This window comes from Nilaparvata lugens, chromosome X (assembly GCF_014356525.2).
Source record: "Nilaparvata lugens isolate BPH chromosome X, ASM1435652v1, whole genome shotgun sequence".
Taxonomy (NCBI): domain Eukaryota; kingdom Metazoa; phylum Arthropoda; class Insecta; order Hemiptera; family Delphacidae; genus Nilaparvata; species Nilaparvata lugens.
Genome location: NC_052518.1, coordinates 29758898 through 29903076, shown reverse-complemented (window position 1 = coordinate 29903076; position 144179 = coordinate 29758898). Strand labels below are relative to the sequence as shown.

General features: G+C 34.8%; 2 protein-coding genes across 2 annotated transcripts; one reads left to right on the top strand and one right to left on the bottom strand.

The window, feature by feature from the left end:
- Window positions 1-33143: 33143 nt before the first annotated feature.
- On the bottom strand, window positions 33144-143957 carry LOC111045931. The gene is made up of 9 exons (XM_039441876.1): window positions 143694-143957; window positions 142224-142384; window positions 67801-68045; window positions 54641-54906; window positions 52974-53091; window positions 47773-47907; window positions 40606-40857; window positions 39262-39347; window positions 33144-35219 (listed from the first exon to the last, which is right to left on the bottom strand). Exons 2-9 carry the CDS (start codon window positions 142360-142362, stop codon window positions 35090-35092), a joined length of 1371 nt encoding a protein of 456 aa, XP_039297810.1. The 5' UTR covers window positions 142363-142384; window positions 143694-143957; the 3' UTR covers window positions 33144-35089.
- On the top strand, window positions 75646-83278 carry LOC120354948. Its single transcript, XM_039443139.1, has 2 exons — window positions 75646-75944; window positions 82147-83278. Exons 1-2 carry the CDS (start codon window positions 75774-75776, stop codon window positions 82915-82917), a joined length of 942 nt encoding a protein of 313 aa, XP_039299073.1. The 5' UTR covers window positions 75646-75773; the 3' UTR covers window positions 82918-83278.
- Window positions 143958-144179: the final 222 nt, after the last annotated feature.

Genomic DNA, 144179 nt, shown 5'->3' with positions numbered 1-144179 from the left:
AGAACAATTTTTAGTGAGAATTTGGTAGCTATTCATCTAAAGAAGAAAAAAATAATGTTAGACAAACCAATATACATAGGTCAAGCCATATTGGATATTTCAAAAACAGTGATGTATAACTTCCATTACAATGTAATGATACCAAAATATGGCAATGAGAACATTAAACTAGCATATACTGATACAGATAGTTTACTATATAAAATAGTTACTGATGATTTATATGATGATATATATAACATGATTGAGCACTTTGACACATCTGATTATCCCATTGACCATCCTTGCTATTCACCAGTGAATAAAAAAGTATTGGGAAAGTTCAAGGATGAGGTAAATAGTAAGATAATCTTGGAATTTGTGGGTCTTCATGCGAAAATGTATTCCATAAGAATGTATGACCATGAAATAAAAAAAGCAAAAGGTGTTCAGTCAGCTGCATTAAATAAATATATTACATTTGATGATTATTTGAAGTGTCTCAGCTTGAATAATGACCATAGACTGATAAATACCTGCATCAGATCTAAAGAGCATCATGTCTATACAGTGGATATAAATAAAAAAGTTCTTTCTTCCAAAGATGATAAGAGAATAGTATTAGAGGATGGAATATCCACATTACCAATCGGATACAAGAATTGAAGTTGAAAAAAAATATTATAAGAATCTCAATAAAACTTAAAGTACCCTCATTAAGAATATCAAATACCAGAATTTAGTATGGGGGGAATAAAAAATGTTCAATAGGGGAATTTTAAAATGGGAAATTTTTTTATGGTTTTTGGTAAGAGCAGCTGCACCTGTTCTTAGCACACCTGTCATCACCTGTATGGGGAGAAAATCATGGTGGGGGCTTCCTGCTCTCCTATTGGTTGGGGAGGAGTCATGGTGGGAGACAAAATGGCGGATGTGGGGGTGGAGGGGGTAAATGCTCACTTCCTATTGGCTGCTCATCGCTGGTGGCGCCAGAATCCCCTTATTATCTCTACTCATTTCAATTCCTACCTAAATAGAACAATGAGATTGTACAATAGACTAAACCCATTCCTTGATCCCTTCTATGACCGCTACAATACATTCAAGAGATCTTGTGAAAGATTATGCTGTTCAATTGATGAATAAATTATTATTTTTGAGCTCTACTAACTCTCTTTCTTCAAATGTTTCTTCTTTCTATATGTATCTTTCATCCTATACCTCTTTACCAACTTTCTGGAATCTAACCCAAAAATCGTTCTCTTCTAATCTTATTAGTTATATACTGAATCATGATTTTATGAAGTGTGATATTATTTTTTCCTACAGTTACCCGAAAAAGTGCTCATTCCTGCATCAATTATAGTACGCAAAATACCTTATTCCCACACCCAGTGCGGGAATGTAGATTTGAGTGCGGCAAAGTACTTTGCCACACTCCAAATTTCCAACATAACAACACAATAGGTAGTTATTTGTGCAACTATTGCGCAAAGTGACAGTTTGCTGCACCAAAAGAAACGTTTACGCCCGAGCCGTAGGCGAGGGTAGAATGGTTTCTTGAGTGCAGCAGAGGAACTTTGCACACATATTTCACATTAAGTTTTGACGTGACAACATCTTATAAATTGGTTTGCCGGGAGACACTTCAAGAAACTGTGTTACGTTCCCACGTTATGCACTCACAATGAGAGCGAGTGAGAGCGTTTGTTTCGGTTCACGGTCATCTGGAAAGAGCACGAATAGGAGCAGTGGCGAGCAATGCTGCAGCAGCAGCCGAAGGCATTCACCTGGAGAGAGAGTGAAACGGAGCAGTCAACCTGCGCAGGCGCTGCAAGCAATCTCCTGCGACTGCGCCACTACTTCAAAATGTCAATTCAATGGTTGTCTCTCTCGCTCTTAGGCGGGCGCGGGCTAACCATGCCCGAGTGGAAGGGACGCATGCCTCTCACTCACTCTCATTGTGAGTTATTATTTCATCCTTCTTCCTACCATACAAATGAATATTCACATTAAAACTATTTTACCACTCAAAGTTGTTGTCATGTAAAACTTTTGCCCATATACCGACTTTACAGGCAACCATGCATTTTAAGTTTTTCCTACAGTTACCATTGAATATGAAAAGTGGGTAATTATGGGTAAAATTTCCTGAAATCCATCAAATGTATATCTGTGTAATTCTATTATTAATAAATAAAATAGAATGTAGTATATGTGTTTGAATGGCTGTGTGGTGTGTGGGTGGCACTGTGCTGTCAACTGCTGTCATCCACTGTTGTCCCCCCCTTCAAGATTCTTATAACGAGCACCACCACACTATACCACAGTTACCAACCTCATTTTGATTTTGCTGCACTGGTGCTCCATATAACCTACTAACTATTTTGGGTTGCCATGTTGCAAATCTGGAGTGCAGGAAAAATTTTTCCCGCACTAGAGCTGAAAAGTGATTCTTTGCATTCTGTAATCAGTGCAGCAATGGCCACTTTTCAACGTAACTGTAGGAAAAATAGTTAACACATTTTATGATGGTAGAGTGCGGCAAAGTATAAGAAATTTTGGTAAACCTGAATATGTTGCTGGCTGAGAATTTTTGTAAAACAGCTGATTATTACTGCCAGATATTGAATAACAAACAGTAAATAAACAAGAAGTTTTGATAGTATTCAATATTAGTATTTTATCTCTATTCAAGTTATCATGAACGATTTTTTATGTGTGAGATGCCTATATTTTTAACTAGAATACATTGGAAACATTCATTGACCATTTTTATGATCAAGGAATCAAGTATTTTCATATATTTATTTACTTTTGTGGTTAGGTTACTCTTGGTTCTGATACTAAAGCTGTGATTGTTATATTTACAAAACAATAATGTATCCATTAGGTTTGAAACATAAATATTTACACTTCAAAAAAAGTTATTCAGTTCTTCAACTCCCTGAAACATCTCTACTCACATTTTCGTAGAACAACTTCAATGAAATAATGAATGCCGTTGATGAATTAGAAACTGAATACAGAATAGATGTTATTGAATACCGTAATCAAAAACACTGGATTTACATCCTGTTTACTCAACAGTGACACAGTGACTTGAATGATTGAACTTCAGCATTTCAGGTAAATGTAATGTCTATATAATATAATTTAATCACGTTTTAAATAATGCAGTATAATCTTAATTATATGTTTCACGCTGCTACTGGTCGCTTGGCCAGAAAAGCAGAAAGGCCAAATTGACACATTTACTAATGTATTTACAAGAAAAACAAGCTGAAACTATATTTTTACACTAATTGTGTATAATATATCATTCAGACTCAAACTTGGGATATTTGGAACTGGAATAAAATAGTACACATGAAAATTTCACAGAATGGTCAGGTTAGACTTAAGTCTGTCCTGAGGGCTGATCACTAGCCTAATCATTGATCACTCCTGGGCATATTAACTTATTTATTTATTTACATTAATAGAAAAATTAAAACATAAGCTTACAGCTTTGATCGCATAGACAAATTAATCAATAAAACATATTAATGGGCACCATATAAGCAAAGTTTTGCTGCAAAACTTTTGTGTTTTCGGATAGGAGAATATTAAACTGTTAGTAACGGGTGAAGTATAACGTTTGTGAGGCTCATTGATGGCTCAAAATACATATATTATCCAGACAAGTGATATGGCCATTTTTACACTTGCTGATGACTTCTTGTAGATGAAGTATTATTATAATTGAATCTCATATAACTTTATAATATTCATTCTATTGTCATTTAGACTGAATTTGGAATAATTCTGTTGTGGAACGGTTGCAATATTTATTATCAGCATTAAAAATACTAAAGATTTGCACAAACAAACATTTTATTTGGTATAGGACATGTTCACTGTCTATTACTGACTTTTCACATTCTATGGTAACTGTAGGAAAAATTTAATGTGCAATATGTGTGCAAAGTTTCTTTGCTGCACTCAAGAAACCATCATTCCTTTCAAAACATTTCTTTCGGTGCAGCAAAGTGGCACTTTGCGCACTAGTTGCACAAATAACTAATTTAGAATTTCATATAATAACATTAATGCTCTAATGGATCTCCTGGTTTTCAATTTTTGGACTTTAAATATTGACCTTAAGGTTTCAGTGGAAAAAGCTATTGGACAAAATATATTGTACTTTTTTAAATAGAGATATAATGCCAACTACTCCCATGTGATATGACTAAATATTTGAATACAGAGGAAATACAACTCTAAAGCTTCGTTTCCACCAAATTTATTAACGAGATGTTAATAACTTAATCTTTATAGATTCTATTTGATTGAACATAATTTATCATACACATGATGAACATATGTGTTTGTCAAGTTCCGTTCAATCTAATAAAGATTAAGTTATCAACATTATGTTAATAAATTTGGTGTAAACGCAGCTTTATCAACTGATTTCTGTAACTTATATCTACGAATAGATACGTTTCATCTGGCTGAGTTTGACTGATTGTCTTGGGGTGGTACTTGAATGGAAGTGGAATGGGAGTTATCTTTGTTGAATCTGAAATATTTGGAGAGAATACTGTTGGAAATCTATTGAGGGGAGATCAGTCTAATTAAGGTGTGAGAGCAAGCAATCAATTGAAACAACTACAAAGAAGGACTCATGAACGGTTCAAATATGAGAGATTGTCAAAGTATATTTGAAAGAAGTCAGGAGCTATTTGTGGAGTTTTTTTAGAATCACGATGCAAAATCAATGACTACTTGAAATTTATGACTGATTATTGTAACATAGTTTAAATTATCTTGAATTGTATTCGTGCTCATAAGGAAGGACTCTGGTATTGCACATAGAAACTGTACGAGAAAAGACCCATACTTTTTCATTCAATCACACAAACCATGTTATGGAGTCTGTGTTAAATCTAGAAAAAAAATACCCACAGAAGTAGAAAATCATTTCCAATAAGGAAACATGAACTTTAGACAGTTAATACATTGACTCTCTGTCAAAAGGAAATCTTGAAAATTTAATAATGTGACAACCGATCATGCTTTGGAGCAACCCTCATTCGATCATCTAAAACTCATAGGTGAGTGATTGGAATAGCTAGTTCTTCAAAGGCTTTCCTAAAATGGCTGCTACTATATAAATAAATCTTAGTATGTTGACATCATTATGGATATCACTGGAGATTGTGAAGAAAGACATCGAAGGAAGTAAAACATGAATAATGAGAGATGAGAATGATTTCCAGGAGCATAACCTTCTCACGAGAACATTACATTTTTCTTCAAGACTCTGATGGACAACAGAATCTGCATAATGTTATCAATGGTCTGGAAGCAAGTGAAGAAGTGTGTGATTCTCTTTTGAATGTATAATGAAATAGTTATTCGGTCTTCAACGATTTTTATCTGAACATAGTTATGGCAAATTGTAAAAGTGTATTCTCACCTATAAAAAGAAACAGAGTTCTGTCATTCTCCACGATGCAATCAAACAAAAAATCCTAGTCTTAGTTCATTCTAGAACAAAAAGATCTGATCTCTGTATTTTTACTAGGTAGCTGTTTAAATATTATCCAGCATTGAAGTTTAAGTGTAGCATGCATTTCTACAATAACCGCAATCTCTGTCAACATCTGATGGATATTTGAAAAAAAACGCTTAATTTCACTTGGCACATGAAATAATTAGTGAAACTAGTTGTGGATTTGACTAGATCCTTGAATATCGTTGACGAATTCGCATAATGATGACATGGCTCTCCTGAATTCAACTCCTACTTCACTTTTCAAAACTTTCAATACGCTGCAAGATTATGGAAACTTTGTGATGAGAAGAGTTATGAAAATTCTCAATGAAGATGGAGTGATACAGGTGGACATAGTTTTTCATGTCTATAGTCTAAATTCAAACAAAGGTAGTGAACATACTAGAAGCAGCAGAGTAAAAGAATCACTCCAATAATATGCTCTCCAAACCATCGAGACTTGATTTTTAAATCTGTGGCAGAGATTTATTAATGTAACATGCAAGAATCTATAAAGGAATAATCCATACGTTAGCTACGTGCAGGTATACATCCATTCATTCATTTGTGGATTAAATTATAAATATGTTTGGGAAAAGATTAACAGGCATGGCCCAAAACTATTCTATTCCCAAATTTTGATACTGAATAACTTGTTGCAAGCTAATACATGATTTGATTTTCATTTTCCTTTCTCAAAGAGTTCAATCTTCTCAGTATTTTTATATCTAGCGCCGTAGCCTTCTATTGTTTATACACACAATATTTTTCTTACTACTTCAGGTTTGCACAATTTTATTCACTAGAGCTTATTTATTGTGAAAATATAATTTTATTTGATTTGAAATGAAAATGAGTCACTAATTTTCAATTCTAATCAAAGCATTGGCCATTTGAACTTTGTACTCTTTAAGTTTAGGTATACAAACATGCAGTCAGACGTTCAGAGTACAGTGGTCTACGTTCTTTACAAAAAGAATTTTTTTCAAGTGGATATTCTCAATTTAAGAAAAACAAGGTACTATTAGACAGTGAGCTAGTATCTTTATATAGCTTCAGTATTAATTTAATAATATGATTAGCGTCTCTCTCTCGCAGCCCACTATCTTAGTTCAATAATTAACTTCAGTTTCCATGTAGGTTCAGTTCCAAAGAACGCGGAACTCTCTGTGTGCACGCATTCGAAATGAAATGAAATTGGACAGGACAAGGATGACAGCTTTGTTTCCCCACACTAAACTTAAATTCACAACACTGCAATAATAATTAAGATATTTATGAAAAAAAAACACATTACTAAGTAATGTGTTGTACTTACAGTTAGTTACTCACTTTTTTCGGTTTATAAACCTTTTAAGCTAAGCACACAACTGTGGTGACCTGTTTGGTTTTGCATTTCATGTACTGTATTAGTATTATCAGTATTCCATACCCCTGGACATTCGGAAGGGGTGGCGCAAAGCTTTTTGCAGCCCTGGTCGCTGTATTCACTCCAAACCTTTCCAAAGGTAGACCTACTTTACACTATGCAGCAACAGGTTTCTCAAGTCATTCTGATTCTGATCACAAGCTGAGTTTCACAAATGGATGTGGTTAAGTGCTAAACACTCCACAAACTGCTACCATGGCTTTTTTCAAATTCAAATTTATTTCCACAAAGTACAAACATTTCATCTATAATGAATCATCTAACGCAATCAATTCAAATAAACAATATTCAACACTAAAAATGAAAAATTAAACAATTATAGTATCAGTAGTTCTAATCCTAAATAGTAAAATTGAAATATTTTAAGATGTTAAGCACATATATACAGTTGGCGGACTGCAGTCATGACTTTCAGATTAATGAATGCACTCATTGAAAAGTATAATATTGGTTTATTTGAAACTGTCTTGACACTCATTTTCTGTACAATAAATGGTGTAGAGAGATGAGAGTTGAAGATACCTCCCTAAACTATTAAGCCATATTGCAGTATCGACTGAACTATAGCAAATTATAACATTCTCATCACAGCACTGATCGTAATTTAAATAATTTATATGATACAAATTTCAATCTATTGCATGAGTAATCTATTATGTATTTTTCATCTGAGACCTTCCTCGAGTATTACCCCTAGGTATTTTAAGTGACTTGTTGATCGGAGTTGACAGTTTATTGTGTTTTCATGTCCAGTAATATTTCTCGGAAATGCTATGTTCTTTGTTTTTTTATATTGAGACTGAGGGAATTAGAAATCAAAGGAGAGGAAAATTTAAATAGCTTCAAAAGAAAAATTAGACATTGGTTATTCAGTATTGGGATACAAAGTAGTGAGAAACTAATAGTAAGTAGGATTTAGATTTGAGTAGTATTCTTTTTAAATAAGGTGAATTATAGGTAGAAAATAGTACCTCGGTTTAGTATCTTTGTACTAGGTGATGCTTAAGGTAATAGATATAGTTTTAGATTTTTGTATTATCTGTTGTAGCATAAATTAGTATTAATTTGATGATAACCTCGACACATATATTATATAGTGAGGTATCATTTTGTAATCCCTGAATATTGTTATATAATTGAAAATGTATGAAAAAAAATAATATGTAATGTATGAATTTATGAATCTCCTCTGGATGTGTCGTCCAACATCCAGAGAAATTATTATTATTATTATTAATTGATGTGCAGCCATCTCTAATGTGGAAAAGCCTTTTGTGGCAGCTCCATGAACGGGGCTTTAAAAATGGGGTGGAAGCAAAGCGGCGCATGGCGTGTTGTTTCCATTACGAGGATGACGCTATAGTGAAATTCATGTTATAAAGTCAGCACCTGATTAACATTGGTTTGCTATCCTTGTCTGTCATTAGACAGCAGATAGCTCTATCCTTTCCTACCTCTGCACTGTTGCCAAATCGTTCTTTTACCATTAAGAAACATAATGAACTACGGTGTCAAAATATTTGATCTCAATTATGAAAATTCATTATTATATGCAACAATTGAAACGCCCCGCTCAAATTGATTAATTATGAGGATAGCGGAGTCATCAGTCAGGCCACCGAATTGGACTTTCGGACTGGTGAGCGGTACCGCGTATAGAGACTGAACTAAAAGGACAGAACGTTTGCAGGTTCAAGCAGAAAAATTTTAAATCTTTTGAATAAGGGAATGAATATATACGATAGCATATTTGAAACGTTTTATTTTCAAAACAAGTTTGCTTTATGAAGTGATATTTTGTTTGAAGGGGGGAGGACAGTATGTTCAGTTCCAGCATCATGAATCCAGATTTGATACTACGGAGAGATCGATACATACTAGTCACCAAAGATCCATGTTTAATGGCTAATTATCGAAGAACATTAATAAAATAAATCTCAAGGGTTGTAAACTACCTAACATCAAATGGTATGATGGTGTACCCGGTTCTGGTAAATGTTTCTTTATAGTATTCAAGCACAATCCTGGAAGAGACATTGTTCTCAGTCAAACCAGAGCTGGCATTAGATCTATTCGTGAGGATGTGCTGGTTACGATGCATGGTGATTGAGAGATTAAGAATTGAGATTAAAAAAATGAGAGGTTGTCTGCGACCAGAAGACTGAGAGAGGAAGCGCCTCCAGGAATGCCGGAGAGCTAGCTATTTCTCTGGCAATAAGCTTTCTGGTTTAGAGCTCCCCCGGCGGATCTGGGTGACGCTCAACAGAATTTGAACCCAACATGGGAGATGCAATGCATCATTCTTCAAATGGCGACTTGCAGACTCCCACTAGTAGTTTTTATTCAATATAGAGAAAAAATTTTCAAGAGATAATGAAGCTATAGATGTAGAGCTATAGGTTGTGATGAGAGAAAGATCGGTCCCTAATGTTCATAAGGTAACTGCTATTTCAAGCTCTATCTCGTGACTGCACCTAAAATAAAATCTATAACAGAATTTTCTACAATTTTGACCACTAGTTTTGTTATAAGTTCAATAGATTTTAATATTATATTGTTAGATAATTATTTATAATCAATATAATATTACTCACCAAACTTCTAGCTATTAATTTCCTTGTATACTTACCGGTACATAGACAGATTCATCATTCCTTATAGATTCATCATTCCTTATAAATATAATATCAATACTTCCCATTCAACCAATGCTGACAGTTTCAAGTGAATCTCACTATAAAGCATCGTTTAGCTCTCACGATAAATTTACAGCAAAAGTTGAAAAACACCTAACCAGTTTTCCTCCACCTAATGTCTAAAGTGCTTAATTTACTCCCTGAAACATAATACTAAAGTGCCACTTTTTCGCGCTCGGGACGAAAAAACAGAAAAACTCCCTAGGGCGTAAAAGTAAGTCCATTTATTTAAATAACATGGGAAGCATCTCTATTTTAAAAACTTACATTTGAAATAGGTTAGAAGGTCTAAGCTCAGATGAGGAAACATAATAGAGGTGTCTATCATTGAGTCTATCACTGAATTTAATACCTCAACCAGAAATTTGATCAACTCATGTTTGTATGATGTTACATACTACTTAATATTAGTAGACGATAAATGAAAATGTATACATATTTTTAAATATTTTATTCTATTCAAAATACCAGCCAACAAATATTTTTCATATGAGATTCAAATCTGAAATGCGGGAACTGGATTCAGCCATTGTTGATAGCTGGCCAGCTGATAATTGTTACAACTTTTGCCGATAGATAGATAGCGCAATCGGCAATGCTAACCAGACGACCGGTTTTCCGGTTTTAGGTTAGGTTGTAGAATAACATTGTCACCACGATAAAGTGAGTTATTAAAATTATTTGATTTTTAGTTTCTATAAAAGAATGTAGGTGGAGGAAAAATGTTGTGTACATCACGCGTGAAAAATGTTCTTCTCCCTCAGGGAGAAAAAATGGCACTTTTCACTCTAGATAAATACAAATAACTATTTCATAGTTTTTTACTGTACCATATCTTGAAAATATTTATTACGGCCTGTGCTAATACTTTTTGATAATTAAGGGTTTTATTAGCTTAACAATCTTAATACAGTAATGAATGATGATCCTGTAATGAAAAGGACTGAAATATTCGTAATTTGAATGTTTTTATTCAAGTACTTGGTGCTATGAGCTTTATAGTTTCTAATTTTTAGATGAAAATTATCTGAGCTTTTTGCATAATATATTTATGTTAATTTGAATCCAAAATCTCGAAAGTTCAAGTATTTGTTTGAATAAGGTTGAATGAAAATACAGAAATTGGTTTTGTACACATAGTACATAAATAATTATTTAATCGATGAAATACACAATAGCAGATAGGATTCGCCACAAAAATATAATACATTGCGTTCTAATCACTTATCAAGAATAAAATTGTAGAATTGTTCTGTTGCCTGAAATCAATACCACTTCCACAGTATCCATTGTACATGTATTGACAGTCATGAAACTTATTATTATTACTTATTTTGAAATATTCAATCATTGTATGTACATAATATTCTTTGGTATATTGTAGTGATATTTAAAACAGTACATTTTCGAGGCAGAGAAAATGGATTCAGGAATAGTAGCATCAAGAGTTTTATAACAGCTTGTAACAATATTTTATATCTCTAGTACTATAAAAAATTGACACTATATTTCAATAAAATTAGGTTGTATTGAAACAAAATCTGTTTTTTGTTATTTAAATGAAGCTGCTTGAGATTGACATAGTTTTATAAAAAAATCAACAAAATTGAATTGAATTCCAACTTAGTGAATACATACAATCATACTTGAATGCACATTTAAATGGGATTGAGACTATGAATAGTTCACAAAAGTACAAATTGAATATAACACCAATCTCACTTATAAAGACATAAAACACCTATTCGAAATCAAATTGTTGATATTTCACCTATAATATTGAAGTGGCAGGGTAATTTGCCTTTAATATATGAAGTAATGTGTTTTACATTAGTTTAATTCACACTTCGAATCATGTAAAAGTTTATGCATGCACCGGTACATGGCAGATATCATAAGCAAAATTAGACTATTAAACTGGAAAAAAGTTTCGGAATTGAAATGTTGATTAGAAAAGTTTCAAGTGAAAAGAAGGAAAGGGAGCAGCTGGGTGGCTATACAACAAATCAACAATATTATTATTATGAAACCTCCTTCTTCGGAAAAGAGAGAAATAATAATACAGTAAGTTTATTACAAAAATGCCTCTATAATGGCAAATGAGCAATCCTACAAATAACTCATAACAATTCCACAAATTAAAACACACGTATATAATGCATAAATTTTCAACAATTTTCCGTTAATGTGGTGTTACAGATTATATTAAAATAGATTATCATTTCCTACAATGTAACTCATCATATTTGTAATGTTTTTCTGTTTTTTTACGAAAGAATGATTCCTGTAGTGCTTTGTTGAAAATAACATTATTTTTCGCACACAATAATCCACAGTTAGCAATCACCACAAAAATAAGACACACAAATAACACAGAGTGTGTGTCATTATAAACTAATTTGCATAAAATGATTTATGAAAAATGTGGGGAATTATGTTTTGATTGAAGAAAACTAGTACAATTCTCATAATCAAAACAAAAATCAAAACAGAAATGCAAATTCAGTTCACTCAATAAGAGCCATTAGTAGAATGGTAACTACAACTCAATTTTCGTTAAGATCATATCTCTAACATCATCATTAGTAACATTTGCAATATGTTGCACAGCAAAGTGAAAATATCAAAATATATCAAGCTACGATTTTCCAGTTTTAGTTCTGGTACTAGTTTTTACATGTTTTACTTTACAATGTGTTCAATAGAAGCATTGAACAGATTGCGAGTTTCATACTCAATAACAATCACAATAGTGCACCAAGCTAATTTTTGGTCAAAGCATCTTACACCCTTAGATCGTATTCATACTTATGTCTATTATGACATACATATAATTGTCTATTGTTGTATCATTATGTATGTGACCTTCTTCAGTACTTATGTTTTTATTACTCTAGTTTTGTATGTTTGCACATCCTTAATTCGCATGCTATTAATAAAGAATATTGACTTTCATTACTAATCCACTTTATTACAAGGGATTCATTCAATATTGTTGCATTGGAAGTCGACTTCAATTATTGTAGTATTTTTCATAAAACTAGAGATGAACCAGTTTTTTTTCACCGAAGGGCTTCAGCTCATTCCAAATTTATTTAGATCAACCATGTTTTTCCCATAGTAATCATGGGAAATTAAATTATCAATGAAATTATTAGATGTTTCCCAGTTACCTGGATCAACTGTTATAAAAGATAGTGTTATACTATTATATATAGATGCAGTTGATAAAATAAAAATGATGAAGAATGAAACAATTTATACTAACAATCACCAGTTATTGTTTCAAGTATTCTATATTGTTATTGCTCAATATTATTTCCAATGAGAAAAAATTATATAATATGTACTGTACTCATTTATAACAAGAGCAAAGTCTGACCCATGAGTCCCGTTAAAAATACAAGGAAATTGGCAAGGAGGACACATATCAGCAATTATACAAATGGTGATCATAATAATTTTAAAATGAAAACACACAACATTATAGAATACAGGTTTGATACATATAGACAACAAATCAATACATAAATCTTGTCTACTGCCATGCAATCAGATCCATTACATACATATTGTAAGGAAAATCAGTAATGGCCTGTTTCTTGTAAAATGTCACTAATATGACCATCTAAAACAATATTCTGAAAACACTTGCTTCTTAAATGCATAAGAAAGTGTGAGAAACGAAATAAGAATAAAGAGAAATATTACATAATTTTTACAAAAAATATATTGCTTCAACAAAATATTGTGATAATGATTTTTGTGCAAATGAGATCTGAATTCATTATCACATGAGAAAAAATGAGTTAGATAGAATAATAATATTAATTAAGAAGAGGATCATCAACTGTGTTTGGTTAATCACCCAAACGAATGAGACTATTTTTTTATTATTCTTCGTCATTCTCCTCCTTTTTCTTAATTGATTGATGTGTCTCCCTTCTAACGTGGTTACTGAGAGTTGATGGACAGTATAAAGAGGACCAGCAACCAGCTATTATACTAATAACAATTTGGCAATAATTATACAGCTATTATACTAATAGCAATTTGGCAATAATTGTTATAATTATTATATAGCCCAGAACAACAAATTATTATTATTATTACTATACAAGCGAACGAGCGCATCAATTATTAAAAAAAACACTTCACAGGCTACTGGGACCAAAAAGAGCAATCTCCACCATTTTAGCAATTTCATGTTTTTGTTCCATTCTATGTATAGGAAGGAGCTCTATCCAATGCTCAAACCAGATGCTACAAAAAGATACAAGATCCATGGTTAAATTGCATTCAAAGATTGTTGTTTTTTCAAAAAGAGACAATCTCCACCGAGTGTTGGAATCATAAGAGACAAACTACATTTCAGCGAACCAGCTGGAAGGAAGCTGCATGTGACCACTGATCCAGCTGTTAAAGATCGAGGTTATGTTTTGCTTTAGGTGCATTCATTGTCTGTTTGATGCCAGCTATCATACCACAATATTTTCATTGAAAATAAAATTAATATAGTCTTCCAGTCTTCTAATTGTGTTAAAATATTATTATTATTGGATATTAAAATTACAACTTCTCCAAGGGTAAAGCTAAGTAGAGCTATGGATTCTGAACCTCTAGTGATCCCTGTGACTCCATCTAAAGCACGAAAGAGAAGTGGCCAGCCAAAAAAGTGAAAAAACTTTTGTTAATATGCAAAAAATTCTTAATTACAATCTTTAAACTTGAAAATTTCAAAGATGTTTGATATTGGAGGTTTTCAGCTAGGCTATATGTTTATGATGGTGGAGATTTGAGCAAAAAGGACAATATCCAAGTATGTTGGGACCAAAAAAGACAATATACATTATAAAAAAATATTTGGTACCAGAAAGAGCAGTCTCCAATTTTATTTACTGAAAATCTAAAATTCTACTGTCTTATTCATTGAAATGTTGTTGTAATTGTTAATAACATATTACAACATAACAATAAAAAAACTCACCTCTTATACTCGATTACAAAAAACAGAAAATTTGCTTTTACTGAAAAATTTATTAAAATGGAGATTGCTTTTTTTGGTTCTAGTAGCCTCTCTATTTTCACCAGTAAATGGTAGTTAACAGGATCTTGAATCACTATCAACTTATTACTACAGCAGTAGTAACATACAGTGATTGAAGTTATTAAAAGTTTTTATTTTACTGAATCTATTCAAAATATCCTGAGATTAATAAAATCATTATTATTCAATAATTACTATCTAACATCAATGTTTTATTATAACTCGATGGGGTTCCTTCTAGCTGGGGTTCTCTCACAACAATTGAAAATACCAGCTCATGTTTCACAGCCAAGCCTTCAATACAGACGGTTAAATCATAGAGTTTATAATACAACAAGCTTGTCTAATAATTTACCAAGCTTTTAAAATACAGAAGCACAATGGGGATTAGAGATCACATAGTATTTATTTTGAAAATTGTTAAGTGTTATTATTATAATTATTTATGAAACAGCCAGATACAATAATTGATAATGAATGAATTTTATTTATTCATTCTACTTATACTCTGGAACCAAAGAATTGGTTATGTATAATTTTATCTGTAACAAACAGCTACTTAGGAATCCTTCAAAAATAGGAGATACTTTCCACTATAACATATAGTTATCTTCATAAAATCATACAAAAAAAAAACATGGACATCTGATGTAAGTGTCGTGTTTCATGTTAAACTGCTGCAAGTATAGAAATACAACTTACGACGCATTTTTGGATCGAAAAATATGTGACAGATGATCATTATCATACTCATTACAGTACCTTCAAGATGCACAAAATTGTATAATATTCACAATTCATACAGAAATGTGCAATCAAGTATGGAGGATTTGAAATATCTGCAACATAATCATTTTTGAACGAAGCTTATTTTATCTAGTTTACCATTTGCCTCAAATTAGCCAACTTAATAATCAGAGGGGAATTTTTTAGTAAAATTGATTATGTAATCTAATCACAGAAATAGTATCTGTGAAGTGGCATTTCCGTTTTGTCAAGACACTCTTCAGCCGTTTACTGGTTAGGTAAGATTAACAGATAAGGTAGGACAAAATCAATACATTCCTTCAACTTCTGCTAATTCCATTGAATAAAGTGAAATGAACAATGAACTTACTAATCCAGTGATTGATGATCCTGATGAAATACCATCAGATATTGGTGTGAGACAAAAGATGCTGAACATAATTCCAGCTGAAACTAAAGTAATTTAGTTTTGGAGAACTGTCCAGGGAAATCTAAATAAAAATGTTCACTGGTTTATCTTGAATATTTGAGCAATTACTAAAAACAAAAACTGTATTTTACAGTTTAAATTTGTGACTATTCAGATTGTTGCAAAGAGAGAATTTGGTCAGCTATCTACTACTTGAAAATTATTGCATTAAAAGAAGATTTGCAGAAGAAATTTTCCAACCTCACTATGGCCGGAGCTGTTGCTTTGGTTGTTACCTTCTTAGTGCATACTTTCACTAGTTGTCACTCAACTGGTAACACCAGTCCATCTTGCCCCCCCCCCCATAAGGACAAGATAAAGAGACTTGCCGAGTACTACAAGAGTCTGAAAGGAGAGTTGCACACTTCTGAGGGTTATGTGACGAAAGATGCTGATGCCAAAATGTTCGTTAACGATCTTGAAAGTGATTACTTCCCAGAGGCTTCTGGAGCCGTCAAGAACTGTGAGACCACCAAGAGTGGCCTTATTGAGATACAGTGCTGGATATCAGAGTACCAACAGGGATATTGGGACAAGAACAGAGTTTTGCCTGAAAGGCCGCCCTTGCAGTAGTGAGGTTTGGTCTCTCCACCTGCAAACTCGTGTCCCATGTGAGTTCCACTCCTGGCCCTTTTTTGTAGGTCCTTCCGCTGAGAGAGGGGATGCCAAACTGCCTCTAGGGCGCCCGGCGCCCGGCCACCCTCGACTCAGCCCCTTACCCACATTTGTGCCTGGAGTTTCACCCATCTCTGGTCTTTTGGGTTTTTTTTGCCCCTCCGAAACTCTGCAGGGTCTAAAGCCTCACCTCTCCCAAGAAGTTTTGCCTGAATGGCCGCCCTTCTTTGAGAAGTGGTGAGTTTTGGCCTCTCCACCCACAAACTCGTGACCTACTCGTGACCCACAAGCTCGTTCCGCTCCGGCTTTTTTGTAGCTTCTTCTGCTGAAGGAGGGATCGCCAAATTACCTCTAGGGCACCTGGTCACCCTCGACTCAGCCTCTTGGCCTGCAATTGTGCCTAGAGTTTCACCCATCTCTGGTCTCTTGGGTTTTTCTCTTTGCCCCTCCGAAACTGCCCTGATGGGGCAGATCCCGTGGGTTTGAAGGCAAGGCAACTTCTTGGGGTCCCTTTTAGTCGCCTCCTACGACAAGCAGGGATACTGTGGGTGAATTCTGGTTCACTCAAAGTTCCCTCGACCCACAGGGGGCATAGCAACGACTAAGGGACTTGACATTTGAGGAATTTAGGGTTGTCAAATCCTGAGTTCCAAAGTTCCCTTGTTTTTAGTATTATTTTATGGTACAAAATACAGTCCACGTTACCACATTCATGGTCACTCCGAGCATCAGATGCTGGGAATCAGTAAAATCAAATAAAAAAAATTGTCAAAGGAATAATTGCTGAATCGCTTGGTCCTTCTTGGAGTGACATAGATGCAAAAGACTTTGAAGCATTCTTGAGTTAAGTTATGTGGATGGGACTGAATAAAAAATCATGTATGACTGACTACTAGAGTGCAAATCCTCTTTATGCAAGTGAAATTTCAAAGACCTATGTCACAAAACAAGTTCGAACTAATTTTGAATATGTTACACTCTAGTAACAATGAAAATAGACCTCTCAATGATAGGTTGTATAAAATACTCCAACTAATGAAATAGCGAAAAAACATTTTAGCAAGCACTTACATCAGAGAAATCAATCCGTATTGATGAAACAATAATTTCCGTTCGAGGGAGAATTATTATGGAATATTTCTGTCTTTTATTACTGACAAAGATATTGCAGAAATAACAAGACTCATGAATGAATTTGTTGATAGAAACTCTAATAGACCAATGAACTATGGTGTAATACTAAAAATGGTATAAAAATTTAATTTGTGTTGTTTCAATACCAAAAACCAAGGAAGAAGCCCATTATAACAACTTACAGATTTCAACAACCAAGACTTCTTAGACTTGGAATTGGCATGTAATAATGAGCAGAGAAGATGGCGACAATTGAAGCTAGAGATCATGTGGCTGACGTGAGGGATAAGAATTATAAGGAAAGGCCACTAATTATTAAAAGTTGTGGACCCTGCAAAGAGTAAAATAATAATTTGATTGGACAGGTTGGGATGAATGTAGAACATCAGCTATAATCATCAGATATTGCTCATCAAGGCTAATTGACCCTGCAAAAGTATCTTCTATTCAAAAGAGTACTGGACTGATTTGATGAGACAGGTGGGGGTGAACAAAGAACATGAGCTATCAAATTCACACATCAATTAATATTGCTCATCACAGCTAATTTAGGTGATACTGAAAAGTTGAGCTCAGTAGTATAAATAAACTACAAGTCATAATTAAACCTGTTCAAACGTGATTTCATATATTTAGTGCATTCATTGGCAAGCTCAATCCAGTATCAATGTTTCGCTTTTTTTCTGGCATTTGTGTGGTGGAGGGGGAAATTGAAGGGTGATGCGCATAGCATAATTGCGCCATTAGCCGACTGTCAGCCCAAACGAACAGTTCACTTCTCATATAATGTCGATTGTAGTGATAAATATTTGTGTGCTACTCGTCTGGAATCGTGATCTGGTTCTGAGGCTTTCTTGGAGAAAGGATGTATGTAGAGAAGGAATACCATCACACCGTTTTGAAAAAGAAGATCTAATCATCTCTGCAAATGATAATAATGATCAGACGAAGAAGACGACATCATTGAAGCTAGAGATCATGTGGTTGAGATATGAAAATTATTAGGAAATGGCACAAAGTATCAGAAGATGTACACCCAGCAAAATAGTAAAACTGGTTATGAAACTGAATGACATCTGTGATGGAAAACAGGTGCTACTCAATAAGAAGAAGCAGGCACTCAGCCAACCTCACCAACGACTGTATCAAATTTGTCAACAATGCAGTGGACCAGGGCAGCAACATGGCCCTGCTAGCTAGAAAAACGAATTTGACAGCCCACCTACAGAAGATCTGTGATATACCAAATACCTAAGCCTATGTTTGAACAAGTTTCCTGAGCTTTTAAAAGTTGTCTCATTGATTTGCTCAAGCATATACGACCCAACATACCAACCTCCGAGCAGTGGTGGGAGCAGCAGGATCCCTTCCACAGTAGCTGTGGGGTGAGAGGTTGGTTATGGGGGGGAACGAGGCTGGCCACACCCTTAGCAGCCGTACCACTAAACAACATCGAGATGGAGGCTGACTACAAGGGGCATCATCCCGCCTACAAGTCGGTAGCCCTGACCCAAACCTGCAACAGGCTATGCATCATGCCGGGGGCGGGGATCAGAAAGCCCCCATCATAGGCCAACAGCACCAACAACAATTTACGGTCAGTAGTTTTCAATTGGATGGAGAGACATTTGTAATAGTAGCTGTGTGACAAGTGGTTTCTTGAATGGACATTTCCCTTTCCTGGGCAGGGCTCAGGTGGCCGCCATCTTGGGCCAACAGAATCAACAACTTATGGTCAGTGTATCTAGGATGCATGGGATATTTGTAATGGTGGATGAGTAAGGAGTGGTTTATGGAATGAACATTTCCCATTCCTGGGCAGGGCTCAGGCTCAGGTGGCCGCCTGATGCCTGCATGGAGATATTTGTATTGGTGGACAAGTACACAGTGGTTTATGGAATGAACATTTCCTATTCCTGGGCAGGGCTCAGGTGGCCGCCATCTTGAGCCAAAAGCATCAACAACTTATGGTCAGTAAATTCAAAATGGATGAAGAGACATTTCTCATGGTGGATGAGTGACAAGTTGTGTCGTGAATGGACATTTGCCATTCCTGAGCAGGGCTCAGGTGGCCGCCATCTTGGGCCAACAGAACCAACAACTTGTGGTCCATGGATTTGATATACATGGAGATATTTGTGATGGTGGATGAGTAAGAAGTGGTTTATGGAATGAACATTCCCCATTCCTGGGCAGGGTTCAGGTGGCCGCCATCTTGGGCCAACAGCATCAACAACTTATGGTCAGTGGATTAAAAATGCATGGAGATATTTGAATTGGTGGACAAGTGAAGAGTGGTTTATGAAATGAACAATTCCTATTCCTGGGCAGGGCTCAGGTGGCCGCCATCTTGGGCCAACAGCACCAACAACTCATGGTCAGTGGATTTAAAATGAATGGAGATATTTGTAATAGTGGATGAGTGACAAGTGGTTTCGTGAATGGACATTTCCCTTTCCTGGGCAGGGCTCAGGTGGCCGCCATCTTGGGCCAACAGCATCAACAACTTATGGTCAGTGGATTTAGGATGCATGGGATATTTGTAATGGTGGATGAGTAAGGAGTGGTTTCTGGAATGAACATTTCCTATTCCTGGGCAGGGCTCAGGCTCAGGTGGCCGCCATCTTGGGCCAACAGAACCAACAACTTGTGGTACATGGATTTGAAATACATGGAGATATTTGTGATGGTGGATGAGTAAGAAGTGGTTTATGGAATGAACATTCCCCATTCCTGGGCAGGGCTCAGGTGGCCGCCATCTTGGGCCAAACATCAAAAACTTATGGTCAGTGGATTTAAAATGCATGGAGATATTTGAATTGGTGGACAAGTAAAGAGTGGTTTATGAAATGAACATTTCCCATTCCTGGGCAGGGCTCAGGTGGCCGCCATATTAGGCCAACAGCACCAACAACTCATGGTCAGTGGATTTAAAATGAATGGAGATATTTGTAATAGTGTACAAGTGAAGAGTGGTTTATAAAATCAACATTTCCCATTCCTTGGCAGGGCTAAGCTGGCCGCCATCTTGGGCCAACAGAATCAACCACTTATGGTCAGTGGATTTGAAAGGCATGAAGATATTTGTAATGGTGGCTGAGTGAGGAGTGGTTTATTGAATGGACATTTCCTATTCCTGAGCAGGGCTCAGGTGGCCGCCATCTTGGGCCAACAGCATAAAAAACTTATGGTCAGTGGATTCAACATGGATGGAGAGGCGAAGTGATTTATGAAAGGAGAAGTGGTTTATGGAAAGAACATATCCCATTCCTGGGCAGGGCTCAGGTGGCTGCCATCTTGATTCCATAACATCAACAACTTATGATCAGTGAATTTGAAATACATGGAGATATTTGAAATTGTGGAAGAGTGACAAGTGGTGTTTAGAATGAACATTTCCCATTCCGAGGCAGGGCTCAGGTGGCCCCCATCTTGGGCCAACAGCATCAACAACTTATGGTCAGTGGATTCAACATGGATGGAGAGGCGAAGTGATTTATGAAAGGAGAAGTGGTTTATGGAATGAACATATCCAATTCCTGGGCAGGGCTCAGGTGGCTGCCATCTTGATCCCATAACATCAACAACTTATGATCAGTGAATTTGAAATACATGGAGATATTTGAAATGGTGGAAAAGTGACAAGTGGTGTTTAGAATGAACATTTCCCATTCCGAGGCAGGCCTCAGGTGGCCCCCATCTTGGGCCAACAGCATCAACAACTTATGGTCAGTGGATTTAAAAAGTATGGAGATATTAGTAATAGTGGACAAGTAAGAAGTGATTTATGGAATGAACATTTCCCATTCCTGGTCAGAGCTCAGGTGGCCGCCATCTTGATCCAAGAGCATCAAGAACTCATGATCAGTGAATTTGAAATACATGGAGATATTTGCAATGGTGGAAGAGTGACAAGTGGTGTTTGGAATGAAAATTTCCCATTCCTGGGCAGGGCTCAGGTGGCCGCCATCTTGGGCCAACAGAACCAACAACTTGTGGTCCATGGATTTGAAATACATGGAGATATGTGTGATGGTGGATGAGTAAGAAGTGGTTTATGGGATGAACATTCCCCATTCTTGGGCATGGCTCAGGTGGCCGCCATCTTGAGCCAACAGCTCCAACAACTTATGGTCAGTGGATTCAAAATGGATGGAGAGACATTTCTACTAGTGTCTTGAATGGACATTGGCCATTCCTGAGCAGGGCTCAGGTGGCCGCCATCTTGGGCCAACAGAACCAACAACTTGTGGTCCATGGATTTGAAATACATGGAGATATGTGTGATGGTGGATGAGTAAGAAGTGGTTTATGGAATGAACATTCCCCATTCCTGGGCAGGGCTCAGGTGGCCGCCATCTTGGGCCAACAGCATCTATAACTTATGGTCAGTGGATTTCAAATTTTCAAATTTATTCAAGTAAGTTACAATATATTCTGGTTCATACACGAATCTACAATAAATTACAGTACAACAGCCAATTATGCAACAAATTTAACATTTTATGAAAACTTATTAATTACAATGAAGATTGAATGCAACATTAGAATATTGATAATATAGTATTGTAATATAACTACATAAATCAGCGGTGTTTCAACAATGAATAAATGATAATTTCAATGAATAAATGATAATTTCAATGAATAAATATACACCCCACTATATATTATATGTGTTGGGGTATAAGTAATTAGTTGCTTATTGCGTGTAATAATTACTATTTACAAACTTCATTCACTGATATGGGATTAAAGTTTTTTATAATAAAATTAGTAAAAATGTATAATACAAACAAACAAAATTATGGAATTAGTAAATAAATATTAATGTTCTATTAAGGATAATAATAAGAAAGGTTATTTTTAGAAAAATGAAAAACAGTAAAGAGTGGAATGAAGGATAAATAGTTTCAATATTTACAGTCTAACTAAATTTTCACAATTTTCCACTCCAATATCAACCAACCAGGAAAATAAACTTTTCTTGAACCTGTGTCTATTGAATTCTTCCCTAATGTAACTTGGTATTGAATTATAAATTTTTGGTCCCAAATATGTGTAGTTTCTTTGCCCAAATGTAGTGTTCATCCTTGGTACTATTGAATACGTGTTTCTCTGCCTTGTTTGATGGTTATGATCTGCCAGTCTTATGTGTTCGTTGTTTCTCCTCATTCGCGTGATGATAGCCTGGATGTAGAGTTGTCTTACACTCAGTACTTTACTGTCCTTGAAAAGAATGTTCGTGGGGAATTGATTCTCCTTGAAGCCTATTATTTTTAGTATTCGTTTTTGAAGTTTATAGAGAGGTTCAACATGTGTAAAATTCGTAGCTCCCCAGATAATTATGACGTATCTTAAAATTGATTGCACTAAAGAAAAATAAACAGTTTTTAATGTCTCATAGTTGAGGATTTTACGGAGTTGATAGAATTTGTAGAGAAGCTTCCTGATCCGGGTAATTGATGGATTAATGTGCTTGTCCCATTTGAATTTGTTGTCCACTATTGTTCCTAAATATTTTATTTCATTGACTTGTTGAATTGAAGGGCAATCACACGGGTTGTTGGTGCTTCCACAGTGATGCAGGATTATTGAAGAATCCGGTGGTCTCGTCCGTTCTGTCAGAGAAAAGGCTAAAAATTTAGTTTTTGTTGCATTTACTGTAAGCAAATTTTCTCTTATCCATTTATCGACTTTGATCAATTCTTCCTGTGCCAGATTAAAAATTTCCTCCCAGGTGTTTCCTTCAAATAGTATACACGTATCATCAGCAAAAGCTATTACTCTTCCTCTTATCTTAATTGAACATAGCTCATTTGCATATGCCAAATACAGAATTGGCCCAAGAACTGTTCCTTGGGGAATCCCAAACTTCATCGTTTCCTCTGAACTGAGATGTTCTTCAACTTTGACTTTTTGATGCCAGTCACAGAGGTATGATCTAAACCATGCTAGAGGAACTCCTCTAATTCCCATGGCTTCTAGTTTCTTCAGCAGCAAACTGTGATTAACAGTGTCAAAAGCTTTTGCTAGGTCCAGGAACACTGCTGCGCATTTTTTGTTATTTTCTAGCTTATCTGTGACAAAATTTGACAATTCTAACACCGCATCTTCTGTACTCCTCCCCTCACGAAAACCAAATTGATTCCTAGATAGTAAGTTGTTTTTTTCCATGTAATTCACAAGACGTTTCTTTACCAGTTTTTCCAAAATCTTAGAAATATTGCTTATAAGTGAAATAGGCCTGTAATTGGTGGCATTTGTTTTGTCACCTGCTTTATGTAATGGTCTAACACATGTCTCTTTCATAGCTTTTGGAAAAATTCCTTTTGACAGACTTAAATTAAATATGTGAATTAATGGTTTTACAATTACATTTTTTATCGACTTCAATGTTCTATTATTGATTCCATCAAGTCCTGGAGCACTGTCATTTCGTAAACTACTAATAGCTTCAAGAAGCTCATCTTCAGTTACTGGGTGAAAGTAGATGGAGTGTAGAGTTCTTGTAACAGGTTTATATTGGGATATGATTTGGTCTAGTGGTTTTCTTAAGGAATCTATTATTGTCTCCACCATTTCTTCACCTACATTTGTGAAAAAGTTATTCATGTGGTTGAGCACAGTTTCTGGATTTTCCTTTAGATTGAAAATCCTATCATCTATTTTAATAGCATTCAATTTCATTTTTGTTTTTATTTAGAGTCAGTAGCATCTTTGATTACTTTCCACATTTTTTTATTATCCTTTCCAGCTTCATACAATTTCTCTCTATAGTATTGGTCCTTTGTTTCATGAATTAAAGCTGTGAGTGTATTCCTATACCGACGATAGAAGTTGGTTAAGTTAATGTTGTTTGGGTCTTCCTTTCTTCTTTTGTTGAGTAGATGTCTGGTTCTTATTGCTGCTACTATACCTCCGGTGATCCATGGTTTGATGGGTTTGTACTTCTTCTGCCGCCGATGCTGCTTGATATTATTTTGTATATGTTGTCTCAGAGTTGATAAGAAGGTGTCATAAGATGTATCTGGATTATTATCTTCTAAAACATGAATCCACTCCTCATTCAGTAGTTCATTCTTCAAGCTATTAATGTCTATTTTCTCGTTTATTTCATGTGTTCCAGTTTCATTTGCACTATTTCTCGAAATATGTTGCACTCCTAGAATTGTGGTGAAGTGGTCAGTTATTGTTGATTCATAAATGATTGGAAAAAGATTATCTCTGGAGTTGGTAGCAATGTGATCTATGCAAGAAGCAGTTTCTGTTGTAGTTCTGGTTGCTTGCTTAATGCAGAGCTGAGCCCATGCTCGCTTAGAAGATCGCAGTAGTCATTCAATTGATGATGTGGACGAATTTGAAGGGTGTTAATATTCATGTCTCCGGCACATATGACTTGTTGCCCTCTTAATTCATTCAGGATCGATTCTAAGTCACTCAGGAAATCTGTAATATCATTGAAGGACGGTGATCTGTATATTGCAAGGATGTTCCACTTTTTGTCTGCTGCATCCAACCGAATATGTGAGACATTTGCCTGGTTAATATGTAGCTCAACACATTGTACATTTATACTATCTTTAACATAAACAACTACACCATCATTTTGTAATGGGTTGTTTATGGTGGAAAATACATCATATCCTCGAATGGACTGGAGTACAAATTCAGTCCTAATCCAGCATTCGGTTAGAATAATAACATCAAAAGAAAAATTAATGTCGCACAATTGAATCATCAGCTCATCAAAATTTCTTCTGATACTCCTTATATTGAGACAGAAGATGCTCAAATCACAAGAACTCAATGCTGCACAAAGTTGTTGACTGTTGTTGATCACTTCATCGTTTATTTCTTCAAAATAAACAAGATCCTCAAAGCTGAGCAAATTTCATAAGTTGTTGTTACTCATTATTTAAACTCTCATTAATCCCTTCCATGTTTCTTTCATTCCAGCTTAAGAGAAACTCTTCACTAACATCCTTTAGTTTTCGAATTAGGGTCAGCACTAAATCTTCTTGCCCTGTTGTGATATATCTGAAGGTTTGTGTGTGTCTGCTCATTGCTACTATTACATGTTGTGTGCTGTTATATATTCCAAGTTGTTTTTTATTGTTCCTTATCAGAACTACATTCTTGTGAGTTAAGCCCTGTGCTTCATGAATTGTATGGACTTTAATTGAAGGGTGAAGTTTTGATTGCAGCTCTTCTAGCACTGTTTTCTTCTCGAGCTGAGTGAATGTAAGAATCAGAGTGTTAGGTTCAAGTGGTCCAAGTTCTCCATTTGTTATTGGAGGTCTGACGGATAACAGGACCTCATTTTTTGTACCAATGTCCTGGTAGTAGCTGGAAAGGATGTAGCAGACGTCTATTGGACACCTTCTAGTTACTGTTTGATGGATTCTCTTCTCACAGAGAGATGAAATGTGTGACCATTCAGCTGTTAATTTACTTCTCTCTATGTAAGGTATTAGGTTTGAATCTCCTAGCAGAATAATCTCAGAAGCACCAGCGAGAGATGAGACAAATCCCACGAAACCTGCATGCATTAATACTGCTTCATCTATGAAATCACGTTTGTACTGCTTTTTTGATCAGTTTATCATAAAAGATGAAACTGTTCTATAATCCTGTTTAATTATTCTTTCATATTTATTTTTGTGAATTCTATTCACCTCTTGCCTAATTTCATTTATTCCAGCTCTTGTCTGACACAAAATGAGATCTTTACCTGGTGTATGTTGCTGAAGGATAAAGTGAGTTTTACCACACCCTGGAACTCCATCCATCCAAGTTATTTTTGGCATCTTACAATTTGTGATGTCAACTTTTAGAATATTCTTCAGTAGCTCAGCATTCAGCATGATTTGGGTGTCTCTACTGACTAGAATATACTTTTTCTTAGTTAAGAATGACTTTGTTGTTTCATTGTAGGGTACGTATTTTCCTTCATTTTCAAAACAGAAGCCCATTCGATATGTAGTGGATGTCGGCCACAGGAAAGTCTTAAGTCGATTGTCGTAGATGTTCATCTCGTTTCGCCTTATCTCTTGAATACATGCTGCTGAAGAAGAGATATTACTATTCAGTGATGATAGTACTCCCCTATATAAATCCGCATTCAGAACATCATACTGTTGAATAAAGTTCCTGAGTTCTATCATACTGTTCAAATAAGCATAAAGAACAGAATCATACGGTAGATATCCTTTTGGACAATCTTCAGAGCCATCGTTTTCATGTGGTATATCCAAGAACTTTATATTGTTTATTCCTCTGTAATAGAATACATAATTCAGGTTTTTAGTTTTAATTACTAAACTTAAAATGTCCAAGCATGTAAACTCGGAGTCAATATCAAAAGAATCTATTCCAATCGTAATGTTGTATTTATTTATCGATGCATATTCGTCTATTACCAGTAAGAGGTCACGGATACCTAATTGAGCCTCATTGTTATTATTTTGCGCTAATATCAATGTCAATGGATTTTTAACAAGATGAAAACGAATTGAGCTATTATTTACGTTCCGTAAATAAACAGTAGGTAAGCTATTGTATTCATCTTGACTCAGCGTTTTCTTCTTGATTGAATGTGCAACGCCTTCTGAAATACGTAAACTATTTTTATTCCAGCAAGCTAATGATAAATTAAAATCTGTATATTGACCAAAGCTGAAAATCAAAGACGTCCTACTTTTCGCTGACTGTTTTATTAATTCTGTTTTTTTAATAGATGATAGGAAATCTTGAATATCTATTTTTATATTTGATGCTGTGGATTTATTTGATGATTTTGAGCTGGAAATTCTATTTTTAATCTTTTTAAGCACTTCCATAATTTGTTCGATCAATTGATTGTTGCAATGCTTTCACATAGCTGGGACACTTTAGATAGTTTACTTTGTGGTCTGAGGGTTTATCAGCTCTTTTGCAGTTAAAACATACTGGAGGTTTATCGATTGAAGGGCAGGTTTTGATGTTGTGTCCTGTGATGGAGCAATGACCACAGATATCTTCTTCCTTTTTACAATGTTTTGTGATGTGCCCATAGACTTGACATTTATAGCACCTTTGCACTGCATGGTAATCATTAACTCTACATGATGTCATATCTATAAATATTTTTTTCTTATTAATTATTGCTTTCCTAATTTCGGGTTCACATTCTACTACCCAATGCACGGAATCCTTGTTTTTCGACCCTAATTTGAATGATGGCTTGCAACCTTCTTCAAATTTTTGTTTTTCTATTCCTGAATTGACAAAATTTTTGTTATATATTTCTTCAGTTACCTCTTTGTTAGTGAGATCAGATGGAACATCATAAACAATTATAAAGAATCACTTATTTGGCTAATAGTAACTGCTCTCGTTTCTACTTTCACGATTACCAATGCTAATTTTTGAACTAATTCTAAGAAATTATCATATTCGGCTCTGGAAACCTTGTTTTTTTAAAATTCTGACAAAGCCCATTCCTTGAATTCCGAAGAGATACTCTTCATGTTCATTATGTCTGTGTTGAATTCACTCAGCAATAATTGTTCAACAGTTTCCATTTTACCTGGTTGTTCTCGTACTTTGAGTCCTTGGTTCCCTGGAAAGTTATCCTCTTCTTCCTCCTCCTCGAATTGCGGGATCAGTCCATCCGGTGGTTTGGTTGGTGACCTCATCTATCCGACGACGATGACGTATGAAGATAGCTGCTGTATGGTTATGTTCCAGTGACCCAATTATTGATGAACGATGAATGTTTTGAAAACTATCACTACGGTGAAACTGAACTACTAAGATGTTTACTCTACGAGCACTACTGTAAGACTGGGAAGACTGGTTTATAAAATGAACATTTCCCATTCCTTGGCAGGGCTAAGCTGGCCGCCATCTTGGGCCAACAGAATCAACCACTTATGGTCAGGGGATTTGAAAGGCAAGAAGATATTTGTAATGGTGGCCGAGTGAGGAGTGGTTTATGGAATGAACATTCCCCATTCCTGGGCAGGGCTCAGGTGGCCGCCATCTTGGGCCAACAGCATCTACAACTTATGGTCAGTGGATTTAAAATGCATGGAGATATTTGAATTGGTGTACAAGTAAAGAGTGGTTTTGAAATGAACATTTCCCATTCCTGGGCAGGGCTCAGGTGGCCGCCAACTTGGGCCAACAGCACCAACAACTCATGGTAAGTGGATTTAAAATGAATGGAGATATTTGTAATAGTGGACAAGTGAAGAGTGGTTTATAAAATGTACATTTCCCATTCCTTGGCAGGGCTAATCTGGCCGCAATCTTGGGCCAACAGAATCAACCACTTATGGTCAGTGGATTTGAAAGGCATGAAGATATTTGTAATGGTGGCCGAGTGAGGAGTGGTTTATGGAATGGACATTTCCTATTCCTGAGCAGGGCTCAGGTAGCCGCCATCTTGGGCCAACAGAATCAAAAACTTATGGACAGTGGATTCAACATGGATGGAGAGGCGAAGTGATTTATGAAAGGAGAAGTGGTTTATGGAATGAACATATCCCATTCCTGGGCAGGGCTCAGGTGGCTGCCATCTTGATCCCATAACATCAATAACTTATGATCAGTGAATTTGAAATACATGGAGATATTTGTGATAGAGGATGAGTGACAAGTGGTTTCTTGAATGGACATTTCCCTTTCCTGGGAAGGGCTCAGGTGGCCACATCTTGGGCCAACAGAATCAACAACTAATGGTCAGTGTATCTAGGATGCATTGGATATTTGTAATGGTGGATGAGTAAGGAGTGGTTTATGGAATGACATTTCCCATTCCTGGGCAGGGCTCAGGCTCAGGTGGCCGCCATCTTCGGCCAACAGAACCAACAACTTATAGTCAGTGGATTTCAAATGCATGGAGATATTTGTATTGGTGGACAAGTACACAGTGGTTTATGGAATGAACATTTCCTATTCCTTTGCAGGGCTAGGGTGGCCGCCATCTTGTGCCAAAAGCATCAACAACTTATGGTCAGTAAATTCAAAATGGATGAAGAGACATTTCTCATAGTGGATGAGTGACAAGTTGTGTCTTGAATGGACATTTGCCATTCCTGAGCAGGGCTCAGGTGGACCCCATCTTGGGCCAACTGCATTAACAGCTTATGGCCAGTGGATTGAAAATATATGAAGAGACATTTCTAATATTGGACGAGTGAGATGTGGTTATTTCAATGATCATTTCTCATTCCAGGGCAGGGCTCAGGTGTCTGCCATCTTGGGCGAACAGCTCCAACAACTTATGGTCAGTGGATTCAAAATGGATGGAGAGACATTTCTACTAGTGTCTTGAATGGACATTGGCCTTGAAATACATGAAGAGACATTTCCAATAGTGGACAGGTGAGAGGTGGTTATTTCAATGATCATTTTTCACTCCTGGGCAGGGCTCAGGTGATTTGTAATGGTGGCCGAGTGAGGAGTGGTTTATGGAATGGACAATTCCTATTCCTGAGCAGGTCTCAGGTGACCGCCATCTTGGGCCAACAGCATCAAAAACTTATGGTCAGTGGATTCAACATGGATGGAGAAGCGAAGTGATCTATGAAAGGAGAAGTGGTTTATGGAATGAACATATCCCATTCCTGGGCAGGGCTCCGGTGGCCGTCATCTTGATCCAATAGCATCAACAACTTATTGTCAGTGGATTCAGAATGGATGAAGGAACATTTGTAATGGTGGATAAGTGACAAGTGGTGTCTTGAATGAACATTTCCCATTCCTTGGCAGGGACCAACAAAACCAACAAATTATGGTCTGTGGATTTGAAATGCATGGAGATATTTGTAATGATTGATGAGTAAGGAGTGGATTATGAAATAAACATTTTCAATTCCTGGGCAGGGCACAGGTGGCCGCCATCTTGGGCCAACAGAATCACCAACTTATGATCAGTGGATTTAGAATATATGAAATATATTCTACTAGTGGACGAGTAAGAGAAGGTTATTTCAAAGATCATTTTCTCTTTCTGGGCAGGGCTCAAGTTGCCGCCATCTTGGGTCAAAAAACCAACAACTTGTCAGTGGATTCAAAATGGATGGAGAAATATTTCTACTAGTGGATGAGTGACAAGTGATGTCTTGAATGAACATTCCCCATTCCTGAGCAGGGCTCAGGTGGCCGCCATCTTGAGCAAACAGCATCATCAACTTATGGTTGGTGAATTAAAAATGGATGAACAGACATATTTAATGGTGGATGAGTGACAAGTGGTGTTTAGAATGAACATTTCACTTCATGGGCAGGGCTCAGGTGGCCGCCATCTTGGGCCAACAGCATCAACAACATTTGGTCTTTGGATTTGAAATGCATGGAGCGACATTTGTAATAGAGGATAAATGGTGTCTTGAATGGACATTTCCATTTCCTGGCCAGGGCTTGGGTGGCCGCCATCCAACTCATGGTCAGTGGATTTAAAATGGATGGAGATATTTGTAATAGTGGACAAGTGAGAATGATTTATGGAATGAACATTTCCCATTACTGGGCCGGGTTCAGTTGGCCGCCATCTTGGGCCAACAGCACCAACAACTTATGGTGAGTGGATTTATAATGGATGGAGAGACATTTCTACTAGTGGATGAGTGACAAGTGATGTCTTGAATGGACATTTCCTGTTCCTGGGAAGGGCTCTGGTGGCTGCCATCTTGGGCCAACAGTATTAACAACTTATAGTCAGTGGATATAATATACATGAAGGGACATTTCTTATGGTGGACGAGTGAGAGGTGGTTATTTCAATGATCATTTCTCATTCCTGGGCAGGGATCAGGTGTCTGCCATCTTGGACCAACCGCATCAACAACTTATGGTTTTTGGATTTAAAATGCATGGAGAGACATTCGTAATGGTGGATGAGTGACAAGTGGTGGACAAGTAAGAAGTGATTTATGGAATGAACATTTCCCATTTGTGGGCAGGGCTCAGGTGGCCGCCATCTTGAGCCAACAGCATCATCAACTTATGATTGGTGGATTCAAAATGGATGGAGAAACATTTCTATTGGTGGATGAGTGACAAGTGGTGTCTTGAATGAACATTTCCCCTTCCTGGGCTGGGCTAAGGTGGCCGCCATCTTTGGACAACAGCATCAACAACTTATGGTCAGTGGATTCAAAATGGATGGAGAAACATTTCTACTAGTATCTTAAATGAACATTTCCCATTCCTGGGCAGGGCTCAGGTGGCCGCCATATTGAGCCAATAGCACAAACAACTCATTGTTTGGGGATTCAGAATGGATGGAGAAACATTTGTATGGTGGATGAGTGACAAGTTATGTCTTGAATGAATATTTCCTATTCCTGGGCAGGGCTCAGGTGGCTGCCATCTTGATCCAATAGCATAAATAAACTTATTGTCAGTGGATTCGAAATGGATGGAGAGACATTTGTAATGGTGGATGAGTGATAAGTTGTGTCTTGAATGATAATTTCCCATTCCTGGGCAGGGCTCAGGTGTCTGCTACTTTGGGCCAACAGCAACAACAACTTATGATCGGTGGATTTGGAATGCATGGAGATATTTGTAATGGTGGACGAGTAAGAAGTGATTTATGGAATGAACATTTCCCATTCCTGGGCAGGACTCACGTGGCCGCCATCTTGAGCCAACAGAATCAACAACTTATGGTCAGTGAATTTAAAATGCATGAAGATATTTGTAATGGTTGATGAGTAAGGAGTGGATTATGGAATGAACATCTCCAATTCCTGGGCTGGGCTCAGGTGGCCGCCATCTTGGACCAACAGCATCAACAACTTATAGTCTTTGGATTTATAATGCATGGAGAGACATTTGTAATGGTGGATGAGTGACAAGTGGTGTCTTGAATGAACATTTCACATTCCTAGACAGGGCTCAGGTGGCCGCCACCTTCGGTCATCAGCATCAACAACTTATGCTCAGTGGATTTAAAATGCATGGAGACATTTGTAATAGTGGATGAGCAAGAAGTGGTTTATGGAAAGAACATTCCCATTCCTGGTCAGGGCTCAGGTGGCCGCCATCTTGGACCAACAGCAACAACAACTTATGGTCAGTGGATTGAGAATGGATGGAGAGACATTTCTACTAGTGGATGAGTGACAAGTGGTGTCTTGAATGGACATTTCCCTTTCCTGGGCAGGACTCAGATGGCTGCCATCTTGGGCCAACAGCATTAACAACTTATAGTCAGTGGATTTGAAATTATTAAGAGACATTTCTCATAGTGGACGAGTGAGGGATGGTTATTTCAATGATCATTTCTTATTCCTGGCCAGGGCTCAGGTGTCCACCATCTTTGGCCAACTGCATCAACAACTTATGGTCAGTGGATTCACAATGGATGGAGAGACATTTCTAATGGTAGATGGGCCTTTATTTATTTACTTTCTGTTTAATATTCATAATTACATATTTTCACTTGTGTGGATGAGTGATTAAGGATCTGATTAAGTTGGTCTTCCAATAACATAATAACCCATCATCCACCACTGATTTTCATGTAAATGAATTTTTGTGGTGCGTGTGGAATCGAAAATAAGATACTTTATAGAGCTTGGAATCAAAAATAAGATACTTTATTGGCTGATTAGAAGAAACTCCATCCTTTCAATCCAAATAATGTACTCCTGTAAAAACAGGTAAAAAAGACCAGTATGGACGTATGGTATACAACTTTGGGGGTGTACCAAAGACAACAACATCAATGTCATACCGATTCCAGAACAAGGTGCTGAGAAACATTGTGGATGCTCCTAAGTAGGTCAATTTTTTTTAATTCAAATTTAAATCAGGTCCAGAGTTAGTCAGGAACAGCAAGCTTCATAGAGACCTGCACGTTGATCTGGTGTCCACCGAGATACAGAAGATCTTTTAATCCCACAAATAAGACTCTCTAAAACAAGGGATAGCCACCTATACCAGCAAATTAAAATCTACAACAGTCTTCCTTCAGCTGTTAAAGAGCTGACAATAACGAAGTTTAAGAGAGTGGTGAAGAATAAATTGATAGAAAGGGCGTACTATTTAATGAATGAGTTCTTTGAGTGCTCCATATAAATGCTAGTTGAAATATTTAGTTGAATTGTGTTCTGTATGTTTGGATTAATTAAGGTCTGTTATCCTTATAAATTCTGCTTTTCCTGTTGAATCTATTTACTCAGTGTTGTGTTCTGTTATATTGAATTGTGTATTTTGTGTTAAGCATCATGTAGGCTACACAGAATTTTTATAGTATATGAAGAGCTTATAAATTTTGTAAAATGTTCTAGCAAATGGAGAATTTTGAATTTTGAGGCATGCGGAGAGGCACGAGGGGCGACTGCACCAATACGACAACGTTGAGGCGATCCAGCTGCTAAACAATGGAGGGTTGGTGCGCATGCTCAATAGGAGGAAGGAAACCGTTTGAACTAGTGCAGTACATTGTTCAATTAGTGTCCAGTGAAAGAGCAGAGCGGCGATAGAGTGGAATCTAGCTTTTATAGTGCAGTCAAGAAGTGTACAAATAAATTCAACAATAGCAGTAAGAGTTTCCTATGAGAAATTCGCTGTTTCATTTTTCAATTAGTATGTTGGGCCAGAAAAAAATAGCGTATTAGTATTTAGATAGCTGATAGTATTGGCAAAAAAATGAATAAAAATTATTTTTACCCACCCAGAACTATTTTTCTCAATCCCGAAATCGAAAATCAGGACTGAGATTGATATCCGTAACATTAATCCAATAAATTAATAAAATTTTTCTTTCAATGTTTGCACATTTTTGCACCTGTCTGCAGGATTCCTCCCTACTTTTTTGGAACTCCATTTCATGTAAAAATGACTTCACATATATTATATGAAATAGTGTTTTCAACAATTTGACAAATGGAAAAACTAGAGCTTGATTTTTAATAAATAACCCAGCAACAATATTGTCATTTCAAACATTGAATTAGTTGCATTTAAATTGCAGCAGTTATGAGAATTGTATATTTCATATTGCATATTCAATATTGCACATTTCTTTCATAGACTACACCACAATATACTAATTGCATTTCAATTAATTCCATGATTTGACAGATATCGTGAATGTAAAGCCAGAATTAATTTCAAGTTCGACGATGTGCTATTTACAATATTGTAGCCTAGATGATTTCAGTAGATTTTGTATGTTATCTTCACACCTCTTTATCTCCTCTTCAATAAGATATCAGGTCCTGCATATATTCCATTGTAGTTGATTTGAGTAGGATTGTTTGTTACCTGGCACACCTGTTATCTCCTCTTTAACCAGCTGCGTTGTATGATCAAGTTTTTGTCTACCATCAACACCAACAACTGTAGACGAAGCATAAATCTAGTGCCGGCTGACGACTACTGAAGGACTGAGCAGCGAGCAAGGTTCTCGCTGACTCATGGCAAGTTCTCAGGATTTCACTGCTTCGTAGATTTTGCGTGCCTGGATGCGAATGTCCTCATTCGGGTGCTGATTCATCAGAACAAACGATTTTCTCTGAATTTTCTCCTGTACATTGACGCCAAATACAGCAGCATACCTACAAATACAAATCAAGAGAGAACATTATTATCAGAGATGTTTCATAATAGTTCATTACTTAGATAAAATCACAATGTAAACATAAATGCTATCGGAATAGTACAAAATGCTGAAGAAAATATTTGAATTATTAATAGAATAAGTTTTATATGGACACATTTGCAATCACGGCTGAAATATGTTAGTTGTGAGGCCAACTGACGGCTAAAATATATACTACTAGCATGTAACCTGTGCTTTGCGTTTGTAAAAATGTTGTGTTGTAAAATGCAATCTCCTTCTGTCAAGGAAACATATCTATTATTTTGTCAAAATTACGTGGATAATCTTCATCAAAGATGATAATTTCCAGCAAAAAAAAAAAACAAACTACTTGGGATTACTTGGAGAAAGATCGGTTTGGTTGGACTTTTATAGTTATGTGAACTTTGAATCACAAATTGATTCAATTTGTTTCAATTATTAAATTGCAATTCATTGATTAATAGCAAAGAAAATAAGCCGCCTATGACCATTCTCGATAAATTCAGAATCCTTATTTAAAATTTCAATTTAATCAGTTCAGTAGTTGATAAATGATAATGCGTCATTCGTGTACCTCCTATCCCGTACAAGCCAATACCTTTCTTTACAATACTGTATTGTAGATAAGATAGATAGATGACCACTCGAGCCAAGTATCATAAACAGGAAACTTGATGAATTGAAAACTTGACAAACTGAAAACTTCACGTACTGAAATCCTAAAGAACTGAAAATAGGCCTATTACCATCCTTGGTAAATTAGTGATATCTATGCAAAATGTATCACTTCAATAGTTCAGATGTGATGATGCGTCATTAGTGTATTTCCTACCCCGTACATGTATAAGTCAATTCTTTTCTGTATAATATTATAGATAGATTATACTATGTCAGGCGAGGTGGAAGTCCCGTAAGGGACTCCTTACCAAGGCATACGAATATTATAACTAAAAGAAAAATTAACATTAATATACTAACTTAGTACATAAATTCGAATTCATATTAATAATCGATTTGGATATTCCTTCGATAAATTATAACAAAATTATATTCTTCTATGATGAAATAGTTTCATTCTTACAATACTCAAGTTTCTATGAACATGACTTCATCATACTTTCAGTTCACTGTAAAACATCTACTACAGTAACTATTCTATATTTGAATCATTATCATTGCATTTATTGACAATTACATAATTCGGGGTGTACCAGCAGAAAATCGCACAAAACAGTTTCTATACTTAATTTTAAGTAAGCAGTCCAGAAGTTGAATGAAAATTAAGGAAACAGCTTAATTTTTCTTCAAGAAGGATAATTTGACAATAGGTCCATTGAGGATCCTATTTGAATTAAAAAACTTATTTTCTGTTACTTCAAAATTTTGGTCTGTCATTTTGAATCAAACTTCATTATTTTAATGGGAAGGTGCTAATATGATACATGATTTCGATAAAGACTTTCAAGAAATGGCGAAAACCGCAACATCGATGTCTCAAACAGTTTCAAACTCATCAATGAGTATATTTATAGAAAATCTGACGGATCAAACTTTTCCGTTCAAGTGTTAATTAGGTAGTTGATGTTACTTCAAGTGTTCACTTACACATAGAAAATTGAAATTTGATGATTTAGATGTTTTTTTAGATATTCAATATACGCATTTATTCAATTTTTATACAATATATTAGTAACTTTGAAAGGGTAACTTTGCCAGTTACACATACATCGATTTTTGGACGTTCGATATTTTACCGTCCTTATGAATTCTATTAGATTAAACGGAACTTGATAAACATTATCTGTTTAATCTAATAGAATTTATAAGGACGGCAAAAAATCGTACGTCCAAAAATCGATGTGTAAATAACTAGCCTTCCAGATATCGATGTGCGGTTTTCGCCATTCATTTTCTCTTGAAATTCTGTATCGAAATCAAGTATCATATGGCCCATTAAATAACGTATCCCACTTTTTGTGTAATTGAGAAGATGATATTGTGGTAATTATTCATATTGAATTAAAAAGACTAAGAAAATTGTCAAAAAACCACAGATAAGGACGGCAAAAAAGCAGCACTGCTGCTCTTGTATTTAGTTTTAGTTTCTCAGAGATTGACAATGGTGTAATAACCGAAACCGGTCTTTCTAAGTATCAATAAATCTGTGGTTTTTTGACAATTTCTTAGTTTTTTTCATTCAATAATGTACCCCATTTAAAAAATTATATATGAGTTCATAAGATCATGTTCTATGAGAATCACCCATTGGATGCACTTCATTTCAGTATTTCCAAGTGGAGAGGTGCTCATAAGGACATCTACAGGATCAAAATTTCAGACACTTATAGCTTTTGACAGTATGATCGGATATCATCCTACTACAGCTCATTCTTCTCGGCTCGTCAAGGCGGTTCAAAATCATGCATCAAATTTGTTCAAAAAATGGAAAATTTATCCTTGAGTGTATTTCAACCGGCATTTCCATACTCAAAAAAATGACCAAGTTCTATATTCAAAGCGAGGTATCTCAGTAACCCGTAATTATAAAAAGCATTGCTTGATCTTGAATTGTAGGAGAGAATCTTCTTTTTGTTTGCTATTTGACCGAGCGAAGTGAGGTCTAAGATTCAAGTCGACGGTTTGGCATTTCTCTTAATGTTTAAATGTTTATATGTTGCGCATTTACGGCAAAACGCGGTAATAGATTTTCATAAAATTTGACAGGTATGTTCCTTTTTAAATTGCGCGTCGACGTATATACAAGGTTTTTGGAAATTTTGCATTTCAAGGATAATATAAAATGAAAAAGGAGCCCCCTTCATACGCCAATATTAGAAAAAAATCAGACTATAGAATTATTCATCATAAATCAGCTGTCGAGTGGATTAAAAAACGCATGCCATGACGCATGCAATTCAATATGCAACTTGGTAAGAAATCAGCAGCTGTGTAGACTATAAATTGCATGCCTCATTGAATACAATTTTTATGCACTATTAAATAGGATGCAAAGAACTTATAAAAGCTTGTCTGGGCGCCTAGATGTCTTCTGGTTTTCTCGCGTTAAATTCCAGAAAGCGTTAAATGATAATTAAATCTTCTGTGAGCATGATCTGATCAAATAAATAGTTGGTGTATCAGTATGGATGTGCATAATATGGGTTGGGACGTCGTTCAGTTATAAATCTTATTTATTCTATTGATAAAAGTTTTCTTCATTATTTGTTATTATATTCTTCATTTTTTCCATAAGTTTTGGAATTTTGAATTCTCAATTTATGGTATTTTTACTTTTTTCATAAGTATTTGAAATCTTTGTATTTTTCATTTTTGAATTAGGTGGTATTTTTGTTGTTTGTATTATTCATTATTGCATAAGTTCGTATTTTTTTAATCATTATTTTTCTTTTTTCATTTGTATCTGTACAAGTTTTATTGTTGAGGAGACATATTTGAGGAAACCCGTTGTTTCCATTGTGAATAAATAAATAAATGAACTATTGATTGCGTGCAATAGCGCATGCAATTAATAACTAAAATAACATAGCATTGTCTCTAGAACTTTCTCTGCCTTGAACTCGGGCTGTCTTGTTGACAGTATGTCTTGAAGGATATTAGCTTTTGATGTTAGCATTTTTGATACACCAACCCCAACAGCCATTAGCAGTTTTCACATCGATATCTCGCCGACACGACATACAGACAGGATTTACTCTGATGGACAGTATAAGAATGGCTTCGGTTTATAACTGCGCGAGGTCTATTGTTCACAGAACTACTAATGATTAATGAAGAAATAATGCTTGTTAAGTAAAATTTGATCGATAAAAAAAATCAAGAAATTGAAGATTTCCCTCATTTTAACTGTCTGGGCAGTTCGATGATCGGAAACAGTGTTTAAGGCAACTGAGCTCGTGGAGGATGGAATTATCTACAATTTGGAACCAATCATGAGTTTCTATAAAATATCAGACTTTTCTAGAGACTTTTAATCTACTGGTGATATTTTTCAAAGTTTTTCAATTTGTACTAGGGTTACAATACGGAGTAAAATATCCTCATTAGAGAGAGGATCTAACATGTAGATCAATCGACGAGGGGCCTGTAAATCGCAATATATTTAAAATCTAACTTACATCATTCATTAGATACTCTAGTCTGTATGGAATAAAGTTTTATTCAAGTGTAACTAATAATACAATGATATTTTGTAAAATAGAATTCTTCGAATTTTGTGAAATTGAATTCTTTTTTCTGAAATTGAAGTAGCTCTTTTTAATCGAATAGGATCCCCAATGAAACCTACTGTCAAATTATCCTAGTAAAAGAAATATTAAGCTTTTTCCATAATTTTCACCAAGCCAGTATAATAATTACTTGAGTCATGTTTCATGTTCTATGAATATTATACTTGATTGAAAAATTCAACTGTTTATCCATTGGATCCTCTACAGTGAACCTTTGAGAATCATTTGTACATTTCCTGCCTGTTTTAAGAATTATTATATTCTTTTTATTCAATATTAACCACCCTGATGGTTTTTGTCTCAATGCTCTGCTGGAAGAAGAGGCTTGAAAAAATGAAAGGCTTGAGAAACTAATTGAAATTACAGAAAAACTTAATTTCTTCCAAAACTGAGATAATTATTCTTCTTTTTATTCTTGTTGTTTGGCTACCTTTTTCATTTGCATACACCAAATTATAATAATTATTATTGAAGTAATATCATTATAATGTGCTTATTATAATTGTAATGATCCTGATAATGTGTGAAAAACAAATTTATAAATTGTACACTTTATATTGGCCTTAGAAAATGACTCAAACTAACTATAAGGATCTTATCAGTAGACGAAAAGTGAGCAGTCGATGTATTATAAGGTCTTGATCTTCATAGACTGATTTTTTTTGTATTGGACAGTCACCAACGATTCACAAAGGCATGTAGAATGCTGTTAATGATCTAGTTTCCTTGTAGTTTCAGGATTCATTAATACGATTGGAAAAAAGAGAATGCTTTTTCTTGAAAGAAACCGACGTTTTCGAAATAAAATGGAAAAATTGAAAAAAAAATCCCAAAAATTTGGGGGTTTCGGGTGTTTTTAGGGGTGAAGCAGTCCTCTGGTGTGTCAGCAAATTTCAGATTCGGATTCAGTGCCCCAAAATACTTATCAAACCAATGAAAAAAATTCTATCGGGACTGTTTCCTGACAAATGACCATTATACTGGACTAAGATGTAAGAGCAACAATTGGAGAGTTTTGTTGAGATGTTGACAGGTTAGGTAACATTAATACAATAGGCTATATGAAAAATTGATTCATCATTTCAATTAGTAATGGAGAAAGATTTTAAATACCTGAGCAGCCAGGAGACTCGGCACCATATCTTCGTTGCAGGCTAGGTTGATGAGTAATTTCAGTGCTTGAAGCTTCAGTTGAGGTTTTTCGTCATCAATCATTCGAAACAAGTTGTGCAGAACTGAGTAGAACTCCTCATGCCAGGCTGACAACACGGCAATATTGGTCAGTGTAAACAGCACATAATTGACTTGTGCATCAACGCATTTGTGCCGATGCAAAATAAATGACAGCAGTACTGGGATGATATCCTGCAACCATCATTTCATCATCACAATCATACAAGAAACGTAAAATTTCAAAATAAGTATTCAATAGAACCTAAAAAATTCCACTGAGAAATACGTTTCAATACAATAATAGTTTTAATTTTATAAAGACATTCTTCTGGTACATAGGCTACAATAAAATCACTTCGAAATAAGTAAGCCATGTAACAAAAAAATCCACTGAGACATATGATTTCAATACAGTAATAGACATATTCCTCTGGTTGAAATGGTTATAGTCTTCAATTGAATAGATTGATTTGTTCTATAAAATTCAACAGGTTAATTACTTCCGACCATCTCAAATAAAATTCACGATCGTTATCAACTAACAATGCATCGAAAAAAATAAATGGCTATCATAGAGTCATAGAGTCAGCAAGTAATTGGGTCATACAACTTCTGAGTTGTAATTGGGCTAAGTTACTTGGCTGATTAAAATAAAAATCGTTTTATGATGAATATTTCAAAATATTTTATTAAACCTTTATACATAGTCAAAAAGTGTGAATACGAGAAAAAAATATTGGTAGGCCTCAATAAACTATTTTATGGAAAAAACCCTGGAATATTTAAGTCTTTCCATGATCCAAATCTGAAAATCCAAGGCTAAATTTCAGTCTCTAAATCTTAGTCTAAGTCTAAATTTAAGTCTTTGAGTAGAAGTACTTTTTCATTCAATGTGAAATAGAGTAGCTTTCTTGGAAAAACAGTAAAAATCACAAATGAGACTTGGAAGCAACAGATAACAATTTAGAATAAAACAAACTGATAAGAAAGTACAAAGAGTTTAGTAGCTTCAAAAAATATATTTGTGTTCTGAAAAATTTTCAAAATTACTCTGTCTCACTGTAAGGGCCATCAGAATCAATTTGATTTATGTCTTCTCCATTTTGATGTGGCAGTGAAAGATGAAAAGATTTGTACACATTGCCTAATGCTGGAGGCTTCATGGAGAACAATGAAATCAAATCTTCATATTTTTGTTCAGATATCTGAATTGAATCAGGATGCAACCGCTGCAATGGGCCTTGCACTGACCTACGAGTTCTTTTATTAAAATTAGCTCGTTTGAAGTCTCCATCAAAAGTCTCTTTGAACTCCAAAATGATTGGACTCTCCTTCTTGAATCTCATCCAACAAATTTTCTGCCAATTGAATGCAGTGGAGTTCTCATCTTTTTTCCTTATAGTCATGTTTGTTTTGACAAAAGCTTTGAAATCGATTATGTCTTCACGGCTCAAATCATGTACAATGTATGGCTTATCACCTTTCCTCCTTGCACCACGAGCAATAAAATTTGCTTCCAATCTTCAGGCCATGAAACTTTTCCCACCCTTTTAAATTCTGTGTTTATTGTGGAATGCATAGAATCACATTCCATTTCGCTATGCCCTGATACCAGAAACTTCATGTCAATCTGTACTATGTTAGGAATCCATAACACTTGCATGAACATAGATGCTGTGAATTTGTTGAGATTCTGTTCTCCACACCTGTCACTAAAAAATGTGACATGTTTCGTATGATTTGGCAGTGATTTGAGATAAATGAGAAGTGCACTAGCTATTTCACAGATTCCACGCCCTCCTTCAACTTCGTTCCACATGAAGCAGTCTCCTTGTTTGCTCACTACATTGTAAATAGTGAAATTATAAGTGGCAAGTCTTCTCTTGTAGAATAAGGCATTATTTGTTGGATCATTGGGAACTAATAAGACTTGTTGCAAATCAAAATTTGCAGAAATGTGTGTCCCATCAGACTTCTCAGCCTCTTCTTTGTTTTTCAATTTCTCAGCACGAGCTTTGTCCTTGTTAGATGAATGAGCTTCATAATCAATCTTCAAGGATTCTCTTTCATCTACTGGCGCATTTTTATAATGGGCACACATACGACACTGGTCCTTTTTTGGACGGTGGAACCCCAAGTTGAAGTACTCATTGAACACTTTTCTGTACATTGAGAAATCTACTTTCTCTTTACCTTTCAAATCACATGAATCACAATAAAGTCTGTGCATCAATGTAATGTTCAAGGATGGATCCAGATAGTGTTGGTTGGTTGATGACCGGCAGTAATGTGATGGCACTGTGGGAAAACTTTGAATGTTTCTTTTAACATTCTCTAATACATTCAAACAAGTTTTTTTCTTAATGTGCTTACCTCTCTTGTCATTCATTCCTGTATTTTCAGTTGTTCTTTTCTTCATTGCAATATCTACCACGCCTTTATTGATTCCCAATGTATTTAGGAACATTGTCTTGCACACCAAAACTCTTTCATTCATCACAGGCAGAAAAAAATTGATGGAAACACTTCTCCTAGAATTTTCTTTCGTGTGAATGTTTGTGTTGCTATGGATGAAGTCCCGTTGTCTATTGTAGTTTGCAAGAGCATAATAAGAGTTGAATATTGTCTTCCTTTCTTCTTCACTTATCTTTCTGGAGCATCCTTTACGGCAAGTTGGAGGGCAAGGAGTTTTCATTGTTACTTCTTTAATCATTTCATTCCTTGAAGATACATAAGGCTCCTCTCTGGTCCGCTTTTCTTTTCATAGATTTCTTGCCCAATTTTCTGGTCTACAAAGTCGTTTTCTTGGATTTTCTGTTGTTTCCGGGAATATCTCTATTCCAGTTAGCTGATGCTTTGTGACATGGGCATCATGAGGTGTATTTTGTAAAGCAATATTCCTTGAAGATTGTCTGGAAGTTTTGTTGTGGAGCTCATAGTCTTCATCAGATGAGGATACAACATCATTTTCATCTGGAATGAATTCTGGATCTGATGAATTTAGTTCATCATGTGACTTGTGGGTTGTAGCTGTATCTTCAAGCGCCTCAGAATTTTCAATTGGAGTGCTGGATGAGGTACAATCTGGATGAGTGCTTTCATCTGGAAGATCCAATGACAGTACATGATATGAAGCTTTTTTTCTATCAATGACATCTGCGGAATCCATAAGATAGGTTGTTGTCAGGTCAGAGCTGATACTGGCAACATCTTGTATGATAAGATGATTGTCTTCTTTGAGTAAGGATACAACACTATTGTCAACTTGTATGAGTCCTGGATCTGAAGAACTTAGCTCATCATGTGACTTGTGGGTTGTAGCTGTATCTTCAAGGGCCTCAGAATTTTCAATTGGAGTGCTGGATGAGGTACAATCTGTATGAGTGCTTTTATCGGGAAGATCCAATGGCAGTTCATAATATACAATGTCTCGTCCATCGATGGCATCTGCAGAATTCATAAAAAATGTTGTTGTCAGGTCAGAGCTGGTAACATCTGCTAGGTTAACTGTATTTCCTGATTCAGAAATGTAAAATTAATAGTTAATTGAATCAACTATAAACTCTTCTCAATAATACCTTTTATGGAATACAAATAAAATGAGAATAGTAAATATTAGGCTAAATTACTCTAGGCTACATAAGACGTGTCTTAGAGTCAAGGAATATAATAGTGGACTAGCTGTGTGATAAAAATAATAGTCTACCTCAAATTCAATCAGAATTTACAGACAATAAGATGGAATAAATCAAATTGAATAAATGATAATCCTCTACGATAGTACCTGCTGTTTTAGTTGTAACAGTTAAAATCAACTGTTCTAGTTGTAGCTGAAAAATTATTGAAAAAAAAAGTCTAACCCACATTGGAATGTTTTAAATTATTAGCCTACAGTAAAGTGTGTTTGCTTAGTATTCTATTAGCTCAAATATTGGCTTATAATATTATAGAGCTATTGAGAATCAATCTCATATTAAAATACAAAGGATATTTCCCATTTCCACAATACAACAAAGGACTGTTTAACTTACATAGTTTGAGAACGCAGTGATTGATAGTTGAGTAATACACATTGATAGAATTATTGATATTTTTATAAAAATGTATTATTAATTTAATGATTACGAATAAAAAGATTCATGATTGATAAAAATTAGAACCGATCCATGAGTGATTAGTTAATCACCAAAATAAAATAATCAAAAGATGAAATAATAAAATTAAGATCATGATGTACTTCAACAAATTGAGATTGAAAATCATGTGCAAGAAAAGTTGAATAGGTTAAGTACGGTATTAGAGCAGATCAATTCGTATTAGTGGAATTACTATTATCTACTAAAGCTTATAAAAAATCCCACAATAAAATGATTGTTAACTGAATAAATTTAAAGTTTTATATCAATACTATCAATAAAGCTATTACTCAGTACCTAATGATTAATCATAACATAGAAGTTTAAGCATGAGAAAATAATATGAATGAAAACTTACCTTCAAGCCGTTTTGTAAAGCAATATTTACTGCTGTGAATTATAAAATCTTCCTTCCTGTGTATAACTCATTGCACTTTATGCACAACCACATTTTATTCAAATTATAACAGAGTTAAAAGAGAACTGATCAACCCAATCGATAACTCAATATTATTTATCTTGTTGAACATAAACAGATGTGTTGGCCTACATGTGTTTACGCGTCTCGCGCCATATGATATTGTTAGAGATAGCTAAGTTGTGCAGTTATGACAGGCTAGAGAAACGGGAGGATCTGGAACTAAAAGTGGGTAACTTGAGATGCCTACTTGTAGCAGTATCATGTAATGAACTAAAATATGCAACAAATAGATAAGTTCATATACCTAGTTGTAGCTTTCAATGAGAGTACACTTTTCAAATTATCTACATAAAACATCACTCATTAATTTATTTACTACACAGAGCATAAATGAGATATCTAGTTGTTGCATCATGAAGAGGAAGTATTCCGCAACATTTTTATATAGATATCCCAAAAACAAAATTTTTGAGTTATCTAGTTGTAGTATTGAGGTGACGTATTCATATTATGAATAAAGTTGAGAATTTGCTTATACTTCTAAAATATTGCGCATATGCTTCATTTTCTAAGAATAAAACGTGAGCAAAACGCAAAAGTAAAGCTTATGCTCAACATTTTATGAATAAACTAGAGCATTTTCTCAACTTTTGAAGCAAATGCTTCAGAAAAGGTGAGTCTAGTCTAAAGCAGCTTTTCACCTTTTGCTCATAGTAAATTAGCTCAACTAATTCGTGTTAGGAAGAGGAAACTATACCAGATACGATCACAACCAATAGTTGAGAACTATAAAACTCTTTTTAGATCCAACCATGATATATATAAACATTATTCCTATAAAAGAATAAATACAAAATATACCTATCGAATGGAGTTCCAATGGGGCAGAGCCCTCTAGTTGATATGTTACTTCTATTTTCCTACTATCACAGAATAGGAAATAGGCATCTAAGGAGATGAGAGTGTAGACGATTATAAGATTATGCTAAATATTATTATAAAGATGACATTTTTTACGTAATTATTTCAAAATTAAGAACTCAATTAACCTAAAACTCAATTCATAGATAGAGAACAGAGCGACTCAATTCATAGATAGAGAACAGAGCGGAGGACCAAACACAAGCAGTGTTTGTACTAGCATATTTAGCGCTTACATGAGTAGCAAATTCTAACCTTTCACTATAAAAACAAATTGAGACGAATCAGCTGATGAAAAGTCTTTAAAATACGTGAGCATTTTCTCCAGAGTTCAGAAGCATAAGGTAAGAGTATAAGGTGAACCATATTCATATAAAATTAAGCAATTGCTTATGTTTCTACCTAATGCTCATGAGCAAAACCTTATGCTACATGCTCATGAGCATATGCTCAGTTTTTATTTATATGGCCCATCGAAATTCTTCCACTCCCAAGCAATTTCACTTAAAATAATTATCAGAGAGGAAATTTAAAATCCTATTGAGAAGGGAGCTGCTGTCAATTGGTACATATTCAGTTAAGGAATTCAATGAATATTACAAACCTCAAGTTGGAGGTTTAAGAGGATAGCACACATTTTCTTGTGATATAAATTTGACAAATCCATACAGGATAAATCCCATAATTTGATAAATCCTTTTATAGGAGGTCAGTTAATGAAATGGAAGATGAAAGATGATAAAGCTGTCGTACAGAAAATATTTTGACGGCATTAACACATTTGACGTCATGAACTTATCCTTCTTAGGCAAGGTGCACCGTCCTACAAAAATACATGAACTGAAGGAAGGCATTTAAAACAAAATCCCTGCCATTCTCTAAGATCTGCAATACTGTCATTCAAGAGTTTCAATAACAGGCACAAGCTGCAAATGGCAAATGAGACCACATCTTTCTTTTGTCATATAAAAAGTAGAGGAATTTTTGGCCATATTAATTGTAGGATCATGAATGACACGATGAATACATGTGAATTAAATGGTTTTATGAATTTATTGGAGGAAATGACATTACTTGAAAAATTTCCCGTTCCTTGCATCACCAATAACAAACAGGCTGTGGACGCCAAATGAAAGATCATCTTTCCGATCTCATCAGACTCATCTCATGTCAACTACAAAGTCAAAAATTGTTTTTCAAACATTCCCTCCAAATTTCTTCATCAACTGATCTATTGTTGCGAAACTGGAGATTTCACACATAACACTAAAACTGCTGCATCAGTCGTAGGAAATTTAGTAAGCTCCACTTTTGTATGGTCAGTCCTATTGGTGGGACACATTGCTTCCCAGAAATGAGCATGTAAACCACCTCAAGAAAAAGGGTTATGGATTGAAACTTTTGGTATGTTCACCTCCCAACAAAACTGTAATGTAAAAATATGTGTATCAAATCCCCTCTTTTAATACGTTTACCGCTCAAGTATCCCAAACAAAGCTGTGGGATCAAAAATGGTATTCCAAACATTTATTTGCCTCTATATCTTCTTTTGAGCATTCTTTGCCTGGACTATGGATTATTTTGAAATTACAATAGATAAGTGTAGATATGGAATGGATAAACTTTTACCTTCATTTCTTTTTGGTTGCCTTCATTGAGAGCTAAGTTACCCAATGCTCTAATTGCGGCATTTTGCACACTAACACTTGAACTAGATAGAAGCTTTTGCAGTCTATATAAGCACCCAGCTTCCCTCATCATATCCTGAAAAAATTAATGAATCATTAACCAAACATGCTCCAAACAGTGTTGAAACCAGTAAGTATAGAATGTAATAGAGCTGCCTTGCTCATAACTGAATGCAGAGCAGGAGCGTGCTTGACCCCCCAACTCTCTGGTTAAATGCCTCGCCATAGCCGTCTCATGGCTTTATATTGCAAGCGTTACTTAAATTGTCCAGTTGAAATCTCCAGTTCTAATGGGAATATTGAAACGTAATTGACGTTGATTGCTTTCTCAAATTATCATCTACAATTAATTAAAGTCATAGCATTTCATCGCAGCTGCCACTGTTTGCATGTTATTCGTGTACAAACCGAAATAGTATAATATTTGACGATTGCATATACTTCCATTTTATTCTATGAACAATTATGGAAGCGTTCAACGAAAAAATATTATGATCAAATTTGTAGTGCATGAAATGACATTTCCATTGATATATAATAATACGTACTTTGTGGTCACAGAGCAACACACCAATGCTTTGAAGAGCCGAAATAATAAAATCATCAGTACTTGAAACTGTAAGCTGAGTGAGCATTGTACTACTGGAGTGAAGAGAGAGTGTAGAAAATTACATACTATACCATCAATGGTACAATGGATTTAATGAGTTGACATATTCATTTACAGACACTTTTTCCTATTGTTCATGACTTATATATATATATATATATATATATAAATTAAAACAGGAGACATAAGACATAGATTGAAAACACATAGAAACTTACATTAGAAATTAGTTTCCGAAAATTTGTCTCCTGTTTTAATTTATATATATATATATAGTATATATAGTATAGTATAGTATAGTATAGTATATATATAAGACTCAACCGAGTCTTCTCGGTTGAGAAAGGAGACACAGTCTCCGATATATATATATATATATATATATATATATATATATATATATATATATTAAAACAGGAGACACGATATGAATAGATTGCAAACACTTGAAAACCTTTTTTTCTCTCCATCCGTCTGCACCGCGTAATCTGTGGTATCTGCTGCTACAATTGACTCTCCGTGCGTACTGTGGTCACACGACCGTTGGATTTCAAACTGCAGTCTGCTCGGTTGAGGAAGGGAAATCAGTTCCCGAAAATTTCCCCCATTTCTAATGTAAGTTTCTAAGTGTTTTAATATATATATATATATATATAATATATATATATATAATATATATATATATATATATGAATTAAAACAGGAGACATAAGACATAAATAGATTGAAAACACCTAAAAACTTACATTAGAAATGGGGGAAATTTTCGGGAACTGATTTCCCTTCCTCAACCGAGCAGACTGCAGTTTGAAATCCAACGGTCGTGTGACCACAGAGTACGCACGGAGAGTCAATTGTAGCAGCAGATACCACAGATTACGCGGTGCAGACGGATGGAGAGAAAAAAAGGTACAGATTCAGGGGACATTATGGGGTATTTAGGGGGCGGTTACAAACGGGATATTGAAGAGTTGAGTGGGTTATGAATAAGGAAAGGTGTAGCTTATGAATTGATAGAAAAGAGGTGATTTAAAATTAGAAAAGAATTAGACTAAAATTGGAGAAAGGAATTGTAGAATTGAACTTGAATGGAATTTATTTTTAATTTTTATAGAAAATTTAATATATATTTGATAGCAGTGAAATTTATTATGACATGATGAAATTTATTTCAATTTAATTAAACAGTTGGTAGCTATGGTACTATTGCTGTCTGTTAAGACCAGGTCTGGAAGCAGCTCCAAGCACCCAAATAAGACCCAACTCTTTCGTCTTGGCATCTATGGAGGGGGCTGTGGGAGGGAGAGTGGCAAGGAATTTGACTTTGAAGCATTGATCAAAGTTCTTGTTGTGCTCAGAGCCATGGGTAGGGATGGGTAGGGAAGTATTATTTTTAAAGGAAGCCCTGTGATTGTTGATCCGGAGGTTTAGGGCAGTGGTGGTTTCACCTATGTAGTAGGCAGGACAGAAGTTGCAGGAAAGGAGGTAGATGCAGTTTTTGGAGATGCAATTAGTGGATTGATGGATTTGGTGGGTGTAGTAGGTGATAGGACTGGTAGAGGAGATGGAAGAATCAGTGATAGGACAGGTTTTACAGCGGGGGCGTTTGCAAGGTAGGGTAACAGGTGGAGTTGTGATTTCACAACTTTCATTTACTGAGAATTTTCTTGAGGTTGGGAGGTTGCTTATAAATGAGGGTGGGTGGTTGCTGGAAAAGTTGTTTGGTAGAGGGATTGGAGGAGACTCACAATTGAACTAGATTAGAACTAGAAAATCAGGGTGTCTATAGTATTCCCTGCCTGAATTGTGACAAGATGTATGTAGGTCAAACAAATAGAAGAATATCAGCCAGGATAGAGGAACACAAATTGAACATAAAAAACAAACAATCCACTTCAGCCCTTTACAACCATGAAAAAACACAGGTCACAAAATAAATTTTAAGAATTCAAAACGAATAGCCAACATTCAAGATTTTCGGGTTAGGATTGTACGAGAGGCCCTACAAATAGAGAAACAAGGGAGCCTTAACAAAAGAGATGACCACTTCCTGGTTGATTGACAAACTATATTATAAAACTTTTAAGTGTTTTCTGTTAAGTGCTATATATATATATATATATATATGTCCTGCCTTCTACATAGGTGAAACCACCACTGCCCTAAACCTCCGGATCAACAATCACAGGGCTTCCTTTAAAAATAATAACACAGCCCCCTCCACCCCTCCATAGATGTCAAGAAGAAAGAATTGGCTTTTATTTGGGTGCTTGGAGCTGCTTCCAGTCCTGGTCTTAACAGACAGCAATAGTACCATAACTATCAACTCTACACCAACTGTCCAATTAAATTGAAATAAATTCCATCATATATAAGAAATTTCACAGCTATCAAATATATAATAAATTTTCAATAAAAATAAATTTAATTCCAATTCAATTCTATAATTCCATTTTCTAATTTTATTCTACTTCATTTCGGATCTACACCACTTCACTTCCTGGTTGATTGACAAAGGGAACCCAGCTCCCGAAAATTCTCAAAATTTATTTATATTCAGCCAAGTATAATAATATAAATTGGCTTATTGAGTCCATAGGGAAAATATATTTCTCAATAACGATTAAGAAATAATATATACAGTATTATAATATATAGCTATAGAGCTATGTGTGTATTGTAAATGATGAGTTCAGTGTAATAATTTCAATGTGTAATAAAGTAAGACCAAATCATCAAATTAATGAGTGTGACCTGATCATAATACATAATATTTCTGGAACTGAGTACAACTGGAATATCAAAGGTAAATTCTAGTTTAGATGATATTTTTACAGTTCTATAATTATAATATTAGTCAAGTGTAGTTTTAGAGCAGAGTCACAGTGATCCATCACTGGTTTTGTTTCGTTTGAACGCATAATATGTTGTTCTGTGATCATCAAGTATGTATGATTTTATATAAATTTGAAGGTCTTCCTGTGTACTAGAAGTTCTATTAGTAGGATTTTGTTATTTAAAGCTTGCATAATACCCTTTTGAAGAGAATATAAATACTGAATATCGAACTATTTCAGCTTGCACACTGATAACTATCAAATAGTTACAGATAAAATGAAAAGGTATGACATTAATTATAGGGAATGATGTGAGAAAGACAAAAATTTTGTTTTGATATTTTCATTGGTACTAGAGATATGGACGATTTCCGTAACCCTTGCAAGTAAGGCTTGTAAGTAAGCCGTAAGGCTTATAAAGCCTTGAGACGGCTAAGACGAGGTATTTAACCAGAGAGTTGGGGGGGTCAAGCACGCTCCACTCTACGGGAAGGCAGCTCTATTATATTCCATACTCACTGGTTGAAACACAAAAATAAATGCATGTACAATCGATGACAACTATTTTTATACCGGCTGATTTAAAAAGGACTTTACAACTTTCAAAATTCATATAAATCTTATTATTTGAATTTGGAATTTGGGTTTGGTGTTACTTTAAAGGAAAAAACTTCAAGTTTTTTTACCTTAAGCTGGAGATTTTCTATGTGACTTTCGTTGGTTATCCTGCAGACATCCCATCGATAGTCGATTTCTTCCCAGACTCGCACTAGCATTTCAGGTGTAACTTGCTCAACAGCAGCGCAAATCCTTGCTCCAAGTTCAGGTAGAGTGGCTGGCAAAGGAGGTACATACACCATATCTTTTATGAAACCCCACAAGAAAAAATCCAGTGGTGTTAGTCTGGGGAACGAGGGGGCCATGCAATTGGCGCATTACGGCCAATCCACTGATTTGGAAAGCGGTCATTAAGAGAATCCCAGACGTCAGTCAGATAGTGTGGTGCTGCGCCATCTTTCATAAAGAAAACATTTCGTTCTCGGTCATCCTCATCGATCTGTGGTATCAAAATTTTTTTCAACATATCAAGGTACACTATGCCGTTTTTCAAACCAAAACACACAGCTAGCACGCTCGGGTCCAGTGAAGGCAGCCATCTTTGACGTAACTGCCGCTAGCGCTTGTGCGGCGCGACCATGCACAAGCGGGTGTCAAAACTTGGAGTGTTTTCCTTTAAAACAACACCAAAACCAGATGTGTACCTTGTTTATTAAGATTTATATGAATTTTCAAACTTGTAAAGTCGTTTTTGAATCAGCCGGTATATTTGAGATGAGAATCATTTTCCATGTGATGTTGAAAATTTAAAGACATAATAAAAGCAACATATTGAATAGGTTTGCTGCATAATGATCAATCAAGTCAGTTGATTCTAAAGCACACAACATTGGTTTTGTGAAATTCAGAATTCTGGAAAATGCTTTATTATGCTGCCATGTTAATGTTTAATAAAAACCTCATTAGAAGTGACTAAATAGCCTCATAATGCAACTGTTTTGGAAGATAGTTGATTTGGCATTAATTTTGAAGCTATGAATACGTTGTAGCATAGTCGTAGATGGAGTTTTGAATTCCATTAATACGAATACGATAATTGGTTGAAAATTGAAATTTTGAAGGATTCATATTACTCGCCTGATTTGCCGCAAATGTGCTAAGATTTGCAATGGTATTGAGTGTTCGTTCGAGTAATTGATTATCTTTACAGTGGAGAAGAGCCACCAAGCTTTTTGCTTCCTGTAGGTTCATAACTCTGAAAGAACAAATTTGAATTAAAAAACAAAATTGGTAGTAGAAAAATCCAGATACACTGGGTCGACTGAATAAGAGCTAGCAATTACAAATTCAATAAAAATACATAAATAAATTTATTTCTATGAAGATACAAACAAGCAAACTAATTAATAAAATATACATAACATTTAAAAATAGAATTTATAAAAATTTACTACAAAGGTAGAGAACATGCTTTTTTCGAAAATTAACCTACATAACTATGGGAAAGCAGGTGTAGTAGTAATAGATTCAGAGTGGAGGTCCAAATACATTGGGTAAGTGAGCTCATATATTGTTTGAAAATATGTTTTGTATAAAATGTCTTCCATTAGTTTTAATCTAATTTTTAACTGCATTTCTAATTTTTTGAGTTTTCTATTATCTAAATGTGCGCAGGAAGTAAATTGTGGGGTTTTGGTGCTAGGTGATTGAAGTGTTGTTGGTATGTTGCCTTCCTAGCCAAGCTCGTGATAAGAATGTTTCTATTTCTTGTGTTATGACTGTGGTTTCTGTTTTGAAAGCTTTCTGGGTTTTTGTTTAGTCAGCAAATAATTTCTAGGAAGTAGATCTGTCTTGCGTCGATCACATCGAATTCATTGTAGAGCTGGTCTGACAGATAACGAGGTGACTTCTGCTTGATGATTTTAATTATTAGTTTTTGCATTTCTATTAGGGGGTCGAGGTGCACGTAGTTTGTACCTCCCCATCCTACAGTTCTATAGGTAAGCAAAGACTGAACTAAGGAATCGTAGACCATCTTCATGCACTTCTCGTCTATAAACGTTCTCAGAATTTTGAACTTGAATATTATCTTTCTTAGTTTCTTGTATCTTCTCAAATTCTAAGTCATTTTCAAGTTAATACTATAATTCGAGTCAACTGTATAGTATAATAGTATTAACTTATGGAACATACCATTGCTTGAGAGTTTTACAGAAATTCCTAGCTAGAACTACTAGCTAAAAAGTACTAATGAGTTCCTAATCACTTTTGGGCTAGAATAGACCCATTGTTATTTTTTCTGAGGGTGATGCACACGTAAGCATTAGGGAAGGATGATAATGATAGATGGATGAACCTATTGAATAGCAGGCCTACTCATTGGTTGATAGAATGCATAATTCTATGAAAAGTTCAAGTTATGGAATTGCTGAATGATCAATCAGTCGAATATCCACATTTATAAGATAATTGTAAGATAATATTCTGTTAAAAACAGTAGATGACAAAAGCACATTCTTAAGGCAAGACAAAACTAATTTCAATATCAACTAAGAAACAGAAAATCTAAAAACAAACTTCTAAATTACAATGTGTAAACGGTAATCTTTTAATTTGTCAACTCAAGTCTTAGCTCTGGTTTCTAGGATAATTGTTAATCTAATCGACCATTAAACCTATGGATTTAGAATAGATTTAATTACTGATCCGGGGCTTAATCTGTATAGTATATCATTAACACTGATTACCACCAGTTACCTTATGTAAGTATGTATCTTCATGCATATGGTAGCCTAGTAAAATACCTTTCTCTCAGTGACAGAGATTCCAGATTCTTCTTCAAGTCTCCCTGAGTGTCTTTGAACAATTTTTGAGCTTCTAATTCGGAATCCTCATTTTTACTACAATCTTGTAATATCATATGAGGTGATCGTTGTCTTCGAAGAGATCTGCGGTTATAGCGCCGTTTCACAGGGGAACCCAACAGGGTCAGGTTCTCCGATGAACGACTGGCTAGAATGTGTCTCACATCAACGGGACTAAGTATCCTAGGAGAGCCCCAAGGCGAACACTGAAACACAATTATCAATTAGAGTGAGAAAATTGAATACGACATTTCGAAAATGTATGTTAGAACACACTCACAAGAATATTATATTCTCAAGGGGAAATTGAACATAAAATATGGATCAGCCCGCAAAAAAGTGCTGGAATGATTTGATAAGACAGGTGGGGGTAATTGAAGAAAATGAGTTATCAAACTCTATTTCAAGAACAATAAAATAAAAAAGTTTTCCAGAAACATATTCTGTAGCAGCGTTTGACAACCGGTGGCTCGCGGCATGGCACTTAAAAATACTTATATGTTCTCAACAAAACGTTCTATTTGAAAAGTGACATTTTTTGAATGACATGAGATAAGATAAACAAATTTATACTCTCAATTTTTTCTATCTGCTATGTTACCATTTCATTTGATTGAACAAAGCATTGATTTTATTTCGAATATAATTTTGGGTGCGCAACAATCAGACCACTGTCTAAAGGTGCGTACAGAGCGCGACACACAACCGGAACACTAGCAGTAAGCTAGGTGAAAGCAAGTCGCGGGATTCCGGTTCTCGCGCAATGAAATGGCCAAGCTCCCGCCGATAACAATGGAACACATGCCAAGCTGACGTTCTGATCTCGATCACCGAATCTTTGTTCGAGAAACGCGCGTTAGTCGTGTAGCGCGTAAGTATGTACGCAGCTCATAACATAACATAGTCATAGATAATAGTCATTAACTCAATAACTATACACATTCCTTAGTAGTAGCTTACATTATACAACTACAACGACTATTCAGCAGTAGTGAACTAGAAAAAAACTCTAAACATTTTATTGCCAAAAAACAATGTATACAAAAGATGATTAAAATCTAGACTGATAATATTAATAAATTAATAATACTCATAAATACTACATTTTATTTTTATGACTATAATTTCTCTCATGCAAGGGAAGCTTCCCTGTGCTGCAGTCCGGAAAAACTCTCTTAGAGCGAAAGAATAAATTTGATCTTCGAATTCATGATAATGTATATACTAATGGAATATTAATAATGTATCAAGTAAAAACAATAAAGAAAGAAATTATAAGGCTTTGAGATATAAAAACAAGAGTCATACATAAATAGTTGAATGCTCTCAACGGAAGAAAGAATAAAATAAAATAACTTTAGGAATTTGAGAAATGTGCACTCAGACAATCACTGAGCAACCAAAAACATAGCCGCAACTGCCTCTGGAAGGAGACCGAAAAGCCACTCTTTGATCAATCTACTGTACAAGAAACACGACTGGCAAGATCTCACATTGTCAGGCAAATTATTGAAGAATTAGGGTCCCAAGAACGGGGAGACTCTAAAGTTCAATATAAGTAATTTCTTATTATAACGGGTTACCGAAATAGCTTTGAATATAGAAATTGGTCATTTTTTTATGTATTGAAATACTGGTTAAACGATGAATTTTATTTTTTTCAACCGAATTTGACTTATGATAGATGACTTTGAACCGCCTTGATGATAAGTTGTAGTACGATGAGATCCGATCATTGTGTCAAATGTTATGAGCGTTTGAAATTTTGATCCTTGAGGTGTCCTTATGCGCACCACTTGACTAAATTAAGTATATCATATAATAATAATAACTAGTAGTTCTGCGAACAGTAGACCTCGCTCATGAATACAACTTTCAATCTAATGAGAAGGGCCAGTACAGTAAGTACAGTATATTGTGAAGATTTAGCCATGTCATCTATTATTTTCTCCATTGAAAGTGCTAGAGACACTGTTTGCAGGGACACCGGACTTATCAAGGAGGTACCTTTATATCGTATCCATATTTACAATATAAACATATATTACAACTTTTCTAATAATTTATTATAAGAAATCGGTCAACTGACGGAAAAATGGAATATGCAGTAGGCAATTTAGACGATGAATCGTCTCACAGACGATGGTGAGACGGAAAATGATTCTAAAACTCTGTGTAAAGAAACATATTGATATTAAAATTGAAAACTCTTAAATCCAACGATTGCCAGGCAAATGTATGTGAATTAATTACTCTGATAAGCTGGGCATTACTATCATTATTGTGACTTCTGCAATATCCGACGGCTTTTAGTTAAAACAAACGTTTTCACAGTGCAGTTCAGAGATACCTTTTACCCTGCAATTACAATAACAACTTATCAATGAATTCTTCTTTTTCGTTTCATTATCGTTTATTGTTATCTCTTTCTTTCGCTCTCAGTGAAGTTAAGAATGACTAAGCTGTAGCCTACACTAGTATCCAATCTGTTATACTACCTCCTGTAATGATATTATGATAAGATTGCGTTTGTACGAATTCAGTTATTGCAATCAGATATCGGTGTTAGGTGCAATATTGGTTGTGACAATTCAGATAGCGGTGGAGGCCGAAATAGCAATCTGATGCTGTCTGTGATATTTTCTAGCTGGGTACCAAACCCTGGAAATATCATCAGAGTGATTCAGTTCAGTGAATGCATGCATTATAGAATAATTGTAGGGGGCGATTGAAACAGTTATTCAATGGTTTTTGCTATTACAATCACAGTATCAGCTTATTTTATTCCAAACTCCATTTCAACTCAATTTACTTATTTATGCAACTCCGAACCCATTTCTTGTTATTTGGTTTATCAAAACCTGCTTCTTTTGTTTGAAAAATTCTCACTAATTTTTTAATTTTTTAAATTGAGTTTTCTGGATCCTTCTATGGGTTGGAAAGACCATTTTCTTGTTGGCGCGGCGCGAAGTCGCAAGATTGGTAAATAACTTTACCCGCTCTGTTTAACATATTTTTTTATCTTCTTCCTTATTAAATTACTTTCTTTGTTTTTTTCATTACAATTAATATTATTATAAATTTTACAGAATAGTATTATACTCTTATAGAAAAATATATGTCAGTTCTTGAATGTGATGATGATCTCATAGGCTATCATGATACAAGTGAAATAGATGATTTATTCTCATTCGAACCACATGACATAAGCAATAAAAACCTATTGAATTTTTTATACCAATATAAGAAGCCTGAATAAAAACTTTGAAGAATTGGTTCATTATTTAGGATATAAACTTCAAATTTCATATTATTGCCTTATCAGAAACGTGGATTACGGATGATGCTCATTTCACTTACGGTCTTGAAGGATATAATGTTGTACATAATAAAAGTAAACATTCAGAGTGTGATGGGATATGTTTATTTGTTGATAAAAATTTTCATGTCGAAATAATTGATTTGGGTATCGAAGAATCGAATTCAATCTGTATAGCTTGTTCAATTGATAGCATCAAATATACAATAATTTTAATTTATCGCTCTCCAGTTACCAACATTAATAATTTCATTTCAAGTCTAGACGCTTGTTTGAACAGAATGAAGGACAGTACCAATGTAATTTTAATGGGCGATATAAATTTTAATTTTAGAAAACAATAGTTTAACAAATGAGAACTTGAGTACTCTGCATATCAACGGATTTAAATCCTACATTAATAAGCCGACAAGGATAGTGAATGGAAATGGTACCTGCATAGACCACATATTTTTCAAGGAGGGGGGAAACAATAGAGACCTGCAGCGTGGTGTGATTATTAAAACTAACATAACAGACCATTACAGTGTTTCACTGCACTTGAGTGAAGCCTTAAAAAATAACGCGGTAGCAGGGGAATTATGGAGCAAAACTGTAACTGACTTTGACCGATTAATAGCTAACTTACAGGTTGAAAACTGGGCTGATATTTACAACACCGACAATATCGATGCAATGGTTAGCAATTTCATAGAAAAATTGACACAACTCACAAATAAAAGAACAAAAACAATCAGATTAAGTAAAAAAAAACAAACCAGTAAAAGAATGGATAACACCCAGTCTAGTCAATGCAATTCGAGAAAGAGACAAATTACACAGGAAACTCTCACGACAGCCAAACAATATTGAATTGCAAACCCGCTATAAAAACTACCGGAATAATTTAAATAATTTAATAAAAAACGGCAAAAATAGTTTATTTTAATGAGAAGTTCGATGAACATAGGAATAACGCCAAGAAAACTTGGGAATACATTAACGAGCTGCTGGAAATAAAGAAAAGCACAAAAGAAATAAGCCTAGATGCAGATATACTCAACGATTACTTTGCTAATGAGGGTGTATCATTTGCCAGAAAAATATCAGGAAATGTAAGTGATATCCCAGTTCCTCGATCGCTATCAAATTCATGTCAGCACAGTATCTTTCTCAACCCACAAACTCAACGAAATAATGTCAATTATAAATCACTTGAAAAACAAATCTACACCAGGACCAGATAACTTCACAGGACCTTTCATAAAAGAAATTTCTTACTACATAACTGGACCCTTAGAACATATATTCAACAAATGTTTAAATAAAGGATATTTCCCCAAAAAATTCAGAGAAGCCAGAATCATCCCAATACCTAAAACCGGAGATTAAAAAAAACAGAAAATTATAGACCGATATGCTTGATAAGTAACCTTTCCAAAATATTAGAAAAAATAATAAAAAAAGAATTATGAGTTTTTTAGAGAAAGAAAATATAATAAATGAAATCAATTTGGTTTTCGAAAAAATAAGTCTACTAAAGATGCAGTCATCCACTTGAACAAAATAATTTTTGACAATTTTAATAGCAATAGAAAAGCTCTTGCAGTGTTCATGGATCTATCAAAAGCTTTTGATACGATACCTCACAATATATTATTAAACAAATTAGATAGGGCTGGAATTAGAGGTGCAGCAAATGATTTATTCTCTTCATATTTGACTGAAAGGAAACAATACCTACATCTTCAGGGTCAAACTGACTATCAAAAGCTTTTTATACGATACCTCACAGTATATTATTAAACAAATTAGATAGGGCTGGAGTTAGAGGTGCAGCAAATGATTTATTTTCTTCATATTTGACTGAAAGGAAACAATACCTACACCTTCAGGGTCAAACTGATATTAAATATACGTCAGGTTTCGGCTTGCCTAAAGGTTCTGTCCTATCACCAATTCTTTTTTTGTTGTATGTGAATGACCTACTCAAACTAAACCTATAAGATTGCACCACTCTGTCTTTTGCAGATGACACTGTATTGATCTTCAGCGGCAAAAGCTGGGAAGAAACTTTCAATATAGCCAATAGAAACCTAATAATTGTTGGAAATGGCTTCAAGATCATATCCTGACTTTAAATGCTGACAAAACTAAGTATATCACCTTTTCACCCGATATAACTGGACAACCAGCAAAAGATTTAAATCTCAAAATAAGGACGACAAATAATAACAATGAAAACACTACAGATAATACAGAAGTACAAAAAACATTAGAAAGAGTTCACACAATTAAATATCTTGGTATATTTTTGGATCAACATATAAAATGAAACAAACACATAGATTATTTGTGCTCAAAGTTGAAATACCTCATTTACATTTTTCATAAAATAAATAAAATAAAAAACATAGACATTATACGGAAAATTTACTTTGCATACGCTCACTCATTATTTCAATATATTAATGAAGTAGGGGGAGCTGCATATGATACACATCTGAAGAAATTATTTATCTTACAAGAACATATTATAAGAGCAGCATTAGGAATACCTCGACTCTATCCTAGTGAGGAAAGTTTTCTTGAATTTAAGGTCCCTACAATAAGACAGAATTATATGAAAAATATAATACTCCATATCAATAAGAATAAATCTAATTTTCCTGAACACATTACACCCCATAACACACGTCCTAACAATAGATTTAACACAGAACTCATTCAGCTAAACATATGCAGACATCAATTTACATATTATTGCAGCTACATTATGAATGAAATTCGAAACGATTTTATAGATAAACAAATGACACGTAATTTGAGCAAAAGCATAGATTATTGGATTGAGCATAACATATTCTTCAAACTAGTTGTATAAAGTATAATATTGTATCCAACAAGCATTGTTACCAAAACCATTGAGCAATGGTTTTTCCATTTTCACGTTCTTGAACCAGGTATTGTAATGGTGATTGCCATTGTGATGGTGATAATATTGAAATAAATAAATTAATTATGGGTTTGTGTTTTCATAGAGCTAAATTTAGTATGGGTTCATTCGAAAAGTGTAGAATTAGGACTTCATCAATGAGACTTTAGTGATCTTGTTGCTGAATTTTGTGTGTAAATTTTTATCGTGAGAAATTTATTTTTCTGTTAAAAAACAATTTTCTCACATTAAGATTTTGCTAACTTGCATCCGGGAAGACTCCAATTTTATGCAGGGTTGAGGTATTCTCACGGAACTGTATTTCCGTCAGCGATGGAAAATACACGTGTATTTGGGAATATTTCAAACTTGCATTATTTTCCTTTTCCACGGAATTATGGTCGTCTCCACGTGGACCGTTGTCTCGTTGGTGGAAGGGGAACATAATTTGCGTGGAATAGTTCAGTTCCAATCAAGCCGCGGCCGAATTCACATTTAAAATCCAGAGGTAGCCTCGGGCCTCAAAATTAACGTGTGTGTTGAATTTGTTTGCTGTTTAAGTTTGTTATTATGTATTATTTTTCGCCGTGAGTTAAGTTGAAGTAGTTTATAAATTATTTGAAGTGAATATGTCAATGTTTGTTTAAATTAGTAAGTTATCCGGGAGTAATCAGTGTAGTGGAAATTTCTAAATAGTAATGAATTTATAGATTGATCGATTGTTAGTGCCATTTTATTTTCTAGCTCATGCTAAAACCCTTGAATGACCGAGTCCCTAGTATCATAAATTTGTAATTGAGAAATGAGTAAAGTCCACGCTACTACCTTCGTTAACAGTTAGAATCCAGATAAGCAGTTAGCAAAATCTTACATGCAGTCATCTTGAATTTTTAGAATGTGCAATGAACCGATATGGATTATTTTTGGTTATTGTCCAAATTTAAATTAGTTTAATTCATTTAATAAAATTTTACAAGTTCAATAGAATGCTAAAGTTTGTTGTTTAATAAAGTGCCATGACTCGCCCTTTAGAATTCAGAGATCTCTTAATTCTACCCCCATTCTGGGTCGGTTACACCATGATTCACTTACTTGATGATGGCCTCAACACGTCACACTGGTTAATTGGATACTACTTTGTCATATAATATGTACTATTCTTAAGTTTTTAATATTTTTTTCTGAGCCTTTGAGACTTTTGTATATTGGTGTAATACTTTCTTTAGCTCTTTTTAATTTAATTTGTATATCTCTTCCTACTTGACTAGAATTGAAGCAGAATAAGTTAACCGCAACTCACTGCCAACACACAAGGACTCAATGTTGGCAGTGCCGCCGAATATTACATTGATAATTATTGTTGTGCAAGTTACAATAAATGTCTATTTGTAGGTAATTGTATATTGCATACTCTAATGATTGTATTGTACAAGTATTTTTATGTGATTTTTGGCAATAAATTCAATTCAAAATAAGATGGGTTTGTTGGTGACAATGGCAGGAGGTTGCTAATGATGTTTTTCATGAAAAGTGGATTCAATGTTATGGCTTGTTATGCCTATGCAGAATGTTAATGCTCACAAATCGGTTTCCGATCTCATACCAAAAGGAAAACAAAAGACTTGACACTGTAGAGTGACACAAAAATGCATACAATACAATAATTATTGTACCTGATAAACTGAAAATTCAGTTAAAAATAATTAAAATAATAACTGATAGTTATGAATAGAAGAAGTTGGAGATTAAAGAAATGTTTATGATGTTAAATATTGTCTACAACTAAAGAAGTTGTTGATTTATTTTTATGATGATAAAAATTGTCCACAACTAAAATAGTTGAGTTATCTGAAACATAGACAATGATAGTTATTATGTATTGATATTAAAGATTTTTTTTAATAACTTATCCAATCAATTTAATAATAATAAGATGATTCATAATAATCATCATTATAATTATCCTATAATTCTAATAATTATTCTATATAATCAAAATAATAATTTTATAATGATATATTATTAGAATAAGATAAAACAATTAGTATCGTCTGCAAAAAAATTCTGGTCGGAATGAGATTTGAACCTGGGTCCCACAGTGTGAGAAACAACGCTCTAACCGACTCGGACACCATGGCCTGGTAACAATATATGCGGAAAAGTAGGAGGAACATGAATTGCTGTATCTTCAAAGATACGAAACTTTTGAGGTTCGTCTACAGTTTTTTAAATTACAAAAAAACCGGAGGTCTTATCAAAAATCGTTACACATACGTTTCTGCGCCTTGTTTCAAAGAACTTGCATACCAAATTTCATCCAAATCGGACAATAACTGCGACTGTAACTGCGGTACAAACAAACAAACAAACAAACAGACAAAAGCCGATTGAGTCGAAACTAAGACCTCAGCTTTGCTTCGGTCAATAACAATATTTATTGATTCTTCTTCACTTTCACAACAATTGAAAAAAAAAAACACAAAATAATTTGTGTACGTCATAAAAAAATATAAAAAGAATCAGATGGCTCACAAGACTTTTGTCTGATCGTTAGCCTAAGGAAAATACAAACAGAAATTAGAAAAAAGGTGAAAACATCTAAGCAAATTATGAAGAACTAGAGGTTTGAAAAACTAAAGAAACTATAGTAAGATTAAATATGTTAACAAAAGAGAGAAAAGAAGTAGAAAACTACTAGAGTGTCGACAGATGAACAGAAACTAATAATAATGTTTTAACTGACTTATTTTATAGAATTTGTTTGTTAAATACTTGGTCTCATTACATAACGATTGAACTTGGCAATCCCACCTCAAATGCCGGTCAACCATTACCCCTAAATATTTAACAGATTTTGAGTCCTCTAAGGCAGGACAGTTGAAACGTGTATAAGGTGAAACTATATTAATGCAGCCAGTCTTGTGGATTTTTATAGACATTTGAGTAATTGGTTGAGTGACAGCATTGGGATTAAATGTCATGAAAGAAGACTTTTTATGATTCAATGTTAAGGTATTGTAGTCAAGCCAAGCTTTGACCTTTGCGATTCCTCTCTCAGCCAGCTTCAGTTTCCTCCCACTTATTACCTGAAAACATTAGCGTGGTATCATCAGCAAAGGAGATTGCTTGACCATTTTGAATGTTTATGCTCTGAAGATCGTTTATAAATATTAGGAACAGGATTAGGGATAGGACGGTAGTGAAAATGATGTTCAATACTGGTTTTATTGTCAAAAGATAATATTTGCGTTCGTCCCTCAAGGTAGCTTCCAAATTTTTCTTAGGGTCCAAATTTAAATTAGTTTAATTCATTTAATAAAATTTTACAAGTTCAATAGAATGCTAAAGTTTGTTGTTTAATAAAGTGCCATGACTCGCCCTTTAGAATTCAGAGATCTCTTAATTCTACCCCCATTCTGGGTCGGTTACACCATGATTCACTTACTTGATGATGGCCTCAACACGTCACACTGGTTAATTGGATACTACTTTGTCATATAATATGTACTATTCTTGAGTTTTTAATATTTTTTTCTGAGCCTTTGAGACTTTTGTATATTGGTGTAATACTTTCTTTAGCTCTTTTTAATTTAATTTGTATATCTCTTCCTACTTGACTAGAATTGAAGCAGAATAAGTTAACCGCAACTCACTGCCAACACACAAGGACTCTTATGTTGGCAGTGCCGCCGAATATTACATTGATAATTATTGTTGTGCAAGTTACAATAAATGTCTATTTGGAGGTAATTGTATATTGCATACTCTAATGATTGTATTGTACAAGTATTTTTATGTGATTTTTGGCAATAAATTCAATTCAAAATAAGATGGGTTTGTTGGTGACAATGGCAGGAGGTTGCTAATGATGTTTTTCATGAAAAGTGGATTCAATGTTATGGCTTGTTATGCCTATGCAGAATGTTAATGCTCACAAATCGGTTTCCGATCTCATACCAAAAGGAAAACAAAAGACTTGACACTGTAGAGTGACACAAAAATGCATACAATACAATAATTATTGTACCTGATAAACTGAAAATTCAGTTAAAAATAATTAAAATAATAACTGATAGTTATGAATAGAAGAAGTTGGAGATTAAAGAAATGTTTATGATGTTAAATATTGTCTACAACTAAAGAAGTTGTTGATTTATTTTTATGATGATAAAAATTGTCCACAACTAAAATAGTTGAGTTATCTGAAACATAGACAATGATAGTTATTATGTATTGATATTAAAGATTTTTTTTAATAACTTATCCAATCAATTTAATAATAATAAGATGATTCATAATAATCATCATTATAATTATCCTATAATTCTAATAATTATTCTATATAATCAAAATAATAATTTTATAATGATATATTATTAGAATAAGATAAAACAATTAGTATCGTCTGCAAAAAAATTCTGGTCGGAATGAGATTTGAACCTGGGTCCCACAGTGTGAGAAACAACGCTCTAACCGACTCGGACACCATGGCCTGGTAACAATATATGCGGAAAAGTAGGAGGAACATGAATTGCTGTATCTTCAAAGATACGAAACTTTTGAGGTTCGTCTACAGTTTTTTAAATTACAAAAAAACCGGAGGTCTTATCAAAAATCGTTACACATACGTTTCTGCGCCTTGTTTCAAAGAACTTGCATACCAAATTTCATCGAAATCGGACAATAACTGCGACTGTAACTGCGGTACAAACAAACAAACAAACAAACAGACAAAAGCCGATTGAGTCGAAACTAAGACCTCAGCTTTGCTTCGGTCAATAACAATATTTATTGATTCTTCTTCACTTTCACAACAATTGAAAAAAAAAAACACAAAATAATTTGTGTACGTCATAAAAAAATATAAAAAGAATCAGATGGCTCACAAGACTTTTGTCTGATCGTTAGCCTAAGGAAAATACAAACAAAAATTAGAAAAAAGGTGAAAACATCTAAGCAAATTATGAAGAACTAGAGGTTTGAAAAACTAAAGAAACTATAGTAAGATTAAATATGTTAACAAAAGAGAGAAAAGAAGTAGAAAACTACTAGTGTCGACAGATGAACAGAAACTAATAATAATGTTTTAACTGACTTATTTTATAGAATTTGTTTGTTAAATACTTGGTCTCATTACATAACGATTGAACTTGGCAATCCCACCTCAAATGCCGGTCAACCATTACCCCTAAATATTTAACAGATTTTGAGTCCTCTAAGGCAGGACAGTTGAAACGTGTATAAGGTGAAACTATATTAATGCAGCCAGTCTTGTGGATTTTTATAGACATTTGAGTAATTGGTTGAGTGACAGCATTGGGATTAAATGTCATGAAAGAAGACTTTTTATGATTCAATGTTAAGGTATTGTAGTCAAGCCAAGCTTTGACCTTTGCGATTCCTCTCTCAGCCAGCTTCAGTTTCCTCCCACTTATTACCTGAAAACATTAGCGTGGTATCATCAGCAAAGGAGATTGCTTGACCATTTTGAATGTTTATGCTCTGAAGATCGTTTATAAATATTAGGAACAGGATTAGGGATAGGACGGTAGTGAAAATGATGTTCAATACTGGTTTTATTGTCAAAAGATAATATTTGCGTTCGTCCCTCAAGGTAGCTTGAAAAGGGTTTTAATGGAAACCCGCGGATACCGATGTGGTTGAGCTTCTCTAAAAGTTTTGAGTGTGGAATAGTATCAAGAGCTTTAATTAGATCGATGAATATTGCAATTGATTTTCTACTGAGAGTGAAATAATTATTTGTTACAGTTATTACCAAAAATTAAAATTAGTTATTACTAAAATTCCTCCATGCTTTTCTCCTCTTGAAACCCGAATTGATCAGGGTGAATCACATTTTTCTCCTTCAAATATCGCATCAAACGCTTTCTGATAAGTTTCTCCATAACTTTTGATAAACCACTAAGTAGGCTAATTGGACGGTAGTTTGTAGGATTTTTGGTGTCACCAGACTTGTGGAGAGGGATAATTTTAGCGATTTTGAATTCATTTGGGAAGAAACATTTTTCAAATCATTTGTTGATTATAATTTTGTAATGGCATTGCAATTAAATTGGCTATTTTTTTAGACAGCTATTATTAATGTTATTAATATCCGGAGATGAGTTAGTTTTCAGTTCATTTATTGGTTGGATTATTTCTTCTTTATTTGTCGGGAATGGGAAAAAATCTTGAAAGTTTGTTTGTGAAGGGTGACTATTTAGCCGGGCTGGAAAGGAAATGTTAGGATTATCATGCCATAGTTTTTCTGCCAATTTCTTATCTAAAGATGAAAAGTACTTATTTAGGATTTTAGGATCAATATCTGGCTTTAAAGTTGTTCGTTATGTCAAGTACTTCGTTTATCATATCCCATGTCTTCCTAGCATTTCACTTACTCTGGTCTAATTTATTCCTATAGTAATTGATATTGGTTTCTTTTAGTGATTTATTCAAGAAGTTTCTATAGCGAGTATAGTTTTCTTTGAGTTCAATATTGTAAGGTTACCTTGAAAGTTCTTTATGCATTTTGTTTCTAGTTTGGATAGCTCTAATAAGTCCAAGGGTAATCCCTTGGTTTTTCATATTTCATATTTTCATATTTTGAGGGAAAATGCCCTCAGAGAATGATTTGTTGAAAATGTAAGCAGTTCAAAATAGTGCACTTCCTTCAATATTTATGACTCACTTGTTCAACTATTGTGAAGGGAATTCGTTGAACGATTATCATGAATCAACTTTGTTCAGAATTTGTATATCAACTTTGCTAGCTGTGAACTCTCACTGTAAACTCTATTTGACATTCTTAGTGAAAATTGTTTAGTGATTATTGTGAGGTAAGTTTGTGGAATAGTTTGTTTGACTAACCTGTAAGCTAGCAGGACCCGGCAAGGGAGAGTGTTTAGGAGATGGGCCAGCTGATCCTTGGATGGCCAGCATTGTGTCAGTGAACATCCTCGCTCGAAGATTCAATTCGCGAATCCTCTCCTGAACAGTGAGAGGCCTGAGCACCACTTTCCCCGACCCAGACAGGTCGAGATCTCCCAACAGTACATCAGTCTGTGTTGTTTGTGACAACCTCCTGAAAAAGATGTGATGTTCCTCAGGATAGCCTGAAAATTTACAAAAATCACTTCAGCTTGAAGAAATTACGAACCAATCAATAATATTTTTTATAATGTATCAGAAAAAAGAAAAAAGGGAAATATTGAAATTTTCAAGTAGATTAGTTGCTGAATATTCTGTATCTGTATTGGGTATTTATAATAACAACCATAACCTTATATAATGATGTGATAGGTTATGCTTGATGCTTAAAGCTCTGATCAACAATTAATTGCTGCTAAGAAGTAACATTTTAACACGATATCTATTTGTTGAACTGAAATTAGGATGAATGGAGTTTTGAAATAAGTGGGAAGTTGAGCCACTTTAATTCGTCAATCTCACTATTATTCAAAATATTATCAATATCATTGCAATAAATTGTACTGTATCCACTGGACTTTTCACACAGTCGCTTCCGGACGGTTCTCTTGAAGACGGCCTCATCCAACTGCTTCACCCCAGGAGGCAGCTTGCAAATTGCAGCTTGAAATAATATTTCAGGGCAGAAATCCTACGACTGGCCTGCGATCGGAGGAAGCGTCTCCTGGGGACATCTAACAGCTCACGGTGCCATTTGTTATGGTAGTGAATGTCTTTACGGGCAGTCAGAGGATGCTGTATCTTGACTTACACCAAGCACAGGAGGATGTAATGGCTGATGACACCAAGGCGAGCAAAGATGGGCTTGCAGTCAGCAAGATGGTCGCTGCCTGTTATGATTGTTACAGCCCTCTTTTGCAGCCTTAGGACATCAGCAGCCCTTGCTGAGTGACCCCACGGGAGAAATCCATAAGTGATGTGGCAATGAAAGAGAGCATGATACATCATCACAAGATACCTCTCAGTCACCAGGCCTCTCATCTTGAGCAGCAGGAAGCAAATGCAAGAGATTCGGCTGATTACCTGCTGTATATGATTAATCCAGCTCAATTTGCAATCCAAGACAAAAACCAGCAGCTTCACTGGATCATGAGGGTCACGCAGATCCCGCGATAAGCTGCAGATGATCCTTTGGGTCTTGTCCTCACTCAGCTGAAATCGATTGGCAAAGAACCACAAAATAAGATATTGAAGATGCTCTGCAAACACCTCCAAAGCCCACTCAACCCCAACACTATCTATCTATCAACACCCGACGACAGTAGAGATGTATCATCCGCAAACATCATAAAGGAACCGTGGTTGTCACGGTCTTATATCATGACTTTGAGCCCCAGTACCGATTCCTGAGCCACAACAAAAGTCACCGGAAGAGTCTAAGAGTTTGTACTACGAAAACAAGCTGAGTCCTTCCAGAAAGGTAAGAGGCCAAGATGGAAAGGACTGAGCGATAGAAACCCTTAGACCATAGAAACTCAGTTTTATGAGTAGGATATCATGGTCCGCACAGTTGAAGGCTCGGCTCAGATCACACAGAGCCAGAGATCTGCCATCCTCCAAGGCAGCAACAGGACATGGTTCGCGCTCAGCTACATGATCCACTGCACCTACTGTTGAGCCAAATTGCATGTTGGAGAACATGCCATTCTTCTCAAAGAAAGCCTCCAGCTAAGGCTTGAGCACTGCTTAGGAGGGGAACGCGCAATTGGCTAACTGGAATTTGGCTAACTGTAGTTGTGGAAGTGACTGGCTAGGAACTCACAGATTCTGTCACCGACAGAATTGGCTAACTCTGGAACCCGCTGATTCTGGCCAGAAAATTGTGGAGAATTGGAATTGGCTAACTTTGGAAGTCGCTAACTCGGAACTCACTGATTATGACGTCATTGTTTTCACCTTTCTCCTTTCATCATTGTCTCCTCATCATCCTCATCCACCTCCACCAACCCCTCTACAGCCACAAGCTCTTGCTCCTACTCCTACTCCTCATCCTTGTCATAATCATCATCATCTTCCGGCCAAATTATCATCTCTTTATATAATATTCTAGAGGGTATTGAATATATTCAGAAGGGGGGTTAATTTGGAAAAATATAATATTCTCAAATAACAATTTCAAAAGTGGAAAAGTATGTTATTCATTAAAAAGTAGCACCATTATACGATTATAAGTATGTATTTTGAATAATACAAAAAAGGCAATTTAGAAGAAAAAACGAGACTCCCTAACCTACCCTTTACCCTTTAAAACATTATAGTCCAGTCACTACCGGAATAATATACATTGGTGTTTGCAATATATATTTTAGTTCTGATTTTTCAATAAATCGTTTGGATACATTCTAATTAGATACATTCCTTTTTTAATTGGAAGTCTAGAGTCTAGAACCAATTTTTCATGCAAAATTTTCAATATCCTCTAATTGCCACAATTTAAATGTACAATTCAAAATCCGTCTGGGCGTAATTTTGTGCTCTTCAACCTGTGACCGGAGAGCGCACAAAATCACGCTCAAAGGGATTTTGGATTATACATTTGAATTGTAGCAATCAGAAGATATTGTTGATTGAAAACTAAAATTCATTAAAATTGATTATTTTGTTGAAATTTTACTCGTTTTTGTGACTCAGAACACATTACACGTAGAGAGCTCCAAGTGATTTCATTTTATTCAGAATATTATAATCTGAAAAAAGGCGAGAGAAAATTTAACTGTCCGACGACTGGATTTGGCGGAAATAAGCTGAAAACTAGAAAGTGAACCGAAAATACGAGGTGTTTGAGCCATTCTGTATCTAGCATAAGGGTATTTTGCATGCAAAAATTGGTTCTGGACTTCTCTTATGTATCCAAACAATATATTGAAAAATCAGAACTAGATTACTATATTGAAAGCACATCCCCTTCCTTCTTTATGTCTATTATTGCTTGTCTATATAATTGACCGAGCGAAGTGAGGTCTAAGATTCAAATTGACGGTTTGGCATTTCTCTTAATGTTCAAATGTTTATATGTTGCGCATTTACGGCGAAACGCGGTAATAGATTTTCATAAAATTTGACAGATATGTTCCTTTTTTAATTGCGCGTCGACGTATATACAAGGTTTTTGGAAATTTCGCATTGCAAGGATAGTATAAAAGGAAAAAGGAGCCTCCTTCATACGCTAATATTAGATTAAAAATCAGACTATAGAATTATTCATCATAAATCAGCTGACAAGTGATTACACAGATGTGTGGAAAAGCCAGTCTATTGCTGTATTTTCATAAGGTCTATAGTTTCAATCAGGTACTTGTGGATGAGAATACTGCGTGAGGTCTACTGTTCACAGAACTACTAGTATTGACTGAACTAATATTAAACATACCATTCTAGGTTCTGAAAAACATATGTGTAATTTGATTCACTATCATTAATATCATTAATACCTACACCAGATAAGGAACTATACCTCAAATAGATATAAAGGTATTTCCACACATACCGAACCGAAGCTCGAACAGCGTAGCGAATCGTACAATCCGCCCTGCAGCGAACATTAGCCATATGTTTCATAATGTTAACACTCAGCTGTTAAAACAACCGCCGCGAAGTTCTCCGAACCGTTCGACGTCCCTCTAGCCGTTCTCCACGCCGTTCGCCGAACGCTGAACTTTTCAGCCAATCAGAGCCCTCGATTAAAATTCGCCGTGCAGCTTGCGGTCCAATTTTGGCTATTCATCACAAGTGGAGAACATGAGAATACTTTCGCGAATATTAATACAGTACAGGCATCTTCTGATAATCTATATTTTGAACAATTCATTGTCATGAATAATACATTAGGAATCGATAAATGATGTTTAATGCAAATAGAATCATTTCTGAAAAATTAATGATTGGATAAATTTCAATGTAAGAATATTTTTGACCAAGAACTAAGTATCATGACAATTATTTCCTTTTAAAATTATAATCACTTTGTTATGTTTGAACTAATAATATTAATTCCACCAACTAACCAACAAGTTGACTGGAATAGATTCTGTAATTTCAATATCCTATATATTTTGAAAAATACTACAGAATATACTAACTCACCAAAAGTGACACCTTTATAAATATTTTCCACTTGCCATTGATTTCTGTTGGTAAGAACCTTGATCATTGTTATTTCACGAAAAAGTGGGTAGAGTTGAATAATTTCCCCCAAAAGGTGTCTGGTTTAGTCTATGTTTTGGCAACCAAAAAAAAAGAAAAAAAAACGTACTCAGGTGGATAGGATCTTTTCAGGCTCACCAATCTATACTATAATAAAGTAAAGAGCTGGCTTATATTAGTACGGGATAGGAAAATTATGTTTGACGCACGTCTGAACTACTGGACTGATCAACTTGAAATTTTGCATATATAGATACTTAATTAACCGAGGATGGTTATAGGCCTGTTTTAAATTCTTCAAATTTTCATTACGTCAAGTTTTCAATTTGTCAAGTTTTAAAATAGACCCTTGCAGAGCACGGGTTACATGCTAGTCAATAATAAAGTTTTGATCAAGGAATAAGGGAGTGTTATTTCCATCGATTTGCACCATTCAGAACAGTACTGAACTGTACTCAGCACGACACTCCACAGCGTTTTCGGCCAACTGTACAGTGCGTCATTCAGTCTATCAGTGACTTGACTTAATGTCTTAAATAAGGAAGAGGCTGGGAAAATTGAATAAAAAATATCATAGATATTTACAATTTATTGATGAAAATATAAACACATCTAAGAATGCGTTTTTGCATTGCAGGTACTAGTCCAGGCAATGAATGCTCAAAAACGTTTATAGAAGGAAAAGTTAGGAAGACAATTTTTGACCCCACGGATCTCTTTAGGGTAGGAAGGAGGTGAACATATCAAAAGTCCCCATTCCTACTCACTGTGCTGAGGGGGTGGTGGTGGTGGTTCAAAAGTACCATTTTTTGGTTTCTTGCAAATAACTCGAAAACTATACATTTTACGGACATGACTGTACAATAAAACATTGAAGCTTACATAATTTCCTACAATATTCATTCCACAACTTTTTCTATATCTTCCATAGGCCTACTTTGAATAAAAAAATTCAAAAATTTGATAAAAACCTGTTATTCCAACAATTCCACACTTGCAAGACCGGATTTCTCGAAAACTGTTGGAAATATCACAAAACTCCACTCAACAGGAATTGTAGAGAATTTATCAAACTTAATTTAGAGCAGTTACCTTGGTTGAACGCATTGTTGCAAAGATATAAGCGTGGAAGCAAAAAGCTAAAGAATGCAACATTTAAATCACTCTCATCACTTCGAAAAGTGAGGAAGGGATGGGGACTTCTGATATGTTCTCCTCCTAACTAGTATCAACAACGCTGCAAAGTCAAAAATTGTGTTCCAAACATTCCCTCCAAATTTCCCTGTCAATTAATTGATCTATTGTTGTTGAACTGAAGTTCTTACACTCAACACTATAATTGCTGCAACAATCGAGGGGAGATGCGTAAAATAATGGGAAAATACATGAAATTGAAGAGAATAAGGTGCTCTATAGGCTCATGATTAGCACAGATTTTTTCATTCAATCGTGGAAAAGTTATAAGGCCAAAAATATAAAAAAATCTAAGCTGGAAGGGTTTCCTTAAAAATGTGTCTCCTTCAAGAGCTCATATCTAGAAAACTATGAGATATATGGAAAAATGTTAAGGACGAAACTTGTAGGCTAATTCGTAAGCTTTAATTTTGTACTTGACAAAAATTTCCGAAAGACGAATTTGTTGAAGAAATATGCAAAAAACCAAAATATGGAACTTTTAAAGCACCCCCCCCCCCTTCCCTTAACACAGGGGGTAGGAGTGAGGACTTTTGTAATGTTTACCTACTTACTATCCTTAAAAGTGTTGTGGGGTCAAAAATTGAGTTCCATACGTTTCCTTCTATAATCTTTCGTTGACTGGACTAGTATTGAATTACACAAATGTGTTATAGTTTGCATCATATGGTGTTTTATGATTATAACAGATTATTTTGAATAACTGGCAAAATCGCTAAATGAAAAGATTTTATAGGTCTCTAGCAAACAGCTGCTTTGTTATCGCCGGGTGCGATATCAACAAGTTAGAGATTAGATAATAATGGGTATCTTGGCTACAATTCGAACAGCCAAATAGAAAAGAATTTTATTGCTATTTATTTAATTATATAAAATAATGAATTTTTGAGGTTAGGCTCTATAATACTTACTGGTCGGCAACCTAAATAATCGGTCAAGCCGTATAATTTGAAATTTGGCCAGACACCTATGGCAAATTTAGTTGTAAACAAATAGCATTCGCTTAAGATGTGACCAGAGGATTTGGTAACCGCATGGCATGTTATTGTAAAAGAAAAAACAATTTAATAAACCTAAAAATATTTTGTAATAGAACTACATAATTTTTATTATTTGCCATGAATTTTCACAATGAATAGATAAATTGTTGACGACGGTGAAAATTCATGACAAGTAAAATTATGGAAAAAATGAGAGGCTCTAGCAGTCGGTGGTAAGGACGGGACCTGGAAACATATACAGCAGATCAACCAGCCCGACTTCTCCCTACTGAGAGGGTCTCCCATTTGGGTAGAGTGAGTGCCAAATTAATTATATTATTTTTATCTGAGGGTATATCTTGTCAATATTATTTGAAATCATATTTTATCTTTTGAAAATAATTCTTTTTAAATTATCAATAAATATTATATTATTCATTCTACATTTAATTATTTTACAATTAAAACCTTTCTCATGAGATAAAGAGTAAGATCCAAATTTAACCTCTCGTTAGCCAAGCGATATTTAACCCCTCATTTATTTGATCAGTACATCTTATTTATCAATTATAATATAACAGCATTATTTTTTATTAATTTCTGTATCCAACTCCTAGAGAGTTAGGACCTGTAATTCTTGTTGAATACAATCAATATTAATTATTTTGTTACAAATTTTAAATTACATCATAAATCAAATTAGTTCAACCAACAATTAATCAATTCCATTACATGGTGTTGGGCGTCGTTCTCATGAGAAAGAGTTTATTAATTGACAAGATTAGCCTTCAAATTATCTATTGACATTTTCATTTCAGGTCATTATCATAATTATTATATTCTGTGTTTGATCTCGTATAATTATGTCCTCTATTCTCTCAACGTTTAGGTATTCACATCCCTCAATCTGTTAGTATTGAATACTTGAGATTCGCTGTTGACTTGGCAAAAAAAGTTTGTATTTATGTGGACCACGATTCAGGAGCTAGAGATGCTCTAAGTCGATTACTTAAGTTAGGGTCCCTGTCTCAACGCGATCGTATTATCTTCCCTATGCTAGCCGATTACGAGCGAATAGTAGGCAAGCTAGGCAGAAATCAAGAACCCATCTACGACACAGTAGCTCCCGATAACTTAGCAAAAATCCCAATTCCAGAAAATAATATGGCAGGGAATGATAAAAGACCCTTTGCGAAACCCGAAAGCTATGGGGGTACAAAGAGTGAAGACTTCAACGAGTGGTTGAAAACCTTCAATAGGGCAGCAAAAATAAATAAGTGGGATGAGGATGATAAAATCTTGTATTTACCCCTCTACCTCAAGAAAACAGCATTGGCAATTTTCGACATATTTTCGGATAAAAATGAAAACGCGACATTTCTTGATGCAGTAGGCCACTTGAAAAGTAAACTTGTAGACCCTGTTCATGAAGAGACAACCAGACAAAAACTCGAAAACAGAAACAAATTACCAACAGAAACATACACAGAATACACAGCAGATATAATAAAACTTTGTCACATTCTTGAGCCTCAAATGTCAGAGAAAAGAATAGTAGGATATGTTTTGAGAGGCTTAGACGTAGGAGCATTGCAACATGTTGCTTTCATGGACAATGCATCAGTTGAAGATTTAGAGAAAAATCTCGCCAAATATGAAAGATCTCGCTTCCTTCTAGACAAAAAGTTAGGAATGCATAATGCTTCAATCGAACAGCCTGTCCAAAAAATAAATGTAGTAGATACTTTAGAAAAGAAATTGAACGATCTGAGTATTGTTGTGAAAAATTTGAGTAGAAATGTAGGTCAATCACAAAATCCCAATCCTAATAGACAGTTTGGAAATAGGAGCGGAAACTTTTCCCCACACGAAACAAATCAGAACAACTTCCAAAGACAACCTTATTCAAACAATAATAATTACAATGATCGCGACAGAAACACACAATCACATAATCCTAATCCTAATAGACAGTTTGGAAATAGGAGCGGAAACGTCTTCCCACACGAAACAAATCAGAACAATTTCCAAAGACAACCTTATACAAACAATAATTACACACAATCAACATCAGTCAATTACAGGACACCAATCAACCCTAATAGGACTAGATTCTGTACATACTGTAAGAGGAATAATCACTGGAAAGATGATTGTTTTTTCTTATCAAAAAACTCGAATACAGGATCCCGAGCCTAGACGAATCGGATATGAACTTGGGATCCGGATTTGAAAAACAAAGCGCTGAATTTCCATTTGATAATTATTCTCCAAATTCAATTGATAAAGAAGAAATCACATGTAATATAATATCTTCTGTATCAATGAAAGATGAACAATCCAAAGCGATAGAATTTGTCAGGCAGTTTTTTCTCAATGCCAATAATAATCAGTTATACTCAAATGAAAGTGAAAACAATTGCTCTAACGAAATAGAAAGTGAAACCAACTTCAAACAGCTATTGTCTTCCGAAATGCATGCTCAGCACGAACTTGGAATGAATGGATCATTGACTAAAGAGAGAAGAATTCAAGTCCCAGTACTTACTATTAATGGAAAATTCAAAGGAAAAGATGTATCAATTACCATTGACACCGGTACGAACGTAAACATAGTTCAAAAAAATCTTTTAAGTAGCGATGATCTAAAACATTTGAAAAATAGTAGTATTGCTTTATCGGTAGCTAATGGTTCATTAATGCCGATCACAGGAATGATCTCGAGTGAAATTCAAATACATGACAGGAAATTCGAAGTAAATTTAGTAATTTCTGAAGACTTACAGGCCGATATTATTGTTGGAAATTCCTTCTTCTCAAAATATAAAATGAAATTAGATTATGAGAATAACATCATTTCAATGAACGATAATGGTAAAATAGTCGAATTAGACATGGATAAAGAGTGGATTTGTACATTAAATAGATTACACAACGATTCTGAAACAAATATTACAAAAGAAGTCTGCATACCCAATCCCGTAAATTTCGTCAAATGTGCTCTTGAAACAATAATCCCCGCTCAAAAAGACGTGAATGTCAAAGTCAATCTAACACAAAAATTGCTCAAAGTATCCCATTTTACTCCAAATGAATCGTTATTACATAATAAAAAATTGCATGTGCTTTGGAATGAGGATGATTTTGAAACAAACATGAGTGAAATTAGAATTTTGAATCTAGGAAGGCAAGATATAAGATTGTTGCATGAAACTATTATTGGTGAAATTGAAGGAGAAGTTTGTAATTACGACGAATCTGTTTCATTAGTAGACTCTGTACTATTCGATGGAGGAGGTTGTGAAATAGATATTAATAAAGATCTTACACCAGAGCAAAATTCCAAAGCGAAAAGACTCATCAATAAATACAAACACCTATTTTCAACAAACGAAATTGATTTCGAGGAAGCGAAATTACCCGAATACAAGTTCAAACTTACAGATTACACACCCATTGCTAAGTCACCGTACAGATTACCTATCGCTCAAAGAACAGAAATAGACAGACAAGTAGAGTTATTGATAAAAGCAGGAATAGTTTGTGAAACCCAGAGTCATTATGCTTCTCCCGCATTTTTAGTTACTAAAAAGACGGTGGATTTAGATTGGTTGTAGACTATAAAATGTTGAACGAGAAAATATTACCGGATAGATATCCCCTTCCCCTTCTTCAAACAATTTTTGATTCTCTTGACAATTCGGATTACTTTTCCACCCTAGATATCAGACAAGCATTTTTCCAACAGCCATTACACGAAGATTGTCGAAAATATGTAGCATTTGCAACTCATAAAGGGCTGTACACGTTCAAAAGACTACCTTTTGGTCTTAGAACATCTCCAAATGCTTTCCAACGAGCAATCAACCAAGTATTCAATGATTATTTGTATAGAGGAGTTTTGATTTACTTGGACGATATCATTAGCTATGGAGAATCATTTGATAAGCAATATCAACAGCTCGAGAAAACCTTGAAAAGATTGCAAGACGTAGGACTAAAATTGAATACATCTAAATGTCACTTCTTCTACCGAAAAATTAAAGTACTTGGACACACTGTCTCAAAGGAAGGGATACAACCCGCTTCCGAAACCTTGGAAGCTATCGAAAAATACCCTATACCCAAAACTGTCAAAGATGTCAGAGCATTTCTTGGTCTTAGTGGATTTTACCGAAAATTCATTCAAAACTACGCTATAATTGCAAGACCCTTAACAAATCTGATATCTAAAAATAACGAGAATAAACCAATCACTTGGGAAGAAGATCAGCAGAACGCATTCTCGGAAATAAAAAGCAAACTTTTATCACAACCCGTACTTCATCATTTTAATAATGATAAGGAGGTAGTGGTACACACAGATGCTTCTCGAGTTGGAATAGGGGGCATTATCTCGCAGCCAGATGACAATGGAAAATTACATCCAGTAGCTTTTGTTTCCAGAAAACTGACAAAACATGAAGAAAATTGGGCAGTAGGAGAGATTGAACTTCTATCAATAGTGTATTGTGTAAATTATTTCAGACAATACTTAATTGGCCGATTATTTACAATCTACACAGATCATGCTAGTTTGCAATACTATAAAACTTGGAAAAACCCCAGTATTCGAGTCAGTAAGTTACTTATGAAATTAACGGAGTTCACGTTCGATTTGAAATATAAACCAGGAGCCCAAATGCACGTACCTGATGCCCTGAGTAGATATCCACTAGAGAAGGATATAACTGATCTCACAAAGGACGAAAACTACAATATATTCGAAATAGAAGAAATAGACATAAAGACTTTACAGAAAAATGATGAGAGTATAAGAAAAATATATGATGCAATACGAAACCCTAATCATAGTGATACAGCTACGATTAGAAAGGCGAGAAAATACACGATCGAAAAAGACATTGTCTATCTGAAGAAATTTGATGGGCATACCAATCAATTGAAACTTCTCGTACCCCGATCTCTTATCAATAAAATCCTTGAAACATTCCATGATGATTCCTTAACAGGTGGACATACCGGCATTTATAAAACCCATGAGAAAATATCATCGAAATATTATTGGGAAAATATGTATGAAAACATTGCGAATTATGTAAGATCATGTAAAAATTGCCAAGAGAGAAAAACCCCTACTACGAAGCCTCAAGGTTTCTTATCACCCATCAAGTGTGATAGTAAGCCTTTCTCAAGTATCATGATGGACTACATCGGTCCGTTAGAGAGCTCAATGGGCTATTCATACATTCTAACGATTGTTGACTTAACGACCCGATATATTTTAGCTGAACCTTGTAAACACGCCGACGCAAATAATACCACTAAATGCTTATGGAAATTAATATACCGATTTGGCGTTCCAAAAGAAATTCGATCCGATAGAGGTACACATTTTGTAAATAAAAAAGTCGATGACCTTATGGTTGAGCTTGGAATCAAACACATATTAGGATCATCAAGTCACCACCAAAGTCAAGGTCTGGCCGAAAGAGCCAACCGGACAATTCAAGAGATGCTAACAGCTTACGTAGCCGATAATAGGAAATTGTGGGTACAAATGCTGCCGAAAGTTTTATTCGCATACAATACTTCGAAACAATGCTCTTTGAAATATACACCTTTTTTCTTATTGCACGGTTTTGAAGCCACTACTCCTTTAGATTTGAAAATCTTTCCCGAAAATGACGACGTCACTTATCATTTAGACGCGAGATTAGCAAATCTTAAAGAAGTGCGAGAACAGATACCATCAATCTTATCAGATGCACAAGAAAAACAGAAATACTATTACGATAGGAATAGAACAGATTGCATTTTTGAACCAGGAGATTTAGTTATGGTCCACGATCCTGATGTAAGACAAGGACAGTCTAGGAAATTAGTCAAAAAATATTCAGGCCCATATGAAGTAGTAAAGAAAGTAACAGATGAAGTCTATGAGATATTTTTTCCGCTACGAGGTACTTATAAAAATGTAGCTTTTCATGTAGATAAATTGAAAAAATATTTCATACGAGATCCCATCAATTAAGTGTTTATTGTTTTATTGTCTAACTGTATTCTTTATTCCAGCACTTTTCTTTATGCTAGCAATTATACCTCGCTCATCCTAAATCTTTGCCTTTCATTAATTTAAAAGACAATTGATGAGAAGAAATCGAGATGAAACATTCATGTAATTATTTATTTTCCAAATCATTGAAAAACAATATCATGCTTACAACTGAATTTTTAGAGAATTTTGTTTGCGAGATCAGTATTGACTTGTGAAGCGATCAAATCCATTTTCTCACGACTAGATATCGAGATGATTCTCAAATCACAATAGTATGCAGTTTTCAATCAATCAATTAATTAATTGGATTTCTACTTCGATGAAACAATGAAATATAATTGAGCTCTGATAGACAATTTTACTAGACATTCTAACGATGATTCATTATTAAAAGATGTGAATTGTTCTCACGTTTTTGTTTATGAATGAATGCTATTTGAAAATCATCAAATACGATTTATGCTTGAATATTATTTTCTTGACTCGTATGTAATAAAATGTTTCTCTTTTTCAGAAACGGATGATTCTTGATATAATAATTTATTTATTTATAAGATTATTTATGTGAAAACGTATATTTTAATAACAATATTATCTGTATTGATGTTAATGAAATAATCAATTCCAGTAGGTGATTACGATTGGAATATAAGAAATAGCTATTAATTTGACCATTTACATAATCTATTTGTAGGGTTTTTGGGGATTTTACTAGTAATTATTGTTTATAAAATTGATATCTTATACGAACTGTTCATTGATAGATTAATATAGAGTACTAACTGATATAATATTTTTAAAATGAATACCATAATACTTTGTTCCTTAGCATTTGTAGAAATATGTTGTACGGTATTGTCTCAAGAAATTTCTCTTTTTCACGGAGCTCTATTTAAAGAAATTCACAATGTAGTATTTTACGAGTCCACAGTTCCAATAACATTCAGTATTACTAGGTCAAATCCTTTATTTGTTATGAGGAACCTTCTGAGTACTCCTTTAAAAATTGACTCATGTCCTTTCCCTTCCCCATCGGAGTGTGCAGTATTTGATCAGATTCATCGAACGGAGCTGCAACTTCTACAACTACAAGACGGCATTTACATTGGCAGCGATGACGACAACACTCCAGCTGAGAGCGAAAATCGACTACCACGCCGCGAACGCTCTATCGATACGATCGGGGCGGTCCTAAACTGGTGTTGCGGAGTAGCTACCGACGAAGAATTGGGCGCATACGTGAAAACCGAAACCGACATCACTTCTCATCTCAGTAATCTTCAAGACTTCGTTCACGCTGAACATGTCGAATTGATAGACAACACACGCAAGATGAACGGCATGGCAGAGAACGTGAAGAAAGTATTGAACAACATGAAGCATGACCTTATTCTTTGGCAAGAATCATTCACCCAACAGAATAAGTTTCAGAAAGGGAATACTACAACCGATGTACTGAAAACACAACTGAGGACTACTATTTTCATGTATATGATGACTCTATCTAACAACTACAATGAAATCGACATGAGATGCTACAATCAACAACTTTCTCATCACGTCATTTCAAAAGAAGACCTAAACAATCGACTTCAAGAACTCGAAAAGAAAATAAACAAGAGAAACTTCACCATATCAACAAAAGACAACGATAAAATTCGAAACTTGAAACTAACATCCTGCAGAAAATCCGACAACGAACTATTGGTTACCCTCAAAATACCAATAAAGAAGAAAAATTCAACTATTTCATTATTCCACCTGCAATCTATCCCGCTTCATTGGAATGGTCATACCTGCCGTTTGACCTCCCAACATCACCTGATACTTAGAGAAGAAAATAAACTGCAAATCCTGTCAGATGACGAAGAAGACGATTGCCAGTTCAAGCAGAAAGGCCTCTGCTTGATTCCGAGGAAAAAGATGTCGAACTCCGCCACCCAAGCCACTTGTCTCCACCTTCTAACATCAGAAGCAGACGTATCGGAGCTACGAGAAGTCTGCAAATTTGATTGTAAAGCAACTGACAATCAAACCCTAATCACTCGCCTACGAGAAGACACCTTCCTATTCCACAACACCGGCAAAAAGACGACAATTCGCTGTAAAAACTCAACAACTGAGGTCCCAAGCAACAGTCCAGGAACCCTATCACTCCACATCCCTTGCAACTGCGAACTTCAAGACGACAACGGCGACGTACTGATAAGCACTCTTTATCCTTGCGACTCCCGTTCCCATCCTTCTCCAGCTATTAATAACTTAATTCCTCACATGTGGACAAATTTATCTAAATTGAGCATCCCAATTTTTAAACATGAGACTCTGCCTCAGTACTTAAACCTTTCAGAAATCTTAAATGAAAATTGGCACTTGAATTTTTCAAAATTTGAAGAGCACAACTCATTCTCAGAAGACATTTTCCATCATGTTGAAATGCCAAATAACTTTGATTTGTTAGGGGTGAACAATAAACTGATCATTTATATTATTATTGTCTGGCAAACACTGATAACTGTTATATTCTTGTATTTATGTCTTCAAAATTATATTAAGAAGAAAGCAAATCAACTGAGAGTCCCGAAACGTACTCCAATTGTGGACTACCCACAGGAGCTTTAAGAATATATTGTGTTTTAGTAAAGTAGTATGTAATGAAATCATTAAAATAATGGGTTAGGATATAGGAAACTATGCAAATAATAATTACTTATTCACTATTATTGTATCCATTTACTCTTTTATGCTATCGATTCAAATATTTTCCCAGATTAGAAGATAAACTATTTCAATTATTATTATTATTCTTATTTTCAAGGGTTCCACAATATTATTTTGCTTACTCGAATACTATTCGGACTTGATGTTTAATTTTTGCATTATGATTCAATTTTATTACTTTCGTAGATTTTGTAGGTTTAATTTTATTCATCAATATAATTGAAATTTTTTCCATTCAATTCTTATTCAGATATGAATGTATTGAATTGTTGATTTGAAGTTGATTGATGTGTTAAGTTTGATTTTTATGAATTAGTTCACTATAATGTAATTTATATCACTAGCTTATGAATTGGCACTCACATAGATTTAAGGTATTCATTGAAAGTTATGTTACATATAAATATCCAATTAGAATAATATTGTGAATAATAATAATAATAATTTTAGCTTGCGGTAATTTTGACTTTAATTTTTGAAATATTATTGAAATGTGTAAAAATTAACTTAGAGAGATGCCGTTTTTTCGATAACTTCGGGCCGAAGTTTAGGGGGACCCGGGGATGTAATAGAACTACATAATTTTGATTATGTAATGGTGTAGTAGTTGTATATTTAAATAATATGCGAATTTGGAATATGGAAGTATGATCGTAGAGAATAGGGGTAGATGAGAGCCCACTTGCTTGCCAGAGGTCACCAGGAACAGCCACCAATTTTATAGAGCACAAATCCCTTTGTTAATAATTGTACGTTTGAAAAGTTTAAGTTTAAATTCAATAATTAATTTCATAAGACTCAGTGAGGCCATATTAAGGCGTGAGTCATACAGATATTTTATTATTCCCTTGGAGAGGATGACTTCAGCCACCAGAAAACCTAAGACGATGGAAGAATTCGGATCGCCATCATCATCTTGTGAATTTCGACACGTGAGTTATACAGTTAAAAAGAAATATATCTAGGGCGCCCTCAGTGCTTCGAGTGAAACAAGATCTATAAAGCTAGCTCATCGAAAGGTTATTTGAATATTGAAATTAATGTCAAACTTGTGCAAGTCTTGAAACGTAAAAAGGGATTTCTATTAATTAAGAACTATATATCAGATTTACATGTTTAAGTATGCACAGATGAAAAATTTGAATTTTGATGCTATAATTTATATGCTCACTCAATCATTCTTTTATTAGTAAATTATAAAGATATAAATGAAGCTCATGTTCACTGGATAAATTGATTTATCTAATTTCCACCAGAGGCCGAACCTTTAGCCCTGAGAAATACATAATTATTAATATATTTGAGATTTAATTTGAGAGTAATTGTTTTTTGATTTTTTTTTGAGAGTAATTAGTTATTCATATTAATTTGGAAAGAAGGTATATGAGATTTTATTTGACAAGCAACAGCAAGTCGATAACTGAGCTGCATTCTGCATAATTTAAATGCATATGATTGATGATTTAAGAAGCACGTGGTAAATTTTCGTGCTAAAAGCAAAACCAAATAAATGAGCTATTTGTGATATTTTTTATATTTTTTTATATATATATATATATTTGTTCTTATTTTATTTTTTATACTTTTTGCTCTATATATTCATTTATTCGTTGATATTTTGTGTAATATATTTGTGTCAATATTTGATGATGTATCCTTTATTTATTTCCCTATCTCCAAGCATGACCAATCTCGTTATAATCTATTTAGTTACCAGTATTGAAAAATTATTAGGATTACCATCCAACTATATTCTTCACCGGATAAGTTGGGGAAAGCAGCAATATACAGCATTGATTATCAAATCTTTGGAAATAATACATTCCAGAGATTTATATAAATTATCCAGTAACAGCAAATCTGATTTGAAGAATCTCAAAGTCATAGTATTAAGTTGCAGCAAAATAAATTATCACATCTGCATTTGCGGAATTCAACAAATCAGTCACAGAAATTGTGGACTGTTGGAGCAGCCGACATCAGTAACCAGCAAGAGCAGAGAACTGCGGGAGTTCCTGGGCGAGCCAGTAAGAAATTTGTATTATTATTATTTTAGGAACCACAATAAGGGTTCTATATCTTATATAATTCATGCTATACTGACTGCAGCCAAGCAGGGCACACGTTAGTGAAAAAGGATAACGTTACATGATGTAACAATTTTTTTTTTTTTTTGGTGGGGAGTAGGCAGGGAATTGACCTTCACTAGATTGATTGTATTTTTGAATGCTAAAAATTCTGTTATATACAGATCATTTTCAAACAAATTTTCCCCTTATGATTGCATAAGGTACATTCACTTTCCAGATGTTGGATTGCATAAATGCATAGTGGAAAGTTCTATTCTTGTAGCAATTAATTTTTGGAAAATGATCCCGTACTAAAAATTCTACTGTAACTGGATATGGGTATACTAGATACTCTTATGAGAGACTACATTGAGTCCATAATCCATCTTGACTGAGACTCAGTAATGTTATATGACAATATTATATTTATTTGTTTTTGAATGTTTATCTTTTATTTTATAACAAAGTTATATAATTTTTTGTAACTTTTGTGATATAAAATTGTTTTATAACAGTTAAATAGTCTAAACGAGGCTTAATCAAAACACTGATTCTTCAAAATTGATAGTATTTTTTTCTTTTTTGCCTCCTTTCAATCCTGATTCCTGAGGTATGGAAGTATTGCAGCATTTCAAACTATTGAGTGATTGAAAATGTTATATTCATTATTTAAGTTTCATCCAATTTAAATACTTGGTTTAACAATCAAATAATCAAGTTGAACAACTCTTAACGGGAATAATACTTCCAGCCTAGCTGGAGGGATCAAATAACCGACTGGATTGTTCTTTCGTCTGTCCGCTAGGCGGAACTACGCCGACCATTGCTGGGTGGAAGATGTTATTGCGGCCGCTCGCATTCCCACCAACGCTGCTATTATTTACTGTCTCAGCGCCTAGTCCGAGTCAGACAAGCATCCAGCCTGCACTGCGGAGCTAGGTTTACTGCGGCCGCTCGCATTCCCACCAATGCTGCTATTACTTGCTGTCTCAGCGCCTAGTCCGAGTCAGACAAGCATCCACTCTGCACTGCGGAGCTAGGTTAAGATATGAAGGTGTTCTGTTAAAGTATTATGTAATCTCTCAATAATGCCGTAGGATCTTGGATGTCCTGTTGTAAAATGACTTGCGATTCCAAACTCTTGTAATACTGCCTTCACTTGACTATTGCAAAACTCTTTCCCTCGGTCCATTACTAACTCCTGTGAACTTTGGTATAACCCAAAAAGTCTTATCAGATTCACTACTAGGCATTTAGCTATCTTGTTTTCAAGAGGCCAAGCGGTGGCGAATTTAGTGAACCGATCAATTGAAGTTAAATATTTTTCTTTGTTGTGATGGAAAACATCGACTTACATTGTATGGAAGGGTCGTTCAGGTGTAGGTGTTAACTGTAGAGGTGTCTTGTAAGGGGCTCTATCATATTTAACTTTTTCACAAGTTTCGCATGCACTTAGAACATTATTCACAGTTTTGAACATATTTAGCCATATTGAGTCGTTTGAGATGTTGAACAGTCTCATCGATGATTAGTTCTCCCAACATGATACTGTTTGATTATATTATCTTGTTTTATCCTATCTTCTATTGATTCCACCTTTTTATTACACATTAAGAATTTTATTTTCTTATCCCATTCTTTACTTTTATAGTCTTTTAATCTTATCCTTTAATAGTTGATCGTCCGAATAAATATAATAGATTTTACCCATGACTGTTATTTCTCGAATTGTATTCATAAAGTCACCAGCTGAAATTAGAAGAGGGATAGTAATAGTTGTAATTCTGATAGGCCCATACCAATGCATGTTAGTCTCAATTATTCCATCTTGTTTCTTTAACAGGACTATTTGGGTTTTTTAATCATTGATGATGTCAATTATTACTTCAATCTCATTTGGTTCAATTGTCAAGTATTCATAGCTCAATATTCAAAAGTATTCATTGCTCTCTTCCATTGAATTGACAGATAATGGATTAATATTTCTTGATAGGCAATCTGCAACAGAATTGTCGGTACCTTTTATGTGTCTGATTTTAAAATTGTAGACAGCTAATTTTTGTTTCCATTTTGTGATTTGTGCAGAGGTTTCGTTCAATTTGCTTAATTTGCATAATAATGGCGGCATATGATGGGTTGTGAGCTGAATAGAGGTATGGCCGGCCTCAAGTTGTCTCTACACCATACAACTGCTAACAGCTCTCTTTCAATGGTGCTACTTGCAAATGCAACACGTGCATCATCCTCAGCCAAAACTCCCCCCCCCCCCTATTGATTCCCCACTAGCATCGATCGGTTGTTAACGTCAAAGGTTGCTCAAGGTTTGCAAACTGGAGTACCGGTGTAGAGCAAATTGCTCTCTTACCTTTATCTACTGCTTGTATAACATCAGACGACATATTGAACCGCACTCCCTTCCTTAATAAATTTGTCAGTGGCTCTGTCATCTGTGAAAAATTATTAATGAATTTTCGGTAGTAGCCTACCATTCCTAAAAATATTTTTATCTCCTTAATATTCTTGCGAATGGAAATTTCTAGTATGGCACTTATTTTATTATTATCTGGGAGAATTCCATTAGCTGAAATTACATCACTTCTGGTTAGTTTTTTATCTTGAGACCTTAAGTCCAAATTCCCTCATTCTTTCAAACAGTTGCGTAAGATGTTGTTTATGATCATGAAGGTTGTTACTGAATACCACAATATCATCCAGGTAAATTTGGATTGCTTGCTCATCTATGTTTTCCAAGAATTCATCCATTTGGATTAAGAATAAGAATAAGAATAAGAATGCTTTTTATTCCTTCAATGCATACATACAATGCTATCGGAAACGTCAGTCAACAATATAATACATAGTTTTAAGTTTTGAATTATACAGTGAAAGTTACACTTAGTACGATTTGATTTGACAATACAGAAAAAGTAACAATGTATCGAATAAATACAAAATTGTCTTGCATTAGATGAAAAACTGAGGAAGAACAATTAAGTACATTTACATGATTAGTAGCCTATTGAATTATTTCACTACCTATTTGACTTGAAAATAGTCCTTCACTGGTAGTTGGAAGAAATCTGAAATTGAGTATAAAGGATTATTCAATAGTAGGCGCTCTAGGTTTTTCTTATAAATTGGCATTGGTAGGTTCCTGGCTATCTCGGGTAATGTGTTGAATAATTTCAATGAAACTTGATTTGGACTTGTTGATATTCTTTTGAGTCTTGTATATGGTATATCTATTTTTGTCTTATTTCTAGTATTATGACAGTGAATGTCAACTCTGCGGCTATAAGAACCTAAATTATTCTTTATCTGGAGGAGAAGTTTGAAAGCTACCAAACTGTGCACTGTCATAATTTTCTCCTTTATAAACAATGGCTTACAATGCTCCAGATAAGTAGCGTTACATATAATTCTTATAGCTTTTTTCTGGAGCAAGAATACTTTTTGAACCTCTGGCGCGCAGCCCCATAAGACTAAACCATACGTGTAAACGCTTTGAAAAAAGGCAAAGTAGCACATTCTCAGGTAATTTGAAGGAACACAGTCCTTAAGACTGCGAAGGAGATATAAAACCCTACTTAATTTTGAGCAAACACTTTCAATATGGGGTATCCATGTAAGTTTCTGATCTAATGTTATGCCCAGAAGCTTTGCACTATCTACTCCCTCACTAATCTTTCTGAGTCCAAGCACCAATGTTTGAGTCTTGGCTGTATTTAGAAACAGGCGGTTTGCTCTAAACCAGTCTGAAGCCTCACCCTTACAGCTAGACATTTTTTGATGGAGGACACCCAGATCCACATCGTTTGTGACCAAAGATGAATCATCAGCATAGCAAACTATTTTAGATGAAATATTCAATCCTATATCATTCATCATCACTAGAAACAATAACGGTCCCAGTATGGACCCTTGAGGTACTCCGTGTGGTACATTAAGTGGCTCAGAAATATTTGAGTTAATACACACTGACTGAGTACGACCCTCCAAATAGGATTCTAAAAGTTTAAGAGTATTGTCATGGACACCAAGAAACTGTAATTTATTCAACAAGATGCAGTGATCCACGACATCAAATCCCTTACTTAGATCGAATAGAATTAATCCTGTGTATTTTTTACTATCAAAGCCCTCCTCAACTTCGGTTATAACTGATTGCACAGCGTCTATTGTTGACTTCCCTTTTCTAAAACCATACTGGGAATCTGTAAACAAGCAATTTAATTCAAGGAAGTCATAGAGTTGGGTTGCGATAATATATTCTAGGATTTTTCCAAAGATAGGTGGGATGGAGATTGGTCTGAAGTTATCTGGAAAATTTATGTCACCCTTCTTATGAATCGGGATGGTTCTTGAATGTTTCAGCAAGGATGGAAAAACTGATGATTTTATACATGCATTTAAAACTGTGGTGAGCGGCTGTAAAATGAATTCAATTACTTCTTTAATAAGGGAGCAAGAGTGAGAATATATGTCTTTGGTGGTGGAAGACTTCATTCTAGAAACTATTTCGAGGACTTGAATACAGGTTACTTCTTTTATTACAAAAGTTGCCTGCGTTTTTGGGGAAGAGTTCAGCAGGTCAACAGCAGAAATTTTTGACGGCTCAATATCTTTATAAATTTTCTCAATGGAGCTGATAAAGTGTTTGTTGAATTCCTTTGCTGAGATAGAAGTAGCGGTAGATTTAACGGACTTGGAATTATTTCGAATAATTTTCCAAGCTGCTGAGCATTTATTGTTAGCTGCTTCAATCAAATTCGCATTGTGGTTTAACTGAGCCACTTTCAATTCACTTCTGTATAGCTTTTTAATACTATTGTAAGTCAACCTAGCTGATTCTGTACCTTCTTTTTTCAGTTTATAGTAGGCAATCAAAACGTAATTCTTAAGTATGTTCAGAGCCGGTGAATTGAGAAACTTTTTAGCCTTAGATTTATTGGAAATATCCGGTCTACGTTTGACAACTGGAAATGAGTCCAAGAACAAACCGTCAAACATATTGAAAAATGCATTAAAATTGTATTCAGCCCTATCATGAATGGTTACTCTAGTCCAATCGACCAAACTAAGTCTATAGCAAAACCAGTGCAATGCCCTTGAGGTTATTGGCCTGAAACTCTGTGGCTGCAAACTCTGTTTTTTACCAGAATTTCCCGAATTTAAATTTGATCTCACAAAGAAACATAGTGCATCATGATCGCCTAGTGCTAGCGGGTCTACCTTAACACTAAAATCTTCAGGATTTAAATCAGTAGCTATATTATCTAGTGCAGAATTATGTCTTGTTGCCTCAAAATTGATTGCTTGCTCATCTATGTTTTCCAAGAATTCATCCATAAGTTTTTGAAAAGTAGATGCAAATAATACCAAATGGATTTTTTAAACCAAATGGCATTCTTGTGAACTCGTAATGTCCTCTTTCAAAACTGAATGCTGTTTTCTCAATATCATTTGGGTTCATTTTGATCTGATGGTAACCAGATTTTAGGTCCAAAGTGCTGAAAACCTGCACTCCCCTCATCCTGTCAACCATATCTTCCAAACGTGGAAGGGGATACTTTCTGACTCAGTCTGATCATTCAGTTGTCTAAAATCTACAACAAATCTGTACTTTGGTGGTTCTCCCGGGGCAGTCTTTTTAGGAACAACCTATAATGGACTACAAAATGGAGATATTGACTTTCTAATAATACCCTGTTTGAGCATGTTTCCAATATGTTCTTTGATAATTTTTTTCATTGAATGCGGATATCTTCTAGACCTTAGAAATATAGGTTTTGATGATTTCAGTTGAATTGAATGATGAACTCTCCCAGTAGTAGTTAAGATCCTCTTTATGAAAAGTGTTGTTGTACTTGTCTAGTATGTAGGATGCTAGCTGTGCTCTTTCCTTGGTCAACTACATCTCATCTGTATTATCCTGTCTAGTAATGGAACCCATATAAATACGATTGTTTGTTGAAATTGAACTTCTTGCTTTATAAATCTTATTCCTTAATTTGATAATCCATTGGTCCTTGTAAATTCTAGGAGCTCCCTTAACTTCTTTCATCACATCACATCCAATTATGATGGATGCCCTTCTTCACTGCACTCCCAGCATTTAGGTCTGTCCATGAATTTTTCTTTCTTACTTGAAAAAGGCTTTTCTGTAGGCCTGTGTCTCATTTGCATGCCATCAGACCGTTGATTACGAAAAGTAGTTCTGGGAATTCTTTCCTTATTGGATGACTGTATTGGAAAACTTGATCTCCGCCTGTTGATTATTTGCCAACAAGAAGTTGGCTGTACTTCCTCTCTGTCTGTCATTTCGTCTCTGATCAAAGCAACTGCTTCTTCAAAACTTTTCGGCTTTGTAATCTTTATTGCAGTTTGCAATTGTGTTGAAAGATTGTTTGTTAAGGCTTCCATTGCTAATTCATCAAAGACTCTGTTCCTCAAAATTCCTTCATCATTGTTCGGACAAGAGTCTAAAACCTTTGATTTGAGTCTTTTTAATGATTGTGCCATATGTTCGGTGAAATCAAAAATTGATTCTCCTGAATCCGGACTTAATTGTAGCAGTTTCAACATACTCACTGCTACTGGAGTCCGAGCACCAGCATACTGCTCTTTCAACGCCTTTTCTACATCTTCCCAAGTGGACATGAATGAAACTCCTATTTCTATCAACACTGAGGTATTGATTCTCGAAAGAAAGTAAGAGTGTAAATTATTCGTTGTCAAATCATCAAAATTATTTTGTATTATTTGTGAATGTACAGAATCCATCCGTTCCAGGAACAAAGAAAGTTCTTTTACCTCACCTGTTAATTGATGAATTGAATTGACCATGTCCATCAAACATTGCACATTCATAAAGGCTAATTGAAGAGGTTCATCATCAGCCATGGTAAAAGGAAGTAACAAAGCCAGAAACCGAACAAATTTAAAAAAAAAAGAAACAAAGTTGAACAAAAAGAAACAAATTTAAACAAAAACAGACAAATTTAACAAAGAGGGTTTTGGCACCAGTTAAGTACTGTGGTTCGTTTTGGTTCTAAAACTGAACTGTTTATTTTTGTAAAATCAACGAATTATAATGATAGGGATAGTGAAGCTGATGTAACAGCTGGGTTTACTATCTTATATAATAAGTTTTCAATAAAAAAAGTAAAAATTAATTCCAATTCAATTCTATGATTCAATTTTCTAATTTTATTCTACTTCATTTCTGATTTCTAATTTTAAATCTCCTCTTTTCTATCAATTCATAATCTACACCTTTCCTTATCCATAACTCACTCAAAAATCTCCAGCTTGTAACCCATTATGGCCCACCAGCTACTCTCATAATACTCCTTCAATCAGTATGCGTCCATTCATCTGTACTGCACTGTCTGTGCTCTATGGTCTATACAACAACGTCTCTGTGGTCACGACCATTGGAATTCAAATCTGCACTACCTGCTGTTTGATTGACAAAGGGAACCCAGCTCTCGAAAATTTTTGTTTATAATGTAACTTACATAATGAACGAAAATTTTCTTATAATGTAACTATATAATTACATTATATATGAATTATATAATGTAACTTACATTATAAACGAAAATTTTTGAGAGCTGAGCTCCCTTTGTCAATCAAACAGGAAGTGGTGCAGATTCGAATTCCAACGGTCGTGACCAAAGAGACGCGTTAGAGATGTTGTATAGACCATAGAGCATAGACAGTGCAGTACAGACGAACGGATGCATACTGATTGAAGGAATATTATAGGAGTAGTTGGTGGGCCATTATGGGTTACAAGTGGGAGATTTCAAATTTGAGTGGGTTATGAATAAGGAAAGGTGTAGATTATGATTGATAGAAAAGAGGAGATTTGAAATTAGAAATCAAAAATAAAGTAGAATAAAATTAGAAAATGGAATTATAGAATTGAATTGGAATGAGATTTATTTTTATTTTCATTTTTATTGAAAATTTATTATATATTTGATAACTGTGAAATTTTTCATGATATGATGAAATTTATTTCAATTGAACAGTTGGTGATAGTTATGGTACTATTGCTGTCTGTTGAGACCAGGACTGGAAGCAGCTCCAAGCACCCAAATAAAAGCCAATTCTTTCGTCTTGAGATCTATGGAGGGGGCTGTGGGAGGTAGGGTCTTAAGGACTTTGACTTTGAAGCATTGGTCAAAGTTCTTGTTGTGCTCAGAGCCATGGGTAGGGATGGGTAGGGAAGTAATATTTTTAAAGGAAGCCCTGTGATTGCTGATCTGGAGGTTTTGGGCAGTGGTGGTTTCACCTATGTAGAAAGCAGGACAGAAGTTGCAGGAAAGGAGGTAGATGCAATTTTTGGAGATGCAATTACTGGATTGATGGATTTGATGGGTGTAGTTGGTGATAGGACTGTTAAAGGAAATGGAAGGACCAGTGATAGGGCAGGTTTTACCGGGGCGTTTGCAGGGTAGGGTACCATGTGGAGTTGGGATTTCATCAGAGGTGAGTGATTGGTTTTTACTAAAAAATTCTTTTGAGGTTGGGAGGCTGCTTGTAAATGTGGGTTGGTGGTTGCTGGAAAAGGTGTTTGGTAGAGGGATTGGAGGAGATGACATGGAACAGATCTCTAATGACAGGTTTGAGGTTTTCGATTCCAGGGAAGTAGGTGGTACAGAACTTTGAAGTTTGTAGGATTTTGGAATTTTTTGTGGTTGGATTAGTGTATGTTTAGGAGGAGATTTGTTTCTGTAACAACCTTCCAGGATAGTTACATTTCAGAAGGGATTGGTGAAGTTTTTTGAGGTATTGTTCAAGGTGGTGGAGATCACTGCAAATTTTTTGACCTTGGATTGATTGATTGATTACTTTATTTATGTAGATTACAATATATACTGGCTTATACACTTGACAATAGCTTACAATACAGCAACATTATAGATGAATTTACATAATATAGACTAAGAAAATAATTATTGAACTGTACATGATATGAAAAAGCAATTTGTAATATAATAACTATAGATAATTATATTGTTATGCATCTACATAAATTGGCGGAGCTTTGGACATATCAATGTCCATTCTTCGGAAACAATATTCGAAGTATCCTTCCCACTAACTCTCTACCAATCAGAGAGATTGATTGATTGATTGAGTACTTTATTTATGTAGATTACAATATATACTGGCTTATACACTTATATACAATAGCTTAAAATACAGCAAAATTATAGATGAATTTACATAATATAGACTAAGAAAATAACTATTGAACTGTATATGATATGAAAAAGCAATTTGTAATATAATAACTATAGATAATAATCATATTGTTATGCATCTACATAAATTGGCGGAGCTTTGGACATATCAATGTCCATCCTTTGGGAAGAATATTAAAAATATCCTCCCCACTAACTCTCTACCAAAAGATTGAGAGGGAACGTGGGAGGGATCATTTGATGTGGTAGGGATGGCAACTCTCAAAGTGTAGGAACTGTTGAGTGTGGGTGGATTTGGTGAAAGTATTGGTGGATAAGGCATTGGAGTTGGAAAGGATTATGTTGACATCTAGGAAGTTGATGGAGGATTCAGAGATATTCCAGGTGAAGGAGACAGAGTAGTTGGAGTTGAGTTGATTGAGGAAGTGGGAGAGGGTATCATGTCCATGATACCATATGAGGAATATGTTGTCAATGAAGCGGAGCCATATCAGGGGGGATAGGGTTTGTTTAGAAAGGAAATCCTGATCAAGGAGGCCCATGAACAGGTTTGCATAGGATGGTGCCATCCTGGTGCCCTTGGCTGTACCCTGAGTTTGAAGATAATATTTATCTTCAAACCTGAAGGCATTGCTTGTGAGCACCAGTTTGGCAAGGTTTACTAGGAAGGTGGTTGAAGGGGTGGAGGGTGTGGGACGTGAGGAGAGGAAATGCACAAGGGATTTTAAGCCTTCAGAATGGGGGATGGAAGTGTAGAGGGAGGCTACAACAATGGTAACAAGGAGGAGTTGTTGGTCAGTTGGAAGGGTTGTGTTTCTTAGGATATCTATGAAGTGGAAGGAGTCTTTGAGATGAGAGGGTAGGGAGGCAACAATGGGTTGGAGGTGGAAATCAACCAGGGCAGAGATTCGTTCTGTTGGGCTATTTATGCTTTAAAAAATGGGATGACCAGGATTACCTTCTTTATGGATTTTTGGAAGAAGATAGAAGTCTGGTGTGTTGGGAGTGTCTGGCAAAAGGATGATGATGTCTGAGTCCAAGAGGCCTTCAGATGGACCGTATTGCATCAGAAATTTGAAGACTTTCTTTTGGATTTGTGGAGTAGGGTCAGAAGGCAGGAGTTGATACTGTTCAGGATTGGTGAGTTGCCGGTTGGCTTCTTTGATGTAATCAGTGGTGTTCAGTAAGACTATGGTTGAGCTTTTGTCAGCTTTGGTGATGAAAATACTAGGGTCAGAGCAAAGGTCTTTGATGCATTTGAACTCTTGGGGTGTGAGGTTGGGGGTTGGAGTGAGGGATTCAATAAATTTTCTAGAGCTGACTTTGTTGAGGAGTAAATTGCAGAAGATTTCAACAGGGTGGTTGGCTGGGAGAGACTTAGGTTCACGATTGGATTTTGGGGCAAACTTTAAGATGATTTGGTCAGAAGTAGTCGAGGGGGGAGGGCAAGAAGGGTCAGAGGTGTTGTTGCTACTGAAGTATACTTGCCATCTGAGATATCTCGTGAAGTGAACAGTATCAGAGAGAAGGTTGATGGCATTGAGTTTGAGAGTTGGGGCAAAAGAGAGACCCTTGTTGAGGACTGATTTATCTGTAGGTAAAAGGTTTCTTGAGGATAAGTTGAGGACAGTGGGATTTTCAATGTTTTCTTGATGGATTGAAGATGATGATGTATGTTGTTGGGGCAAACGTTTGGGTGAGGAGGGGCGAATGTGGCAGGGTGGTGGTAGGTTCAAGAGTGAGACAAGGCTGAGTAGATATAAACTGAGATTTTGGACTGACTTTTTTGCTCCAAAACCCCCTCCCCCTCTCCCCCATCGTCCATCCCGCCTCCCCTTCCCCCCGCCTGGAGGGTGGGGGGTGTTCTAAAAATAGATTTCCCATTCCCCCTGCCCAGTGGTGGTGAGGGGGTTGAAAAGAGAGAGATATATCTTTCTCTCTCACTCTTTCTAAAAATGGATTTCCCCTTCCCCTTGCCCAGTGGAGGTGAGGGGGTTGAAAAGAGAGAGATATATCTTTCTCTCTCTCTCTTTCTAAAAATGGATTTCCCCTCCCCCTGCCCAGTGGAGGTGAGGGGGTTGAAAAGAGAGAGAAATATCTTTCTCTCTCACCCCTTCCCCCTCCCCAGGTGAGGGAAAAAAAATTTCCCTTTTAGGAGGAAAAATTCCCTCTCTGGGGAAAAAATAATTTCCCTTTTAGGAGGAAAAATTCCCTCAGGGAAAAAATAATTTCCCTTAGAGGGAAAAATTCTCATCTGTCAAATTAAAGTGAATCCATATTTCTACATCTAATGCTATACTGACAAATTAAAGTGAATGCTAGATGAGGGAAAAAAATCTCTTTGAGAGGGAAAAATTCCCTTGGTGACAGATTAAAGTGAATCCATATTTCTACATCTAATGCTATACTGACAGATTGAAGTGAATTGAGAAATTCTCTCTCTCAGTATAGATGAGGGGGATGAATAAAGTGAGGGAAAAATTCCCTTTGAGGGGGAAAAATTCCCTCTCTATATCTATACTGACAAATTAAAGTGAATCCTTTTTGCTATACTGTACTAGTGAATCCCTTTCTCTAATGCTATACTAGTGAATCCAGAGTGAGGTCAATGACTCTCTCTACATCTAATTGAATTGAGAAATTCTCTCTCTCTCACATCTAATGCTATACTAGTGAATCTCTACAATGATCTAAGTTCTTTTACATTTTTTATCTGCAATATCGTACAAGCATTTCCAAAGTTCATCGGAATTTTTAACAACAGATAATGCTGAATCATTTGTACAATCATAATGTAGATGACCGCTGTCTAGAATATTGAGCAATTCGAAAATCTCAGATAAAATCGAAAAATGTACATTTTCTGTTTTTGTTAACGGTAAATCAACATCTTGACATCCTGTTGAAAATTTGATATTCTTCACAATTGAATCAAATTCGTTAAATGAAATTGACATCAAGAGACGAGTTAATTTTTTGAATTTTGAAAAACCATAACACTGCATGTTAACGGCTTCCCAGATGTTTGACATGTGTCTCTCACTATAGATGATGGGGGTGAAAAGAGAGAAAGATATATCTCTCTTTCTAAATTGATGAGATGCATGTGTTATAGGGGCTCGTGCCTTGATAAAAAAGATCACGCCACACATGTTGTCAGGTCTAGCTCTAAGCAGCAACTAAACTAAAAATCGTGAATGGGATATTGGAATGAAAAATCATTTGAAGGCAGAAAACGTTTATTTACACATTTCAGCAGCAACACAACTATTCATAATTTCATCTTCAATTTTAATTAGCTTATCTATACACAAATTATGAGGACGATAATAACATAGATAGTCTCTTATGTCATTTAAATTAACCGTGCTTAGAAAAATGTCTTTCAATTGTTTCGCCAAACTATAATTTTCACGAGTTGATTTCCTAATTGCACTTTCACACTCATTGTACCAATCAATACAGTTTTTTAACCTCACTTCCAACTCATTGTCAGCAGCCAACCACTTTCTCGGATCCATGTTGTTGAGCGAATGAACAAAACTAAGTGTAGGCAGGAACTATTATAGAGTAATTAAGTGGTCTTTCTTCATTAATTGTCGACAGACAACATGTACGCGCTTTATGCAGTCTCAATGCATGCATGCAATAAACACACTGTAAATCCTTTCCGTTGTAGAAGAATCCATAACGAGCAAAGTTTCTTTTCTGTGAATTCATGTACATCGGCGTCATTTTCATACTTTGCATTCGATTGTTTTCGCACAAGAAATTATTTGTTTGATACATATTTTTAAACAACAAAGAATTATAATGTTGTGCAGAGAATAAAGCACAGCGAGAATGTGGTCTATTTTTATGAATATTACACACAGCATAACACCATGAACTAGTGAAAAAGCTGAAATCAGGTTTTGGAAAATCCTCTGGTATACATTGAACGTTGCTATGCAATCTTCTTAAAAACTTTGCTTTCTCAGTTCCTTTTGTGAAAATTTTCTCATAACCTGCAAGGTAATCACGTATTAATGAGTCACTGTATTCTAAATCTCCATCTTCCCATTTTATTTTATGATAGTGACGTTCTAACCATGTTACATTGTTATACAATTTTGCACTCAATTCTGTCTTTGCAAATGGTGATTTGAAATGGAATACAATATAATTATTAAACTGATCAATTATGGCAAGTTCTTTCACAATAATTTGATTACAATCTTGTTTAAACCAGTGAAGATCAACCGTAGCAATTTTCGTAGGCGCCTGCTTGTCCACTTCTTTATCTTTGGCGGCGGGCTCCTCGAATCCTTCGTCTTTCTCCCTCCCCTCCTCTTCTCGTTTCTCCTCCTCCTCCACCTGCAGCGGCTTCGGTGTACTTGCTTCATAATAGAAACTATCAAGATCGCACTGAATACCAATAGAGCGAGTTTGTGGCTTGTCCAAAATATCAGAACACAAAGAATAGGACATGTTGTCTGTTCAAAGGTTGTCTGTTCACCTTATATAGGCGGTGTGCAAATTACTGAACTTCTTTCACCATGCTCATCAGAGGTGTGTACTCCATCACATGATCGCTAATTAAAACCCAATACGCGGAAGTATTTGCAGGTACTGCACTATTAAATTCCATTTCAATATGAACATCTGTCGATGATTTCAAATGACTTGGTTGGTGTGAACAATCTACAACAATCAGCGGTGTTGATTCACAAAACGTTTTAAAGTCAATTTCTGTTCCGAGTTCGCTATTGATTGAATGATTATAATACGAGGGCGCGAAATCCAGGAACATGCGGTATAATACCTTCTTCTTACCTAGCAGATTTTCATATGGATAATACTCGCTGTTCAAATATACTTTAACATTGTAAATACCGCAGCTATCGAAATTAGATATTGATTTTTTAATTTTATTCTTTCGATCAGTTTGAAATGCAATTATAACGTATTTTGGACTATCAAAACTCGATGTGGTACGAACTGCCCAAGAATGGTTAAGTGAATTTTGCAAATTTGGTAATTCACAAATTTCCCAATGCCGGAAACCTAATTTCAGTGAAGTGTCAGCATTGAGCAGTCTCTAAAATTTCAGTCTTACATGATTTTCTAAAGTTATGTAGGGCATTCTCCATTGCAGTTTTGTAATTTTCACACTAACGCTTGTTCCACTTGTAGACTCAACACAATTTAGATCTGTCAGTGACCTCAATAAGACGAGTTCCTGTTTCAAATTTAAAATTATTCTTTGAAAATCTTCAAAAAACGGGAGGATTAATTTCAGCGGTACACAGAAAGTGAATTTATTATCCGTTAGCTCATATCCTGCTCTGTCAAAACCAGCCAAGTGATATGTGTTTTTATTGAGAGTATTCTTTACTAGAATAGCTTTAATTGTGGATGTTAATCCAATCAATCTTGATTTAGAAATTTGCTGACCTGCTAATTCATATTGTATTTCATCAAAAAGGTTGCCGATTACGTTACTGCTTAATTTATAGTCTGCTGCAACTGGTGCATCGGCCGGGTCTGTTCCCGGTTTTGTACAGTTAACTGTTCCCTCAATCAAAATGAATGATTTACAAGGTAAAGAATAGACATCTAAAGAATTTATGCCAATACGTGCCTCGTCAGAGTTTTTTATTTCCTGTCCCAAATAAACTGTATGAGTGTGAAATTGGAATTTAGTAATATCATTATAAAACTGAAGGTCTGTCTCCACATCCAGAATTTCACTAATTGCTGCTGCTCCCCCTCCTAACATTTCGCCAATCAACTATAAAACCCAACTTTTCTAATATTCTCGCGCTTTTAGCCGACAAAGCTCGTTTGTTTTTAGGTGTTGACGCTATCGCGTTCCTTTCTCTAATGACTTGATTGTGCATGCACATATTATTACTTGTGCGTGGGTTGAAAATAATATAACCCATTACTTTTCACGTATGTGCAACCTAATTGTAATTGTATCTCCACGGAAATCAATAAACGATCCGTTCTGGTCCGTTACCTTTACATTAATAGTTTAAATTCGATGCGTATTCAAAGGTACATAAATAATCGGTGATGGTACTTTGTTTATTAAATAGCCGCTAGGAACCTTTGGTAAAAATTCGTAGATATGTTTTTGTTTTCCTTCAGAGTAACTGCCACATGCTAAATTACACTCAACTACAATACTGTCAACGCTTGTTATGTTAACCAAATGTTTGGAATAATGCCATTTATTTGGCTGCAAAACAACATTATCAAAACCAAGTATCTTAGCAATCGAATCAGAACGTGTTAAATCAATAGGCTTATCAGAATGAATTTCAATCTTCATAGTATTTGCGTTTGCACGTATAATAAGTTTATTCTTCTTCCCATCAATATTCAATTTATTCTTTAAAGATTTTATAATATCCTCAACTTCATATGCACCCGTATCCAGCTCAATTAATCTATCACCATATTTGAAGCTGGAATTTGTTCCTTTGTTAATGTTTGCAATACTATTGTAACTAGAAAAATTAATCAATCCAATTTCCCATTCATGATTTTTATCCAATTCTATAATTTCTTGTAAATGTTCATAGAGGTTACTCGTGTTAGATCGTAATGTAATAACAACCATCTTGTGTGTGTGTGTGTGTGTGTGTGTGTGTGTGTGTGTGTGTGTGTGCGTTCAGCACAAACACTTAATTACAACTGATTTGCAAGAAACAATAATGTAAGATGACCACAAATATCGCTATTTAATGGTTGCATGTGCTCTACATTATAAAATATATTTACTCCATTTTCTTTTTTCCAATATTTGTCCAATTCGTATGGTGGTTGTAAATTTCCAATTGGATCAAAATACCAAACATTAGAGCCAACTTTCTTATATGCTACCCAATGTGTGCCATCCTCACTTTCCCTTGCTAAATTCACAATGGCATTCTCGTTTTTTAGAATTTTTTTGGGTAATGCATCTAGCATATATATTCCTCTTAGCTGAATCTGTAATAATTTCGACCAATCAATCAAATCATAATTACTCAATTCTCCTTCAATATTCATGTCTTTTACTTCTTCCTACTCTTCTTTGTCTTCTTCCTACTCTTCTTTGTTGTTGTTCTACATTTCTTAACTTGAGGGAATAAACTCACTCCATATGATGATGGGGGTGGGGGTGGAATTAAAACTCTCCCTCCACTAGTTATTTGAGGAAAAGGCTTCAAAAAATACCCTTTTCCTGCAATATGCTTTTTCAACTGAGCTATAGCTTTGCGTCTAATATCATTACTATAACTTCTCCTCTCATTCTTCTTCTTCTTCTTTCTCAAAGACCCACCAAACGCCGCTTTAGCTTTCATGACGTTTGTAACAAGATAGCTAAGTGCTTTCTCGGCAAGGGGTGTTTGAGGATTTTTGAAAATGTCCCATGCAGTGTTTGCTAGAGCTCCGTCAGCTACCGCTTGAGTTTTATTATCGCTATTTTGCATATACGCTATATCATGTACCTTACAGGCTCTATCTAATGAATTTATACCTTGATCACCTCTCTTTAACCTTTCATTAACCTTTGTTCCTGGCCCACACCACTTGTATCCCGGAATATGAATTTCCTCTTGCAGGTTATCAATTACCTTATTTAAAATAGTTGATGTCACATTACCTGCCAAACCTGACACACCTTTAAAAACTCTTGCCGCTGAACTCAAGATTCCTTTACCCCGTTTCCTCGAACTCTGCTTTCTCCTACATACCATTTTTCATTACCTTTCAACTCAATGGTTGAACATTAACTGAGGTTAATTAATCAATACACCAACATGAATTGAATTGAATTGGTTTAATTTTCAATCGAGTTGGAAATGAATTCACACGCTATTGCTATGATACATTGCTTGAATGATAAGAATATTATTTCAAATAGCAAATAATCTGAAAAGGTGAATGCAATTTGAAAAGGGGGGAAATGATGCTGGCATTGCGCGCCCACTCACATCTGCAGGAACACGTGCCAAAACAGATGTAGGAGGGAGCGAGCGAGAAGCCAGTGCCGCTTGGGTGTACGGCTGTGTGTGTGTGTGTGTGTGTGTGTGTGTGTGTGTGTGTATGTAGCGGTAAAGACTACTGAGCATGCACGCAACAAACTATAAAAGACCCAGTCACCTTATTTAAATATCATTCACAACAGAGCAGGTGAACCATTTCTTCTTCTGTGTGTTTCTACTATTCATTACGAACTTATCAACAACAACAACAGGTAAGAATTGAAAACAATTTTTTATCAAATATGTACACAATTTATTGAACACTACTTTCACACATACATATTAACATGTAAAGCATGTTAATGCTAGATGCTTACTGACATAAAAATTGTTAAATGCTAATTTAGCATTTAACAATTTTCATGTCAGTCATAAAAGCATTAACATGCTTTACAAACAGAGATAAGGTTTTGCACTTTAATTTAAAATTTTCAATGTCTTTTGTGCTCAAAATCCGGGTAAATCTTTCTGGAAGATAAACATCTGTTGTTCGTAGTCCGGGTACCCGGATTTTGAGCACAATTCGCCGCCCGTGCTGGTTGGACGCCTCTCTCACGTCACATATTGGATATGGCAACCCCTCTTCCAGCTCGCGCAGAGGCGTCCATGGCTTCTCGGTGCGGCTATTCAATAATCTTGGAAAGCTCTCCAATTGCATCTCGTCCTCTATCACCACTTCCTCCTCCTCCTCCTCCTCCCCCCTTCGTCTCACCTCCTTCATCAGCGGCACCATGGATGAGTTCTCGTCCATTCCAGCTCGTTTCTGTTGAAAAATATTTGATTAGTGTCTTATTTGTTTCAGATTATCATCATACTAGAGAACTTGATCAATAGATTATTGATCTCTACATCAGATTATTGTCATAATCTCAACTCGACATCATCGAATTGACATTCTCTGCATAAAGTGAGTAATATCAGTTATTGAAATAACATTGTTGCATGATCGAATACTTTAAACAATAATATCTCATAATTCCATTTCTTATCAGTTCAAATAATATTTCCTTGCAATCAATTTCTAATCACTTCAAGGAAATATTGGCAACATTGTTGCATGATCGAATACTTTAAACAATAATATCTCATAATTCCATTTCTAATCAGTTCAAATAATATTTCCTTGCAATCAATTTCTAATCACTTCAAGGAAATATTGGTAACAAATAATTGTTGCATGATCGATTACTTTAATCAATAATATCTCATAATTCAATTTCTAATCACTTCAAATAATATTTCCTTGCAATCAATTTCTAATCACTTCAAGGAAATATTGGTAACAAATAATTGTTGCATGATCGATTACTTTAATCAATAATATCTCATAATTCCATTTCTAATCAGTTCAAATAATATTTCCTTGCAATCAATTTCTAATCACTTCAAGGAAATATTGCTAACAAATAATTGTTGTATGATCGATTACTTTAAACAATAATATCTCATAATTCCATTTCTAATCAGTTCAAATAATATTCCCTTACCATCAATTTCTAATCAGTTCAAATAATATTTCCTTGCATTCAATTTCTAATCACTTCAAATAATATTCGTATCAAATAATCAAAAACTTGTATGTGCACAGATTTTTTAACAATCAATCACGGAAAAAATCTGTGCATACACAAGTTAATAATATTTGTTGAAACTAACCTTTGTTTGAGAGTAGATTAACTCCTCCTCCTCATCCCCGCTAACCTCAGGCTCCTCCTCAAACACCAACTTCCTCTTCGCCTGCTTCTGCTTGATGTTGTTCGAGAGGGTGGCTAGCACCGCACGCCGCGGTGCCCAGGTAGGTGCTGGAGCTAGACGTTGAAGAGGGCTGTCCCCAACGATGATCTCCCCGGCTGGTGATGGTGGTTCCACGCTGAGCGGTGAGGGGGCGGCTGCGGTAGCGGACGACTCAGCAGCGAGGGCAGCTTTCCGCTGCCAGTAGTTGAGGATGTGTTGGTGTGCTGGTGGGCTATCTGGTAAGATGAATGATGGAGAACTCATCTCGTATGATGTGTGAAGTATACTCGAATCTGTCTCTGATGTAAATGATAACTTTCCTCTCATCACTTCTGTTTATATAGCATATGTTTCTCTCTCTGTTCCAGGCTCATGCAAGCGAGAGCGAAGCATGCTACAAGGCGAAAAAAATTCAAATTTCTCCCCAACAACACGTGCTCCCACATCGTTATCGGTTTGTAAGTATTCTCTCTCCTATTACAAAAACTGACACTCGATCATTTTTCAAATAGCATCCTTGTACATGTGTGTTAGAAGACGGAAAAAAAAAATCTCATCTAGAACTCAGCATGAGAGGGTGAAAACACCTGCTAGAAGCTGAAATCCCCCATGTCAACTCACTTAAACATTTTTTGGATAGCATTCTCGAATGATTTCTAATATTATTAAATATTTCACAACATTTCAAGATAGAGGCTCACTTTTTTGAATAGCATTCTTGAATGATTTCAGTTCAGTTATTAAATATTTCACAACATTTCAAGATAGAGGCTCACTCAATCATTTTTTGAATAGCATTCTCGAATGATTTCTAATATTATTAAATATTTCACGGCATTTCAACATAGAGGAATAGCATTCTCGATTGATTTCAGTTCAGTTATCAAATATTTCATTGTTTTCACAGCATTTTCTCACTTCTCAACTTGAGTTCCGAACCTCATAACCAGTTGAGCTCTCGTCGAGACAACACAGCTGAGAGGAATCAATCTGAAAGGAGTCAAAGGCGGTATCTACACCTGAGAGGAATCAATCTGAAAGGAGCCATAGACCGCTATCTACACCTGTACCATAGCCCGCTATCTACACCTGTACACTCGAGGAGATTCACGCAGCATCAACCAGTACATGTAAGTACATTTTTACTTTGATTTTATCCTCTGAGGAGGAGAGGAAAATTGTCCTCCGAGGACAATATTTGTCCTCGGAGGACAGTTTTTGTCCTTGGAGGACAGTTTTTATCCTTGGAGCACAGTTTTTGTCCTCGGAGGATAAAAAACCTTCTCCAAATAATGCATGCATGCGATTTTACCTCATCTTTATGATACGGTATATCCGGAACATCCAAGCCCCGCTCTTCTTTCTCACACTCTTCATATAAACAAAACGGTAAATGTATTATTTTTTCAAATGGATTTTCGATAATATATTTGCAATAGACACATTGCAGATAGAATGGATTTTTATGTAAGAAATAACCATTTCTCGCAAAATACTCTGCTTTATTGCATAATGATTTACAAAAGTCACAATGTTGATGATGATGCTTTTCAAAATACTCTCCTTGAACGGATGAATCTTCTACACAATTAAAAGTTAAATATCTTTCTTCATATTCTTGTAGAATATTATTATCGAAATTCTCCTCTTCAATTGTTATATTATCTTTCCTTCTACAGTTCGGACTGTACCTTGCATGTTCTATTACTGGTATGTCACTTTCTTCCCATTTTCCCAAACAAATTGAACAAAATACACATCGCACAATGTCTGGTGCAGATGAGAATATAAATCCCTCTTTCGCCATGTTTTCCGCGGACAAATGCGGAGAAGATTTCGACCATCTTTTATCAAAAGATAATAATCTTAATCTTTCATACAACATTATGTGATCTTGAGATATCATTTTCACACACACACACACACACCCTTCTTCTACCAATGTCAATTCACAACTAAACATGCTGTTGTACTCTATCTCATCCTGATCGTTATTCTTTTGTTTTTCAGAATAATGCCGAGGGAACGCAGACCGCCATCGCATCACCCTTGATGACAAACCTGAGGATATCAACATCACCAACGTGCTTGAGAGGTCGAAACGTCGAGTTTTCGACATAATTAGGGAACATGCGGCACGCCATGATGGGAATGTAAAGTGGTTTATAGTATTAAATGTATTGCTGTATAAATTAGAGGTGATGGATGACAAGCAGGTTGGTGAGACTGTCTCATCTCTAATAAATCTACATAGTTACTCCAACATAGCGCTAAACGTGCTTGAGAACTATGAAGATTTTAATGAGCATTTTTTCTTGGCTGTGAAAAAAATCCTCTCATCTTTCGAAAATTTCGTAAGACATGGGAGTGGATGGGTGCTAAAGAAAATTGAATCACTGGATGTGAACGTGATTAAATTTAATCCTATATACACATCCAGTTTCATTCAAACACCCCAGTTTTTGAAAAACAAAAAATGTATTATAAATGTCAAAAATCTCTCTGACGAAAAATGCTTTTTATGGTCAGTGCTCGCGTATTTCCATCAGAAGCCAAGGAACTCGGACTTGACTGTAAAGTATTTGAGCAAGTTTGCTCACACACTTAATACGCAAGGTGTAAATTTCCCGGTGACGACAAGCGATATTAAGAAATTTGAAATACTCAATCCAGATATTGCAATTCACGTCATCGCGTACGACAACAAAAAGTTTTTCCCCTTCCGTACAAGCATTTTCCGCACGCGTAAACACCAAATTAATCTTTTAATGCTAAAAGGCGATGCAGGAAAAACTCATTTCTGTTTAGTAAATACTGCGAACGGGAAAAACGGGCTATCACGTCTTCTCTCCCACCTTTCAAAATGCCACAGTCAAGTACACATTTGTAATTTTTGTTTCCATAGATTTACATTTGAACAAAACTAAGAATTGTGATGCTAATGCAAATTTGTTGAAACATGTGGAACTTTGTTCCAAGTTTGAATCTCAGCGCGTTTCATATCCTAAATGCGGAGAGACAATTAAATTCAAGAAACTAGGCACGATGTTGAAGAAAAAGTACACCATTTACGCGGATTTAGAAACTTATGTTGTTAATATCAGAGATGATGATGATGAATCCGATTCTGATGAAATTACTCGTAGTTACACAAAGAAAACGGCCCGTCATATTCCCTGCAGCTATTGTTTCGTTGTTATAGATGTTAACGGGGAAATCGCCTACGGACCTGTACTCCATAGATCGAGTAGTTTAGACGAAAAAATCATGGAGAAATTTCTTCAGGAAATTACAGATCTCGGCGACATTTTGTATGAGGATATGAAACGAGAAATTCCGATGCAAGCTTTATCCAAAAGTCAAGAGCGCGAATTTCAAAATTCGGTAAACTGCTGGCTTTGTGCTGAACCGTTTTTAGACAGCGATATTAAATGTCATCACCACATGCATGAAACCGGTAATTACTTGTGTGCGGCACATGTTTCTTGTAATTTAACAGCTCGTACTCCGGAGTACATTTCGTGTTATTTTCATAATTTCTCCAGTTTTGATTCGCATTTTATTCTGAAATCGCTCAGTAAATGTAAAAAAGAAATTTCCTGCATCGCAAATATGTCAGAGAGATTTTTGACACTTTCAGTAGGCAAAATTAAATTTTTAGATTCCTACAAGTTTATGTCTGAATCCTTGGAAGTATTGGTGCGTAATTTGGTAGAAAGTACAGACATGGAAAAGAAGTTCGAGCGATTATTTTTGGTGTTTCATGATCCACCTCGCGAACACAGACAGCTCTTGTTAAAAAAAGGAGTATATCCTTACTCGTACATGAGCTGTCCCGAAAAATTCGCGGAAACATCGCTTCCTCCCATCGAATGTTTTCATAATGATTTAACTGATACACCTCTGTCTCGCAAAGAAAATGAGCATGCGCAAAGAGTGTTCTCAACATTCAAGCTGAAAAATCTGGGTGAATATCACGATTTTTATTTATGTTTGGACATAGTGCTATTAGCGGTAGTTTTTGAATCCATGAGGTCTACGCTTTTTAGCTCATACAGCCTTGATGTGACCCATTTTCTTTCTCTCGCGCACTTCACCTGGAATTGCATGCTGAAACACACTAAAGTCGAACTAGAATTGATTACTCATCCTGACATGCATCTTATGTTTGAGGCAGAGATGAGGGGTGGGGTGTCATTCATCGGTAAACGTTATTGTGAAGGGAATAACAAACATCTACCCAAAACATACGATCCTTCAAAACCGTCTAATTATCTCCTTTATATCGATGCAAACAGTTTATACTCAGAAGCTATGAGCCAAAGCTTACCTGTTGGAAATTTCAAATTCCTCTCAGAGGAAGAAATTTCCAAGCTTGATTTCACGAATTTGGACAGCAATTCAGAAACCGGATATATAATAGAATGTGATCTCAAGTACCCTCAAGAGTTACATGATAAGCACGCCAGCTTCCCACTCGCACCTCTCCACCAAACACCGCCGCGCGAATTGCTGTCAAACTACCAAACAAATGAGAACGGTCAAACTGGAACCAAAAAGCTCATGAACACACTTTTCAACCGTGAAAAGTACATTGTTCACAATGTCAATTTGAAGCTCTACCTTCAGCTCGGTTTGAAATTATTGAAAGTGCATCGCATCATTAACTTTTCCCAATCTCCCTGGCTGAAAAGCTACATCGACTTCAATATCCAGAATAGACAGAACGCGAAAAATAAATTTGAAATATCCTTCTTTAAGGCCTGTTGCAATCTGATCTTTGGAAAAACTATTCAATCTAGTCGTAAGCAAATCAATGTTAAAATTATCACGGATGAAAAAAGGTTAGATAAGTACATTTCAAATCCACTATGTAAACGCTGGCAAATAATTAGTCCGAACGTGATCGCAGTTTTCTCTTGCAAGTTGGAACTTAAAATGAACAAGACTCTCTATTCCGGCTTTTCCGTACTGGAGTTGAGTAAATTCCATATGTACGATTTTTTCTATTGCAAATTACAAAAAATTATACCGTGGGATAGTATAGAACTCTGTATGACTGATACCAACAGTTTTCTTCTAAACCTAAAAGTCGAAGATGTGTATCAGTTGATTAAAGAAAATTTGAGCCTTTTCGATACTTCTAACTATCCACCTTGCCACCCTTGCTTTTCCATGGAGAGAAATAAAGTTGTAGGAAAGTTCAAGGATGAGACTGCCTCAAAACCTGTCCATAGATTTGTAGGCTTAAGATCAAAACTTTACTCCTTTTTAGTATATAACGAGAATGAAGAACCTGTAAATAAATGTATAGCAAAGGGTGTACAGACCGGAGTGAAATGTAGAAAACTTAATTTTAATTTATATAAGAAATCATTGTTTGAACACATTGAAAAATTTAATATGATGAGGTCCTATAATCACACCATGTATCAGGTTGAATGTGCAAAAATCTGTTTGAGTCCTTATGATGATAAGAGGTACATTGGTGAGAACGGTGTTGACACTCTCCCTTTTGGACATTATAGAGTGCCCACAACACTCTAACTGATTGCTCAGTATGCCCCGTGACAATCATCCAACACCACTGATTTGACTGTTGTAAATATCATGAATATTATTAGATCTAAGCTAGCTTTAGAGCTTCATAGCGTGCCGCGTGTGAACTATGCCACTCGCAAATATGAACTGAAAAGTGAAAAAGACCTGCTTCAAGCTGACCTTATTGAGATGTCAAGTTTATCGCGTTTTAATAAGGGTTATAAATATATCTTAGCTGTTATTAATTGTTTTTCAAAATTTGCATACTTTGTACCATTAAAAGACAAGGCAAGCCAATCTGTATTTAATGCTCTCAAACCAATTATTTCTAAAAATAAGGGAGTTAAGCTGTTCCAAACAGATCAGGGAACAGAATTCTTTAATTCAAAAGTTAAAGCGTTATTAGATAGATATAGTATTAAACATTACCATGTTTTTAGTGATAAGAAAGCCTCCATAGTTGAAAGGTTCAATAGAACACTTAAAGCAAAAATTTATAGATATTTAACTGAACATGGAACCAAAAACTGGATATCGCAACTAGACAGTTTGGTTCGTGATTATAATGCAACAACGCATTCATCCATTAGAATGAAATCTAAGGATGTGAGGAAGAAAGATCGTAATCATGTTTTAATGTCAATGAATTCTGCATTCAATTGACGATATAAATTGAAAAATTCAAAACCGAAATTTAAGCTAGGAGATGTTGTACAAATCTCAAAGAAAAGGGTTCTTTTCGTTAAATCTTATAACATAAACTGGAGCGCAGAGTATTTTGTAATTCATTCTATATTTCCTTCTCAACCTGTAACGTATAGCTTGCGAGATCTAAACGGAGAAGTAATTAGTGGTAGGTTTTATGCAGAAGAAATTAAAAAAACACAATTAAACGAATCGGAGAGACAAGTGTATTTGATTGAAAAAATATTAAAACGTGATAAAAAAGGATTGTTAGTGAAATGGATTGGATTTTCAACGCCTAGTTATATTAGTAAAGATCAACTATTAGATGAAAAATAATCTATTGTAATATCTCATTGTAAATACATTCCATTCAGTGTAAATATGTCAAAGATTTGGTGTAAATATAATAGCTCTTTATCAAAAATGCTTTTCATTTCAATCTGAAGTTTCATTTTTGTAATTTGCTAAGGCTTAGATAAGGGTCAAGCAACAGATGCATTCTTGTGAAGAGGGTGCGGGAAAGAGAGGGAACAATATGTTGAAGTGAGAAACTTCTATCAGTGGGAGAGCGAGCGAGCGCCTGTCGGGCAATGACCCATGTGCTGTCTAGCCCACACCCTCCTCCCTGATAACTTATCAGTTCCTTATCAGATCACATGCTGTACACGTGTTTAACATGATTCCGATAGTTAATTTCGACAATGTTATAAGAGAGAAAGAAATGCCAACATGGTGTAAAAATGGTAAGTTGTTACCTCATAATGCAAGGATCCTTATAATAGGCTCTTCAGGCTGTGGCAAGACCAATTTGCTATTCAATTTAATTTTTTCAAAGAATGGCTTGAGATTTAAAACTATATACTTGCACACGAAGAGCAAGTATCAAGATAAGTACTTGTTTTTGAGAAAAGTCTTTTCAAAAATGAAGGATATTGAATTTCATATAAACAGCAATTTGGAATCTATTCCTCACCCGAACAAATTATCAGAATATTCTTTAGTAATATTCGATGACTTCCAACTTAATCATGTACCTCAAATAAAAGAATATTTTACTATGGGACGACATCGTAATATTGACACTGCATATTTGATTCAGAGTTATGGAGCTACACAGAAACATTTCACTAGAGACAATGCAAATATGATTATAATCTTCAAGACAGATTTATTGAGTCTGAAATTAATTCACAGAGATCATGTTGAAGGAGATATTTCTTATAAAGATTTCGTTAAACTTTGTCATAAAGTTTGGAATTGTAAACCTCATAATTTTGTAACTATTATGAGCGAGTGTGGAATTAATAGCGGCAAGTACTAAGATTCGCTCGATATGTTTCTTACCGTTCAGTAGAGATTAATTCTTTGTGCAGTCATGTTGTCTAAAACACGCAGCAGCAGAAAACTGAATAAAAAGAACGTTGGTTTAATCGAAAAGATTAAGAAATTGAGAAAAGTAATCAGAGACAAGCATAAAAGCTTAGTTAATTTTGAAAGATGATCGGAGGAATACAATAGGAAAACTCTATCACCATTGATAGAACCTATAATTGAATTGGGAAAAACCAAATCTAGTTTTCACTCTGGTGTAAAACCAAAAAAGGAAGAAGTAAAAGAGGAGAGTATGGAAATTGATGATAATGAGGAGGATGAGCAGAGTTATGAGAGTTCAACAGACAATTTTTTAAGCTCGACTAAATTTGAAAACAGTTTACTTGGTTCTAGCAGAAACGATGATGTGCTGTCACAATATCTAAAAACGTTTCATGCAGAAAAATTGAATAATTCAATCAGTTATGGAATTTCATATAATTCTAAAGATGACGTGTATTATATTGGAAATCAGCAAGTAATATTCGATAATGGTTATATAGATATTAATAATGAAAGATTTCGTTTAACACATGGTCTACTTGAGTTATTATTCAGTGCTAGACCAAACTCGAATCTTTATAATCAGAGAAAAAAAAGTATAAAAAAATATTAACACTTACAGGCATACATTTAGATCGAAGAGGCTATGTTAAACGGAATCAGGGAATTAAATTGCAAATGATTCAAAAGTTATTTCCCAGTAAAAAAATTAGTAAAAAGAAGGGATGGGGTTTATTGAAATTTGCAAAAAATAATTCTCATGATAGAATTTATCAATACTTTGATAATTTTGACGAATTAGTGGAAAGATTAAATTTACTCTATTCCTCAAAAGCTTCTGGCAACACTGGACATGATATTGAGATCGCATCTATAATTGAAGAGCTAAAAGAAGCAAAACTAATTGTTTAGTGTTACGATGACTCTACATCGATTCGGTCGAATTGATACAGCTAGTGCTAGCGGTGCTGTTGCTAATCTTACATGTGATATTGACTCGATAACACAGAAAATAATCGAATCAATAAATCAACAAGGAATCATTGAAGCTGTGAAATTTTATTTAGATTCGTAAATAACCAAACTCGTTTCGGAAAATACAAAGAATATTGGAGTGAGCATAATTGAAAGAGAACATATTCTAAGTTCATTACAAAATTTCAGTGCTAATATCGATAAAGCTATTGCAGAGAGAACTCTAACTTTAGAATCTGCTCTAGGAGAAGTGAAAACTTTAACAGACAGCTTTTCATCTCAGTTGCTCAGTATTAACAACGATAAAGTTGATAAAGCTTATTTAGATGAGAAATTAAAAGCCATATCAGATAAAATTAAGAATTTGGAGGTGTTGGACAGAAACTATCTCAATACTAAATTAAAACAGCTTAGTACAGAAATTTTTACTAAAGTAAATGAAACACATCCATCGTCAATTGATAAGCAATATTTAGAATCTGCTTTGCAGAAATTGACTAGTTCTTCATTAACAAAGGAAGAGTTTGAAAAACGATTATCTGAAATGGCGAGTGCAATAAAAGCTAATATTATGGAGGGTATTGAACAATTTATTACAAAAGATGCTATTGCTATTCTGATTAATCAAATTGCAGAAAAGTACGCAACTAAAAATGATATAGGAGATTTTATTAAGAAAAACGAGATGGGAGTCGCTGTGAAAAGCGTTCGTGATGAAATAGCTGAGGCAATTAAAAATTCGGAAGAGGGCACTGTCATGAGACTGCAATGTTCGGCTCCATTCATAGATTATCTAAATTTATTCATCCACAGAGTGGCCCTGGACATCGTATCCTCATACGCCCGGGTTTCTTTTCATATGAACTGGATTGAAGCCAAACAACATAACCTTACAGAAAATCAGATAGTGCAAATTATTACTGAAAAAATGGACCTAGCACAGTACAAAGGGGTCGTATTGGCGCCGAAAACATAAAATCTTGTAAACACTTGCGTGAGAGAGAGAGTGAACTATAATGAACACATGCTGCTTCAAATTTCAGTCTAGACATTTTTGACTATGATATAACGGTTTTTGCATAAATCTTGTAAAAGGATGACATATTATGAGAGAGAGTGAAGTATAATGAATTTAAACATGTGCTGCTTCAAATTTCAGTCTAGACATTTTTGACTATGATTGATTGCATAAATCTTGTAAAAGGATGACATATTATGAGAGAGAGTGAAGTATAATGAATTTAAACATGTGCTGCTTCAAATTTCAGTCTAGACATTTTTGACTATGATTGTTTGCATAAATATTGTAGAAGGATGACATATTATGAGAGAGAGTAAACTATAATGAACTTTAACGGGTAAACACATGTCACAGATGATAAATCGACCTAGACATTTTTTCATGTAACGGAATGTAACGGTTTTCGGTGCAGGAGTTATCGGACTTAGAGGGGAACCTTGCAGAGAGCAGAGCGCACGTGTCTAGAGGAGGGAGACGCTCATGAGCGCATGCGCCACTTTATCGCCCGAACTGACAACATGAAAGATTTGACTGCACAAGTTTCAACGAGTTGTCTGTAGAAGCAGACCCGCAAGCCAATTGGGGTTTTATGCCTTTTGATTGGTTCGCAGTAACAAAAGTTACATTTCCCGATAATGGTGAAATTCACCTTAAAATTACTGATAGTGAAGGTCCACACACTATTGCATTGCCAAAAGAGTATTCACTAGTTTTAAACAAGCATAAGCTCAGAAGTTTTAATTCTCGCTCGTGGGAACTGAATGTTAGTGGAAATAGAATTTTCCTAAGAGAATTGTACAGTGAATGTAGAGCTTGATTTCCCCCAAGTGAAATAGGTCTGAGGATGTGTATTTTTGGATATGCTAGCTCATTCTAAATTTACTATAGATATTCTCAGAGAAACACTTTAATGCCTGTGGTTTGTACAACACATGAAAATTCAATATAAATTGATTGAGTTTTCTTAACTGTCAGGTGGAAAGCAAACCATTATTATTATTAAGCATTAGATGTAGAAATATGCATTCACTTTAATTTTGACAGTATAGATGTAGAAATATGGATTCACTTTAATTTGACAGTATAGATGTAGAAATATGGATTCACTAGTATAGCATTAGAGAAAGGGATTCACTTTAATCTGTCAGTATAGCATTAGAGTGAAGGATTCACTTTAATTTGTCAGTATAGATATAGAGAGGGAATTTTTCCCCCCTCAAAGGGAATTTTTCCCTCACTTTATTCATCCCCCTCATCTATACTGGGAGAGAGAATTTCTCAATTCACTTCAATCTGTCAGTATAGCATTAGATGTAGAAATATGGATTCACTTAAATCTGTCACCAAGGGAATTTTTCCCTCTCAAAGAGATTTTTTTCCCTCATCTAGCATTCACTTTAATTTGTCAGTATAGCATTAGATGTAGAAATATGGATTCACTTTAATCTGTCAGTAGAGAATTTTTCCTCCTAAAAGGGAAATTATTTTTTCCCTGAGGGAATTTTTCCTCCTAAAAGGGAAATTTTTTTTCCCTCACCTGGGGAGGGGGAAGGGGAGAGAGAGAGAGATATCTTCCTCTCTTTTCAACCCCCTCACCACCACTTGGCAAGGGGAAGGGAAGAGAGAAAGAGAAAGATATATCTCTCTCTTTTCAACCCCCTCACCACCACTGGGCAAGGGGAAGGGGAAATCTATTTTTAGAACACCTCCCACCCTCCAGGTGGGGGGAAGGGGAGGCGGGATGGACGAGGGGTGAGAGGGGGGGAGGGGGTTTTGGAGCAAAAAAGCCCGTCTGAAATCTTAAAATCCCTCTACTAGGCTGGGTTTGTCACTGAAGAGAGAGGGGGGGGGGTTAGGAATGTTGGAATGGTGCATTTGAAGAGGCAGGTTATTTTGGAAGTGGGATTTGTACAGGGAAGAAAGTTTTTCAAGGTGAAAGTTTCTGTTTTTCTCTAGAGCACAGTCTGATTTTTTGAGACCTCATCACAAATATTGGATAGGGAAGGATCACTGTGGAGTTTAATCAGTTTGATGAAAGACAGAAGTTGGCCAAGATGGGAGTTGACAGATAGAGTTTACTGTTCATGAACAATATCAAGAAACTGCAGTGAAATCTGATGTTGGAATTTGAATAAAGGTGGGTGGAATTGAGGAGAAAGACCAGATAGTGGAAGTTGTATTGAATACCATTTGGAGGTATTTGAAGAAGTTTGCAGGTGGAGAGGAATTCAACATGACTAATGTATTTGGAGAGTTTTTTGGAATGGGAATGAATTTGTTGGAACCAGTAATTGCAAGCAAATTGAGGATGGAATTGTAGCATGGTGTTTAACGTTGAGGGGAATGAGAGAAGGGATAATGAGTACTATGTAAATGTGGAATCAATGAAGTAAGTAGGTTGGGATAAAATCAGTTCAGGATATATCAACAATCACAAAACAAGATAGGAATTGGTAGAGAGTGCTAATTTACTATAAGGATAGAAGTTGGAAAATATCAGGATAAAGATTATCATGATTTATAAATTATTATTATTTCATAAAACAAGGAAGTAATGTGGGTCAGGTTATAAGAATCCACCTGATACCCTACCCTGCAAACGCCCCCGATGTAAAACCTGCCCTATCACTGATCCTTCCATTTCCTTTACCAGTCCTATTACCAACTACACCCATCAAATCCATCAATCCAGTAATTGCATCTCCAAAAATTGCATCTACCTCCTTTCCTGCAACTTCTGTCCTGCTTTCTACATAGGTGAAACCACCACTGCCCAAAACCTCCAGATCAACAATCACAGGGCTTCCTTTAAAAAAATTACTTCCCTACCCATCCCTACCCATGGCTCTGAGCACAACAAGAACTTTGACCAATGCTTCAAAGTCAAAGTCCTTAAGACCCTACCTCCCACAGCCCCCTCCATAGATGTCAAGACAAAAGAATTGGCTTTTATTTGGGTGCTTGGAGCTGCTTCCAGTCCTGGTCTCAACAGACAGAAATAGTACCATGACTATCAACTCTACACCAACTGTTCAATTGAAATAAATTTCATCATATCATGAAAAATTTCACAGCTATATATATATCTATGTCTATGCTAATATATCAACAGGGTACATCCGATAAGCAGTTTCACTTACTTGCTGACGTTTTGCCATTATAACAAATGATATCCTTGGAGTGCAGTTTTAGCTACACTGACCCCTGCGTGTGTTTGGAAGTTTTTCCATGTGGTTGACTGGAGTACCTCTTCCCCTCTCCTTCTTCGACATGTTTGGCTTGGCACTGCTGAGTGAATGGAATTCCCAGAGAAGTGTCTGGCTTTTGTGCTGTGTTGAGAATGATTTTCTAAAGGGAAGAGGTATTTGTACTGTCATCTCTTTTGTTAAGGCTCCCTTGTTTCTCTATTTCTAGGGCCTCTCGTACAATCCTAACCCAAAAATCTTGAATGTTGGCTATTTGTTTTGAATTCTTAAAATTTATTTTGTGACCTGTGTTTTTTCATGGTTGTAAAGGGCTGAAGTGGATTTTTGTTTTTTATGTTTAATTTGTGTTCCTCTATCCTGGCTGATATTCTTCTATTTGTTTGACCTACATTATATCTTGTCACAATTCAGGCAGGGAATACTATAGATGCCCTGATTTTCTAGTTCTAATCTCTGAAAGGGTTTCTTTAGAAATTTTGAAATAGTTTGGAGAGGTTTGTAGACTGGTTTGATTTGATGTTTTTTCAGTATTCTTCCAATACGGTCGGTAGTACCCCTGATGTATGGAAGAAAGAAGGTTTTTTTCAAATGCTCTCTCTTCCTTGAGTTTTTCTTTGGGAATTGGAGGTGTCAGTTGTTTTTTCAATGATTTTTCGATTATTCTATTATTGTAGCCATTACACTTCAGAATGGATTTGATTGTCTTGATCTCTTCTTCTTTGCTTTTTTTGTCCTTGAGATGAAGAGATCGAAATATTAGACTATTGACTACAGAGAAGGAGTGTGCGGGGTGATGATGGGATAGTGCATTCAGGTATCTATTTGTATGGGTTGGTTTTCGGTATACAGAGTGTTCCAGACTGCTATTTTTGTTTCTTGTAATTAGAATGTCTAAGAACGGTAGTTTAGCTTCTTCTTCTATTTCGAGGGTGAACTGTATTTTGGGGTGTATCTGGTTGGTACAGCTGATTGAGGAATTCGAAAAGTTCTTCTTTAATAGCACTCGCAATTGGTCTGAGTGGTGTATCCAGCTTGTGTATTTTTGGAAGACCATAAATTTTCGGGCATCTACTGAATCATATTGGACATCTAAATTATCATTTGGACTCATTATAAAGAAGAACTTTTCGAATTCCTCAATCAGCTGAACCAGATACAAAACAAATAGCCAAAATTCAAGATTTTTGGGTTGGGATTGTATGAGAGGCCCTAGAAATAGAGAAACAAGGGAGCCTTAACAAAAGAGATGACAGTACAAATATCTCTTACCTTTGGAAAATCATTCTCAACACAGCACAAAAGCCAGACCTTTCTCTGGGAATTCCATTCACTCAGCAGCACCAAGCCGAACATGTCGAAGAAGGAGAGGGGAGGAGGCACTCCCTTCAACCACATGGAAGAACTTCCAAACACACGCAGGGGTCAGTGTAGCTAAAACTGCGCTCCGAGGATGTCATTTGTTATAATGGCAAAACGTCAGCAAGTAAGTGAAACTGCTTATTGGATGTACCCGGTTGATATATTAGCATGTTCATGAATATGGTAAATTATCAACCGGGTACATCCAATAAGCAGTTTCACTTACTTTCTGACGGTTTGTCATTATCTCAAATGACATCTTTGGAGCGCAGGTAATCTTACACTGACTCCTGCCTGTGCCTCAAAACTCCTCGTGGTCAGAGGGAGTACACATGGCACACAACACACGAAAAACACTTAAAAACTTACATTAAAAAAAAAATTCTCGTTTAAATGTAAGTTTTTAATCTATCCGTGTCGTGTGTATCCAGTCTATATATATATATATATATATATATATCTATATATATATATATATATATATTATATATATATATATAAAATACAAAATTCAAAGCATAAAAACAATCTGATTCTACATAGAAAGTAATTTACAAAACCATTTTCACAATTCATACATACTTACTACTTACTTACTCCTTGGTTCTACAGCTCATTCAGAGCCTTGACCTCCTTCAAAAAACCTCTCCATTCTTCTCTATCAGCAGCCTTACATCTCCATCCCCTGACACCCAGCTTCCTAATTTCGTCCTCCACATCCTCCAGCCAACGCTTTCTCGGACGTCCTCTCAGCCTTCTCCCACCTGGGTTGTTCCTGAAGACCTTTTTTACAATTCTTGAGTCACTCATCCTCTCATTGTGTCCCAGCCAACTCAAACGCCTCATGATCTCGTCAACATTTCTTGTCAAACGTTTGATCTCGTCAACAATTTGACATTTCTGGTACATATCACGCAGCTCTTGATTTGATCATATTCGCCATTCATCAAATCTTGGATTTCTTATTCTATTTCAGACCATTTTTCTTTATTATTAGAAAGAGAAGAAATAAGTTCAAGGGGAAAATATGTTTCAGAGTAAAGAAGAGTACAATGGAAAAAATTAATAAAGTAATGATAAATTTAAGTAATTAATAAATTTCAATCTCCTTACAATAAAATACTGTAAGTAGGAACTTCTCAGTCTTAAGAACACAGAGTTATCACTACTAAACATGATAGAACTGGATTATCGCATCATAATATTCATTGTATCATAGAATATGAATGGTATCTAGAATATTGAATTGGAAGATCTTATTTCAATTGTATCAAATCGAAATGAATCTTGTGAAGATAAAATGCATAGTTTATACTAGTCGATCAGTATTGGGATTCTTATTGCTGTTGTTTGGAAGTACTACTTGTCTCTCCAACTCACTGAGTGCCGAATAAGTAATTTAAAGTAGTTTTTGATCATCTGATCATCCTCCATGAATTTGTTACTGCACTAGAGTCTGCACTTTTGTGTACAACTTGGAAGCAATGTTTTGTCGGAATAGTTTTTTGACTATGAAAATAAGGCATAGTACGTCTCACCACTGTTAGGTTGGCGTTTTGATACTTCTTTCATCCAAGCTTGTTTGTTCGAAAATTTTTCTCCATATTTTTTTGAGGGTGTTGCATTTTCAGAATGGTGTTCTTTGGGGGACATGCAGAACATAAGGTCTATATTCTGTGTGATAGGGAAAGTCACTGTTGTCAATATTTTTTTCTGCAATAATCATGTTGTCTGGCACTGTATATTCCACCTCATCACTTGTTTCTAGTCAGGACAAGCTGTAACATGAGTCTTCCACGAGACATCATTTTTGAAATTATGGAATTTTCCAAAAATGGAAATTAAAAACAGATTGTTGAAATCCTGTAGTTTATCTCTAGTCATTTTGACAAAGCATTATTGATTGAGTTATTCCTATAGATGGAACATCAGCATACAGCAATAGTATAGTTACTTTCATTTATAGTACAACATTTTACATACTTTTATGGTATAGTCATTATAGGTACTCATAATTATAGTACTATTTTACCATGTAAAATCCTAGTTCCTGAAGTGAAGATGATGATTATTACTATTGTCTGTTATTGTATAATTATTGTAATAATAGTGCACATTATTAACTAATCATAGCAAACTTAGGTACACCTGATGTCAAAATTCTGGGTCAATTATTACAACACTGGTAGGTAACCCGTGCTTCGCAAGGGTCCATTTCAAAACTTTGCAAAATGAAAACTTGATGTGATAAAAAATTCGAAATTTGAAAATAGGCCTACAACCATCCTCGGTTAATGAAGAATATTTATGCAAAATTTCAAATCAATCAGTTCAGTAGTTCAGATGTGATGATGTGTCAAACATAATTTTCCTACATCATGTACCTGTATGAGCCAGCTCTTTCCATTATTATAGTAAAGATGATGGATAGATGAATGATTTATATCAGTATGTTTGAATGAGAATAACTTTTGAACGGTTTGAGAAATTGGTGCCGTTTTGATGTAAAAGAAAATCAGTTATTTTTATTTGAATAGGATCCCCTATCATACCTATCATCTAATGTCCCTTTTACAATAAAAATAAATTTTATTTACATTAATATACAAATAAACAATCTTATCAATAAAATGTACATAATATTCAAAAATACAATATATGAAATTTACTACAAATATAAATAAATTGCATTTTTTGGAAATTAACCTACTCAACTATGGGAAACCCATGTTCTAGAGCAGGTGTAGTACCTGCTCTAGTAGCAGGTGTAGTACCTGCTCTAGTAGCAGGTAGTAATACAATTAAATTTAGAGTGGGGGTGCAAATACATTGGGTAAGTGAGCTCACATATTGTTCGAAACTATGTTTTCTATATTATGTCTTCCAGTTGTTGAGATCCAGTTTTTAACGGCGCATTTAAATTTTCTTGAGTTTTCTATTATCTTGATGTGTACAGGAAGTAAATTGTGGAGTTTTGGTGCTAGGTGGTTGAAGTGCCGTTGGTATGTTGCCTTCCTAGCCACGTTCGTGATAAGTAGGCTTCTATTTCTTGTGTTAAGACAATGGTTTCTGTTTTGAAAGCTTTCTGGGTTCTTGTGCAGTCTGCAAATAATTTCTAGGGAGTAGAGTTGTCTTGCGCCCATCACACCAAACTCATTGTAGAGCTGGTCTGATGGATAACGAGGTGGCTTCTGCTTGATTATTTTAATTATTAGTTTTTTCACATTTATAAGGGGGTCGAGGTGAACTTAGTTTGTTCCTCCCCATCCTACAATTCCATAGGTAAGCAAAGACTGAACTAAGGAATAGTAGACCATCTTCATGCACTTCTCGTCTATAATTGTTCTCAGCATTTTAAACTTGAATATTATTTTTCTTAACTTCTTGCAGAGGCAATCTATATGATGATCCCAGCGTAGAAAAGAATCTAGTACAATGCCGAGGTATTTTATTGTTGGTTTTCTGTGGATAGTGAATGTCGTGGTGTTGGAAAAGTTGACTGTTAGAAGGTTTTCTGTGGGCTGTCCATGTTGTGAAGCTGAGAGAGTTAGAAAGTGGGTCTTGTCATAGTTAAGAGTGAGCAGATTCTGATTTAGCCAATGTGAGATTTTCTGTAATCCAGTTTCAGCTTTACTCCATGCTATTGTCCACGTTGGTCCTGAAAACAAAAGAACTGTGTCATCTGCAAAGATGGTGATATTGCCTTCAATTTCCATACTGCACAGAGGATTTATATAAATCAAGAAGAGTGTTGGACCAAGGACTGTACCTTGCGGTACTCCATATTCAACTTTGAGCTTGCTGCTCCTTTGTCCATTGACTCTGACAATCTGGGTCCGGTTTGGCAAGTAGCTTTTGAATAGATCCCATGCCACTCCTCTGATTCCATAGTTCTAGTCTCTCCAGCAGAATATCATGTGACACAGTATCAAATGCTTTTTTCAGGTCCAGGAAAATTGCCAGTGGTTTCTCCTCACAGTTGATTTTTTCTGTTATTTGTGAAATGACATTGTGGATTGCATCATTGGTACTTCAGTTTGATTTAAAGCCATATTCATTTGGTGATAATATATTTTTCTTTTCAAGGAAGTTAATAAGTCTTGATTTGATACATTTCTCAAAAAGTTTTGCTAATATGTTTAAAAGTGATATTGGTCTATAACAGTTCAAATCTTTCTTGTCCCCTGCCTTAAAAATTGGGCATATAATAGCTTCCTTCAAACACTGAGGAAAGGTACCTTCTCCTAGGATTTTATTGGAAATCAGTGTTAATGATCTGGCAAGAGCTTTACTGTTCTGTTTGAAGAGCTCTGGTCTGAAGTTATCTGGGCCTGGTGCGCTGTCTGATTTGAGACTGCTGATTATTTTTATCATTTCTTCTTCATCTACAGGTGTAAAAAATATTGTCTCACATACTCTAGTGTTTGTAACTGTGGGTTCATCTGCAGGTTGTTGATTGTTTAATATATTTTGTGCCAGTTCAGATCCAATATTTTTGAAGAATTCGTTGAAAACTTTTGCAATGTCTTCATCATTCTCTCCCAGTTTCAATTCTCTTCCTTGTACATCCAGTTTTTTGATTTGTGTTCTTGGTCTCTGAACTTCAGTTATTTCACGTATCACCTTCCATGTCTGCTTTGCATCTCTTCAGTTTCCAAACATATGGGAAAAATATTGTTTTTTTGCTTCTTCTATAACTCTAGTTAATAGGTTTCTGAATTTCCTGTAATATTGGTGAAGTTGCAAATTTGATGTATTATTTCTACATTGTTTGTGAAGTTTATCTCTTCTCCTTATTGATGTTATTATTCCCACTGATATCCATGGCTTGATTTTCTTCTTTCTATGTGGAACGAAGTAAGCTTTCTTACATTCTTTCACATGCTTATTCATTATAGTGACAAAATCTTTCAATGCGCCTTCAGTACTATCCTGCATGTGAATGGAGTCCCATGTTTCTTCCACAAGCAGAGATGAAAACTTGACTTTGTTGAAGACTTCTCTGTTTTGCTTCTTCTCTGCATTATCAATATCTTTGTTGCTTCTTATTCCTAGAATAGTGATGTAGTGGTATGTTATTGAGTTTTGAAAAACCATTGGCATCAGGTCTTTTTTGAAATTCACTAAAATGTGATCCAAGCATGTAGTGGTGTTGTCGTGGACGCGAGTAGGCTGTTTAAGACAGTGAGCAAAACTAAATTCACTGAGTAAGTTCTCATAATCATGCAGTTGACGATGCTTGTTTGGTTTTATGGTGTTAATATTGAAGTCTCCTACAACTACATGGGAATGTTGACTTGATCCCTCGAACAAATGTCTCATACCGTTGATGAATTCTGTCAAATCTGGGTTGGAAGGTGACCTATATACTGCAGTAATGACAAATATACTTCCTTGAGTTTTGAGGCGGAGATTCAAACAGTTGGGGTGTCGAATTTCTGGCTCCTCACCTTTCATCTAATCTCCCTTTCAAAAGAAATGTTCAGCTGTTTCTATACAACAACTGGAAGCATGACAAATTGAAAACTTGACGTAATGAAATCTTAAAGAACTGAAAATAGGCATAAATAACAACCATCCTCGGTTAGTTAAGAATCTATATGCAAAATTTCAAATTAATCAGTTGAGTATATTTCAGACATGATGATGCTTCAAACATAATTCCCTATTCCTCACGTGTATAAGCCAGTTCTTTCCTTTATTATAGAATAGAAAACTGAAGAAGACATAATACTTGAAAACCTCACAGAATCATATTGATTTTTGCAATCCATCAATAAATTTTAGTATCAATTAGATCCTCCTCAATTTGAATCAGACAGCCTTTGGTTTTCCCAATTCCAAACAAAATACCTAAAATACTCGTTTCCACTGCGAATTCATGTCTGATAGTACATTATAACTGAAGAATATAAATTATTACTTATTTTATTGTGGTCTATTCATGTTTTTCTTATGAAATTCAATGATAGGCCTACAGCATGGATACTATGTCCATTTCTTTTGTACTGGAGGCAAAATTTTACATTAAAAATAATTATTTGATAAAATTCAAGTTCAATTGTAATGAAAACAAATTCCTTCACAAAATAATTGATAATAAAACGTTTCGAGGGAAAAAATTAAGAATAAAAAAATTGGGAAGATTTGGGATTCGAACCGAGGAACCATCACTCCGTAAGCTAGCGTTTTACCGTTACGCTACACGGCCACGGCCGTTCGAGAATGATAGTCTTGTAACAGCATTATAACGTCCTCATAAAAAATCACACTTCTGGGCTGCAACAATGTAGCCTATGGAACTTCATGTACGGTAGCATAGATTAAATTTGAACATTAATTCTGAAAAATCTAGAAGGAAAATTGAAATTTGGGCTTCCAGGTGCACGAGATTGATATTTTTAGAATCTATGTGCAAAATTTGGAGATCTAAATCATTCCCGTTTTTCCGGTATGCAATCCACAAGTTGACATGTTTTGATGCGAACAAACAAACAAACACAACCCTACTCTCTCTTATTATATAGATGCCAAGCTAGTTGTCAAAAAGTATAAGCGTTATCAATAACTTTTAGAATTGATCTAAATTTAAGTGTAAGCTACTCTATTGATGATGGAACGTGAAATAAATTATGATTGAGATGTGACGTTTTCAAGTACCTACTTAACAATGGAAAGAAATACATACTTCAGAACGATATAACTGTTGCAATTCAAGATGAGAAGCGCGTGAATATCAAAACTTACACTATTCCAAACAAGAAAAACGTCACAATTAGTATTGTGACAGTATTCCAGAAGCATTTCACACTCACCTCTGGTGTCGACCAGCAATGCATTGAGTTGTGTCAGTGTTCATGAGCTATCACATGCAATTCTTTCTGGAGGCATGATGACACATTACTCATTCTAGTGATTTACAGTGTAACTACATTTGTGACACTTTTTCTGTTGCAAGATATGACTAAACCAGTCCCATTTGTGGAATAAAACGAAAATTATTTTTTTCGAGTTGTGTCACTTTTCTTGTGGGCCAGCAATATGTAGTATGACTACTCGTATTCCCTAAATCTAGAATCCTAAAAAATTACCCTTATTATCAAAATGCCCACAGCCCAATTTAATAATCTCAGACACACAGTTTTTAGAATTGAACATTTCACTCAATCTGATAATTTCATTACTCATAAAATTTGTAATAATCAGAATTATTAGTTGAATTTGGCGCTAACTAAAAAGTTGATCTTTAATATGTTTGAATCAATTATCGATGTTTATCTGATAGTATCGACTATCGAACTATAATTGGGCATTATCGATTATCGATAATACATTCATACAAACAGCTGTTTGAGTTACCAAATATCATAAATTAAATCTAAATTGAAACAGGTTAAAGTAAATAAAAATCACTTCAAAATAAACATAAATAAATTTAATATTGAATTATACAAGTTTTTGAAACAATGTAGAAAGGTTATTGCATTGATAAGTAAATCCACTAGTAAAGTTTGTTAGGTTGGCAATGAAATCTTGGATGAGTTGGAAGTTTTTGGGTGAAGCTAGAAGCTCTCTGGGAAAAAATGGTTGATTGTTGGGAGCTAGATACTTTTTTGGTGAGGATTTTCAAGTTTTTGGCCATTGCTATCAAAATTGAGCTCAGAATTGAAATGAAAAATGGAATACATATGGCTATTTTACCAATTGATCAATAAGAACTCGCATAATATGCAATGTATTGTAAGTATGTTACTAAATAGAGGTGAGTGTCAATTATCCTTTTGTATTCTTAAATTTTCACATGAATATTGATCTAACTTCAATAAATCTTGTTGTTTTTCAATTTAAAGAATGTGTGCTTATTCCAATAACTCTGATTTCAAATTGAACAAAAACCGATGTCTTGTCTTTGGGAGAATGGGGCAAATGGTCTTTTAAACGAGCCATTTCAATTGGTACCCCTGGTGGGACAGAATTCATTTGTGGCCACGGAATTTACATTTGTTAACTGCTATTTGGACTAAACCCACAATTATTGCATTTATTACCCTGGTGAGAACATTTATTAACTTTGGAGGTTCTTTTAACCTATGAAATTCTTGTTAGTTTTTGAAAATTTTGGATTTAGGCTACATTTCTTTGTTCATGGACCTCGTTGTTGAATCAGATATTAAAGTTAACTTTTTCCTATTTTGTAACTTAATTTTGCAAGTTTATTCATGTTATTAATAATCAATTTGAAATTGGAGTGGTTGGAATGCCATATTTTTTGAGAAGTTCAACAATGGCTGATGATAATGTTAGCCTAACCTCAACTGAGGACACAGTTATTTTAAGTGATCAAGAGTCACAAGAATTGAATTTGACATTGCCTAATTCATCTGAAGAGACCACATTGAGTGATAATATAAATATTGAAATGGCTAGTAAAACTAATGAAAAACAATTGATTTATGAAAATTCTCAGCCTATGCAACAGGATACATTTAGTATGTTAGCAAACATGATTACAGATATGAATAAGAATATGACAGATATGAATAAGAATATGAAAGATAGAGACAATAGGCTAGAAGAAAATACTTTGGATTTGAAAAGAGAAATTAAATTGCTAAGTACTCAGGTTAATGACAGAATAGAAAGTTTCATTGAAAAGTCAGATAATAAAATAGGAGTGATTGAAAAAAGGGCTAATGATTTGGAGGTTAGAGTAGTTGAAATTGAAGAAAAGGTAACAGAAGAAAGTTGTAAACTTAGTGAACAAGTACATGAAGTCGAACAGAAGTTAATGAATACTATTAAAAAACAGGAACAGAATGTACTTTCTCAAATGAAAAAGGTTGATGAAAAAGTTGATAATGAAGCTTCACAAATTGCGTCTTTAGTACTCAAGTTTCATAAACATAAGTCAGAAGTACAAGGGAAATTAGATGAAAGTAATCTTAAAACTAATTGTAACAATCAAAATTTTTATGACAAGTATGAATTTCAAATGAATATCAATAAGAAAAACCCAATGATGTTCATTAAAGGACTAGAAAATTATCTTCAGAGAAACAGTATAAAAGATTGGGTCAAGGTAAAAGCAATCATTGAAAATAACTTTTATGGTAGTAACAATTACTCGCAGAAAGATTGGTGGGAATTTGTGAAAGGCAGTATTGATGATTTTGATGTGTTCAAAAATAAATTCATAAATAAGTATTGGTCCAAGGAAATTCAAAAAGGAGCTAGGTCAGACTTACAATTTGGTAGGTTCAGAGTAGGCAGTACTTTAAGTCCTAGTGAATATTTCATTGGAAAGTTTAATGTTGCTAAAAATTTCATTCCTTCTATGGAAAATGACATGATTTACGAATTATTAAGAGGTCATTATGATCAGACAATCATTACTGCTGCTGTTGTTAGAAACATAACTTGTGCCGAAGATTTCATAGCATTGCTGGATGAATTTGCTGGTATGGATCAGTATAAGGTTAACAAAAAAGGTAGAGATAATCAGGTAGAGAATCTCGAAAAAATGATAAGTTCGAATAAAAATGAAAATGAAAAACTTCAGATAGAAAATACTGTTCCATTTCAACAGGGTCATGGCAATGAATTTGAGAATAATGGTAAAGGTTTTCATAACAATCGAAATATGGGGAAATTCCATAAGAAACCTCATCACAATAATTATTTTAATCAGCATTTCAATGGACAAAGTTTTAGAAATGATTACAACAGAAGTAATCAACAGGATTTTCATCAAAATAGGAATTTTGGAAAGTTTCACAATGGTAATTTTTCACAGTATCAAAACAGGAATCAGATGAATTATTCTAATTATCAAAATGGTTTTAAAGGTAATCAATATAATCAGAATAATTCATATGATCAAAGTGACACTCCTATGCAAGGCCAATCAGTCAACTATTCTAGTTCACAAGTTGCAAATCAAATGCCTACTAATGCATCAGTTAACTTGATCACTACTACTGCCGACATATCAACCAATGGTAATCAACAATCAGTTCAACCTTTAAACTAATTGGAGAACAACGAAAAATTGATTATCCTGATTGTTCGAATGATAATAGGTTTCCTAACACCAATGAAGAGGATATAGAGTTAAGCATTAAAGATTTATACAAGGAAGGTGACATAAGTGATAATTGGATTGTGGATGAATGGAAATTGTGAAAGTATTTTACGACCAAACTATAACATAGAAAATCTTCAATATGACAAAGAGTATAGAGTAAACTGTATTTTTAATGAATTACTTGAGGAAAAAGAAAGCACACCTAATATAGGCTATGACTTAGCGGAAATATCAGTTGGTATATTTGAGAATCAATATCAAATAATTCTTGATTCAGGATCAGAGATAAATGTGATCAGTACTAAGTTAATTTCAGAAATGAAAATTAATAATAATATCAGTTTTATTCCTGCTCCAAACATTAGTATAGTGGCCGCAACTGGTGCACAACACAAAAGAGTAAATAAGCAGACTATGCTTGAACTTTCTTTTGGACAGTTGAAGATACCTGTTATATTTTTGATCATAGATGATTTAAATGTTGATATTTTGTTAGGATGCGAATTTTTAAAAGATGTAGGTGCTGTTATGGATTTTAATAAGAATGTGTTGTCAATAAAAAATTTGAATATACCGTTTATCAAGAAAGATACTGCTAAGTATACCAAGCTATTTAATATTAATATAGGTAATGATCCGGAAACTTTCAATAATTTATGGTGTAGTCAGATAGAAAACATACGAAATTCATTAATAGATGAGCCTCCTGAGCTTGTGCAAGAATTAATTGATACGTTTGAGGAAAATAAAGAAATCTTTTCAGATCACCCAGGATCCGCTAAAAATTATGTGTGTGAGTTGAAATTTAAAGAAAACGTGCAATTAAATAAGAAGAGCTGCCCAATTCCATACGTTTATAGGGAACAAGTAAATAAGGAAATTCAGAAAATGCTTGATCAGAAAATTATTGAACCTGCCAGCTCTCCTTTTACAAATCCTATGGTTGTAGTGAAAAAACCTGATAACCAGATAAGATTATGCCTGGATGGTAGGAATTTGAATTCTTTTTTAATCATTGACAAAAATACTGAGCCTGAACCAATAGATAATATTTTAATAAGGTTTAACAAGTGCAATTATATAAGTAGTTTTGATTTGACTCAAGGCTTCAACCAAGTAAAACTTTCTGAAGATAGTAAAAAATATTTAGCATTTAATATTTGTGGGCAAGGATATCAATTCAATCATTTACCTTTTGGCTTAAACATCAGTGGCTCTGAGTTTATTAAATGTTTGTATAAAACATTAGGTGAAGAAGTTTGTAAATTCATTATAGCTTACATAGATGACCTTGCTATAAGCAGTGAAAATCTTACTGAGCATATTTATCGTTTGAAATTATTATTTAAAAAACTGAAAGAAGGAAATATGAAATTAAAGTTGAATAAATCCAAGTTTATTGCAGACCAAATTAAATACTTAGGGTACCTTATTGATAAGAATGGTATTCAACCGGATAATTCCAAACTTGATGCTATTAATAAATTTCCTGAACCACGAAATTTAAAACAATTGCAGTCATTTTTAGGCCTTTGTAACTTCTATCGTAAATTCCAGAAAAATTATTCAGAATTGACTAGTAAATTTAAGCATCTTCTATGCAAGAAAAATAAATTTATTTGGACAAGTAAAGATAGTGAAACATTTAGAGAAATTAAAGAACGTTTCATTGAAAGTGTTGTACTCAAACATCCAGATTTTAATAAAGATTTTATAATGTCAACTGATGCTAGTGATATTGGTCTAGGAGTCGAACTATTTCATGAGGAAGGTGATGAGCATCAAGTTATAGCTTATGCAAGTAGGAGTTTGAGTAAATCTGAATTAAATTATTCTATTTGTGAGAAGGAATGCCTTGCAGTTCTGTTTGGACTGACTAAATTGCATAACTATTTTGGTGATAGAAGAATTATAGTGAGAACTGATCATAAGACGGGCGTTGACATTCATTAAAAAATGTAGGTCATAGGTGATAGTAGGCTATCTCGTTGGGTCTTAGCATTACAAAACTTCAATATTGAATGGCAGGGCAGTATGTGCCAGGTAAGGAGAATATCGTTGCAGATATTATCTCTCGTACAGATTATGAAAATAGAGCTGATATAAGAAATTCACATGAGTTTAAAGTATTCAATTTAATTAAAGATGACTCTGATTTGAAAAAGTTAATTTTAGAAATAAAAGAAAAGCAAAAGACTGATCCATGGATACAGAAAATTAAGGAAAAAGTTGAGTTAGGTGAGATAAATATTTGTAAATATTTTGCAGTTCATGAAAATCTACTATTTTGTCGCAAATCATATAAGAATAAGTATTGGAAAGTATGTGTTCCATCAGAGCTACATGACAGGTTGATTGAGGAGATGCATCTTAGGAATGGTCATGTTGGTTGTTCAAAAACTTATAAAATTATAGGTGAAACGTTTTACATAAAGGGTTGTTATAAAAAGATAGTAAAATTATTAAGATGTTGCAAGCTGTGTCAATTGTTAAAAACCACAAATGAAAAGAAAACTCTAGAAATGGCGACAATTATGGCTAACAGAAAAGGTCATAAGGTATTCATTGATGTATATGGTGAATTGCCAGGTGGTAAATATAAGTGGGTTTGTATTATTTTGGATGCATTCACAAAATTTGTCAAGTTATACCCATTGGTAAAAGCTAATGCTATATCATTGGTTAATAAGGTGAATCAGTATATTGCTGAGTATGGTAAATTTGACATGATTATAAGCGATAATGGTACTTGTTTTGCTACTAAAGTCTGGAAAGAGGCTATGCAGAATCTGGGAGTGAAATATTTTTATATATCTATATTCCATCTGCAATCTAATTTGAGCGAACGTCCACTCAAAGAAGTGAACAGGATTCTCAGAACATATGTTCCTGAAAGCAAACATCATTTATGGTACAGGTATCTGGACAAGGCAGAGTACATCATTAATCACAACTTTCATGAGACAACGGAGTGTATACCAATCGAACTTATGGAGAACAAGAAATTGTCCCATATAGTCTTCGATTATATCAAATTTCCAGTGGATAATAAGTTTGAATTGGAAGATGAACTGATAAGAAATAAAAGAATTAGAGCTCGAATTCACAATTGTAAAATCTGACAAAGCATTTATTGTAACGGTTCCACTTGTTACTCGTTCCGCTACTATGTAGACATCATGTCGTCATTTTCCATCTGCGCTGTCCGGTGACGTCACAGTCACGGTTCTACGGCACTGCTATTATCAAGTTGGTTTCCTATATTATTCGTCGTGTTATTTGTCGTTTCAATTTTAATATTTGTACTATTCGATTTCTTGGAATTTATTTTGTCTTTAGGCATCTTACTTTCTAGATATTTGCTACCTTTTCACCAAACGTTTGTAAACGTTTTACTTACGTTTCAAACACATCCGGCATGTCCCTTTTTCAGCCGAGCATTGGCTGTTTCCTTGTCTTTCAATGGAGTCTAGTCGGTGAGTGCACATCTCACTCCCGGTCTAAACTTTTCATCCAAATTCATCTAGTTTACGGAACGTTTTTAAAAGTGAATTATTCTTCTAAATTAATTCATTTATTCTATTCTTCAATTGTGATTCAATTATTCATCGCTTTCTTCACATATTTACGCTGATAAACTTTGTCAAGTTCACAACCTCGTGTGGGCATCAATTGCCATTCTTCTAACAATTGGCTTCACCTCTTGAAACTCAAACTTTCAAGTTCATCATCTCTACCGTTTGGAAATCAATCTGAAAATTCCACAACTTGAAAGTCGGATTATTCGTTTGGAATTCTACACGTTCCTGCTCACACTTTCACTGGGGGATTTGCCTGCTGTGGTGGACGCTTCCATTCTTGTCATCGCATGGCCAGATCACATCGTCGCTTGCTGATGTCCTGTTCCTTTGGGTACTGCAGATTCCTTGCCTGTCTGCCTGGCTGCATCTCTTCTTCAAAATTTTATTCAGGTTACGTAAATCGTTCTATTCAATTTTCATTTACGCATGTATTACATTAATTGTTCTACTGATGTCTATCTTGACATTCAATTCACTGAGGCCACCGACGCCTATTAATTGTTTTATTGATGTCTATCTTGACATTCAATTCACTGAGGCCACTGACGCCTATTAATTGTTTTATTGATGTCTATCTTGACATTCAATTCACTGAGGCCACCGATGCCTATTAATTGTTTTATTGATGTCTATCTCGACATTCAATCCACTGAGGCCACCGACGCCTATTAATTGATCTATTGATGTCTATCTTGACATTCAATTCATTGAAGGCCTATGTCGCCTGTATTTAACCTGGACAATCTTTACATTGTATTTAATAGCTACCCTTAGCTCTTAAGTGTCAATTTTAGGCCACTGACGCCTATTAATCGTTCTATTGATGTCTATCTTGACATTCAATTCATTGAAGGCCCATGTCGCCTGTATTCAACTTGGACAATCTTTACATTGTATTTAATAGCTACCCTTAGCTCTTAAGTGTCAATTTTAGGCCACTGACACCTATTAATCGTTCTATTGATGTCTATCTTGACATTCAATTCATTGAAGGCCCATGTTGCCTGTATTTAACTTGGACAATTTTTTACATTGCATTTAACATCTACCTTTAGCTCTTAAGTGTCAATTTTAGTCCACTGACACCTATTAATCGTTCTATTGATGTCTATCTTGACATTCAATTCATTGAAGGCCCATGTCGCCTGTATTTAACTTGGACAATTTTTTACATTGTATTTAACATCTACCTTTAGCTCTTAAGTGTCAATTTAAGGCCACTGACGCCTATTAATTGTTCTATTGATGTCTATCTTGACATTCAATTCATTGAAGGCCCATGTCGCCTATATTTAACTTGGACAATTTTTACATTGTATTTAATATCTACCCTTAGCTCTTAAGTGTCATTTTAAGGCCACCGACGCCTATTAATTGTTTTATTGATGTCTAACTTGACATTTAATTTACTGAAGGCCTATGCCGCCTATATTACTGTATTCTATTTGTTGAGCACTATCTACAGCTCATTGTCATTTATTATTATTCCTTTTGTAAATCATTAAGATTGAATTTTGCAGCAGTAACTTTTTCATTATAGCACTCAATCTATATTCGCAATTCAGGTATCATTAATAATACCTTTTCGATTATTGTCAGGCTTCAATGGTCATTAATGTTATTGACCTAATTTCATTTAAATTTTGTATTTCTCTAACGTTTTTTATCACATGTTGTAATTATCCCAAGATCTTTCAACTCAATCTACTTACAATTGTTTTTGTATGTGGCCATCTGCCTATTATTTTTTTATTATTATTAAATCTTATCTTGTTGACTCATTTGGTCTTTTATTGGCGTACTTACCACACTTCAAGCTATCAGTATTTTTATGCACAGAATTCAAAGATTTATTTGTAGGTATTAATATCAACTATCATTCACAATCCACTGCCCTGACTTTGGATTCTGTCACAATAAAAGTACTATTAGAAGATTCAAATATAATGCACAAAATAAACCATGTCATAAATATAAAGTTGGAGATTTTGCTTTGATAAAAAATTTTGTGTTATCCAATAAAATAAAAAAGTTTTCAGCTAAGCTGTGCCCAAAATATAAAGGACCTTTTGAAGTTGTGCAAGATCTAAATAAAGGCTGTTATCTTTTAAAAGATTTAAGAAAAAATAAGGTTGTGAAAGTAAATCAATTCATGATGAAACCTTTTTATACTGTAGAGTAATGATGTAGCATAACAACTTGTTTTATTATTGAGTATTTAAATTAGGTGAATGCATATAGTAGGTCATTAATTCTTTTAATTTATAAGTCAGTTCATGTTTCAAGAAAACAATGATTTAAGTATTGGGATCCAGCAAGTAAGCATCAGACAATGGAAAAAAATATTATTATGATATTCAAGGTACCCAAAAATGAGACAAGACATCCTTCCCGATTTTGACCTTTGTATGTATTCTTTATGTAACCAAAATTGGCTTGATCCAAGTTACAAAAAGAACGCATCACTTGTATATATTTTTTTTAAAAGGCCATGAGTCTTGGCTGTTTTGCAGACAAGAAATTTTTTTATATAATTTTTTTACTCTGGTCTAGTATAGTTAAATTCTATCTCCATAAGAGATTAACTTTGAGAATTTAACTTAGTTTTGCTTAATTTTGATGACAATTTCGTGAAAAATAGTAGAAGACTAGCAAACATGCTGTCTATTGTAAATAATAATTTGATTAATTGCAGTATTTTAGTATGAAGAACATGATGTTCTCAATGATTGAATATAAAGTTTGAAATATTTCTTTTTTATTATTATTAATGACTATACTTACCTTTGATAGTATATTATTTTCATATTAATATTCATATTCCAGTAGATGAACAATGATTATAGCAGACAATTTCTATAGTTATGAATTAACAGGTCTATTTTACCTGTGACAGTATTTGAAAATTACATGATTAATATTCTCTTGAACGTTATAATAGAGTAAAAATGACTCATTAGTATGATTGTATATGCATCTTATTTACTGATCTGATAAAAGTTATTCACTGAATTTGTTTTTTTTAAGATTAGAATTGAACAAGTATAAAATTTTGATGATGAATAAAGAACATGAAATTGATACTGAACTTGGAATAAATAATTGATTAGAAAACTAAATTGTTGAAATATAAAAAAAATTTGAACGTTTTGAAAAGGAAGTTGAGAATGCTAGAAATATGTTAGGACAGATGATTAAAATGGATAGTAAAAGAGAATGAATAAACAGTTTGCATATTATGAGTAATTTTCAAAGATTAGAAAAGTATGTTGAATGAAACTTTACATTAATTGAAAGATAGTATTGAGGATTTTATGAGTATTATTATTAAGGTGGAATCTCGTAGCCAAAAGAGCATGGACACCAGATATATGAAGTTTTTTTTATGAGGATATTTGTGAGAATGTAAAGAGGATAGGAGGTAGGTCATTCAAGACATATGCATCTGATTGATGAAGAATATAAATAATTACTGTAGACTCGGCTGTGACTTTTCTGATACTTGATAGATTAATTTGAAGTCTGATACATAGTACAATCATTTAAAAGTTCCAATCAAAGTATTGAATTAAATTTTTCTCTTGCACATATTGATTAAAATTTGCATTTTTGATTGAAATTTTGAATAATGTGTTGATGCAGTTTGAATATTGAAATAATTATAAATCAAATTGAATTGTAACTCTTTTAATGATAAAAGTAGTCTATTATTGAAATATTGAAGAAGAGCAAACTGATATAGTTATTGAAGTCTGCATAATCCATAATGTCTGAATGAATTAAAGTCTGCTTATTTTCAAATTTTGAATAAATTAGTTTTAGTATTGGATTGGGTTGTAATCCAAATGTAGTTTAGTAATAATTGAACACTCACCTTAGGATAAGAATTTGTTTGTATTATGTATTTGATTATGAAATTTTGTTGTACCTTTTTATAACTTGAATGATGACTCTTTAAAATATTTTTAATTTCTAAAATATTGATTGTATTGGATAATCTTCAAGAACTTCAAACTGGTAATTAAGCCAAAAGCTGGAGGGAGTGTATGAGTGCTACCAACTTACTCTAGGCTTCGAGTTTATCAACAGTTTAGTGAAATGAACTATGAAAATAATCTGTGTCAACGAAAATGATCTGTTAGGGAAGAAAAAAGACTTTCAATTACATTTCTGCGAAAAAAATTACAACCAAGTGTATGAACTATGCAAATAATATGTTAGGGAAGAAAAAAGACTTTCAATTACATTTCTGCGAAAGAAAAAAATATACAACCAAGTGAATGAACTTTGCAAATCACATGCCTATTAGGGAAGAACAAGACTTTCAATAAATAGTACTGTGTGTAGAATATTAGAAATAAATAAGTCTCAAAGATTAATACTCAACGTGTGTAATCTCTATTAAAACATGTAGGATAGAGTGAATTCCAATCAACAAACTATTAAATATTATAACTGATTTATGTCATCTGTTTTGCATAACATCTGGTTTCTGGTATACTACATCTTCCCCCTTTCTTCTTAAGTTCAATCTGCATATCGCAGTTGATCTGTGTGGCATCTTCTCATCGTTTCCTCAACATTCACTAGGTATGAGTATGGTCCATTTACTTTAATGATTTTTCCTTTTTTGTAGCCTTTGCCTGATCTGTCTAGTACCCATATGCCATCGCCCTCTCCGAACACCTTTGCGTTGACTCTCGGCTTGTTGTTCCCTTGTCTAACTAACTCTTCGTCTACTCTGTCATTAACATCTGGTAGTAATAGATCTATTTTGCAGCGTAACTCGCGACTGAACATCATAAAAGCAGGTGTTTTTCTGAACATCATAAAAGCAGGTGTTTTTCCCGTTGCTCTCTTTGGGGATGTTCTATGAGCAAATAAAAATTTATTTAGTTTTTCTTGTAAGGTGCCAGTACTTCCTTTTGAAATTCCCATACGTTCTTTGAACGTTTGTACACAACGCTCTGCCAATCCATTGCTTTTTGGGTGATATGGGGTGATACGTGCATGTTTTATGTTCAGTTCTTTGCAGAAATTTTGGAATTCATACAAAGTCAGTTGAGGACCGTTGTCACTTACAATTATTCTTGGGTAGCCAAATTTAGAAAATAGATCTTGTAATATATTGATCGTGGATTTTGTTGTGGTTGTTGACATGGGTATTACTTCGAGCCATTTCAATCTAGCATCTACAACGACTAACCACATTTTCCCTAAAAATGGTCCTGCGAAATCTATGTGGATTCTAGACCACACTTCTGTTGGAAAAGTCCATGAGAAAAGTGGCATCTCAACATCTCTGTTTCTGTTTTCTTGACATGCGGTGCAGTGTTTTACATGTTCCTCTAAATCTTTGTCCAGTCCAGGCCACCATACTAGGAATCGTGTTTTTCCTTTCATTGCTACAATTCCTGGATGACCTTCATGAATAATTTGTAGTACTTTTGTTCTTAATCTTGTGGGTATGACTAAACGACCCGACCAGAGGAGTATGCCATTTTCAAATGATAGTTCTTCTCGTTTATTGTAATATGGTAGTAGTTCTTTGTTTACATTTGTATCTGTTGTCCAACCACTTCGGAGATAGTTTGTAACTTTTGCAAGTGTTGTGTCATGTTTTGTTGTTTCTTGTAAGCTCTTTGTTGATAATGATATATCTTGAAATCGAAGGTGGAAAAGATGTGCTCTATTGTTTTCCCCTAACTTTTCGTTTTTTGACTTCAATACATTTTCCAAAGGAAACCTTGATAGCATATCCGCCGTTGCATTATCTGCACCTCTGTGATAATTTATTGAGTAGTCGTATGAGCTCAAAATTAAAGCCCATCTAGCAATACGGTTGGAAACAACTTTTGGAATAGAGTCATTTTCACCGAAAACTTTCACTAAAGCTTTATGATCAGTACGAATCTCAAAGTGTCTGCCATAGAGGAACTGTTCAAAACGTGTTACTCCGAAAATTAAACCTAATGCTTCTTTTTCAATCACACTGTACCGTTTTTCAGCTTTGTCAAGTCGTCTTGATGCGAACAAAATTGGCCTTTCAGTACCATCAGTATATCTGTGAAAAAGAGCTGCACCTAATCCGACTTCACTTGCGTCTGTGGCAAGAATTAGAGGAAGTGATTCATCATAATGAGCTAAAGTATCTGATGTTGTTAATAAATGTCTCAATTTTGTAGAGATTTGTTCATGTTTTTTATCCCAGTGCCAATTTGCTCGTTTTTGAAGTAATTTGTGTAACGGAACGCACAGTGATTGTAAATGTGGAACAAATTTACTGTAGTAGTTGATTGATCCCAAGAAGGATCTTAGTTCTTTGACATTTTTCGGTGATGGCATATCTTCTACGGCTTTGATGTGTTCAGTTGTGGGGTGTATACCTGTTTGATCTATTCTGTGTCCCAAATAGTTTACTGATTCCTCAAACCATTTACATTTTGTGGTTTGTACTCGAAGTCCATTGTTTTCAAAACGTTTTAACACTTCCCTGACTCTGTTAATGTGTTCTTCTCTTGTGGGAGCTGTTATTATTACATCGTCTAAAAGACATGCAACGCCTTCCAAGCCAGCCAAGATTTGATCCATTTTACACTGAAAAGCTGCTGTTGCTATTTTTATCCCAAAAGGAAGGCGTGAATATCTGAAAAATCCTTTATGAGTAGAAATAGTGAGATACTTTTGTACAGAAGTATCAACTTCCATTTGTAGATATGCATCCTTCAAATCAGTAATTGTGAATTCTTTGATACATCTGGTTTCTGGTATACTACACTGTGCAAATTGCGACAAAGTGAAAAAAACAATTGCAACAACTTCGAACTTTGCAAATATTCAGTTTTTTGTTGTTCCTGAACTTTGATATAAATTTGTGAAACGACAAAATGAACCATTTTCGGAAAATAAAATAGCTCAACCAGTTAGATTGAACATTCTACAAATCTTGTGGTGCAAGTGCAAAGCTATTTCATTGTCAACACTTATTCACGACTTTATTGGATAAACTGCCAAGCAGATATAACATCTGGAGATGTAAAAAAGAGTTCTAAAGCCTGTTATGATGATGACAACAAGAATCTACAAGCATGAATACATTTTTCTATGCTGAGTAACTAAATTATCAGTATTCTTCAAGAACTTCAAATCCAATCAACAATATAGAATTTATTTCGATGTTTTTACAATTTTAAATTTTTTTCACAATTATATAGGAGTTAACTAACTTTATTTTGGAGTCATCATGTTAACATATTTCTATGATTATTTGATTTTGATATTTTGATATGACGAAATTTCAAATTTGATATTTTGCAAATGGAAATAAACTAGAATTTACAATTATAAATATTAAAATTAATACAAGAAGTCAAACAATTTAAAAATTTTCCATAGTATATTGATAAAAAATTTTTTAATGATTTGCAAAACCCAAATATGAAATTTCTAGTTCGAAGAGGGGGCATTTGTTATCATCAGAGTTATTAGTTGAATTTGGCGCTAACTAAAAAGTTGATCTTTAATATGTTTGAATCAATTATTGATGTTTATCTGATAGTATCGACTATCGAACTATAATTGGGCATTATCGATTATTGATAATACATTCATACAAACAGCTGTTTGAGTTACCAAATATCATAAATTAAATCTAAATTGAAACAGGTTAAAGTAAATAAAAATCACTTCAAAATAAACATAAATAAATTTAATATTGAATTATACAAGTTTTTGAAACAATGTAGAAAGGTTATTGCATTGATAAGTAAATCCACTAGTAAAGTTTGTTAGGTTGGCAATGAAATCTAGGATGAGTTGGAAGTTTTTGGGTGAAGCTAGAAGCTCTCTGGGAAAAAATGGTTGATTGTTGGGAGCTAGATACTTTTTTGGTGAGGATTTTCAAGTTTTTGGCCATTGCTATCAAAATTGAGCTCAGAATTGAAATGAAAAATGGAATACATATGGCTATTTTACCAATTGATCAATAAGAACTCGCATAATATGCAATGTATTGTAAGTATGTTACTAAATAGAGGTGAGTGTCAATTATCCTTTTGTATTCTTAAATTTTCACATGAATATTGAACGAACTTCAATAAATCTTGATGTTTTTCAATTTAAAGAATGTGTGCTTATTTCAATAACTCTGATTTCAAATTGAACAAAAACCGATGTCTTGTCTTTGGCAGAATGGGGCAAATGGTCTTTTAAACGAGCCATTTCAAATTTTTACTTCTAGCATTGAGATGCTGACCATGTTTAGTGTGGAAACCCCTACCTAATCGACAACTTTTACATTACTGAAACGGTATGCTAATTTATTAATGAGTTCATTAGTCTTTTTTATTTCAATATTCACACACAAGCCTTCTATCAGGTCATATCTAAGAGGAAGATTGGCAACAATTACATTAGTATTATGTGGCAACAATTACATTAGTATTATGGAATCCGCTGACAGTTCTTTTTATAGTGCTGACTGCCCACTTCGCCTCATTGCATGATACATCATTTGATCCGCTGATTATTACCAATGTATCGTTTTTTGAAAACGATTTGCACTGTTCATTACAACTGTCCAGAACAGCCTCCGACTTAGCACCCGGCTTTACACTTTCAAATACCTTACACTCTGATGCCTTTTCATTTATTATAAGTGGTAGCACCCGGCTTTACACTTTCAAATACCTTACACTCTGATGCCTTTTCATTTATTATAAGTGGTATATGTCGCCCGTGACTGTCGCTAAATATATTTATACCTCTAATAGCTAATGGCTCCCCCGCACAACCATTTGTCACCGAATTTTCACATGAATTCTTTGTTTTTCCTTCAACTATACCCTGATGTTTAAAATTCTTATTATGATATTTTATATTGTTGGTATTTTCAACAATATCACTAAGCAGGATTTTTTTCATCATGTAATGCCCTGTTGTCAGCTTCTAAAGTTTCGATTGTTGTGGATATGGCTTTTATTTGTTGCAATAGGCTTAGATTATCATTGTTGAATTTTAGAGTCATAGAGTTAAATTGTCTATTTTGTGATTTGATCTCATCTTCCAGTGAAAAAATCTGTGCCTTCAAGTCTTGAGAGTGTGAAATTAGATCATCCCTTTGCTGGAGTAATTCTATGGTACGGATATTGAGAGAATTGGTGCTTGTTTTCACGGTTCTGGGATTGGGTGTTTTTACTCCCACATCACATGTAGAACACATCGATAGTCTCCGATAGTCTCCTGGAGACTAGAAAATTAGGCAGTTTATCATCTTCGGAAAGAAGTACAGATCTTGAATCTTTATTAGAACTTAGCACAAGTGGTTTTTGAGTGAGTTGGCTCATTTTAAAAGTGGTTATTCAAAGTGAAGTAAAGGCCAGTCAAGTCCAATTTTAAAAATAAGCGCGTAGAACAAGTACGAGCCGATGTCACAACAGAGCTGCTCATTGAAGATAACGCAAACGGGCTGCGTTGATAAGAGCTAGTACTCAGTCAGATGTCACATTGACAGATCAGAAAAACAGTCATCTGCAGTCCCAGCTGACTGGCTTCCCGCGCAAAATTAGTTTGAGGTTGGAAAGCACCAGTGACCGGCAACTTGCAGACGACAGTTTAGGTCAGAAATCAAAAAGTCTTTCGAAAGGTAAAGAGATAAACACTGCATAAAGATAAACATGTCTAGAGTTGAAAACAATGGAATCCATTTCACTGAACGTAAACAGTCCAAAATTAAAGGTTAGAATACAATTCAAACCTCTCATGTGAATTTAAATAACTCAAACCAACACTAGTTCTTTTCTTTGATTGAATCACTTTTACTGATTTGTAGCACACGATAAACGAAGAAATAAACTTTAAAAACCTATTAAAACTCAAAATTTCAAGGAGATAATTGCAATAAACCTAATTCAGTCCTGCCTCCCCTGAATTTGATTCATCAAATTTTTACGTTGTATAAACGTTATGGGGGGCACATGAATTAGAAGTGCATGCTTTTATGATACATACCTGATCATCAAATCTAGTGGAATTACAGATTATGTGCTCCAGCCTTGCGGTTAAAGTCGTCGCTAACAAATTGCACCTTTAAACCACCACTAATGTTTTGCCCGACATTTTCTGTTATGTTTAGTCGAAAACCGGACCGTTAGTGACAGGTAACCATTAGTTGCTGAGTGTGCTCTTGCACGTTAGCTGTTACAGAACACTGTTCGTCAGTCAGTCCCTAATGTCCAGTAAACGTTAGTTGCTACCCTATAACAGGCAATCATATATTGCGAAAAAGTTTTTTTAGCAATAAATTAATCGTTGTTGAGATGAGATTTGAAATGACATACCTTCACCATCCTTCCTTGCCAGCTTTCGACAGAAAGCAGTGCGGACAACTGAGTATCCAACGTAAGCAAAGCCGGCGAATATAGCCGAGCATAATGCCACTTTGTTCACTGTTTTATCACCCGCTGCTGTACTAGCCATCTGTGTTCGATTTATGTGGCTTCTGGAAAGAATTATTAGAATAACTTATGACACAGTTGATTATTTTTGTAATAATGAAGATACGGTAATATAGACTAGGCTACTTGATATAAACTACTTGATTGATTAGGGCACATAAAACCTAAATTGACTAGGCTACTTAATTGACATAGGGTACATAAAACCTAAATTGTAGTAGGATTTGATGATTGAACTCATTCTGGTGGTCAATTAATTAATCAATACCACGAATCTACAAAATTAAACAGATCTGATGTATTAAGTCCTGAAAGCATTGCACATGGGAAACTTAATAAGATATGGCTTTTATTGATGAGTGTGTAATGGATGAAGCAGAAGATTCTAAGTTATCCATATAATGTTAACTAACATCGAAATTACCGTAATTAAATATTGAAATTGAATTTTTTGCTGTGAAAGCTATCTATTGGAGGCACATTACATTATAACATTCATATTCAATGTGAATTTCATATATTACAATATCAAATGCAATCAGGTGAATCGGGAGAATTATAAGTTTCCTAACACAGTTTGAAAGCATTGTAGAATTGCAAAGTTATTACGAAATAATTAGATGGAATTTGCAAAAGTCATGAACACAAACATACTTCGATAGTCAGCTGAAAATACCAAGGAAGATAAGGGCTTGAATCTCCAACACGAACGAAGCTTTTTAAATGGAATCAGTATGGTGTTAATACAATAGAGCCTTTCATAACCTTAGCATACAAGGTTGACTAAACTAAATTAGACTGAATAAACACCGTGACGGCCTTGAGTAAGAGCTGCGAGCGGTTAGGTTATGGACAATCGATACTGTAATTACAATGTCAACGATATTCTAATACTGTACTAATTAATACGAAATGTCAATTACCCAATAATAAAGAACCAATTTGGATCGGAATATATGCTTGGTTGAGTGAAGTCTGAGTTAATCCTACCAATAGGAATATCGAGTCTCTACATTACACGAAATTCAGCCATTGTCAAACTGTAATGGAAATAGGTCATTCGATTTGAAGCAGATGAAATTCAAGATACAATAATACCACTTGTGATAGACTATTTGAACATTGGATAGTATAATAAACAAGTAAAGAAAGTAAAGTAAAGCATGTCTGAAGTTCAGAAAGAATATATTTTCTGCAAGTCCACTTGCATATTGTGTGAGAATTTGAATCTGGGCAAGAATGAAAAAAATGATATTATACCTAAGTATGATATTTCCAGGTTCAAAATAGAATATTAACACAATAGAGATGTAATTACCAAGAGGGAAGGTAGAAAATGAAAACAAGACTCACGTTTTCGATTGGTCTGGTGCGTCACGCTATTTGTGATTTATTACATGTTATCTAATTGAAATTGACGGTTGTGCACATCGAGAGATTCAGCTGAACTTCATCTATGATTGTGGGAAAATTATATTGGATGACACATAGTATTTAAAACACAATGCAATATTCAAATTGCAAGCGATTAACGAAGTAGAGACGATCCAGACTAAAGCACGAGTCAAGTCAGTCAAGAAGAAGAATGGAATCTTGTGATTAGGAATATTGTGGTTGGGGAAGCCAAACCACAGAATACATACAAAAAGGAAACCTCCTTTATGACCTATGTATATGACAAGACCATGAGTGCACAAGACAACCGCTATAGTGAGGTCCATGTTATAATGGCAGTGAAGAAAGATAGGAGAAAAACGTTGCCAAGTCTCTGCATTTTGCCACTGATTGTACACAGCTGTTACTCAATTCATCCCATTAAATTTGATCTAATAATGATTA

What these genes read in the sequence shown, in the direction of transcription:
- LOC120354948 (XM_039443139.1), top strand. Translation starts at nt 75,774, where the DNA reads ATGTCAGAGAAAAGAATAGTAGGATATGTTTTGAGAGGCTTAGACGTA. An exon ending in TAGGAATGCATAATGCTTCA is followed by an intron (nt 75,945 to 82,146) that starts ATCGAACAGCCT and finishes AATAAACTGCAA; the next exon opens with ATCCTGTCAGATGACGAAGA.
- LOC111045931 (XM_039441876.1), bottom strand. Translation starts at nt 142,362, where the DNA reads ATGGCTAGTACAGCAGCGGGTGATAAAACAGTGAACAAAGTGGCATTA. An exon ending in GCACATTTGCGGCAAATCAG is followed by an intron (nt 47,908 to 52,973) that starts GCGAGTAATATG and finishes TAATTTTTTCAG; the next exon opens with GATATGATGAGGGAAGCTGG. An exon ending in ACCCTAGTACAAATTGAAAA is followed by an intron (nt 35,220 to 39,261) that starts ACTTTGAAAAAT and finishes TTGTATTTGTAG; the next exon opens with GTATGCTGCTGTATTTGGCG.